Source organism: Lutra lutra, chromosome 8 (genome assembly GCF_902655055.1).
Source record: "Lutra lutra chromosome 8, mLutLut1.2, whole genome shotgun sequence".
Taxonomy (NCBI): domain Eukaryota; kingdom Metazoa; phylum Chordata; class Mammalia; order Carnivora; family Mustelidae; genus Lutra; species Lutra lutra.
Window position 1 is genome coordinate 2,817,867 of NC_062285.1, and position 141,455 is coordinate 2,959,321.

Sequence of the window (141,455 nt, forward strand, 5' to 3'; positions counted from 1 at the left end):
TAAAAGTAAGAGCCGTCAAGACGGGCCGTGAGAAAAAGACGGAAACCGAATATTCTCTGTGCAAGTATGGGTAACTCTGAATTTATGGTTCATCTGTAGAGCTTTCTGGTGAACTTCTCCAGAATGGCCTCGCATCACAGGCACGAGGTGAAGCAGCTTGGGGGTGGGGGGCAGATCGGGCTCCTGGGGGTGATGGCCCGGCTCTGTGCCATGGCTGTGCAGGTTCTAAGCCCCGAACCTTCACTAATGCTGTGAGACCGCCGGAAAGTTTCCAACCTCTCTGAGACTCGGAGCCCCCGCGGTAAAGTGCGGGTCCTGGAGGTCCTGCTTCGTAAGACCGTCTGAGGGCGAAGATCATACACACAGAATTGTTCAAAGCCGCGTATCACACCCAGCAGGCGAGGGGTGACCTCCAGCTATATTTATGTCGCCATAACGTGACCCTCACATCCCTGGGAAATTACCCGTGACTATAATCTGGCAGATCTGTCCTGTGATAAGCAGATGAACTAATGCGGAAGGGGCCATGGTAAAGGTCAACGGACTACCCCAAGGTCAAGGCTCTCGCAGCTCTAAGATAGGACAGAGCAGCGAGCGCTCGCGTGCCTCGTGCCAGACGTCTCCCACGATGAATTAGTTACCAACGAGGAATGTCTAAACACCTCCAAGAACCGAAACAAGAAACCAAGAAATACAGGGGCAGGTGGCACCAGGGGGCCATCTGTGTATCTGGGTGTCTGTGTGAAGATGTGTTTCCCAGTTTTCTAGAGAAGAGAAAGCAGCTCCTTCCAGCCGAAGGAGATTCTGCTCCTTCATGAGACGGAGAGAATTTTCCGCCTCTCTGGGGACGATGCCACCGTAATGAATTGGAACTTTTCATTATCATTTTCTGCTCTTGACCCTTTCTCATTAACGCTAGATGCCACATTTTTAACATTCTAATAACAGTCTCCAACCCAGGGTGCATATTACACTCAGAGGCTTTTTCTTTGTGTCTTTCTGGTCGGTACGGAAAACAGTGGTGGGTCTTAGAGCAGACGGAGTTCGAGATTCAGGGAAATTGTTTCCCTGGTGTAACCCACACATGGACAAAGCCAATTTGGAAAAACAAGCAGAGTGCACCAGAACTTCAGGCCAATATCCCTGGGAAACTTGTATCACGGAAGGCTCAAAACACAAGCCAGTTAAAAGGAAAACAAAGCAAGGTTTACAGGACCTTATCTGGGGCTTTCTGAAGTCCTGGGATGAGGAGGAGGAGATGGTGTGGGAGGGGAAGGGCTGGTGGATCGTGGTGCGGACTGAGGGACACACTCACACTGGGGGCTCTTTAATCTCCAACTACAGCGAAGACATGATTCGGGGAGAAAGGGTTAGTCTTTCAACGAGTAGCTGTGGAGCCGGGCGACCTGTTCATTGCAAATGAGAAAAAAGTGAGAATGACAAAATTTAAGCTCTACCTCACACGATATATGAAAAAATAACTGAAAGTAAACTGGTTTTTTTATTTTTTACTTATTTTTTATTTTTTTAAAATCATTTATTTGACAGACAGAGATCACAAGTAGGCAGAGAGGCAGGCAGAGAGAGGAGGGAGCAGGCTCCCCGCCAAGCAGAGAGCCCGATCAAGACCCCTAGATCATGACCTGAGCCGAAGGCAGAGGCTCAACCCACTGAGCCACCCAGGAGCCCCAGCTGGTTTTTTAAAAAATATTTATTTATCTATTTATTTGAGAGCGAGCACACAAGCAGGGGGAGCAGCAGGCACAGGGAGCAGCCGACTCCCCACTGAGCAAGGAGCCGGACATGGGACTTGATCCGAAGATCCTGATCAGGTCTCAGATCGTGACCTGCGCTGAAGGCAGATGCTTAGCCAACTCTGGCCCCCAGGCTTCCCCTCCTCTCTCTCTCTCTCTCTTTTTTTTTTTTTTTTTTTTTTTTGTCATGAAGGTGTGGTTGACAGAGAGGTTGGTCAGAAGGAACCATTTCAGCTCTGAATGAGTAAGTTCTGCGTGTCTGAAGCAGAGCCCAGAGACTGTGGCTAATAACACTGTGTCCCGTCCTAGTGTGTGGCTAACACTGGTCAGGAGAGGACACCCAGGGCCCTAACTTTCCCATCAGGGGATCACAGATGCAGTCTGACCCCAGAGGGCCTCCGAGGCAGGCTCCAGGGCTCCACTGGCAGGTTCTGGGGCCCTTGTGCCGTGGGCGTGCAGGAAGAGCGGGCACAGCTGGAGGGATATGGGGCAGCCCTAAGGGGCTGTCAGTGGCTTCAGGTACCAAACACCAGGGCTCTTCTTCACAAGCTGAGGCCATTTCTGGGACTGAAGTGCTTCTTGGATTTTAATACGCATACAGTCAGCTGGAGGGTTATGCTGAAGTGACACCCTGGGTTCTGCATCCCTCGGAGAGACGTTGGTTCCCAGGAGCATGGACTGCACTTACAGAAACGGGGCAGAAGGCAGTGAGGACAGATGGAAACACATTCCAAAGCATCATTTCTTCTAACTAATCTCTACACCCAGCGCAGAGCCCAAGGTGTAACTTGAGCTCTCGACCCTGAGATCCAGACCTGAGCTGAGATCAAGAGTCAGATTCTTAGCCTAACCAACTGAGCCACCCAGGTGTCCCACAAAGGGTTGTTTTTAATATTTTGAGATAAATCTGAAAGAATAATATAATATGATATTGTATCATACACCCACATACATGCACATATACACACACTGCACACTTTCCTGATTGCAATGAAAAACTGAGGCTTTGTCTAGCTTGGGGCATCGCATGGTGCTCAGAACAGAGGCTCCCAATGTTTTTGGCCAAATTTAGCTGCTGGGAGACAGAACCTTGCCAGCTCTCCAGAAATCTATGAACTTCCAAGTCTGCTTGATCAGGATTTTGCTTTCTCAAGATTTCAGTCCCAGTAACACTTATATAAAGCTTATTGATTTGAAATTGCTCTTTACATATGTAGGTATTTTCTAAATTCCAACTTTAGCTAGCTGGGGAAAAGAACAAAGACAACGTACCTGGATTCCTATTGGTTCCCTTGTGATAAAAATGGAAATGCACACACATCTCTGTCTCCATGTGTGAGAGTGTCTCCATGTGGGACAGCGAGGGGGCCACTGGGTCCTACGGACAGCCCCTTCCTTTAGCCTATCTCCACGCTGCTTCATAGATGAGCTGGCATCCTCCTCTGTGAACACTGAGACCGTGTCTGTCCTGATCTATGTCCTGTATGGTGGGCCTTTGGGGGCCTGGGCCCAGCCTTCCAGTCCTAACCAGAAGGCACAACAAAGCTGGAAAAGAGGAGAGAGGGAGGGAGAGAGGGAGCAGGGGAGCCATTTCCCAAATCAGTACGGGACTCTCAGGAGACTTTTTAATGGCTTTACTGAATAGAAGTCACTCACACTATTATTTGAAAGCCGGGAAACCACCAACAAAGGCTCTTTCTTGACCTGCGTGCAGCTGGAGCAGCGGTCAGAGAGCAGGCAGGCTCACGAACGGGGATGGTCCATACTTCATACTCTCTTCCTCTCATCAGACAGAACCTGCCAGTCACCACCTACCAGGCTGATGTGGGCAGCAGGACCCAGGGGTTCTTACAAGCAGCAAGGATCCCCCCAGCCCTCCCTGCTGCCTGGAAGTAGGGCCCCAGGGTAGCCGCAGCCTGTGCCCTGCTCTATGCGCTCCTTCCCTTCCTGGCCTTTGGAACTTGCCCAGGGAGCCCACCCCGCCCCTGCAGCCCAGCCCTGGCTGCCCACTGCCCACTGCCTGCTTGGCCTTACAAGGAAGTCCCTGCCCAGGATGACGTCAGCCCTGGGCCCCTGCCCAGAGCCCTGCTGACCTGCTGGCCTCACAGTCACACGTTTCCTTTGACTTGTCCTTGGTGGAAAGCCACAGGTCCCCACCTAGTGACCATGTCCTTTCCCTGGAAGAGGAACCGGCTAAGGTCCGGAAGGGAGGGGGGTCATCAGTGCCCTGCCCTGGGGCTGAGAGTTCGAGTCCATCTGTCCCCGCCCAAGGCACCAAACAGGGCAAGGGGGCAGCTCCTGCCTCCGGGGAGAAGCCCTGACTCCACGGGCAGAGAGCACAGAGCACACCTCACGACTCTGTCTTCACTTCTCACTTAGCCAGTCCCCCAGCTGTGGAACTCAGCACCAGTGCAGACTGGGAACACCGAGGACCCACCTCACCCCCACCCTGCATGGTCAGCCCTGACTCCCTCTGCTCTCCCGGCTCTGCCCAAACTGCTCCCCTGCCCTGCCCCTGCACTCCGTTCTCCCCCTACTGTGTCACTACTCAACCTGCTCTCTCTGTTCTCCCCTTGGTCTCAGGGCACTTACTCTCCCTGCCCCTACCCTGCTCTCCCTCTTTCTCCTCCTGTCTCCCCCTGCACTCTCTCTGCTACTAGTGCTCTCCCTGTACTCTCCCTCCATCTCTGCTCGCTCCCTGCATGCCTCCAGCTCTCCCTTCTCCCCCCTACTCTCTCACTATTCACCCTTCTCCCCCCTACTCTCTCACTATTCACCCTGCTCTCCCTGCTGTCTGCTCTCCTTGCTTTTGCCCTGATCTCCCTACAGTCCCCTGCCCTCCCTCACTCTCCTTGCTCTCCCCCTGCACTCCCTCTGCTCTCCCCTGCTCTACCTGCTCCTCCCCCCTCTCCCTGGGCTCTCTCTCCACGTGGCTGCAGCCTCTCCTCACCCCTGCAGACCACTCTTGCTGGCCCCACCTGCGGAGTGGGCCCACACAGCTTGCTTTCTCCTACCCACATCCTTCTGCCCGGAATCTTCCCTAACCTCAACTGTCCTCCTAGTCACAGGTCACATTTCTGGAAGCCAGTTAAGCTCCTGGGACTGGGTTTGACTTTGAGACATCCCACCACGGGTCTGGGCCATGCTTCCTGAGCCCAGGAAGGGTCAGACCCCACCAGGGGAGGGTCAGTGCACTAGAGAGATACCCGGGCAAGATCTGGTGTGGGCCAAGTCCCAGGAAAGGACTATAAGGCCTGCGTCCTTGAAAAATGTCCCTGATCCTGGAAAGCAGGCTGTTCTGTGGCCGGAAGCCTGGCGTTCACGGACACGGGACACACGTTGAGTCCTGCTGCTCCTGCTCGTGAAGGCCAGGGACATAGGCACAGCATGCCAATCTGCCCTCGTGTGAGTGGGTGTGCAGACGTGTGCCTGCACGCGTGCCCCCCCGCCAACACACAGGGCAACTTCCCGGCAACCAGTCCGGGAAGACAGGGAGCTTGAACGAGATCTCGGAGCTCATCAACCCCTTCTGGAGTTAGCTATCTCCAGGGAAGACCTCCCGAAGCACGTCTCACAGAACGCCACCCATTTGCTCCTATAATCGCAGTCATTTCTGGAATGTCACCAAGCCGTAGCTAACAAGGTGTGAAAATAAGCTCTCAGCAAAACAGCCTCATTTCTAAAATGGAAAGTCAAGAGCAGAATCAGAGCAGCCTGAGAATGGTCATGATCTAGAACAAGGGGAGCAGCCTGAATGGCGCCAGCCCCTCTTCAAAATGCTGCAAGGGAAGGCTCAGGAGAGGCCGTCCCCGATCTTCCAGCAAAAGGGATCAACTGTTCTTCTTTTCCTTCTGTCTCTCTATTTCTCTCTCCGTGTCTCTGTCTCCCCGTCTGTTTAGCTCTGTCTCTCCGGTTAACACTTGGGTGGGAAATTCCATCAAAATAACCCAGCACCCTTTTTGCTCATCCCCACGTACCCAACTGCCCTCTGATTTGCACATTGGTTTCCAATGATTCTGTCCACCTGCAAACGCCCACCTACTTGTGAGAGCTCCTGCTGCATTAGTTCTGTGATTCCAAATCACTAGACATAAGGGGGAAAGAAAATCTGCAAAACCCATCATCCAAACAGGGAGACTTGACGGTGAAACAGAATGTGAGCGTCCCACCCTGCCCAGAGCCCTGCTGACCACTAGTGGGCGTGCAATTTCCACGTCAATACCTACACTTTTCCACTCCCAGTTGGTTCTTCTTACTTTAATTGTGTGCTTTATTTTTTGGTGGTCTGCCTTTAAAAAAAAAAAAGAGAGAGAGAGAGAGAATAAGTTTTTAAAAGAAAGTTTCTGAACCCTCTCCTGAGGTCAGAATCTTGGAGCTAAGTGGGAGACCAGGAGCCAGGCAGCCCCAGATCCAGGCCTCCTGCGCCAGAACCAGGCGGCCAGTGCGGGGACAAAGGTTCCTGTGTGCAGCTCCACCGGCCAGCGCGCCCGGAAGGCACTGTGTGCCAGCCAGAGAGGCAGAGCTCAAGTGAGGCAATGACACAGAGTGGCCTTGGAGTGGAGTTGAGGCTCATGGGTCACGGCAATGAGGTTGGAATCACGAGATTCTGCTCCGGGAGAGCAGAGACTCTGGTGTCGAGCAGCAAGCAGACCTCCCTCAGTGTCCCCAGGGGTCAGGGACACCGTGAGTGCTGGCATCCCGGATCAGACTGAGCATTCAAATTACCTGGGACCCCCGTGGTCTGCGCTAGAGGAGACCCGATGAATCAGCATCCTGTTCCCAGTGACTAATTACACCTGTCTGCAGAATAATGTTATCTTCCTTGCTCACAGCAATGCTTATCTGCTTCCTGCCCTTCTGGGTGGGTCTGCGCCCAGCTATCCTCACGCTGGACGTCAAAGTAGGGCAGACAGGTGTAGGATGTGGCTGAGCACAGCTACAGAGCCCAGGAAGTCTGGAGCACGATAAGGGGATAACAGAAAGGAGGAGGCACAGCAGAGAGAAGTTCTAGTCCCAGTGCTGGCTGGACTGGCCAAAGTCCGAGGCCTTTCCCCAGACCCACCAGCTAAGCTCTTGCTTTTGGGGAGATGTTACTAAAAGCAGGTTTCATGGCTTACTACTGACCGTTTGCCAAATTAAAAATAAATGGGAACAGGCGTGCTTTCAGATGAAGCAGTGAGTGTCCCCTAGTGTTGAGTCCTTCCGGGCACGGGGGTCACAGTCCGGCTTACCGTCCTGCACGCAGAGGCCGGACGTAAGAGCCAGACTGGTCCCAGGTGCACTTGACTGTGGGAAAAACTTTCTCTCTCCCTGCCTGTGGCAACGGCAGGGACATCTCCTTCCCTGTCGGAGACTCTTTAAGCAAAAAGATAATAAAATAAAGAATCAAACTACTAGGTAATTGAACAACTAGAACTAGACTTGTATTTAAAGAAGGGAGTCTGCAATGTCTTTCTGGCATTGACGGCAGACGGCGCTGGGCCCCGGAGCTCAGTTTAAGGGCAAATACTGAGAAAAGAAGTACGGAGGAAATAATTCTACCACATAATAGCAGTGGAGGGAGGGGGCTTCTGTATTATTTTTCCTGTGTAAAACATGGAGCAGGGGGTGGGGGGGATGCTTGGGCGTTTGTTCAGTTACTGAATTCCCCTCTCTCAGCAGCCCGCTGCCCGCGGGTGCTGTGAACGGATCAGAACTTGGCAGGCGTGGCGAGTCCCAGGAGGCAGTAATTCTGAGTCAGGGTGTGATAAACCACACACAGCAGGCCCGGATCCTGATGGGCTCAGAGACGGCAGAGCACCTCTGGTCAGAAGCATCACCCGGGGGCTTGGGCGGGGAAGGGCGGCATTGCGGGGGCAAGGACCCAGGACTGAGGTGCTTCTCGCCATGTTGAGAACTCCTTGCACTGTCGGTGGTAAATTTCTTTCTATTTTTTTTTTTTTTTAAGGTTTACTTATTTACTTGAGATGCAGGGAGAGGCGGACGGAGAAGGAGGGAGAACTCAAGCAGACTTCCCGCTGAGAGAGTGGAGCCTGACTTAGGGCTCGATCTCACGACCCTGAGATCATGACCTGAGCTGAAACCAGGAGTCCGCCCAGGCGCCCCTGTCAGTGGGCGGTTGTAACTTCAGCCTCCCCTAAGCAGTTCCAGAGGATGAGTAAGAGATGAGGCCGCGCAAGCCATGCAGTTCTAGGCCTGAACAACCATCCTCCCGCCCCCGCTCCCACCTCCAGGTCCTCCTTTATCCAGTGAGGAAGATGGGTTATGTGATCCTAAAACCCTTCCTACTCTCTAGGAGTTTCTGGGAGCACACGGTTTCCTTACGGATCAGCCTAAAATGTAAGCAGGAGGTACACGCCAGTGAGCGTCACATTCTGCTCATGGAACACAAAATGCGAGCTCAGAGGAGCTTACACACATAAGGTCTATCCATTCCATCAAAGGACTCCGAAGACAGACTATAGTCCCCCTCTGTGCAGCAGGTGCAGACTTCAGAGGGCCAAGCCTCCCCATAGCTCCCTCTGCTGTCTTTTCTAAGGATCTTCTAGAGTGCCTCACGCTTCCTAGTGGTGACTTGGATCTTGCCATCACATCAGCATTCCAAGCAGCAAGAAGAGAGTAAAGCTGGTAGTCGGACTCGTTTTAGGCAGTCTTTCTGAAAGTCCTCCTCATCAATCCAACTTGCATCTCCAGAATAGGGTCACATGGCCAGGCCAGGCCGATGGACAAAGACACCGGGAGGTGCCCTCCTTTGCTAGGCCAGCCCATGTGGTTAGTTAAAAGACACGGTGGAATCAGTTAGCTGCATTTGCTTTTGAATTGCATCTTGAGGGAGGGGTGGGGAATCACGGATGTCCTGGGAGAGTATTACCAGCTCAGGTCATACAGAAATGTATGGGGTCGATCTGTGGGGTATTGCGTGATCTGCTCTCACCTTGCTGAAAATTCCTGTGCTTGTAAATGTTTCCTTTCTCTCTCTTTTTCCGAATTTGGAAGATTTGTAGGTCAACTATATGTAATCGTAAGACACTTTTTTTTCTTCGGGGCTCATGCCAACACAGCTTCTTGGGGAGTTGGGGAGAGAAGCCTAAAGCCCCGGTGGGGGTGCACGGAGACAGAAGGCTCCAGCAAGCCTGGAAGGAATGGAGGCAGACTATTCCGGGGTCCTGAAGCTGTCGCCTCACAGCTGCGGCGTAAAGGCTGTGAGTTCGGGTGAGCGTCCGCACTCCGAGAGCTCTTCCAGGAACTGTCCTGAGCAGGGCTGGGGGGGTGGGGGGGTGGGGGGTAGGGGGGTGGGGGTGGGGACGGGACACGTGCTGCCGCCTTCCTGACACCAGGAGGGATCTCTTATCTGACAAAGGGCAGGGGAGGAATCAGGGCTTCCTGAGTGCTTTCTCTTCCAGAAATCTCTAGGGCACGGGAAGAAGGTGGCCCTAATCCAGGGTAATGAAAGCAAAACATGGACCCAGCACTTGGATGGAAGGAGAAACCTTGACGTTTATGACCTTTATTTGGCATTTCACGTGCCACCCAGAGAGAGATGAAGTATGGGCTTCTCGCAGAAGCTGGGAGGGAAGGGGACCCCAAGCTGGCTGCCCCCCGGGAGGCGGTGAGTGCTCTGTCTTCACGGGCACACGTGCGGAAGGGCGGCTGACAGCAACAGAACCCCAGCAGAGAGAAGGTTTGGGGGCACGGGGAGGGTTAGGAAGCAGCACCACACTCCTTACAACAGCAGAGAAACAAGACCAAGTGGAGGGACGGCTTTCGGAAGCTTGCTGGTTAGCTGGTGATGTGGGCAGACCCGGACAGTCAGGGAGACGTTTCTAGACAGTCGAGGTCCGGAAGGCGGAGCCAGGGGAGTGAGCTTCTGAGTCCCTCCCTGCCCGCCTGAATGCGTCTCCCTGTCTCTGCCTCTGTCTGTCTGCAGCCCTCCACTCGCCGAGGCTAAGCAAGCTGACCTGGACGGCCCCGGAAATGGCCCTTCACCGGGGCCAGCGCGGGCCTGGAGGGCTGTGCCAGGGCAGTGAGCCCCTGCGTGAGCTGTGGGTGCCGCACCCGGGAAATGGGACTGGGGCCCCTCTGCGTGTGGGCTGTCCGGTCCCATGTGAGGAGGGACCCCACTTGAGGAGAGACCCCACTCGAGGAGGGGCGAGCGGGAAGTGGCCTGTGTAGGAGGCAAGGAGAGCATGCCCCGTGGCAGAGATAGTCAGCGGCCAGCTGCTCCACTGTGAAGTGCTTCTAAAGAGAGGAGGAAAGGCCCAAGCGAGTGCCCTGGGGCCAGAGAGGGCTCATAAGGGATCCATGCCTCAGGAGCATTCCCATGCCCCCCTCTCAGCGGGAGAAACCCAGAGCTCTGAAGTCACTCTCAGGCTGCAGGGGACAGGAGGGGGGTCTGAGCATAAATGGCCAATGTGGTAACAGACTCAGGCCCAGGACCCCCAGCTTCCTCCCCAGGGGGCAGGGCCCTGTCCCTTTTTGGCCTGGGCTCAAACACCACTAGCCAGGCTTGGCCTCCTAAGATAAGAGGGGGTGCCGGTGGGCAGCCAGGGACCGATTAGAAGCCAGAGATGTCTGCTCCTTGGGCCTGCGACCCCGGCTCTGCCCTCCAGCCGTCAGCCCTGGGCCAGCGCTGGCCATTCCCTGACCCGGGAGTCCCCTCAGATGTTTGCAGCATGTGTTGGTCCCACGAGCATGTAAGTACTTCAGGGCAGAGGAGGTCTGTGGCTTATATCAGAATCTTGGAAAGTTTATCCCAACTGTTAAAACCTCCCACGGGATGCTGGCCCGTGCCTCTAACACGCGCATGGCCTGCGTGCCCGTTTGCAAACTGAAAATGGGTTACTGTGGTTCGCTCGGTTTTCAGACATTTCAGACAGTTGGCCCTTGAATGCCCCGGGGCATGCATCCTCTCAATTCTGATAAGGAGCCCTACAAACCAGGCAGTATACACCCAAACTTTTAAGCGCCAACAGAGGACAGAGGTCGGCAGAGGCAGTTTGCAAATCAGTATTCAGACTGAGCATCTCACAGCTCACGGGGAACACATAGTTAGCAGTGAGTCGGAGCCAAGATGCTCTGGAGAAACAGAACCGATGGGGTGTCCTTACACACATCCCGGGTGGTTTCTTGTACGGTATTGGCTCAGGCAGCTATGGACACTGAGATGTCCCATGATGTCCCATGTGTAGACTGGAGGACCAGAAAAGCCACGAGTGTGATTCTAGTCCAAACCCAAAGGCCAGGGACCAGGAGTGCAGGAGAACAGCATGTCCCAGCTCAAGCAGAGAGAGCAAATTCTCCTTCCCTCTGCCTTTCTAGTCTCTTCAGGAGGCGACGGGTGGAGCCCCCCAACATCTGGGCGGGAGATCTGCTTCTCTGATTTCGCTAGAGTCAAATGCTAACCTTAGCCAGAGACATGCCCAGAGTCCTGTGTAACGGATTGTCTGGCTCGTTTCGTGAAGGTGTCCATCACTCTGTCATGTGGCTAGAATCCCAATCGCTTTTCTAACTGGGCGATCCCCCTATAATGTATGCTTCAGGACAACCGTCCTTCTTGCCCTCTGCTTTCTGAGGGACGAAGCGCCAACAAGCACGGGAAGGCTCAGATGATGTTCCTCAGGGACAACAGACCAATCCCTCCACCTACTCACCGAGGATGCCGCATGCATGGCTGTGGCCTCCTGTCACGCTCACCATGCAGGAAGTATGGGGAAGTCCCCGTTAGCCAAACTGCACCAGCGTACTTCGAAGGACATGAAGTTATTCAGTGAGAGGCTCCGGGTTACTGATGGAGATGCCCAGAGGGTCAAAACTCTGAACTACACACACTTGGAGAAATAGTGAAACTGTTTCTCCCCTCCATTCCCCTCCCCCCCATTGCTAGATAGTCCTGGAGAGCATACAACTGTTCTATATATAACTTAAAGCTTAGCTGTCAGACGCAGAGCAGAATTATTTTTAAATTTGGACAAGGACACTGAGTGATACCCGGCCCAGGGAGGCAGGGGTGCTGGCCGCATTCCCTAGTTTAGCGGATGACTGAGCGTTGGTGCGTGGACTTTCCAAGTTCTAGGAAGGAGGAGAGGGACCGTGAGGCCTGTGAAAAAGGCAAGACCATGGCGTGTGGTTGCAGATTAGCTCAAAGTTAGCCGGACGCCTGGAAGGGAAGGAAATTGCCAAGATGAGAGGCAGAGTTAAAGCCTGCAGGCCGGAAGGACCACCGGACCCTTCCTCCAGCCTCCCAGAAGAAAACAAATCCTGCCAGCAGCCTGGTGGGGGGTGGGGTGTGAGGAGCAGAGCCTTTCCATGAGCCTCCAGACCCCCAGCGCACACCGGCTGCCGCCTGTGGCAGGCTCTGGGCAGGGGCCAGCCCAGCCCGCCTGCATTCCTGACCCTGGGACAATTCTCCCTGTGATGGAAGCGTGTGCTGGTAATTTTTAGGCAGCAAAGGAGAAATCGTGCACGTGTTCTGTCCTGCTGGAGGTAAGCAATGCGGTCAGTGGGGCATGCAGTCATCCCCTCTGTATCAGAGATTCTCTTCCAAGGCCAAAGTTACAAAAAGGAAAACAACAACACCCCCCGCCCCCACCAAACCATCCAGTTGCAGGGGTTGAAGAACTATTAAAACATATACTGCAAGAGATGAAGAAAGGAGACGGCTCTGTCTCCCCACATTCGCTGGTGGTCTCTGCACACGGTATTCTGATACCCTGAGCAACGGGTCAGGGCTCTGGGGCGCAGCTTGGGGTGAGAGATGGGTGACCCTCCTGAGCTACAACTCTGCACACACGGACCTTAGCTTTTGCAAAACAGAGCCTTGGGCATCTGACGAATCTCAACCTTACTGTTTTTTAATTAACGATCACATATTTATTCCAAAACAATACTTGTTGGTTGCAGAATAAGAGAATACCCATAATAAGCAAAAGAAAGAGAACGGACATATCTAGATCTATTTACATACATGTGCCCACACGTGTGCACGCACATGCGTGGGCTCACGGCATTTGCCTCTTGCGGAAAGATCCTGGATATAGTTCCATGTCCGTGAATGTTTATGCTCATAATAGTAACAACAACTGAAAATTATTCCAGTATATGTTGTTAGCCATAATCTACTTAACCCACTGTCATGACTGGACTCCGTTTATATCCTTTGTTTTCTATATTACAGACAATTCAATGACAGATGGCCAATCTCTAACTTAACGTCACAAAAACACCAATTGTATAAGAAGTTAAAGGCCTTTTGGCTAAGACAGAATTCAGCGTGCCCGGATGTTTTAAATGCAGGATGCTCTGGGAAGGAGTGGGTGATTCTAGAGCACAGATCCTGGGCTGGGGGTGCAGGTCCTCTGGGTGCAGCCTGGTTCTCCTCCCCTGCCCTGGGAGAGTGAAGGGCACCTGCCCCCCATCCCAAAAAGGCCCAGGGTTCCTTTCCAGCCACCCCTGTGCTGCTCAGGCTCAATCCATTGGAGCAGTCACTCTCGGGCTTTGCAATCATCAGAACACATGCGGAGCTTGTTAAGAAAAATGCATATTACCTGGTTGCATGCCAAAGCTGGGCTTTGGTGGTTCTGGTGGAGCTGGGAAAAACCAGGCCAAGGTCGTTCTGATGGCCATGGGGATGAGGGGTTCACCAATAATACTGGTCACGAGAGGTCAGACCTCCAGCTTTGTGGAAGGCAGGCATTTCTTTCTGTCTTACAATAAATTTTTGATGCTCAGAGAGATGAGCGAGAGGATCAGGTGTAGCTGGGAGGAGGCAGGCGTGGATTCTGGGTACCACCATCTTTTGGCGGGGTGGCCCTGTGCAGATAGCTTGTTGGTTCTGCGATTACAGACGTCTCCGGTTAACTCCGCAAGTCTTGCCTTGAGCTCTTTTTCCCTCTTGTATCCACCAGACAAACATTTATTGAGCCTCTATCTGTAGGCTGAGGCCCGGTGCCATCCCTACCATGAACTGTCAACGGGGCATCTCTGAAACTCTTCTTGGGGTAACCTGCACTCCAAGCACAGTGCTGGGTGCCTGGTGACCCTAGGCCCCTGAAAGGGATGGGCTCCATACTCAAAGCAGGTAACTGGCATTGAGCTGAGCTCTGTGAAAAGTCCGCTGGTCCTTCATCCTTCCCCCATGATACTGGGTACGAATGTTTTCCGTTTGGAGATTCCCGGCTGACAACACAGGTACAAGTCAGTTTCCTTAGGTAAGAACTTTGGTCTAATCTCCCCAGCCAAATCTTCCCTGCGCCCCCCGCCCTCCCCCCACGGGCCCCACTGGCTTCTCTGCATCCAGGTACAGCTGACAGTGTAACTCAGGCCATCTCCAGGGTCACTTCCTGCTCCTCCTCTAGCAGGGGGAGTGAGGGGGGTCAGGCCCAGGGCTCGATGGTCCCCAGTCACCGACCCTCACTTTTGCCACAAGCTGGAGCATCCGCTGCACGTTCCCCCAACCTCAGGGCGCAGGTGAAACCTGGGGAAACTGGAGAAAAAGATGGGGCTCCCGAGCGTCTCAGGGGGAAGGAATCCTGCGGGGAGAGTTCCCCCTGGGGTTCTGTTTCCCTAATAGTTGCTGGCCCAGCGCCCCCCCTCTATGGCGCTCCCTTCCACGCTGCGATCCCGCCCAACCAGGATGCTCCGCCCACCTGCGCTACGGTTCCGCCACCTGCTGCGCTCTCTCCACCCCGCGCCCCTACCCCGGAGCTCTCTCCTACCTGCAAAGCTCCCACCCACCTGTGGTGCTTTTCCCTTTCACGTGAGATGCTCCCTACCCAGCGCCGTTGACGTCTGCCCCCTGCGAGGCTCCTCCCAGCGGGGTACAGCCGCCATCTGCGGCGCTCCCCGCCGCCCGCAATGCTCCCAGTTACTGTGACCCCGCCCACCTAAGACGCTCCGCCCACCTGCCAACCTTTTCTTTCCCCCGGGGGTGCTCCCGAGCGGACTTTGATCCTCCTCCCACCAGCGCTGCGCCCTCCACCTGCAGCACTGCCCCTCTGAGACGATCCACTCCCACCCCCAAACCTGTGGCGCTCCCCCTCTGTGCTACTCCCGCCCACCTTCTGCGCTGGTCCTCCCGTTCCCCTCGTGGCTCCCCCCACCTGCGGCGTCCCCCACCCTGGAAGCCCCCCACGGCCGAGTTCCCCAACTGGCCGGCGGCGCGCCCCAGCCCCGCCCGTCGCGCCGGCCGCCCCGCCCCGGAGCCCGCCCTTGGTCGGCCATTGGCGCGCGCCGAGCGGGCGGGGCGGACGGTTCTGAGTCGCGGCGGCGCGGGCGGGGGCACTGCTTGCTGAGCACCCGCCCCAGCACAGTCTCGGCCTGCTAGCCATGGACGACGACGATGTCGCCAACCGCAAGGTCTCCTTCCGAAAGTGCCTGGAGCACCTCTCCGGGGCCGGCAAGGCCATCGGAGTGCTGACCAGCGGCGGGGATGCCCAAGGTGCGCGACCGCCTGACCGGGCTGGGGCACTGAGTGATGGGAGGAGGGACCGGGAAGAGGCGATGGGGTCCCGGGGCAAGCGGGGACACGCGATGGGAGCCCCAGGAAGAAGCGAGGAGGAGGGGGTACTGCGGGTCCGAGCAGGGTGGGGAGAAACCCGGCGCCCGGGAACCGCAGGGTACCTTCCGGGGCAGGAGTGGGCGGTGCAGCCTCGGGAGGAGTCGCTGCGGTGGGGACGGGGGAGTCAGGAGAAGGGAAGAATGTGGCCTTAGGATCCTTTAACGGAAGATGAATTACCCCCCTCCCACCTCCACGTTTAGTTTTTAAATTGAGACTAGCGCTGGGGTCTCCGGGACGGTCCTCGGAAGTCATTTCTCGTCCGAGTCGTAGCGGGGGCCGACACCCCTGGGAAGCTTGGGAGTCGCGCGGCCACCTGGATGCTCCGGCCCCCACCCGGCCCGCACCCTCCCCCACCGGGTGGAAGCAACGGCTGGGTCCCCGCCGCGAGTCCTGCGGATTCGCGTCCCCCGCGCGGCGCGGGCGGGGTCCCCGCTGTTGCATGGGTGGAGCGCGGTGGGGGCTCGCGGGGGCCCTGCCCGGGATGCCCAGCAGCCTCGTTTCCGCTGGAGGCTTTTTATTTTAAAAGGTTTCCGCCGCTCTCCTGGCAAAACCGAAAACTGAAATGGGTCACTGGGCCCGCCCCGCCGACCTCCTCTGGCTGGGAAGGACCAGGAAGCAGGGACTCCGGGATGTCACTAGCACCCGGGCGCGGAGTCCAGCCTTCCTCCCCCACCATGTGGAGGCAGATTTGGAGGAGAAGGGGACCCAGGCCCAGGGCCCGCGGACACCCAAAGAGAGTATCTAAATTTGAAGGAGGGGGTGACAAGGCCACGCCCGCGCTCCTGGCGCTGCGGCACTTGGGGCCACAGGGATTCCCAGGCGGCGGGGTTTCCTGATCCTGGTAAATTCCTGGAAGGGGCGAGCCGCCCGCTAGAGAGTGGATCTCCGCTTTGCAGGCGGACGCGTCCCTGGAGCCTAAGATCGCCCAGGCTGGAGGCGCCTCCCCGAGCTGCGTTTGGTTTTCCTTTCCTCTTCCTCCTATCCCTGGTGCCTGATTTTTCCAGGTTTCCTGGCCACACCAGGTGGAGGGATGCTCAGGAGCTGCACCCGGCGCCCTGGCCCACCGCCCACCGCCCCCAGCGCGCGTGACCTTGCCTTTGCCCTTGAGCCGGGCGGGGCTGACGCGGGGGCGGCAGGTTGGGGCGCTGTAGCCGCAGCCCCGCCCGCCGCGCGCCTACGTGATGCCCGGCCAGTCGCCTCCTGCGCGCCCTGCGCCCTTGGCCCTTGGCATCTGGCACGCGGCGCCACGCGTGCAGGAGGTGAGGGATGGCGCTCAGACGCCTGCAGCGTCTCAGGAGCCCGAGTCCCCGGCGAGACCCGCCTCGTCCTATTGAGGGCGGGACCGCGGCGCCAGTCCCCGCCCCCACCCCGAGGGCCCCCTTTGCGTGTGCTTCCGCGAGGGAAGCCAGGGAAAGGAGGCTGTTCCGTCTGATCCGGTGTTCTAGTAGTGAGCCCCGATGTAAACATTCCGGAGGAGGAGAATGTTGTGATCGAGCTAAAGCCCAGATTGGGAAAACGCAGTGAAACAGAGGATGTCGCCCACGTGACTCTAACGAACACCCAGAGGTGTGTCACGTGGAGTCCTAGTGGGGTCGTGGTGCAGCCGAGAGTGGCTTCCCTGTCACACAGCGCGCGCAAGGCGCGAAACGCACATGCGTCTGGAGACCTGCCCCAGCATGAGCTAGGAAGCATCTTGCCTGAATCTTAATCTGGGTCTTGGTAGTGCAGCGTTGGCAAAGGAAGAGGAACTAGTCTCTGAACCACCCGGCTTCAAGGCCAGAGTTTCATGGTTACTTGACAAAGTGCTGCTGTGTCTGTTGAAAAAAAAAAAAAAAAAAATTGTGTAAGAGTCCACTCTTTGGGATCCGTTTCGGAGAGTTTGTTCAGCTACCTGGTGATGACGTGTGGGCACCCGAGATGATGACCTGACCTGCAGAATCAGCATTTTCTGCCCCATAGCCCGGTTCAGCCCTTGGGCGTGGTTCCAGCAGAGGCCGGCAGTGCCCCTGTCCTCTGCTCAGTGGAAGACGATCCTCCCAGAATCCCAATCCCATGGGAAGCCCGCTTGGCACGGGAGGTGCCCATCTGGGTGGCCCAGGGAGAGCCCTGTGCCCTGCATTTCGCCGTGGTACAGAGAAGGCCTCTGACTTGGGGTTTTCTTGGCCTTCATGAAAAGCGCGATGCCCTGCTTTCGTCCTGTCTTAGACCGATGGAGCATCTGGGTGTACGTCCCTCTGAGGAAGCTCATCTCTACCTGGGCCCGGGGTCTGGTCTCAGCGGCCGCGCATTCGCAGGTGCCCTCAGTAAGGTCGTTGCTAGAGATGTGCCTGAGACACTCAGCTCTTTTCTTTTGCCATTTTTAGCCCGACTCTGAGTTCCGCCAGGACGTGCTCTTTTTTGCTCCTACCTGAGATCCAGGGGAGCAGCATCTGCAAGTCTTAATGTCGGGGTTTCCAATCAGGAGTGAAATTTTGGTCAGATTCCCCGGGGCGGTGGGACAGGGAGCGTAGTTACTACTTGTTGGGCTTGTTCTGTGTACCAGGAACTTTACTGTTCTCTCCAGGCCCAGTCACCTTGCTCCCAGACACGTCGTCTTCGTTTTGAAGGCTTGGAGGAAGAGCTACAAAGACATAAGTGACTTGGTTTGGGTCACACAGCTCATATGTGGCGTTGGGCAGGATTTAAACCAACTTCTGTCCGATTTCAGTCCCGGGGCCTTCCCAGTAAGCCATGCTCTCCAGGGGCCTTGTAAATGGAAGTCCAAGTGTTCAAGATTTTGTTTATATACATGTGTATTTATCAGAGAGACAGAGAGAGAGAGGAGGAGCTGAGGGGGAAGAGAGGACCCCAGGTGGGCTCCCTGCTGAGGGCAGAGTCTGAGGACCCTGAGATCATGACCTGAGCCAGAATCAAGAGTCAGTCCCGAACCCGCTGAGCCCCTCAGGTGCCGCCGGGTGATTTCCAAGCAGCTTTGATAGTGGAGCAGAAAACACCTTTTTACAGGGAAAGCCTTAGGTCAGCCGAAGCCCTGCGACCCTTGATACCAGAGTGATGAAGCGCTTTGTTTTCCAGTCGAATTTAGTTATTGTACAAAAGAAGAAAATTGTGCATCTCTACTCAGCTGCCGCCGCCCCACCCACTAAGGAAGACTATTTCTCGGGCTGATTATTTTTCTCATTCTTTGGGTGTCTTCTGCTGTCACAAGGTATGTCTGCAAGTTTAAACGGATTTTCCACCTTGCTGGACAGGCAGCCTTTCCATGACTAAGTAGCCACCCTCAAGCGAGATTGTGTCATTCACCAAAAACGATTCACGGGCGTGGACACTGACTGTGGGCTCAGAAGAGAAGGTGGAGAAGTCGGGTGCCCCCAGCGGGCATCACACCAATGAACTGTAAAGTCCTCTTTGCCTGAGGCAAAGCAAACATGAACGTAGTCTCCAGAGAGTTCACATAAATTGAGTCTCTGTTGGTCTTTAAAAGGACAGCAGGAACCACTAACATTTGCTGGCGGCGGGCGCCATGCTCACGTAACTTGTCCCTATTCCCGAGGGAGCAGGCAGGCTTTACGAGGGACTGGCTTCCTTGAGTTCCAGGTGGCAGCCCCGGCCGGGCCAGGGGACCTCGGAGAGCATGGGAGGTTGTCTTCAGTGCCTTTCTGGTGTCCAGTGGGGACTGGGCATGAGGCAGGCTCTCGGATGCTTGTGGGATAGCTCCCCCTGAATCTCTAGGGCCACTCCTTTCATAAAATGCGGGCTGCCATCCTGGCTCCTTCCTTTTCTCATTAAGTCATTTCAGGGACTTGAACCTTCACTGATAAAAAGCAGCCTTCTATCTGCAGAGCAGTATCTGGGAGTGGCTAATGGCTCAAAGCTTGGGACTTTATGGCCGTCATCGGAAGTGCGGGGCACTGGTGGCCAGAGCCCGGGCCCGGGGCAGCTCTGCCGTTGACCCTGTGTTGCTTGGACGCCATCCTGGGGCTCCTTCTGTGCTCGCCCGGAGCTGCACTGGCTGCAGAGCCCAGCTCGGTGCAGAGGAAAACGGGGGGCTGCTGGCTTCTCGACCCCCCGGGCTCGGGGGCCCCTTACTGGACCCATAACATTCTGTAGTGGGAGGACTTTTTCCCCATGTGCAATTTAATAATTTAGCAAGCACGGTTGTGTCTAGAGGGTGGCGTGTTAGAGCTTCAGCGCTCATCCCTTGAGTACCATGGGCAGTCAGCCCCCTGCTCCCTGTTCAGTAACGCACACATTCTGCACAGCCCACCCCGGCAACCCTTAGAAGCTAGGCGCTCTGTCATCTTTAAGAAAAGCTCAGTCCTGCCTCGTGGGGGAACAAATAGCTTCTGTTCAGAGCTGGAACCTTTCATCAGGGAGAATTGGGGCCTGTGGGATACACTCCACCAATCTGAGGGGCTATCGGAAGCAGTCACTTAGAAACCTGGGGATGGGATGGGGGGGGCACCTGGGTGGCTCAGTGGGTTAAGCCTCTGCCTTAGGCTCAGGTCATGATCTCAGGGTCTTGGGTTGAGCCCCAATCGGGTTCTCTGCTCAGCAGGGAGCCTGCTTCCCCTTCTCTCTCTCTCTGCCTGCCTCTCTGCCTACTTGTGATCTCTCTCTCTGTGTCAAATAAATAAATAAAATCTTAGAATAAAAACAAACAAAAAAACAAACAAACAAAAAAATGGGGATGGGCTGGCCCCATGGGAAAGGGAAACATCGGGGCCCCAAACTGTACAGCTAGTGCAGTGGCAACCAGGTCAGGAAGGCGTATTTGGGTAAGAACAGGTGGTCTTGTGCAAGCTTGGCATGGTGCTCCAGTTTTGTTCGATGCAGCGCACCTGCCAGGAAGCCCTGTGTCCTCCCATTGCCCCTGTATCCCACGCATCTTCGCCACCGTATACTTAGCATGCTGGGAATTATGGGAATTGTGCCTGTCGGGACGAGATGCAGCAAAGCATGTGGTAGAGCAGCGCCTCGAGATTCAAGACACTGATTAGTAGTTCCTGGTTCCCGGTTCTGTTCTCTGCCAGCAGTGGGCGGGGCCTCCATCCTTTGTATAGTGAAGGACGCTGGCACAGCTCTCCTCTCCCCTCCTCCCTTCTGCCTCCCCCTTCCTCTTCCTGTCTCCCCTGTGCAGGTCTTCAACGGAGGGCAGGAGCCAGGAGGAGGTGTGCAGAAGAGAAAGTGCAGCATGCTGCTGGGACCACCCCCCACTGCTGGGGACCACGCCCACCCCCCTGCCCCTGGGGGGTCAGGAGCTTTCTCCCTCCTGGTTGCCCAGCCCAGGCCCAGGGCTCTTCTGATTTTGTAGGTGGGGTCTAGTGGGGGCCTGTCTCTCAGGTCAGCTCAGCACCTTGCTTGCATCCTGGGTGCGTGCGGCAGTTTCACAGGCCGCCTTTCCCACCTTGATGAGGAACTTGGCTGGGAAGGCTGGTTAACTTAGGACCCCTTGTGAAAAGGCTGTAAGTTAAGTGATGCTGCTGGACGTTTCTCCGGGTCAGAAAATGTTCGGAAGAGTGGCGGAGGGTGACTGGTTCAGCCCTGGGTTAACATTCCTGTGGTTTGGTTCCCTTTGCATGTCCTCATCCCACCCACGGACGATGACTGCCGATGGGCAGTCCTGCGTCAGGCAAACAGCGGACTCCTGTCTCTCAGGGAGCTCATACTGAGTCTAGAAGCAAGCCGGACCTAGGAAAGAGTCTCTGTTTCTGGAAGGCCAAGGGTACCTGTGGTCGGGGACCCTCCACCCAACTCGCAACCCACCGGGAACTGAGGGCTGAGCTAGTGCAAAGCAGCCTGGCGAGGGGGAAGCATGTGCAGGGCTGGGAGGAGGAGTCAGGGCCAGATGGGTGAGGCTGTGGGGAGGGGCAGGCACTGAGGATTCTGGATCCGGGGTGGAGGGGCGAGCAGGAAAGACACTGCAGGTACTGGCTGCTCCAGATAAGGGTAGTTTTGCGGCGTGGCTAGGAGGGCTGCTGGAGTGGGAAGCCCAAGTTTAGGGTCTCGAGGACTCCAGACTTGGGCCGTAGCTGGAGGACTGCAGGGGTGGGGCTGGGTGCTCCTGCCCCAGGGTGCCCCTTTGGTGTCCAGTGGTGTGGGGCGCATTTTTTAAGTGGAGGGTTTGGCCTCAGATAGGAGCTCATCTGTGCAGCAGGAGGAAAGGCCGAGAACTCTAGTGAGCAGCGGGGAGACCAGCAAAAGGCCATCAGTGTGAGCTTAGCTCCATTAGGAACCCGGGAGGGACTATTCAGTGACCCTTGTCATTCCCGTGGCAAGATAGACACATGGCCACTATAGAGGACATTCAGAACTAGATCCCACGCGAAGCCCGTTACATGTGTGACTTTATCCTGTCACCACTTTAAAACAATTAATTGTAAACGTGTATTTTGTCCAGCCTAGAAGGCTCATCAGTAAGACATCCCACCTTCTTTTTCTCCACGCCGAGCCCTGCAGTCCGCTCGGTGATGCAGGGCCTCTCGCTGTGGCCAGCGGCCTTCCCAGCACAGTGGGGTTCTGGCACGTGGGGCGGCCATCCCAGGCGGCAATGGCGGGCGTGTGTTCACAGGGTCCCTCCTGAGTGTGTGTGTTGAAGCTCGGATGCCAGGCCAGGGCTGCTGGCAACGGTCCCCGTGTCTGCAGTGGACGCTGGGGTGCTGCGCGTGGCCCTGGTGGGCCTTCTTTTCCAGATGTTCCCTTGGCTGGCTTCTTGTGTTCTCTGCCCCTAGGGCTTCTGGAGGAGGCCTGCGCGAGCTCCCTCCCCACATCTCACAGTGTCCCACACCCGGTTCCCCAGCCCTGCCCAGCTGCGTGTACTCCTCCTCAGCACCTGCATGCGCTGGGCACAGCGTGTGTGTTCCTCACGGACGGCTCCGTCATGGATGGAGCGCCCCAGTGCCTGGCCGAGAGAAGGGCCCCCCATCCCTGGGCATCGGATGACGCAGCTCCCCTCACAGACCTGTGAGCAGAAAGTCAAGCTTTCTTCTGACTTTTCACCCTGAGCTCAGTGATTTAGGTGGGGCGGGACGCAGAGACGCTCCCAGCTTCATTACCGATCTGCAGGGGAGCCAGCCACCGGACCCAGGGCTCCTTTGGGACCTCCAGCCCCTGAGTTATTCCCTGGGGAAGCTTTTAAAGATTTTTATTTATTCATTCGACAGAGAGAGACACAACGATGGAGGAAACACAAGCAGGGGGAGTGGGAGAGGGAGAAGCAGGCTTCCCGCAGAGCAGAGAGCCTGATATGGGGCTCAGTCCCAGGACCCTGAGATCATGACCTGAGCCCCGCCAGGCACCCCTAGTCTGGAAGCTTTTATGGAGAGCTTGGGGAGCGAGGCAAGATACGGTGGTGCAGGTTTGTTTTCTGACACAGGCTGACACCACGGCTTTGCTACAAAGCTGAGAACGACGTGATTTCAGGGGGAAGCCAGTAAGACAGCCAAGCAACCTGACTTTACTTTTTTTTTTTAATTAATTTTTTATTTTATTTTTATTTTTATTTTTATTTTTTTAAAGATTTTATTTATTTATTTGACAGAGAGAAATCACAAGTAAGCATAGAGGCAGGCAGAGAGAGAGGAGGAAGCAGGCTCCCTGCTGAGCAGAAAGCCCCATGTGGGGCTCAAACCCAGGACCTGGGATCATGACCTGAGCCGAAGGCAGCGGCTTAACCCACTGAGCCACCCAGGCGCCCCTTAATTTTTTATTTTTTCAGCATAACAGTATTCATTATTTTTCACCACACCCAGTGCTCCATGCAATCCGTGCCCTCTACAATACCCACCACCTGGTGCCCCCAACCTCCCACCCCCCACCCCTTCAAAATTCTCAGATCGTTTTTCAGAGTCCATAGTCTCTCATGGTTCACCTCCCCTTCCAATTTCCCTCAACTCCCTTCTCCTCTCCATCTCTGACTTTACTTTTCAAAATGGAATATTAAGTACTGACGTTAGCGAGGGGGGATGAGCAGGGGAGATAGCTCCGGACAGTCTGGTCTGAAGGGTTTGGTAAGGAGACTGATCGTACTGTTCAGATCATGTAGGAAACAGCAAGAATGAGCCCCAATTATTTTATTAGGATCCGCTTCTTAGAAATGATTCCAACTTTAATTAAATGTCATCAGAGCAGATCCACTGCACTCTGTGACCTCAAGGAAGAAACGATCTTTTTTATTTTTTTTAATTTAAATTATTAACTTTTTTATTACTATGTTTTAAGTTTTCATTTTCATTCCGGTGTAGTTCATACGTGGGGTCATATTAGTGTCAGATACACAAGAGAGTGACTGATTGAACATTCCTTTTTTTTTTTAAAGTTTGTATTCTAATTCAGGAAGGAATGATCATGAAGGCCGTTCTTCCCTGCAGGATATTTTAGGAGGAAGCAGCAGATGTGTAAAATCAAGACAAGGGTTTAAGGACCTGTCCTGTCTGTCCCATCTCAAGGACTGATCACACAGTTCTCACTCAGCTGCTCCCTAATTTTTTCAAGACTTGTTCCTTTTTGGTTCCCATAACCAACCTCTTCATTCTGAGCAGGCCAGAGTCTAAAGATTTGCAAATGAGGAGGAGGCTCCTTTCCCGGTACTAGGATTCCGACCTGCTTGCAGGATCCCATTTTCCCATGGTAGTATTTGGGATAGTTGTTTGAATTCCCAGATCTGGCTCCGGAAACAAAAGCAAAAAGCACGAGGAACGAAGCCCATTGTCCAGACTGTGTGTGACAGAGGCCGTGGGGGGACATGGGGGCGTTCTCTGTTGTGCTTGGTTTTTGTCCTCCAGGGTTCCCTCCTGGGAAGGTGTCCACCTGCAGGGCCCAGCCCCACACCCCCCTGCAGGGAGCCCTGGCAGAGCCCCACGCCCCGGCCCAGCAGGCGTGTTCACCCCCGAGTTCCCTTCTGAGATTCTGAAGCTACGCCGTTGTACCGGAGGGAAGTCGCTCGTCTTTTAGTTGAAATACAGCGGAGAGGAAGGTTTACTCTCCAGCCATGCCCTTTATTAATTGTGTTCCCTTGGCTTTCTCTGTGTCTGCTCAGAGCCTGACTTCCTCATCGCCCCAGGGGGACTCCGGGCCCCACAGGCTCCCCGGAGCCGCCGCTGTGAGCTGGAGCAGCCCCCCTACCCCCCCCAGGACTAGCCCCAGCTGTGGGAGGAGCCGGCTGGCTCGACTCACCACTTTAAATGAAAGCCTCCTGAGCCCAGGAGGTGGTTCTGAGGCCCGGCTGCCGCCCACCCTCCCGGGGATCTCGAGGAAGATGTCTAGCTCAGGCTCCTCTGTCCCTGCTCTGCCAGGGCCCAGGGGACACCCAGTGCGGCAGGTGACCAGCCCCTTCTCAGGTGAGTGCAGGTTCCCCCCAAGAGGCGAGCGTGGGAGCCAGGTGTGGGGCTGGTGGGAAGGTGTGCGGACCTCCCATGACAGTTCTCCTGGGCATCCCCTCCGGATCAGGTGTACTTGCCACAGTTTCCTCCTGCCGTTGGTTACATTGTCTAGAACCCCCCATTTATCGTGCATTTATGAGATACACCCTGGAGCTGTGTCTCCCTAGAGAAGGGCCGCTCAGGAGGGCGAGGGCCTGAAATCCCGTGTTAATCATGCTTGTCACCTGGCGATCGTCTTGGCATGGTTGCAGTGTTGGGGGATTAATTTCCCTGGGACAGGGGCCGCATCGCCAGGCCTAGAATCCTGTTGTCTGTGGGAAGGGACCACAAGCAGCTGTGTCTCTCCATCCGGCTCAGGTCTGCGCAGGGGCAGCACCACGGAGAGACCTGCACTTGGGCGCGCAGATGAGCTCATGCGCCACACCTGCGGCAATGCCCCGCCCCCTGCCCCACCCCAACGCTTGCACAGGTGCAGGGAGCTCTTCAGGGATAAGAGGAGTGGTGGGGGGCTCGCTGGGAGGTCTCTCTGCAGGTTGAGGTTGAGGGATGGTGTCCAGCAGCTGGGACAAATGGCACGTGGTGGTGGTCCTGGGGGAGCTCTGGGTTGTGCTGTGTAACGCGCTATGAGGTTCAGGGGGTGTGGGGCTGGCAGGGAGGAGGAGTCTCCCCAGGGAGAATCTCTCCCTGTGGATGGGGTGATGTGTGCAGGCCCCCTGGGTAGAATCCAGAGCAAGAAGGTGGGCATATTCCTGCTTGTGGAGGCCGATGCGGTAGACCTCTGGAGAGCACAGAAGTGTCACAGTCTGGCTGGCGACAGGGCGAGGCAGCAGTGTGTCCCCACGTTTCCATGGGGGCTCCTGCAGGTGGCTCGGCAAGGGGAAAGGACAGAAAGCTTTTACTTTCTAAGATTTTATCTCTGGGGCGCCTGGTTGGCTCAGTCAAGCATCTGACTCGTGGATTGGGCTCAGGTGATGATCTCAGGACCCTGAGATCTACCTGGGGTAGGACGGGGAGTCCGCTGGGGATTTTCTCTGTCCTGCTGCCCCTTCCCTCCATCACTCTTTGTAACATCTTAAAAAAAAATTGTTTCTAAGTAATCTCTACACCCAGCGTGGGGCTTAAACTCACAACCTGGAGATCTAGGGTCACAGGCTCCTTTGGCTGAGCCAGCCAGATGCCCCTGATTATTTTTAAAGACTTTATTTTTTGAAGCAGTTTTGTTTCATAGCAAGATTGAGTGGAAGGTGCAGAGTGTGCTGCTGCCTACCTCCCCACCTTGCGGCCCTGTGTTACCGGTAGCCCGTGAATTTGCCCTGATTCCCCATCCTCCCCCAAAGCCAGTGGTTTCCACCAGAGCCACTGCTGGTGGTATGTGTCCTGTGGGTTTGCACAGATGTGGGATGACCCACACCACTCGCGTGGCATCTGAGAGAATAGCATCCCTGCCTCCCCTGTCCCCCCAGCCCCTGGAAGCCCTGATCTTTGAGCTGTCTCCGTGGTTTTGCCTTTTCCAAAATCTGTTTTGTTTTTGTTTTTGTTTTAAACAGGAAGAATGTATTTATAAATTGCTTGTATAATTGCTAACCAAAGAGAAAAACCTGTTTCAAGTCCTTCTGGCCATGGTGTGGATCATGTTAGAGGGACGCGGCAGGATTTGGGGCAAATGTCGGGACCGATGTTAGGTTTACAGGCAGCGGCTGTGGAGGAGGGCGTGCGTCCGGGGTGTGAGCAACAGGGAACCGCGCCTGTGGCAGGAGGAGGAGGAGGAGGGGGCATGTGGGGAGGGAACAGAAGTTGATTGCTTCTTGATCTATGGAATTTGTGGGTCTGGAGGGACGAAGACCCGTTGATCACTAGTTCGTTCAAGTTCTTCATGTCCTAAGCCTGGTTTGGATATGAAGTCGTGAGACTCGGGGTACACACATGTGCACGTCCGTCTAGATCTTAAGCCAACAGCTGTATTCTTGCATCACGAAGGTCAGGCTTACCGTCCCGTGCCCACGGGTGGAGTCTCCGTGTCTGTTACGCCCCTGGGAGCCACAGTGCCTTTGTCGGCTGTGACTGGGAGTGGCTTTACTTCATGGGTCTTGCTTTCCAGCGTCTTCAGACCTGATGTTGGTTTCTGAACCGTAAACTCGCAGAGAAGGCTGACTGGGGCCATTGGGCGGGTGTGCGTGGGGAGTCTGGCTGGGAGTCTGGGTGCTGAGTGCTGGAGTCCTGGGACTGTGTCCTCCCTGAGTCCCCGGCCCCACCCCTGTCCTCCCGGGCCCAACTCTTAGCCACGGTGAGGACACAGGGTTCTGCAGGGGTGAAATCCAGACCTGTTCACCTAGGTCTTGACAGTGGTTGCACAGCCCAGATGAGCTGGTCAGAAATGGGGCTCCCAGGGAGAGCGAGCGGGAGAGCAGCAGACACATGAGGCCATGGCGCACAGGTGCTTTTAGGGGCGCCTGAGTGGCTCAGTTGGTGCATCCCTCCTGGGATGGAGCTCTGGGATCGAGCTGAGTGGGGAGCCTACTTCTCCCTCTGCCCTTCACCCCATTCATGCTCTCTCTTGCATTCTCTCTCTCAAATAAATAAATCTCTTTTTAAAAAAGCCACTTTTAATAAGTAACAGCCCCTGGGAAAGTGTGGAAATTGTCCTAGATTTATCTTGAGTAGGTATTATTTATAATATATTGGTTTAATTTTTCTTTTAATAAAATAGCAGGACTTATTTGAATTTAAGGCCGTTGACTAAAAAATTGTTTTACCCGAGGGGCTGCTCCTGAAATCAGATATTTCTCTTAAATCTTCTCAGATCACCGGGATTGTCCCTTTTCCATATAGGTTTGAGTTGGGCTGACTGCATGTAACCCCCCAGCCCATCTGGTGTCTGGGGAACAGGCGGTGCTGCCCACAGCCCCCCGCGAGTGGGCGTCCCATGCCTGCCTGCTGCGACTCTGAGGTGCCCCCGCTCTTTCACGATGACGCATTCTGGGCTGACATTGACCCCCGAGGGATGCGCCAGGCCCGTGGTCCGAGTGAGGAACCTGCTGCAGTTTTCGCGGTTCACGCCTGGTGTCCCAGTGGGTCCAGTGGCCCAGCCAGACTCGTCCCCGCCTGGTCACTGACTCCTGTCCCTGATTCCTTCCACAGGTATGAATGCCGCTGTCCGAGCCGTGGTGCGCATGGGAATTTACGTGGGGGCCAAAGTGTACTTTATCTATGAGGTCAGTGTTGCGTCTCCCTCCTGGTTTCTCTGACTCTGGGACCTGAGCCTTGCGCCTGCTCGGGTGCTGCTGACCTGGACGGGCACGCTCAGGCCGGGCCAGGCCAGGGCCCCAGGGGCTGGGGGTCCTGTGGGGGCACGGGGAGGAGGTGGTGCTCCCTGGTCAAGATCTGGCAGGGAGGGCGTGGGGAGGGGAGAGCCCACGGGGCACACAGTGGTTTCCTGGGATTAATGTGTTTATTTGTAGTCCTCCTTCCCTAAAGAAGTAATAGTTATTTAATGTGGGGGTGAATTTGAGCAAGCGTTGAGGTAAGCAGGAGGGAGCAGCCACTTTGAGCTTCTCATCATTTCTGTAGAACCCAGGCCACCTCCCTAACGGCGATTCACGTGTTCACTTGGAAACCGAGTGCCTGACACGGGACAGCAGGCCCGGCCCGTTCTCTCCTGGGGTCCTGAGCGCGGAGAAGTGGGCGAGATGGGGAAGGAAGGCCTCAGTGTAGTTTGGACCCTGCTAGTTATTCCAGGAACTATCAGAAAAAAAATAATGTATATTTACTTTTTAAATTTATGAGATCTGAGAAAGCTGAAAACACAGAAGAGCACGTGTTTTTTAAATGACTTGATTCCTGTGAAACCACCGTTAGGATTTCGTATTCCGATTCTTCCCAGCATGACGTGTGAAAGTCTGGACAAGGGTCTGGACACCATTAAAACCTTGGCAGATACACCTTGTGTATGTGCTTTGTGCCCCTGCTGTGCCCATTTTCTGTAGTGTCGTGCACGACCACTTCAGTGTCTGTCATAGTCCCCGTGGGGGACACGTGCCATTCCCAAGCGGCTAAACTGCTTTCCAGCTCTGCGGGCGGGAGACCTATGCAGTGTCTGGGATTACTCTGCTCCCCAGACGTCCCTCGTGACAGGTCTTGGTGCATTTGACTGCAGTGGTTTCTGATCCTGGTTCCAGCGCCCCTCTCCCCCTTACCCCTGCACGTCCCGGCCAGCCTCCGAAGCGGTGGCGCTGACCTCCTGTCCTGTGTGCAGCCCTGACCCAACCCCCCAGTCACCAGCCCGGGAGCTGGCCTGGGTTCCAGTGCAGGCTGTCCCCGTCCTTTTCTCCTTCTGGAAAGTGGCTGTTCTAAGCCTGTGCCTACTGGGCCACATGAGGGTGTGTTATTTGCTGGAAAGAGGGTTTTTTGGGGGGTTTTGTTTTTGTTTTTTTTCCCTGCGCTTTGGTGTGCTTTTCTGAGCTGTGGTTCTGTGAGTTTGGGGTTTGTATTTATCGGGTTTCGGTGAGGTTAACACAGTGGGCCCCACCACAGCTCTCCCAGGCTGTTGTTGGGTTTCTCTCTGGGGTCCACCCAGCGGCAGGGCTAGGATCTGCCTCCCAGGGCGGACGGTTCTGACTGTCCCACTATCAGGGTGAGAGCCGTGCTCCTGGTATCTCGCGAGAGGAGACCTGGATGCAGGTGGGAACCCTGTGACGCCCAGCACAGCTCCCACAACAAGGAATTTGTATTCTGGTCCCAGGGCCCGTGGTGCCGAGGCCAGGAGGCCCACGTTGAGCCAAGGGCAGATCGTATCCTCATGGTGAGTGTCGTGGGGAGCAGGGGCCAGGCCCGTGCGGGTGCCCGTGCTGACTCTCTGGGTATGGAAGCTGACCTGGGAACGGTGGATGTTAATCCTTCAGACTTAGGACCTCCCATTCGTTCTGTTGGCTCTGTATCCGGGGGGGGGGGGGGTTTAGATGGGATATTTAGTGGGAGCTCTCCTGCCAGACCGCCTACGCTCCCTGGTGAGGGGCTGGGCTGGAGCACAACGGTACGCCCACATGTAGCAACACTGGGGCTGCCTTAGAAGAAGAGCATCTTGGATTTCCTTTGGAAGAACCTTGACCTAGGGAACCAGATGCGTCCATCCCGTTGTCTGCTGGGAGAGGAGGGCAATGTGGCCTCTTTGCTCCTGACCACTTTTTTTTTTTTTTTAAGATTTTTTTATTTATTTGACAGAGAGAGAGAGGGAAAAAGCAGGGGGAGCACCAGAGATTGAGGGAGAAGCAGACTCCCTGCAGAACAGGGAGCCCAATGCAGGACTCGATCCCAGAACCCCGAGGTCATGACCTGAGCCGAGGGCAGAGGCTTCACCTGCTGAACCCCCCAGCACCCCCTTCCTGCCCACTGCAGGGGCTGTGTCCTTCGCCCCCTCTCTGGAGGGGGGAATGGGCAGGGCTCCCGCCCGCTGGGGTGGGCAGCGAGGAGTCCCGAGTCTGAACGGATCCCATTTCTTCCAGGGAAGTGAGGGGATTTGTGCAGCTTCTCCCATCAGGAAAAGCCAGACAGAATCCGGGCGTACGGTACTGAGTGTCAGGGCGAGGGTATGTTCGTAGTAACTGGTTTCCTGGCAGTTTGGGGCCTTGGATGGAGGATAGAGGGTGTGTGGGGAGAAGAGCAGACGGCAGGGTCTGTGGCTTGGCACCAGGGACCGTCCGCCCGTGAGTCTGGAGAGGGGAGCAGATGGGAGTGGCCTGGAGCTGGACTCACTGGGGCTGAAGTCATCGGTCTGGAGAACAAACCGTGCTTCTCGTGACACCCCTCCCTGCCGCACCTCGCCCCCGCAAAAAGAAATTGTAGGGAACCAGGCCTGTTGTTTACAGCTGCATGGGGGGTGGTCCTCAGCCCCGCCTTGGACCCTCGGGCTTTGCCCTAGGATACAGTTTGGGGTGAACCCCCGTTTGCAGTAACATCAGCTCTTCATGACAGATCTCCATGGCCCTGTCTCTGGAGTCCCAGCCTCTCTAGAATCTGCCAGTTTTTCCTAACGCATCCACGCCCTCCTAGTGTGCCATCCCTAAGACGGGGCCGGGGTTCACCGGCCAGGACCACCCCCTGACAGAAACGTCTCCGGACGTCGGCATTTGTCCCCAGAGGTGGGAGGCAGGGCAGCTAACTCATCCCTGCCAAGGGCGCCTGTCCCAGACCTGTTTGGGCACAAACTGAGATGTCAGTTTCCGTGTGTTGGACCTCGTCAGCACTCGGTCCCACACATGTGCTCACTTGTGGTCCAGTTTCTTAAGTTTGCCTAGAGCTTCAAGGTTGCCGGCTCACCTGAACAGTGAAACAGGTTCGTGTTATGTAAACAAAGGCTTTTGGGTTTTTTCCTTAGCAGACAGTTTGTGGGAGGGGTACTGATGGGAGAACGCTGGTCTTCCTGACAAGGGCCTGGCACCGGCTTTGTGCTGTCTGGCTGCTGCTGGGGAAGGCTGGCAGCCTGGGCCCGGTCTACGTGTGGTGCATGCCGGGCCCCAGGGCGACATCTGGGGAGGCTGGGGAGGCTGGGGCGGGCAGGGATTAACCCGTTCTTGCCGCCACAGAGCCCGTTGCTTTTTTTTCCCACTTAGGCTAGGGCTTTTCCTTAGAGACCTACAGGTGGTTTTAGCTGCTGGGGGATGCTGATGGCAAGGCCATCCCATGGTTTTGCAAGACAGAGCTCAGGAGACCGCCCTGGCTTTTGGTGGAGCAAGGGAGGAGATCTGTTCTCTGTTCCTGTGATCTTGGTCACAGAGCTAGGCTAGTCCTGTTTCATGCAATCTGTGGGCTCAAAATGCTGTTAGCTGAAGGCTTTTGTACAGATTGAGAGAAATTACAGCTCTTTAAATAGGACCCACTTAAAACGTCTTTCCTCTTTGAAACATCACTTCCCCGTTGGGCCTGCTCATGCCGACGTGAAAATGTCCACAGGGCCCGTCTTCCCATCTTCTGAGCCTCAAAGAAAGGCTGGACTGACGCCCATCACGTTGAGCAGCCGATGGTCTTAGAAATGAGCTTCTCCGTGCGTGCTGGCCTAGAACTTTCCTGCTGGGAGAGCCTCAGAGCAGGTCAGAGCTCTGTTCTGGCCGTGCCGGCTTCCTGCTGCAGGTGGACAGTCAGTACCGGCCCAAAGGCCCCAAGAGGCTTTCTCTCTGGACCCCGGCCTCCCATAGAGCTCAGTGGGCTGGGGCCCTGGGCGTCAGGCCTGACTTAATAACCAGATAAAGCAGCTTCCATGTGTCCGCTAATAGATTAATGTCATTTTCCCCTTCCGAACAGAAACCCTCTGCTTGCTGTGGGGCACATGACTTCTCGGATCTGTTGAGTTGCTGCTTCCACAATTTTGAAAGTCGGAAGTGGCATGCTTGGGGCAAAACCACAAAGACAACCCAAACCCCCCCTTTCCCAGCAGACGCCGGGCAGGTCTTCTCGCAGACACAGTGGTTCCCCTCCTGGCTTGACGTCCCGTCAGGGTCAGGCTCTGGGCTTCCCTGTGTGTCCTGTGGGGTGGCCGCTGTCAGAGCCGCTGGGCAGTGACACCCCGCGATGGGAGGAGAGCGGGCCCGGATGCGGGGGTGGCCTTTGGGGGACTGGTTTGCGATGGCTGCTCTGACCTATCCTGCCTCTGCCTCCCCCTTCCCACAAGTGCCGGAAGGCCAGGCACGGTGGCCAGAACCATGCTGTCCTGTCTGCCAGAACTATTTCTGCATCTTCACTTCCTTAAAGTTAGAGCTGCTTCACCACAAAACATCCGTCTGAAAATAGTAATAGGATGTCTGAATGTGCAGTGAAATGGATTGGTCTGCAGGTGACCGAGAGGTGTAGACCACCGAGCTGAAGCGGGCGTGGCCCACTGGTAGCAGGCAGCATGAGATCGGGATGAATCACCAAGGCCCTGTGGCCAGTGCCCAGCTGAACAGTGGAACGCAGCCGAGCTCGCCCTGAGCATCATATCTGAGAGCCAGCTCTGCCTGGTCCTGCTGCCGTCCCCGTTGCTCTTCTCAGTCTCGTCCTAGTTACCCTTCCAGTCTTTTAATCACAAAAGGATGGTCTCCTTTGCTGACTGTGCACCCCTGCGTTATCACCGTGCGGCTGGGTGAGGGGCTGGCTGAGAGGTGGTAGGCTCTCCCTTCTGGAGGATATGCACCTGCTGTGTCCTGCAGCAGCCTCCGGTTTATAACGTACCTGGAACCGGGGATTAGCAGCTTTGGTGTAAAGCAATCTGATAATACCGGAGGGCTAAATCAGTCCCACTGGTCTCCATTGTCAGGTTTCCACAAGCACAAAGTGCAATGGCCTCGTGTGTTCTGACTATTTTAGAAGGTCAGAGTTTGGCCACCTCTCGCCAGGGACCCATGCAAAGGCAAGCCTGCAGGCATCATCCTTGAAGTCATGGGCTCCTTGAGCAGGGGTCCCGAGGCCAGGGCATCCGTGCCCTAGAGAGTCCTGGTGGGGGCTGAGCCACGGCTGGGGGTGGGTGCGAGAAGGACTGCGTGATCTGGGGGTCTGCGGTGAGCTTCCTGGTGCAGAAAAGAGTTGTGATTCCTGAACTTGGAAAACCATTGCCCACCCAGAGGACCTTGCTGCCTCTCTTGTGTCCAGCTTGTCTTGCACGATGGCATTTCCCAGCTCCAACACGTGAGCGGTTCAGAGCTGACCTCTCCATGGGCTTGCTCTCAAGTGCTGTAAGCGAAATGCTTTAATTTATTAAGGAATAAGCCAGAAAGACAAAAATTTGTATTTACTCGAGGCATTGAAGCCTGGAGAGAAGTCTGTGGTGTTGGTCACTGCGGTATCTAGACAATACTTTAGAAGGACGCGATCTTTGTAGATTGTCTCCACTGGGAGAGGAGTGTTTGCTGCCCAAATAGTGAGTTGTTGACTGAGTAATCCAGGAAATCAGATGTAGAAAAGCCATGTTCAGCTTGAGAAGGCCGGTGCACTCATCCAGCATCCGCGTTCAAGGGGAAAAGCCTATTTGGCCAGAGAGCATGGAACTGTGATTTCCCCCTGTGTCTTGCTTGATCCAGAAACCCTACGTAGTGCGAGGTCTCTTACAAGAGAGAGCCACCTGCCGTGGGCTAGCACAGACTCTCCTCTGAGCGGATCAAACAGGTTCTCCAAAACGCAGCGCCGTTGCCAGAGGAGCAAATGGGGGGCCTACGCTGACATCCCCATTGCTTAGAAACATATCAAACAAGAAGTTGAGCTGATTTCGGAATCTGTGGCTCCTTCTCAGACAACACCCAAAGGACAGCGCACTTGACGGTCTCCTGGGCTGACCGTGTGAACGGTGATTAGCAAGGCGGGCCAGGTTACTGTGGGTTAAAAACCAAGTGTGGCTTGGAGGGGTTTGCTGTGGTTTGATTCCTGCATGAGTCATGGAACTGGTTCTGAAGGCAGATTCCAAGGAGAATTTTAAAGAAAAGATTTGGGGTGCTGGCTGTGTTGGCAGCAAGTACTCAAGCCGCCAGAGAGACTTCCACAGAAAAACACGCATCTGAATTTATAAATTACGGTACATTTGTGTAAAATCAGTCGTCTTAATTTAGTAACCACTTCTTGTAAGTGGAGGGCCCTTAAGTTGCCGTTGGGAGGCCTTTTCGAGGCTTGCAGGAGCTCCTGAGTCTGCGAGGGAGGGTGAGTCACTTCCTGCCCTGCCCAGGCGAGTGTCAGGAGCAGGGTGGGTGCACGAATCTCCAAAATCCCTTTATCCTCCCTGTCCCAGGGTCCCTGTGCCACACGACCTCAAGGATTCTCTGAGAAAGTTCTGTGTCTCAGAACACACGTTACGATTTACAGAACGATTTTCCACGTTCCTGCCCCAGCAGCAAAGGGGTCTGTGAATGTTTTCATGAAGTCACTGTACAAATGCAGAGCAATGATCGTAAAGGCAAAGGGGACTTTTGTGCTCCCGGCTTGGCACCTGTGAGGCAGAAGCCGGGCACAGGGCTTGTCCACGGAGCATGAGCTGCTAGAATCCTCCATGGGCTGGTGCTGACAGCCACGTGCAACGGAGATGGCCCCCGATGAGCTGGGGATGGCCCCCGGCCTTCGTGTCCTTGTCAGCCCTGTGGGGTCTGGGGCGGCCCCGTCCCCTGGGTTGCTTTGTTGCCCTCGCGGTGCATTGCAGAAATCGTCCCTCTGGCTGTGGGCGTTGAGCGGGCATGGGGAGGGTGTCCCTATCCTGTTTTTGTCAAAGCCTGTGGGTAGGGCAGTTCTCTGCCCTGCCCTGCTCGGGACAGCCTGCTCTACACCTGCCCTTCCGGCCTCATGAATACTGGTTTCTCTCGTCCTCAGCCCCACGCAGGCTGGGGTGGTAGGACATCATGCCTCCACATAGGGGCCGTGTCCCCGCGGTGGCCGAGGCTCTGGAAGCTGCAGCCAGCCTGCAGGCCCGCTCCCGGGGTGGGGGTGCCCCCGCCCACCAGGCCTCCTGGAAGTGAGCTCACAGTCTGCACCGCCGCTGGCTGTTGAGTGCTGGGCCCGAATCTGAGGCCTGCGGAGCTGGGCGTGCGTGCAGAGTGACGGGGGAGCCCGGGAGTTTGCCGGGCTCAGTGGAAGGCACCCCTGAGTCAGGGCCCTCCCTTGTGTGTCCTCTGTCTTGCTGCCATCCAGCTGTCACCTGGCTCTCTCCCTGTTGTTAACATTCTGCTGAAGATCCCTGGGAGTCCCTCAGAAGCAGGGAGGGCTGGCTTTTGTAACCTCTGCTGGGGGAGATCACACACAGGGCCCGGTGTAGACAGCGCCTCTTAAGAGCTCCCTTTCCAGAGACTGGGCCTGGATCAAAGCCTCTTCTGCTTATCACGCTCACCCTCCACAGTGACAGGTGCCGCGGCTTGCTACCTTATATGGAGTGGTCTGAAAAGGCACGATACACGCCCTTTGAGTTTTAGGGAGCTGTGTTTACAAGATGTGCATCGCTGCCCCGTGATGACAGTGGGCCTGTTCTGGGGACTGTGAGGGGCCAGAGCCCCAGGGTAACATCCTCCATCCGGGGGCAGAGGGAGGCTGCCAGCTCCAACGGGCACTTGCTCTCGGCTTCTCTACCTCGTTCCAGGCCACCTGTTCCTTTGGTGTTTGTCGCACATGACAACTGTGTGACTGTGACACTCACAGGTTTACGTGTACTTATGTATACGTATTCTATGTAGTATAAAATAATACACGACTCTAATGTATTCTGTTATATACAATTTGTTCTCTGTATGATATATAAAATACATATTTGTATCAGTATATTAGAAACTTATAAACATATAATTACATGTTATATACAATGTATATCTATGTAACATATTAAATATATACATATACAGACCCAGGTGTGTGTTGGTAGCCTAGTGTTCTGTGTGTGACAAATAGAGAGGAGAGTGGCATGGAATGAAAGAGAACAAAGCGAAGTTGAGAGCAGGTTCGTTCTGTATAATTTATGACAGTATATGTAAATGTATTCTCTCTGTATAATGTAGAAATCTATACCATGTTTCATGATACAGTCTAGTCATACATTATGTGTATTGTATACAATAGGTTAATATGTGTTACATGTTACTAAGATGTAACATACTAACCCCGTGTCTTGCAGAAGATGGTAGCACATTTGTGGCGGAAAGTGTCCGTTGTAAGCACAGGTGCGTCCTGATGGTCTGTAAAGGCCCCTGTCCTGTTGGTTAACTTGCAGACGTGGTTCTCTACTCAGTGGACCATTCCATTTTGAGCAATCCTTACTTTTTCCGTTCCTCTTGATGTTCACTGGTTTAGGAGCTCTGAATCCCCCGTAAGGATCTGTGGTGATAAACTTTGTAAATGGTCAGTGTCCGTTCCTTTGTAAGGTTAAGTGTCCTGGAGAGAGTCACACAGGTAAGGACACACATGGGTGTTTCCGGATGCCTTGATCTTGTGTGGTCTTGGGGGGAAAGCGAGATGGAGTTGGAAGGTCATGGTCCTTGGGCTTCCGGCCGAAAGTGAGCGCTCCCATCCCATGTACTCACCAGCCCTCGGGGTGGTCAGCTGCTGCTGACCGCAGGGTAGGGCCCATGCATGTCTGCGGTGCTTTTCAGAAACACGGTGTGTCTATGCAGCATAGCACGGGTCACACGGGCAAACTGAGGCCCCGATGGGAGTGCTCCCTTGTACGCCGTGTGATGGACACCACTGTTTGCATGGGAGTTTGCTAGATTACACACGGTTTGGGGGTAAGCATCTCCCCTTCCAAGCTCTCCTGCACTGTTAGGTGATAAACTGTCTTCTTCCCCGTAGCGCTCCTGGTGAGCCCAGCAAGAAGCGCCCATTCACGGAAGCCTTGTAGCGGGCGCTCGCCTCGGGCTGCTCCCAACCCCTCGGCTCTCCGGCGCTCAGGGTCCTCGTCCTTTGCATTTTACAGAATTCACACATCCATCTAAGGTCTCACTAGAGTTTAGCCTAGTCTTAACGAGGATCTCCGTTCCCTTCCCCCAGGGTTACCAAGGCATGGTCGATGGTGGCAGAAACATTGTGGAAGCCAACTGGGAGAGCGTCTCCAGCATTCTGCAAGTGGTACGTGCTGACTTCCAAAACTCTGTTTCTCTAAAGTAAGTCAAGTCCCTCCTTTATTCGGAAATCTTCTGCACATAAGCTCCAGCAATGCTTAACGCGGATTAATGTCCTGGCTGGCGTTATTCTCACCTACTTACATAGTAACAAAACAAAACAAAACCAGCCTTAATTTGTAATGTAATTAACATTTTTAGAAAGCTTTACATCGTGCAAACAGGATTATTCTTGCAGTAAAAAGTTATGTTGTGACCGCTAGTGTTCCCTGCGGTCCTTGTAGTGGATTTCAGGTTTTGTCTTCTTAAGACCAGATTAATATTGAGGCTTCTTGGGTTTGTTGGTGCTGTGCTCAGGGCACAGAGCCCCGCCTGTTGGATTGATGAGAGTCACTTTGTGTCCCTGTAGCAGAGGCTGGGAATGGTCCCTCCAGGATGGCAGGATGTAGTGGGAAGCAGCCTCCCTGTTCTGGCCTGAACCAGTCCCGGCTAATTGCTCTGGTGTGCCCAGGAATGAGGCAAGGACGGCTTCAGGCAAAACAATTGCTTACTTTGAATTTGAAAGAAACCTGCCAGGATGTTTCCTGCCTATAAATTCCCCAAGCCCGGTAGCTAAGGGAGGCCTCCCAGTCCTGGGAAAGGCGGACTAGGTGAGAAGAATGGATGTGCTGAAAAGCTCTGTGTTAATCAGGAACTCACGTGGGGTATTTTTTAACTAGAAACCAGAATCAGTTCGGTCCCACTGAAGGTGCCAGTGCGATGGAAGAATGGGTCCAGTAAACGTGGCTTAGAGATATAAAGAGGCCATGTGCAGCCCGACGAGGAGAAGGGAATCCTGCAGGCTGGGGCAGCGAGGGTGGGCGCAGGGCGAGACAAGGAGGACACAGACAGACAGATACCGGTGGTCTCACTCACACGTGGGATCTGAAAAAGCTGAATTCCCGGAAACAGAAAAACGGTGTTTGCCAGGGGGCTGGGGGAGGGGAAACGGAGACTGCAGTCACAGGGCACAAGCTTCCCTGCTGATGGCGAGTGAGTTCTAGATGCAACCTCTGGCCGGGCGACGGTGGTTAAGGACACCGCGTTGCCCCCTCAAAAGAGAGTAAGTCTTCATTCTTCACACACACACTTGCAGGTGGCTGAGGTGAGGGACGAGTTAAGGAACTTGAGACGGGGATCATTTCCCATAAATCCTCGTGTTAACAGTGTTACCTGTGCTGCCTAATAATTGTAATGTTGAAAGTTGCTAGAACAGTCGGTGTTGAAAATGCTAAGACAAAACAGGCTGATGATGGGAGCAGCCACATATCTCCACGTGCCTTAGCACGGTGATCACGTCATCCCGTGCGTGTGAATCACGGTGCCCCAAGCGCACGTGACCTTCTCGGCCCCTTACATCTCGGTCGCCCCGTGGGGAGACGAGGGCGGGTGGAATGTGGTTGCCCCGGGGAGACGGGGTGTGCAGGTGCCCCTGGATGTGTGGGGGTTAGGGAAGGGTGCCTTCTTTACTTTCCTCAGTTGTAGCCTCGCACTGGGGGCCCCACGCCTGTGATCCCTTCGGTGTGGACCGGCTGCCAATTTCGCTTCCGGTTGCAAGAAGGCACATGACGCCCCGATCCCTCTGGGTGGAAGCAGAGTCTGGGGAACCAGCCGGTTGTGGCCGTGTATCTTGCGCCTTCCGCCCGGGCTCCCCTGTGCTGTGCCGGGCCACAGCACTGTCGCTACCACACTCCCAGTCCTTAGCACAGGCTCCCTTCCCGGGAGGGCCGCTCGCCTTGCAGAGTGAGCATGCCCTTGGAGGACGGCCCACATGGGGGGGTTTCAGAAGCGCACGTGTGGTGCGTGGGAAGGAGCCCTGCTTTTTCCTAAAGACAACTAAGAATCTTTTGTTTCTGAAAAACCGAATGTGAAAGTCACGACTTCTCGCTCTCAGAAGTTTGTCTGATCCAACTTGCGTTCTCTTAAGAAGAGAACCTTTTTAACAAGGAAGCCTTTTTAACAAGGAAGGGGCAGGGAGATGTGCAGAAATCAGCCCCTCTGGCTCGCGGGTTCCTGTCTTGCCTTTTCACACGGTGAGCTCTGACGGAACAGGGGAGTTGTTATGGGGGCTCCTGATCACGCCTTCTCTGACTGCAGCTGCTGGCCAGCGCCGGGTCCATCTGAGGCTCGGTGGAGGTGGGGGCCGGCACCCCGCGCTGTACCACTCCGCCGTAGGCCTCCTGGATGGCTGGGTCATCCTGCAGACTCTTATCCTCTGCGTGTTTACCTGATGGCCGTCCTTGTCTCCAGACCCTCCCCGGCTTACCCTGGGCATGACGCCTGTGCCTTTGTCCATTGTCCCCATGCTTGACCAGCTTACGAGATTAAACGAGGGGAACCTAGATTTGCAAGTCCTTTGTGTGTACAGTGGTATTCACACCTGCTGAGCTCTGCCGCTTCCTCTCCTGTGGGAAGAAGAAAAATACATGTGATTTTCTTTCTTTTCCAGGGAGGGACCATCATCGGCAGTGCTCGTTGCAAAGCCTTCCGCACGCGGGAAGGTCGCCTGAAGGCTGCTCAGAACTTGGTTCAGCGGGGCATTACCAACCTGTGTGTCATTGGCGGGGACGGGAGTCTCACAGGGGCCAATATCTTCCGGAAAGAGTGGAGTGGGCTGCTGGAGGAGTTGGCTCAAAATGGTACATCCCTGCCTCTGTGTGTTGCCCTTGTGGGTTTTCTGTTCCCTCTGTTCCTCTTCTGTTCCCTTCAGAGAGCTCTGAGCCCCCATGCCTGCTGTCTGACTGTGGAGAGGCATCAGTGGTGATAGTGTTGGTCTCCTGGTCCCCCAGGCTGGGCACTCAACCTCATGCCTCCGAAAATGATGAGCTCTGTGTATCTGGTCCTGCCCTGTGCCGGGCACCGCCCACCCCTGGCATAGTTTCGGGTAGCGCCCGTGACGGCCATTGGAGATAGGTTTCCTGTGTGTCCCCACTTGGCAGAGGAGAACTGGGGGTGGAGGGAAGAGTGAGCTGGGCTGCCCTTCACCCACCGCTCTCCTCCTCCTGCTCCGCGGGGGCTCCTGAACGTCCACTTGTGGCAGCTCCCGGTAATGGCTGGTGCTCGTTTCCGCGCAGGTGAGATCGACAAGGAGCAGGTGCAGAAGCACGCGTACCTCAACGTCGTGGGCATGGTGGGCTCCATCGACAATGACTTCTGTGGGACCGATATGACTATCGGCACTGACTCTGCCTTGCACAGGATAATCGAGGTCGTGGACGCCATCATGACCACCGCCCAGAGGTTACAGGGCCATGGGAACCTGGGAGGGGCTGGTGGGTTAGATGTGGGTTAGATGCCCTGGATGTTTCCTTTGTAAGGGTGTTCTGTGCTGGGTGTAGACGTCTGTGCTGGCCCTGAAAGTATCCCCTGACAGGTGTTCTGTGCTATGGTGTAGACCCTGGAGGGTTCCCTCATAAGGGTGTTCTGTGCTGCAGTGTAGACGTCTGTGTAGGCCCTGGAGGGTTCCTTCATAGGGGTGTTCTGTGCTGTGGTGTAGACATCCATCTGCCCTGGCGGGTTCCCTCATGGGGGTGTTCTGTGCTGAGGTGTAGACGTCTGTGCCGGCCCTGTAGGATTCCCTCATGGGGGTGTTCTGTGCTGTGGTGTAGACGTCCGTGCCGGCCCTGGAGGGTTCTCTCATGGGGGTGTTCTGTGCTGCGGTGTAGACGTCCATGCCGGCCCTACAGGGTTCCCTCATGGGGGTGTTCTGTGCTGCGGTGTAGACGTCCGTGCTGGCCCTGGAGGGTTCCCTCATGGGGGAGTTCTGTGCTGCGGTGTAGATGTCCGTCTGCCCTGGAGGGTTCCCCAGACGGGTGTTTGATCCAGTCTTGTTACTGAATGTTAGAACCAGAGCGAGAAAACTGTTTCCCATTGACTGTTTATTTTCAACTGTGGAAGTTTACTCCTACCCCTGATTTTAGAAGAAAAAAGTGTTTCCTGGAGGGAAGACAGACTAATGCTACTGGGAAGTCCCATGTAGGGCCTCCAGCGGGAGCAGCAGGACTAGACATGCCCCATGTCCTCTGGCTCCGTGGGCGGGCGAGGACCCTGTGGGCGACGGGAGAGCCGGAGGTTGTGCTCCCGGATCTGGAGGGTCCCAGCCCCGGGGGTCTCCCAGCCCTGCCTGTGCAGAGCGCTGCAGCCGGTCACTGGCACAGAGGTGTCCGGGAGTGCGTGTGTGTGGGAGAGCAAACACTGGCTGTGAAGTGAGTAACCCCAAGCCCCTTTGCTCACAAGAGCTCGAAATGCTAGCACAGTGGCATCTGCTTTTGTAGGAAATGGGCGCTTCTTGGAAGCATAGGTGCTGCCGTCATGGCAGAGCGGGCTTCTGTCCGACCTGGGAGCACTTTCCTCTTTGTTTTTCTCGCTGCTCCCCTTTGTTTTTCTCGCTGGTGGTCAGTGGATGTTTCCTTTGTCTTTTCCAGCCACCAGAGGACCTTCGTTCTTGAGGTTATGGGGAGACACTGCGGGTACGTATGGGGAGATGCAGCTTGGACGGTGAGCACCCTCCGCTTGGCCCCCACGATGCCCCCCAGTGGCCTGCCGTCCCCCTTGCATGCTCGTGCGCCGGCTGCCTGCCCAGGGCCGCCTCCGAGCTGAGGGTGTCCGGCCGCAGCCTCAAAACCAGCGCTGTCTCTGGGCAGGTACCTCGCCCTGGTGAGCGCCCTGGCCTGTGGAGCGGACTGGGTGTTCCTTCCGGAGTCGCCCCCAGAAGAGGGCTGGCAGGAGGACATGTGCATCAAACTCTCCGAGGTAACCTGTGTTCCGTGTCCCCTGACCGCCAGGGTCTCTGACGGCGATGGGCGGCAGCCTCGGGGCCCCCGTTTGGACGGAGTCACAAACACGTGGAAACTCCGTGGTTCTCAACAGAATTCGAGCTTGTCACACAGGGTCTGCGTACACAGGCTGTTCGCGTGTCTGGCTGCCCCCCGGGGTCGTGAAGGGGTGCCGTAGAGAGCCCCCCAGACTGTTTTTCCTGCAGAGCAGCAGCTGGAGTTTGAGGGAAGGTCTTGAGTAGAGATGAAGCTGTTAGGAGAAACCAGAGTCGGGGGGGAACTCTGCCTCCTCTTCTGTCTCCACGCACCAGTGTGAACAGAGCCGTGTCTCAACCCCGGATGCAGTGGCACAGAGCAGCATGGGGCAGGTCACAGCCCTTCCTGGACGGTGCAGTCCCCGTCCCCCACCCCGCCCCGTGCCGAGTGTGCCTCAGGCGTGGTTGCAGATGGGGTTCCTTACACCAGGCTTTGCCCTGTTTGTGGCCTGGGGCTGCCTGTGTCCCCCACATGTGCGGAGGGTAGTTTCCCTACAGGAGGGCCTCTGAGGAGGACCTACGAGCTTAACCCCTGGGACAGAACTTGGGGCACGGGGCGCATTTCCCGACCACGTCATCCCCGTCCTGCAGGTGGGGAGGTAAGCCTATGGCCCAGGCCGGATGTGGTTGTATTCAGCAAGGACATACTTTCTGCGTGCAGCCAGGGTACATGAGCAATAGGACGTTGCCGCCAGCTTCAAGGTGACAGGTTCCAAGAAAGGGACTTGAGCAATGCACTTGACTCTGCGTACTTGACCCAAATATAAGGAGCTGATGATGACACATGGCTTTGCTGGGAGAATCATGCCCCCAGGAAGGTGGGGCGCGGCTGCAGGGGACCGGCGAAGGCAGGAACACATCCCAGTAGTCTCGTGGATGTAATAAATCCACTTGTAGTTTCTCGGTTCCCATCTGGGGACGTGGGCCAGTGGCATGGGGCGATTCACGGCTGGCTGAGCGACATTGGAGGTGGCCCTGGTCTTAGACTGGTCCTTCTGTGTGGCTCTGAGACATGCGTTTAATCACCTATGCCACAGGGCGTTACTTGTGGTCACATCTTCCAGGGGCCGTGCCCGTCCCCGCCGGCCATCCTTCCTTCCCCCAACACCCCAGGCCTGGTCCAGGGCCATGCAGCCACAGGCAAGTTCTGGTGGCACACCTTGGGGACAGGGAAGCACGTCCCTGCTCCGAGACCATGCACAGTGGTCAGCAGGTCCCGGTGAGGTAGGGCTGAGGCCCTCTGTTAGATTTGGCCATTATTTTCCTAACTGTGTGGACTTATCTGCAGACCCCCTTGGGTTTCAGGCCTCATGAACCATGAGCTTAGGACAAGAACAAGAACGTGTCGGGGTTCCCCTCGGGGAGGGTCTGGGGATGTAAGGTGGATGGTTTGGCTTGGACACCCTCTTGTGGAAACACTCGATCTCACCGTGTCTGTAATTCATGTTTATTGGTCGTGGATGTAGCATGAATATCTTGTCCAGTAAGTTGGCCTAGGAAGCAAGCCTCAGAGTACACCCCAAATCCCAGGTGTTCTGTTCTAGAACAGGAGAAGCCTCTCTGAGGCATCACAGGTCCTGGGGTTGGGCCTCGGCTCTGCCACCCGCACAGTGACCTTGGGCAATGACCCCACATTCTTCAGGTCCCTGATGCTGTTGTGAGGACTCAGGGAAGGGATGCGTCCAGGCAGGGAAGTGAGAGGCGTCCGCACACCTGTCCAGGCAAGGCAGCTTATCTTCCCGCGTGCCTGTGGGGAGGACTCGTGTTCTGTGACCATCAGGAGTATTACGTATTCTAGATGACATGCGGCTCTGTGGCTATATTGCTGCACTCATGGACACGTCCCAGTCGCTCTCGGAGCCACATTTTTACATCTCCTAGAAAACATTCCTGACTAGGGATAGTAAGTTCTTCCAAGTAGAGCATGTTTGTGTCTATTGAAAAGCAATCAGCCCAGACGCCCTGGGGGCTCACTGGGGCTCCACCGGCTGTGAGGGCTTCAGGCACTGTCCGCGCTGGGGCTCACAGCCCCCCCGGGGTGAGGGTCTGTAACTTGGGATGGGATAGAGAACGGACTGGCTGAGAATGAGTTCAGGGTGTCGCTGGGTGACGGCTGCCCTGAGCCTGTGGGGACGGCAGGTGTGGGCACAGTGCCAGCAGGGCCTGTCCCCAGCCCCGCGCTCTCCCCCGCTCCCCTCCAGCCTCCTGCGTGGGCCTGGGGTTTCTGTGCTCGAATGGGCTCACGGTGGGGTGGTGGGAAGCTCTGGTCTCTGAGGAGATGAGAAGCCTGGTGTGCTGCATGGACGCGCCATGGGAGCGCATCGCGGAGCTCACGCCTTCTGGGACCAAACGGCCAAGGAGTGTGGCCCCCGGTCTGGGACTGCCCGGCTGCCGCCTGCGCCTGGGCCAGCCTACAGGCCCCTCCCGCCCCCTGCCGCCTCCAGCTACGTGCTGGGAGGGCCTTTCCTGGCCCTGATGGGTAGAAACCAGGCTTGTGAAACTAGGTGACGGTTTCTACCCCGCAAGAGGCCGTTCACCTGGCGCAAAGGGCCTGGGATATGTTTGTTGTTTAAACAGTTTAGGTGTTTAAGGATGTTCATTTTCTGTTTCCCCTAGAACCGTGCCAGGAAAAAAAGACTGAATATCATCATTGTGGCGGAGGGAGCCATAGACACCCAGAACAAGCCCATTACCTCTGAGCAGATCAAGGAGGTGAGTGTGTCCCAGTTTGCAATTCTCCTCGGGCGCCAGCCCGGAAAGCGGAGATTTTAACGGCGCTGGCAGCGTTCGCGTTTGGAACGTTGTGTTATTATATGAAAACCCTTTTTGTTCTCCTGGATACTGATAGATGGTTTTGTAATGACTCATGACTTTAACGGGGTGAGTCTCCTGCAGCTCCCGCCTGATTGTTGGGAATCTTCCCGGAGGCCCGGGAGCTGCCCTGGCGGTCGGGGAGACGCCGCATGGTGGACAGGGGGTCCCAGCGCTGGGCGCCGGCTGCCCCACCAGGGACAAAGCTCAGGGACAAGGCTCAGGCACTGGGACGTGCAGCCCCAGTGCTCCTGCAGACGAGAGCACTTGTCACATGGGCACCTGTGCCGCACCCGGCCCCGTAGGGGGCCGCCCAGGAGGTCCCATTGCTGTGCGGCTCGCTGGAAGGTGCGGGGCTGGCGGGATGGGCCAGGCTCTCCAGTGGGGCAGGTGACTGCACGTGTTCCAGACAGAATGCTGGGGAGACAGACCGACAAAGACGGGCGGGCAGGCTCTGGGTGAAGCTGTCCATTACCCCAAAGGACTCTGTCAGCCGGGCTTTGCAATGTGGCTTCTCTGTCATGCCCTCTCCTCCTTCCCTGACTAGCTGAGCCCCTGACCTCAAGGCCTGGGGAGCTGTGGGTGAAGGCACTTTGCCAGTAGTGAAAGAAGGAGTAGGGCAAAGGTTTTCTTCCCCATGTAAGCACATTGAGAGTGAACACGGGCCCACAGAGCAAGGGCCACAGGCTTCATGTGCCCCCCGCCCCACCCCAGTGTTTTCATAGAGAAGGAGGTGAGGTCCGGCGAGGACGGGGGCCTGACCCCGCAGTCTGCAGTGCACTCGTGGGGCCAGCCCGTGGGGGTGCCGTGGTTGACCACGGTACCCTTTTCACATACAGCTGTGCCCGCTGACATGACTCAGGGAAACGTCTACATTCCTGTAAAACATCCGGGATGCCATGTCCTTTTTCAAAAATCGTGTTACTTTGGTTCATTGCCAAGGTAGGAGAGACAGATTTTATGTGATAACAAAAGCATTCTTTCACAAAAACAAACTTCAGCTCACTGTTAAATGAAGCATCCTTTTAGGAAGTGAAATTTAGAAACTAGGATTTTTTTCCATGTCGGTGTGAAGCAGGAGTATCCAAGACCCGGGACGCAGTGACCCCCTGGGTTAACCTGCTGTGTCTCCTGCAGCTCGTGGTCAAGCAGCTGGGGTACGACACGCGTGTGACCATCCTGGGACACGTGCAGAGAGGCGGGACTCCTTCGGCCTTTGACAGGATTTTGGTGAGTGAGGAGGGAGATGGTCATGTGCCTTCGCCTGGGGCGAGGAGGAACGGTTTGCCCACACACCATCCCATTCAGAGTGTCTCTGCCTGAGCAGAGTGTGGGTGGCCCGTCCTGGACATGCTAACCAGGCTCGGCCCCCAGTCACACAGATGTGGGAGACCCCAGACCTGGGGGGCTGAGGGTGACAGGGACCCCAGGGAACAGAGCCCATGGGCACGTGTCTGGAGGCAGGCCGTGGAGTGGCCCAGTCCACACTTGTGGGTGTTGGTCTTGGGTGCTCTCTGCCCTCTGACCTTCCCCTCACTGCCCCCGGCCAGCCGCTTGCTATAGGGTCGGAATCTCCTTGCTGGAGGCGGGTGGACGGTCAGTGGCTCTCTGGGACCCAGACCTGGAAGCCAGGAGGCAGGTTGGGTCCCTCTGAACACTGTGGGGCAGGTCTCTGCTCAGGGACGCGTCTGCTGGGGGGACTGTGTTCATGCCACGGTAGAGCCCGGGGCCAGGCGGGGTGGGGGGGGCATGGTGCCTTGGCCTTGGACCTTGTCTCTGACCTCCGTGACTCTCATTTACAGGCCAGTCGCATGGGGGTGGAGGCCGTGGTTGCCCTTCTCCAGGCCACCCCGGAGACCCCAGCCTGCGTGGTGTCGCTGAGCGGGAACCAGGCCGTGCGGCTGCCCCTGGTGGAGTGCGTGCAGATGGTGAGTTCCAGGCATCCACACGCTCCCTGGTTAGTCCAACACGGGCTTCCAGGAGCTTCCCCAGAGCCGAGCTGCTGCCTGCGGGGAAGGCTGGGGGCTCTGAGGTCATCGGTCTGGGGCATGGGACGTAACCTCCGCTACGCTGAGAGAGGGAGTATGTGCAGACGATGGTGACGTGTAGAAACGTGGGTCTGTGGGGACTCCGGGGAGGGTGTCCTGGGGGGAGGGGCATGGGGCTGAAGTGCTCCGATCTCTGCATCCCTGCCCTCCTGTCCCTCAGAATCTTCTGACCGGAGGGCTGGCTGTGGAGCGAGCGGCTAAGGCAGGTGGCATCCTGATGTGCCCCGGACTCCTTCAGGCCCCTGGATGCAGGGACTGATTATGGTTTCCCAGGTCAGCGGGCACAGCGAGTGGCATTAGATACCGTGCCTGTCTTCGTTCTCCAGAGCCTGCCCGTGACCGTCCCTTCCCTGGCCTTTCTGGCAGCTCTGAGTGGATGTATTATGTCACCTAGACAGGGACGTGATTACTTGCAGGGACATGTTGAACGTAGCCACAGAAACACACTTCCCAGAAGCCCTTGGGGTGAGCAGATGTGTGTGCGCAAGTGTGCGAGGCTGCATGTGTGTCACCTGCTCTCTGTCAAGGGCCTGTCCCAGTCCTGTCACCCCCAACGGCAGTGGGGATCAGAGAGGGCTGAGGTTCACAGAGGGACTAACTTACCAAGATGCCCAGGTTGAGAGGGGCGGGCTGCTTCCTCTAGGACCTGTTCCCCACTGTCACCCGCCCCGCGGCGACCCCCTCCCCCGAGAGGCTGGCTCTGTCCTGCTTCTTTGTCGTCAGAATCAGATCAGGAGTTGCTCAGAAGGCTACGTCCATCGGAGAGCCTGGTTTCGCTCTGGCTTTGCTCTCCTGGGGATCTCAGGGTCCCCCTCTCCGGGATCGCCGGCCGACCCCCAGCAGTTGTTACCGAGCTGCCTGAGCTGGGCAGGCCCGGGCGTGTCCCCTGCAGCCGGCTGCTGCCCGCAGTGGCAAGTGACTCGCCGAGCTTGGGCTGCCAGCCTGGAAGGTGGGGACGACCGGGCTGAGTGGCAGGAGCCGCCAGGTGTGGCAGCCGTCATCATTCACAGACGTGGGAGTCTTGACATGTTCTCTTCTCCTTATTTGTTTGAAGACCCAGGACGTGCAGAAGGCCATGGACGAGAGGAGATTTAAGGATGCTGTGCAGCTCCGTGGGAGGTGACTGTCGGGAGCGCTCTGCGTCCCCGGGGCTGGGTGGGACGTGCTCCAGGGCTGTGCTCCTTCTGTCCCAGCGGACGAAATCGGAAGCTGAGACAGGCTGCAGGGTGCCACTGGGCAGCTCCAGGGCCCTGATGGCCAGTTGGGGGACCAGCTGGCATGCGGTCTGCTTTCCGGCAGGCTGGGTGCTGGAGAACTTAGGGAGGGGCAGATGGAAAGTGGGGTGCGGCCGGCAGGACACTGGAGCACGTGAAAGACCAGGTTTCTCAGCAGGCGGGCACCATAGCTGGAGATACCGGGGCCTCGGGGATGCGGGGTGACCACAGGGCTGCCTGCTTGCCCCAAGCTCTCCGAGCAGGGCTGTGCGGACTGTCCGCGTCCGGCACAGGCCTTCTCCCAGGGCCTCCCCTCACGCTCCATGCGCCTTCTGACCTCCGCCCGATGGCCCCCTTTGCTTCCAGGAGCTTCGAGACCAATCTCAACACCTACAAGCGGCTCGCCATCAAGTTGCCTGACGATCAGATTGTGAAGGTCGGTGACGCTGCGCGCCGCCCCGAGAGCCAGCCCCGCGTTCCCCGTGGACCCCGCCCCCGGGCTCCTGGGCTGAGCGCCTGCCCCGCGCTCACAGCGTGCCCCCGCTGTCTCGCAGAGCAACTGTAACGTGGCGGTCATAAATGTGGGGGCGCCCGCTGCCGGGATGAACGCCGCCGTGCGCTCCGCCGTGCGCGTGGGCATCGCGGATGGACACAAGATGCTCGCCATCTACGACGGCTTCGAGGGCTTCGCCAAAGGCCAGGTGAGTCCCTGGGGGACGTCGTTGGGAGACGGAGGACCTCCCAAGGTTGCAAACCTAGCGCTCTGTCACATGGTGAGCGCAGACGCTGCTCTGTAGGACGACTTCTGCTCTAGATCCGCCCTGGGGTAGTGCCCTGGGCGCTTCAGGACGCTCCGTGTGGAGCGCACCTCCGGGGTTCCTCAGGGGCTGCAGGCAGTGGGGCCGGTGGGGCCCGTGGGAGCTGGCCTCAGGAAGGAAGGGGACGGGTTGTGTGCCTCCCAGAGGCTGTTGTGCTGTGGGAGTGGGATGCAGCCAGCAAGCACTTGGAGGAAAGTTTTGCTGAAAGGAGTGAACAGACACTTTGAGTGCTTACTGTGCACACTGAGTACTTCAAGGAGAGCTGTAGACCTGAGATATTAGCCCCATTTTCCTTATTTAGAAACTGAGGCATGGAGACATGGATTAGTCTGACCGAGGTCACAGGCTGCAGGAGTTGAGATAATGGTGGCTGAGGCTGCGGTGTGCCCTGCGGGACAGTATTTATTGGCCTGATCACCCCAAAATGTACTGAGTTCTTACCCCGGGGAAGCCAGCTGGTGCGGAAAGCAGAGCTGCCCTCTGCCAGGTTGTAGCTTGGGGAGGGAGAGGATGGTGAGCGATGGGGGGAAGCACGGGATGGGGCACCTTGGGCCGGGACCAGCGCTGCACAGATGCCCAGAGTAGGGATCTGCCCCGGGACCCTAGAGACCCCAGGGGAGGGAGTCTCAGACGGGGGACGGAGACGCTGAGCCAGTGGCCTCGAGAATGTGCTGGCTGGAAAGGACAGCGCCAAGGCCCAGAGAGGCTCGGGACAGTGGGCTCACGTGGCTGCTGCCTCAGCAGAGCAGGGGAATGGAAGAGGGTGGGGCCAGGTGGCTTGTAGGTGATTGGAAGGAACTTGGGTTTTGCTCAGAGAAGACAGGAGAGGTTTGAAGAAGCAGGACGGGACCTGTGGACAGGTGACCAGATGCCCTGGGGGGAGGTGTCCTGGGAGCTGGCAGGGGTTGTGCTCGGGGTCTCTAAGAAGCACGGGCTGGAGACCGGAGTTGGGTAAGGGATCGGTGTGCGTGGACCAGACCACACTCTTAGGACAGGGGAGGGGAGCCAGCCCAGGAGACAGCCTGTGTGCATACCTCTAGCTGGCCTCACCTGCATTCTTGAGATTTCTTTCAATTTTTAATTAAAGAAGTTTTCTTTTGTATCAACTAAGAAAAACAATATCTGTCTGTCTTTCATTCTCATGGGTAGAGCATGGCCAGCTGAGGTCTGGATCTGATCTGCATAGTGGGGGTAGGCGGCGGGAGGGCGGGGTGAGGTGTCCTGGGTTCCACCTGACCCACCTGACCCGCTCAGCGACACGACGGGGACAGCTTCCGAGTGCCTTGCAGGCCCCTGGGGAGGTGCCCCTGCAGAGCGTGTGGACCTGGGAGCCCTCTGTCCGCACAGCTCATCCCCTTGTTTGTCGCTCCCCCGTTCGACCATGTTTGCACGCCAGATAAAGGAGATCGGCTGGGGGGATGTCGGAGGCTGGACCGGCCAAGGAGGCTCCATTCTTGGGACCAAACGGTAACTTCCCCATCCCCGTTCTGACCAGCTCTTAGGAAGGGGAAGGGCACCCATCCTAGACGAGCAGCTGGGGCTGAAGCTGCTGCTTTTCACTCTGGGGAAGGGACCCCAAAGGCAGCTGGCGCTGGCTCACGTACCAGCACCCTCCCCACCACGAGGGACCCGGGTCATGCTCTAGGGAGCCCCCGAGATTTGCCCTGCAGCAGAGGCGAGGCACGTGACTCGGGGACTGCTGTCGCAGTGTCCTTGATCTCCGCTGATGCACAGAGCCCCATGGTGGCTGCAGGCGGGCCCTGCGGAGCCCACGTCTTCTCTACCATGGCTCGCTGCCCGCCCCCACTGCTGGGGACGCTGGGGCTCCTGGTCCACCTGTGTGCCCCGGGCCCCTTCCGATCGGCTGTGATACCCACGTGCTTGTGCTTTTGAGCCCAGGGTTGCTCCAAGGTGGTGGCTGTGCTCCAGAAGCCAGGGGACCCTCTCATTGCCACTGAGCCCCCTGGTTTGCCCCGACTACCCAGCCCTGGGCAGTTTTGTCCTGAGAGTTCTTTTAAATGTACTGAAAGCACAAACATCTTGTCCGCACGGAGGAAAGAGGAGGGCGGGTGTTGGTGGCTCTGCGGCCGCGGCCGGGCCAGCGGGAGCGCGTGCGGCGTTACTGAGAGCAGGGCTTGGTGAGCTGCGCGAGCGGGGGTTCCGCGGGTCAGGAACACTCACAGGCGTTGACAGAGCATTTCCCTGAGGAGGCGTCAGGGTTCTCTTGGGGTCCAGGCACCACACAGCCGAGCGTCCCTTCCCGTGTGTGGTGTTCGGTTTTGTTGTTTTAAATACACTCCCTGGAGCCTTGCTTCCCCAGCTCTGCCGTCCAGCAGGGTACGGCTCGTGGGGGTCGCGGGGCTCCCCAGAGGCTGGCGGGGGTGTTGCCCGCGGTGCGGGGTCTGCCCGCCTGCATGTGTGTCCTGGCCTGTCTCTAGCACGCTGCCCGGGAAGTCTTTGGAGGACATCGCCGCGCAGATGCGGACGCACAGTATCAACGCCCTGCTCATCATCGGGGGATTCGAGGTGCGTCCCTGGCCCGGGGCGCCTGCCCGCGGTGTGGGGGGTGAGCGTGGGCAGGTTTCAGCGACACAGTGCAGTGGGCGGGGGGCAGTAGCCCCTGGGCCCGGGGGTCGTGGGAGCAGCCGAGTCGGGGGCAGGAGCCGGGCCCCCCACCTGGGACGCATGAGTCTCCATCTACGCAGGTGGTCGTCTCTCTCGAATTCGAGGCCCATGGGCCACCAGCAGGCAGGGTGGTCACGCGACCCCACCGCTTGCGGTTGTACATTGGACCGCAGACCTTAACTGTTTTTATTCAACCATGATCAGTCCCCTCCTAACCTCTCCGCTTGCTTTAGAGAAGATGTGAGGGCCTCAGACAATGAGATGCTTGCCCCCAGGAGACGCGGTGTCTCTCCCGCCTGACCTATCTGGTGACCCTCCCGCCTTCCGTGTTCCTAACGGCCCTCTGCTCCCTCCCCCCACACCTGCACACTGCGTGACAGGCCTACCTGGGACTGCTGGAGCTGTCGGCTGCCCGGGACAGGTACGAGGAGCTCCGTGTCCCTATGGTCATGGTCCCCGCCACCGTCTCCAACAATGTGCCGGGCTCCGATTTCAGCATCGGCGCGGACACCGCGCTCAACACCATCACTGACGTAAGTCCGTGTGGCCGGCAGAGCAGATGCGGTGGACGCTAACGCGGGGGGCGCTGGCCCACTTTTATCTGCCATGCACTAGAGACGGTGGTGAGACCCCAGCTTGTTTTTTTCTTTTTTTCCTTAAGCCTGACTGTCTCTGATCCGATGCCCAGAGTTGTCTCAGCACCGGGGCTCCGCTGCGGCCAGCCCTCGAGTGACCGGGAGCATCTGAGGCTCCCCTAGTTGTGGGCTGGATTTTGTGATTCAGCTAATCATTAAAGTTAGGTGGTTTTTTTGTTGTTGTTGTTTTTGTTTTGTTTTTTTTGGCTGGACCAAATTTACTTCAGCCTCATAACATCCTTTATTAATTTTTTAAATTGGTTTATTATTTGTTTGAGAGAGAGCAACAGTTAGTGAGAGCGAGCCCAAGCACGGGGAGCAGTAGGCAGAGGGAGCAGCAGGCTTCGTGCTGAGCAGGGAGCCCGACGTGGGACTCGATCCCAGGACCCTAGATCATGACCTGAGCCGAATGCAGATGCTTAAGGACTGAGCCCCCCAGGAAGCCTTGGATCATAATTTATTATGATAAATCCTGGGTCTGATGCCCCCGAATGGATGAGGATAGAACCTGAGCTTGAGGGTTCTGTAATTTTGTTCACTGACCTGAATCCACCAGTGGCCTCCGTCCTCCCTGTGGCTCCTGCTGCTGGCACCGTTCTCCCCACTGTAACTCGGGGACACTAACTCACACCTGAAAAATCAGTGATGCCATGCTGGTTGTTTTGCCGAAAAGCAGTAGCAAAGCAGAAACACACCCGTGTTCCCTGGTTTGTGATCACGCTGGGCAAGTGGTGTGGGAGCTCACAGCACAGGAACGAGCAGAATATGCTCCTCCTCCTTTTTAATCTGGCGTCCGCAGCTCTTCAGTAAATCCTCCAGTCTTTATTTTCCCCGTGAGGACACAGATCTCAAGACTGTTTTTCTAGGATTCTTTTTCTTAACCCCTGGGATCACGTTTGTCTCTAGTGCTGGTAAATAAAAGAGAAGCTTTTTAAATAAAATTCAGGCGGTAAGTAATGCTTTAGCACTTTGCTTTTTTGTGTTTTGTTTTGTTTTGCTTTTCTGAGCTGCTTCACCGTTCTGTGGTTTCTTTACTAAAAAGCCCTGCCCTGTGTCTCCCGTGCGTCCACGCCGGAGCGCCCCTGTTGGCACCACTAACCTGTCTCCGGGCCATCGCGCCCGCCGTCCTGGTGACTGTTGCTCCTGCTTTGCCTGCTGGGAACCAGTTCCGCCCCTGCTGAGGCTCCCGCCTTCTGTGGGAGGGTCACTGTCCCTCCCTGTGTGTGACCATCATCCGTGCTTTCCTGCTGTTTCTCTGTCCTTGGCTGGAGTCTGCATCCGCTTGCGCTCGGTGGAAGGAACCCCAAGTTCATGTTTCCTAACTGTCACCGGCTTGGAGCCCTCCGGGGGTTGGGGGAGGGGGTACTCGGGAGTTGGCGGCGGCGGGGCGGGCCTTGGTGGGTGTTGGTTTCCCTGTGACTTCGGGTGTGTGCTCTGTGGCACGAAGCCAGGGGTCTCCCGCTTTAGAGTTCCAGGATCCTGTGCTTGAAAACATGGTTTCCAGGTTATCAAGATTAGATAGAAAAATACATACAGAAACTCTAAATGGTCCACCTTGCTGCCCTGGAGTGGTTTGGAAATTGGGTAAATGATCTTTTAAATCGGGTTTCTCACGTGTCTGAGTTCCTTCAAGCCGGTTGCCCAGTTAGGAGGTGGCCCCTTCGTGTCGGGGCTGGTCCAGGCCCGCACTCGCAGGGAGAAGGTGCGCACGCGTGCTGAGGCCCAGGCCTGTGGGTGGGCTCGCGGGCACCAGGGCCTTGTCCTGGCCCGTGAGCCGCGGTGAGCTGGATGTCCGGGGGGACCTGTGTAGGAGCCTCGACTCCCACTCCTGCCCCTGCTGGTCGTGTCCTGGTTGGGACCCAGGCACGGGCAGGGTGTGTGGATGTGGCTGGGTTTCCTACGGAGTGCTGTTTGTGCAAGTGGGAGTGAAGCCGTGTGGAGTTTGGATCTGGGTTGGAACCTGGCGGGGCTGGCCGCACAGAGGGGAGCGGCCAGCTGGAAAGGTGCCCTTGGGGCTCCGGGGCCGGCTCAGGGCGCCCTGCGCTGCTCCTGACGGGCTCCAGAGGGACCGAGCACCAGAGTGAGTTCCGTGCAGGTGTGCGCCCGTCACCCAGGAGCTCTTGCCCGGGTGGACCAGCTGTGGGCCCGGGGCCTCCTGTCCAGGTGCGCCGGCTGCCCTGAGTGCCTCTTGTGCGGGATTCTGCCCCCGGGGTGCGTCAGCAATGCCTTGGGGTGGTTTCGGTCGCCAGAACGGGCTGTGGGGGTGCCACTGGCGCATGGTGGGTAGAGGCCCAACTGCTGCTGACCCCCACGACCTCAGCATGGCCCGGCTGCAGGGAGCCATCGGCCCCAGTGTCCGTAGGGCCCAGGCCCCCGGACGTGTCGTGATCTTGGGCACTTCGGTCACTGCCCTAACAGTTGATGTCCTCCGTGTCAGCGAGGGTGCTCGGCTTACTGGGGCATCCCTCCGACAGACCTCTGTGCGTCTTGTGCTTCCCGAAGGCTGCGATGACTCCCGGGCCCGTCCAAGCGGGGTCTCAGAAAGCCGTCCCACCACGGCTGCGCGGCTCGTGAGGGGCTGTGTTTGCATCCCCAGAACTGGCGTCCAAGACATCCCCAACCGATCTGAGCCTCGTGGTGCCATGCGGGCCGGGAGGGTGGCCGCCCTGAGTTAGGAGCACGAGATGGGAGCAGGGTTATTTCCTCACAAAGGGTCCCATCTTTCTCGGCGTTAGTACGGGGCTGTTGTGTTGTAAATTCCATGCACTTGGAGCCCAAAGCACAAGTCTGCCTTGCTCCCCAGACCCGGGACCAGATATCCCCTCCGGCCGCCTGCTCCCTCTCCTGGCAGGGCTGTCCCCTGTCCTTGCAGGAGGGTCCTGGTCGTTTTCCTGGAGATGGAGGAGAAAAAGAGGAGCAACAGGAACCAGAAGGCAGACAGTTCTTGTGGTTGTGGGATGCTGGATTTAGGGATGCTAACCGCCCTCCTGGCCTCAAAGCCCACCTTGTGACTCCGGAACAGCCGGCTGCACACCTGCCCACACTAGCACTACACGCGGGGCCCTCACCTGGCCTTGGGGCTGAAAAGCAGGGTCCGTGCAGGGACGGGGGCAGGCTGAGGTGGAGGAGGGTGAAGGTGGAGGGGCCACGAGGCAGGGGAGTGACCCCCTCAGCTGCCTCCTGGCTGCTCCCTGGACTAACCTGCCACAGGTCCACCATCCACAGGTCCTCGGGCCACAGCAGCCCCAGGACCCGATGTGTTTCGGGGAAGCATGAGGCCATGGAGAGCATCTGCCTCTCCGGGAGGCCTGCCCCCACCCCATCCTGGTGTGCTCCTGCCACAGTGCACGGTGGTCACCTTGGGGGAGAAGTACAGCCCGTGTGGGCGTCTGTGTGCCCGTGGGTGGTCTCTCAAACCGCCCGGCCGTCCGGCGAGCCTGGTGGGCTCAGGGCTGGCAGATGGGGGACCTGTGCCACTAACAAACACTGGATTAACAGAGTCAGAGACCTCAGACCTCTGCCCACGAGCCTGCAAACAGTCCCTCTTTGGCCTCGGAGGCAGAATCTTCAGCCTGGGGTCCCTGAGCAGCCATGGGGCTCTGGCTTTTCCGGCTGCTGGGTCAGTTGCTGGGAAGGGCTTGGGGAAGAGCAGAGGCGCGACCGGCTAGGCTCCCCAGCTCAGTGCTTGTCGCCCTGCTGGCTGCCTTTCATGCCGGTGCTGGGGTCCTTGCCGAGGCCAAGCTGCAGGGCCCCTGTGCCCCCGTGGACCGCACAGAGCCGCCAGCCTGGCCTGGCCCCTGATAAAGCCCCCCACACCCCGCCACCATTTGGCCTCCCTCGCTGCCTCCGAGCTGCCAGGGGGCATGGCTGTCCGTCCACTAACACGCCACCTTCCCTGGCTCCTGCTTTGACGCCTGCTGGCTCGCATCCCCTCCTCCTGGACGCCTGTGCCCCACGTCTGCGTCCCCGCTCCCGCAGCTCCCCTTCTGCAGTCCCGGAGCTCCACGCCCCTGGCCCCGTGGAAACAGCTCGCAGGGGGTGCTGGGGGTGCCCCGCTGACCGCTTGCTTTCAGGCTTTCGAGAGTGCTGTTCTGCTCGCCTACTCGCGGGACCACCACCCGGAGTTTCGCATTCCCATTTGCGTCCTGCCGACCACCATTAGCAACAATGTCCCGGGCACAGATGTGAGCCTGGGCTCGGACACGGGCCTCAATGCCGTGGTGGAGGTAAGAGGCCCCGTGGCTCCATCAGGCGGACTTGGGCAGGGGGTTTCTCTTCCGCTCTCGCGGGTGCAGAGGAGGAGCCCACCAGAGCAGAAGCCCACCTTCTGCTGCAGAAGGCGCGAGCCGCAGTGAGGGTTCCTTCTGTGGTCGGTCAGTGGGAGCTCGTGGCGTAGCTGAGACAGGGCTGGTCTTCGAGCTCTCCGGGTGAGGTTCATTCTTGCACACCCCAAAGCAAGACACCCTAGTCTCTCGTGGGCTGTGCCCAGTAGTAGGCTCGTCTCACGCTCAGGGGACAGCCAGCCCGCTGTGGTGTGTGAGGAGGGCTCAGCGCAAGCCCGGAGGGCGTGTGTGCAGGGATTTAGGGCCTGGGAGTGGGAACGCTCCAGGGGAGAGTAGGCATGTGGCTTGGACATGCCCTTGGTTGTGCAGGGGGAGGCTCCGCTTCTAGAAAGGGGCTCCCATCCTTGGGGATCCGGCAGGCCCCGCCCTGGGCACTGTCTGGTCTGTGGGTACCAGACATCGGTACCATGGTGACGGACTGCTGTGGGGCGTGGTCCCCCAACAGGAGGAGGGCAGGTGGCCAGGGGAGGGCCATGTTCTTGACCTAATTCTCAGGAACATCCCCATGGTGAGGGCTAACCTCCCAGCAAGACTGCGTCCTCCAGTCCAGGTCCGGGGCTCTCTTCTTCACCCTGTTCTGAGCGCCTCCTTACGTTTTCACACAATTTGTTTTTAAAAACACGTGTGACGAGACGTTAGCCGCACTGGGACTGTAACGCCAAGTTTCGAGGCGAGTGGGACTGTAGCCCGGGGACTGCTGGAACGGTCTGGCTGCCACGGCAGGGCATCTGGGTTTGGGAGGGGACCCTCCCACCGTGAATGGGGCCGCTGTGGGGACGTCCACACTCCTGATTCCTCCCTGTCTCCCGACCTGTGCCCCCAGCGTGGGGTGGGGCTGCTTTCTGTACTGAAGCTTTGTTGGTGCTGGTTTTAGTGACTGAAGGGGCCCGGCTGCTGGATTAGGAGCTGGTGCGTCTGGCGGCCACCGTCCCCTGGTCCTCTCTCCCGGGAGCAGGACAGAGGCTGCAGCTGGTGCCAGCAGTGGACCTCCAGGGAGAGGCTTGGATGCGTACTTAGATCTTATCCTGGGGCTGGGCTGGCAGACCCAGATCAGAGTGGTTGTCTGGGACGGGGCCAGGTGGGGACGCTGTGGTCCCGGGAGCATGCATGGGGTCTGCGCTGGTGAGGCTTCGGGAAGGCAGCGGACAGGTGTGTGCTGTGTCAGCCCTGAGCTTGTGTCCCAAGGCTGACCCGTGGCAGGCGTTTCCTTAGGAGGCCTGCTGTCTGAGTGTCTGGAAGACTCCTGAGGGCCTCTGTCAGGAGCCCCTGTCCAGATCCAGAGAGCTGCCCTCGCGGGGTGTCGTGTTTGGGGTTAGACTGAGGCGGAGCAGGACCCAGATGTCACAGGGAGCCTTTCCGAAGAAGCCCATCCACCAGACGGGGCCCACAGCCCGCGAGGCTGCACGGGCAGCTCCAGCGAGCTGGCCCAGCCCCCGGTGGGCATGTCAGGATACAGGGATGGTGAGACAGCCGCAAGGGCCGCAGTCTCTGTCCCCGTGTCCCAGCCCTGGCCGCCCCCTCGGTGGAATGACCTGTGTCGTCCTCTGTGGCCAGACATGCGACCGCATCAAACAGTCGGCCAGCGGGACCAAGCGCCGCGTGTTCATCATCGAGACCATGGGGGGCTACTGCGGCTACCTGGCCAACATGGGGGGGCTCGCCGCTGGAGCCGATGCCGCCTACATTTTTGAGGAGCCGTTCGACATCCGAGACCTGCAGGTACGTCCCTGCCACGGGGCCCCTGGGTGACATGGTTGTCGGTGCTGCTGTCCGGTCACACGCTTGGTGGTTGTCTCCAAGGGAAGCGTGACGGGGTTGACAGGACACCAAATTCTATGCACTTTCAGGGACCCTCACTGGATCCAGGGGTGTGAGCGGACGCCCAGCTTCCAGTTGAGACCCATGTCCTTGTGGGTGTCCGTGCGGGAGGGCCACGGGAGCACATGCTCCCCGGAGCGCCGAGGCCTCCCTGCTGCAAAGGCTGGGTGTGACGGGGGAGTGCATGGCGCTTGCCGGGCTGGCGGGACCGGGATGGCGGGTGTAAGGCACTAAGAACAAAATAAAACCTGCTTTCTGATTGCATGCTTCCTTTAGAGATTTTTTTTTTTTAAAACTTAACAGAATGTATCTTTTAGAGCAGTTTCAGGGTGAGGACAGAGGTCCCCTGCATGCCTGCCCCACACCCAGCAACACCCCCGCCAAGGTGGGACAGTTGTCAGAACAGACCCCCCTCCCACAACATTAACGTGTCACCTGCACCTGGGACCACAACTGACATCAGGATTCACCTGGGGATCCTAAGGTTGAGATGCGCTTTCCGAATCAGCCAAGGTTCCCTCGGGTCCCAGCTTTATTGGGGGCGAGTGGCAAGTGCAGGGGAGTCGGGCTGTGCACCCCCCTTGGGGCAGGAGGAGGCGGGCACTGGACAAGGACAGGCCTTAGGAAGACACAACTCGCACGAAAATATAGATAAAACTATTTGTGCTGCAGAAGTGAGCACAGGAACCTTAAAGTCTTTGTTTCTGGATCCCACGAGTCAAGCAGAGACCCGCTTGACGATTTACTCGTTATCAGACTTAACCTGGGAATTTCTTCACACCGTGGATCTGACCATCTGTCCTTCAGAAACCACCAGAAGGCAGGGCTCAGTGTGCACACGTCTCCGCCCCAGCACACGGGCAACCACTGTGAGGACAGATTTGCTCACACGCACACACACCTTCTTCCCGTGCACGTTTTCTGTGCTCAGGATCCAGAATCCCTTTCTATACAAACTTTGTACACAAGTGCAAGGCTAGAAAAGCTTCTCCAGGCCCCCAGATCCTGCTCAGGCAGTCGGGAGATTATGCACAAATTCAGGTGTGCTAGTTTGTCCTCCCAGGGAGAAGACATCGTCAGGCACAGGAGCAAGGGGCGCTGGTACACGCAGGTTTGGTACACAGAGGACGTGAATTCGCGATCGAAGAGGGAGAGCTATTTATTCCGCCCCTGCGCGCTGCACCATCTGTGCCCAGCTGAGCAGCTGCCCTCTGGGCCGAGCGCGCTGCCTGCGAGCAGGTGCTGGTCTCTTCTGCTCCACTGGCGCCCCCGGCTGGTCCTGGCCCTGCAGCTGTGCTCTCCCGCGCCCCCTGCTGCGTGCGACCCTGGGGTCGTGCGGTGGCGGGTGCTGGGCTAACTGAATGCTCTTTCCTAGTCCAACGTGGAGCACCTGACGGAGAAAATGAAGACCACCATTCAGAGGGGACTCGTGCTCAGGTACAGACACTCGTCCTCGGTCACTGAGCCCCAGCTCCCCAGACGACCTGGCCACGGGGTTGAAGTACTCCGGGGCGGTCGTCGCTCACCACTGGAGACGTGCAGGAGGGGCGGTTACATGCTGACTTCAGAACCACACGCATTCGTGTAACTAAAGGGCACATCTGAAAATGCACTTTTGCTTTGTAGTTCTTTTTTTTTCCCTTAAGGTGTCACCAAGTCATTTCTTTAAGACACTGGCATTTCTTTTCTTTTTTAATTAATTTTTAAATTGTTTTATAAACATAAAATGTATTTTTATCCCCAGGGGTACAGGTCTGCGAATCGCCAGGTTTACACCCTTCACAGCACTCACCATAGCACATACCCTCCCCGATATCCATAACCCCACCCCCTCTCCCAACCCCCTCCCCCCATCAACCCTCAGTTTGTTTTGTGAGATTAAGAGTCACTTATGGCTTGTCTCCCTCCCAATCCCATCTTGTTACATTTATTCTTCTCCTATCCCCTTAACCCCCCATGTTGCATCTCCTCTCCCTCATATCAGGGAGATCATATGATAGTTGTCTTTCTCCGATTGACTTATTTCGCTAAGCATCATACCCTCTAGTTCCATCCACGTCGTCGCAAATGGCAAGATTTCATTTCTTTTGATGGCTGCATAGTATTCCGTTGTGTATATATACCACATCTTCTTTATCCATTCGTCTGTTGATGGACATCTAGGTTCTTTCCATAGTTTGGCTATTGTAGACATTGCTGCTATAAACATTCGGGTGGCCACTGGTATTTTTACAAGAAGATGCGTGCAGTGTGGGACAGGCACGGGGCCGGCTGCACGCCCCACCAGGGCCCTGAGCCCACATGTCCTCTTGTTGCAGGAATGAGAGCTGCAGCGAGAACTACACCACAGACTTCATCTACCAGCTGTACTCCGAGGAGGGCAAGGGCGTGTTCGACTGCAGGAAGAACGTGCTGGGCCACATGCAGCAGGTGGGCCCGGGGCCTGCGTGATGCGAAGCAGGCCGCTGTCCAGGAGGCTCGGTGTAGACGGATGCCTTAGTTTAGCTGTGATGGGGGAACAAATGTGTGTTCAGGAGAGATTTCAGGCATCTTGGCATTTACTTCACCACGTTACGGTTCCATTAAGAAGTCCCACCACGTTCTGCCAGCTATAGAAATTCTGTGCAGGGGTAGATGGGAGACCTTTGGTGTTCTTCTGGTGACCAAGTACTTCATTCAGTATTTACACATCAGACACAGGATGCTTGAGGTCTGCACAGAATCAGAGCGGTCTGGAAGGAACCTCGGGGTGTGCTTTGCTGGAGGTGGGCGTGGGGTAAGGGCCGCAGTCGCCAGATGGCATGCCTGTCCTGGTCCCAACACTACTCCCCCTCCCCCCACCGTCTTAGGGTCTTAACTTACCCACACGTCCATTCCAGAGGGCCCGTCGGTCCCCTGCTTATGTGACGAAACGGTGTGCGTGTATTTTTGTGAAAGCCCTCGGGGTTGGTCAGATTCTTAATGGAAACTGTGACCTGCTCCCTACCCCAAAATAAGACATCCCGATAGGAGATTTGAAAGAACGAAGCCAGGAGCTGCGCAGCCCCGTGCGGGGTGGGGGTGAGCACGGGGAAGCTGGCCTCGGGGGCGGAGCTCTGGTCGCAGGTCCCAGCTACGCACAAGCAGGTAAAAACGTGCAAGAACAAAAACACAGACTCCTGAGCCCCCACTTACAGGGTGTGACTCTCGTCAGAGTAGGAGGTGAACTTCGTAAGCCCTCACACCTTTCAGTGCATTTTGAAACGCAGCCAGGCCACCGTCCTGTGTCCGTAACCGCTCCCGTACCTCTGGCTGTTCGCAGGGTGGGGCGCCTTCGCCGTTCGATAGAAACTTTGGGACCAAAATCTCCGCCAGGGCCATGCAGTGGATCAGCACAAAACTGAAGGAGGCTCCGGGCAAAGGTAGGTCCCACGGCTGGGGGTGGCCGGTGCTCCAGGGGCAGGTGCCTGCTGCTCTGCACGTGCTCGGCCTCGAGCCGCATGGGGCCTCGCTCTGCAGGTGCTCTGGGACCTTCAAGGCTGTCGTTGGCTGTGATTCCTCAAAGGCAGGGCTTGGCTCCTGCTCCATGGATGTGGGGGGCACTCGGGTACCTCAGCGCCATGCTCCTTGCGTCAAGGATGCCTCCCATACACAGGGCTCTCCCAGCAGGACCCTAGGTATGACCTGCCCTCGTGTTTGGCCACATAGCACGCTCTCACCTGGCCTTGACTTAGGACACCGAGGACTTAGGTACTCTTAGGACCCTTCTTTTCAGAGAAAACTGGGAACTGGCAGGTGTCTGGATGGTTTGCTCCTCCTGAATCTAGCATGTTCTCTCCGGCACACTGCCCTCCCTCCCCACCAGACCTCAGAACTGTAGAATCATTCTGCTTTCCGAGGTCCTGCCACCTCGGGGACACCTTCGCAGGCTCCTGTGGTTTACGGGGATGGAGGCGGCAGTGTGCATTTCCCTTTGCTGGGGCGTTGGTCTCTGATGCACACCTGGCGGGTGTTCCTGACCCTTGACCTGCATCCCGGTGTCCCCAACCACAGGGTGACCCATGGGGTGTGCGGTCTCCTTCCTCCTGCCCAGGTGACACGTGACCCATCCCTGGAGGGCTGTCACTGTGATGTGGGCAGTTTCCTGTGGCTTTGAGGTGAACTCTCCAAAGTGAGGAGGGAGGTCAGCTTCCCTCATGCTTCCTCAGGCTCCCGCTGGTTCTGTGTGCTTTTCCGGTATTTTGCCTACTTTCCTATTGCTTAGTAATATTTCCCTTATTGACACATAGTTTTTGCTTTTGTATCATTGTATAGATTTAATAAAAATGTTTCAATGACTTTACAGAAACTTGTTCTACTCTGTGTTCTAGAAAATTCCATTTCATATTCTGCCCAGGCCATGTTGCAGACAGGGTTGTCCTGTGGGGCTTGTTGTTTTGTGCAAGCATCGCTCCTCAGTCTTTAGGTAGACCGTTTGCCTTCTCCTTGACGGTTTGAGCTCTTCGCTGAAACGTTTTTACATTTCCTTCTTTGATCTACTTTTTTTTTTTTTTATTTTTTTTTAAAGATTTTATTTATTTATTTGACAGAGAGAGATCACAAGTAGGCAGAGAGGCAGGCAGAGAGAGGGAGGGAAGCAGGCTCCCTGCCAAGCAGAGAGCCCGATGCGGGACTCGATCCCAGGACCCTGAGATCATGACCTGAGCTGAAGGCAGCGGCTTAACCCACTGAGCCACCCAGGCGCCCCCCTTCTTTGATCTACTTGATGTGAAGTCTGAGGTCTGACTTCATGTGGGCACTCACTCACATGCCATTCATTGCATCGTCTCTAATCTCTGTCAGAGACCAGGTAGCTGGGACACTGGTGGGACTGTCTCTGGGTTAGCGAGTGTGCGGTCTGGCATTCAGTTGCTTTCTAGATGATTTCCTTTTTCTTCTTCAAGATTTTATTTATTTGACAGAGAGAGATCACACGTAGGCAGAGAGAGAGGGGGAAGCAGGCTCCCCGCCGAGCAGAGAGCCTGATGCAGGGCTCAATCCCAGGATGCTTGGATCATGACCTGAGCTGAAGGCAGATGCTTAACCATGAGCCCCCCAGGCGCACCATAGATGATTTCTGATAGCAGGAAAAGTGAGGCCCCACTACCCCGGACATCTTTTGGTTTCCACTATCCTTGGCTCTTTGTGCTGTCACGGAAATGGAATCAGACTGTTACAGTCCACCAAAAACTGTTAGATGTTTTGAGGGAATTATATTTAATCAGTAAATTATATGGTGGAGGATCTGAGATTTTAAAAATATTTTATAGTTCACGAACACTATCTCCATATACTTAGGCCTTTCTTTATCTCTTGTGAAGGTATAAAGATCTTGCGGTATCTTTTGTAAATTTATTCCTGACTCGACATTTTAAAAAATGTTACTGTAAATGGTATTTTTTTAAACTCACTGTTGGCATACAGAAATACAACTTTTGTAAAGTTTGCGATTCACAACTTTCTACACACTCTGAATTCCAGTAGTTATTTGCCAATCTGTTCGTTTTTCGCATCCATGGAGACAGGACCATCTGGACGTATTTTAACGTTTTCATTGCGGCTTGTGGGTGTGTGTGTGTGTTGCTCTAGGGCAGTCCTGAAGAGCGGGAGTGAGGAGAGCTCCTGTGCAGCCTGTGCGGCGGCCCTGATGGGAATGGGGAATGCGTTCGGCGCCCTTGAGCACGATCGGTAACTGTCTGACTGAGGGCTTTCTGCAGCTCGCGAGTGCTGTGGGTCTGCGGTCATGATGCTGTGTCGCGCTGCAGTCCTCTGACCGTGAGCGCGTGTTCTGGGTTTCCTCTGCCATCTTAGAAAACCGTTTCGTAACTCATAGTGGCATAAAGAAGCAGTTTATACAGAAGTTCCTGAACATTCCCAGGCCTCCCCAGGTCACTCAGGACACAGGCGTTGCTAACAGACGCACAAAATCACTCAGGGTACAGCCAGGACGCACACAGGCACAGCCCAGGCAGCTGGATGTGCAGACGCCGCGGGCAGTTCCCGGGGAAGGCGCTGGGTGGCGCCACTTCTGAGGTTTGTGCTTTTCGCTTTTTATAAAAGCTAAAATCCTCTTTGGGTGTCCTGTCCGTGCAGAGAGGTCCCGGTGCAGGTCTTGGGACAAAGCGGAGTACCTGTATGCACCTTCGCACAGATGGAGGCGCGTGTGGCCTGCTGTGCGTGAGGCACGTGTGAGGCCGGCCTTGCTTCCTGTGGTGCGCTCTTTGCCCCAGGCACGGGCTCCTGGACGGTCTCCCGGGATGGCCTTCCCGACGCGTCCTGTCCCTGTTGGGTGCGGGGCGCGAGCTCGCTCTGGCTTTGCACGAAGTCTAGGTGTGGGGGCGTGGGGTTCCCCGTGGATACCATCAAGCCTCCTGCTCGCCTTGTGGGCAGAGTTGACTGGAGTTCCCTAAGTTAACAGAAAGAGCAGAGCTGCTCTGTGACCGGGTTTGTAGGTTATGTTTCTAGAACTTTCTGTGCACGTGGCACTTCTACCCACTACTGCAGACACCGGGCCTCAGCCCCGTTTTCCGGAGCAGCCTGACCAGATCCGCGTCTGTCAGTTTGATTTCCAGACTTTGACTTAAAAAACAGCGAGGCCAATAGAGCCAACATAATTTTAGTCTTCAGAGAACAGACTCTGGCTCTGATTTCATTTCTACTTTGGGATATTTTCCCACGTCACTGAGGATGCGCCTCTCCAGACCTTGCGGCCTCCCCGTCTGTGCACTCCCGAGCCTGGGCTCCTGCCGCTGGCTCCGCGAAGCTGGCTCTTCCGCGGGGGAGGCCAGTGCGGCCGCCCATGTTCATCAAGCCCCTGCCTCGCCACGAGAAGCGCGTGCGTCCTCCCTTAGCTCAGGGGGGCGAAGCGCTCAATGTGTGTCCCTGGCCCCTCTCGGGGTGTGTGTGGCATGATGGGCTGCGTGGTGACCCAGGCGCCTCCGTCTCTCCTTCCCCGCTCCAGCCCTGCGGGGCTCGGCGGACCAGAGCCAGCAGCCCCCGAGAAAGCAGGATCACGTAGCTCTCAGTCACCTGGGCTCGTTCCCTACCTCACCCGCAGACCCCAGAGCGCCCAGGGCTCCTTGCCTCCTGCCAGGCCATCCGAATTCATCTCTGCCTCCCAGGTTTGCTGTCGGCAAAACTCCTTTTCGCCCTCACCTCTCCTCCTGTCCTTAACAAGACTGAGAATTGGTTCTGACATCGCTTTTTCCCTTTCACAGGAAGAAGGTTTACGAGTGAGGATTCCATTTGCGTGCTAGGAATAAGCAAAAGAAACCTTCTTTTCCAGCCTGTGACGCAGCTGAGGAAGGACACCGACTTCGAGTGAGTAAATCAGCCCTTGCAGGTCCACATGTCCCGGCCAGGAAGGTGTGCAGGACAGGGCGAAGGGATGCTGCTGCTGCTAGACTTAGGGGCACTAACCTGTCATCACAACTCAGAAAACACAAGCCTTTGAGAAACAGGGCAGATTTCTCTAAGTCTACAGAACGGGCTCATGCCACTTAGGAAAACGAGCAGATCCCGCGGAGCTGCTCCAGCCCTGACCCCATGACGCCCATCCCCCAGGGCCAGGCTGCCCTGACAACCCCTTCCTGCCATCTGTAGGCACAGGATCCCCAAGGAGCAGTGGTGGCTGAAGCTGCGGCCGCTCATGAAGATCCTGGCCAAGTACAAGGCCAGCTACGAGGTCTCCGACTCCAACCAGCTGGAGCCCGTGCACCCCCGAGGCCACGAGGAGCCCGCTGCCATCTAGAGGCCGCTGGACCCGGACCCGGACCCGCCCCGCCCGGCTAGCAAGCACTGCTTTGGACTTCGTTTCCCACCCGTTTTTGTAACACTTAAGTTATTTGTCGGCCCTTCGATGCGAGTATTGTTGACGCGAATACCTGCTCACAGAGCCCCCGTCCTGTGTCCTGCCTCCCCACGGGACACTAAGACTCCAGCACAAGCTGTCTGCTGCGTCTCGTACTCCGTGTCCTGCTTCCGAGCGTGTGTAGCCAGTAGAATTAAACATCAGCTCAAACTCCAACCGTGGTGCTCTGTCTCTGTGGGTAGGGGTTCAAATCCTTAGGCTCTGCGGGCCGCCGTGAAGTGTTCTTTCTGCGTCCGTGAACCAGGCCCGGTGCAAGGACAGAGGCTCCGCTCTGATCCACAGAGCGTGACTTGGCAAGTGTGCGGAGTCGGCCCTGGACCGGGACCCCAGGACCCCAGGTGAGGTGACCCAACTCCTCCTAACGCGATGCCAGGTGTAGAATTACAAACAGAAACCGGCAGTGCGCGATGAGAACAGGGTGGGTGTGCACACCCGTGGTTTCCCGCATGGTGTCCGCTGGGAGGGGCCCAGCCAGGGGCCGGGGGACAGCCCGGCTCTGCCGAGGAAGGGAGCTGGCTCACCTGCGCCGGTGCTCAGCGAGCAGCGTTTCTGCCTCTTCTGTTGTCTGAGGGGTCTGAGAGCTGGAGGGCCCCCACCAAGTCTGTTCAGGAGCCGGGGCGGCGTGGCCAAGGAAGAACCAGCACGGACTGTGCTTTCTGTGGGAGATACGTATGGCGACAGAAGCTCCGTCCCGTAAAGCCCGTGGGAGAAGCTTAATGCGCTTTTAATCCGCCAGGCCACACATCCGCTCCAGACTGCGACCACACTGGTTTCACAAATCAAGGGACCTCGAGGGCCTTTGTTCACTTATTTTTTAATAAAGGCCTTGAGAACTATTCTAGCAAAACGTCACTTAAAATAATGACTAAAGCCCAAGTAGGTCAGGTCAGAGTGGTCTTTTATTTCTAAGTTTTTGAAATAAATGCTCCAGAATTAATAAGATAAATGACATTTATGTCAACGTTATAGTCTGTGCGACTCTGGCATTTAATACATGATTATTGCAAGTTCTTCGTGGTCGTCTCCTCCGAGACAGAGCAGCTGGGGCTGACCGGCCACATAAGAACCAGGTATGAGCAAAATGTGGGGCAAACAGTAACGTTTCTCTCCTTTCAAACGAAATTAGCTCAGGCTTCGTGCTGAGGAGCCCCACAGAGCTGCAGGTTCATCTGAGCGGTCAGACTCCCGGGCGGTCAGAACTACTCGCCGGTCACCCACGACGGGTCCTTAGCGATTTCTGTGTTCTCTGGTCCCAGCAGAGCCAACCCGTGTGTGCTCTTCCCAGTGTCAAGGTACCTGGAAAGCAGGCGGGGATCCGTCAGGGCTGCTTCCCGCAGGAAGAGCCTGGGGCGGCTGTGGGAGGGCTCTCGATACCGGGCAACGTACTTGTTGCTCACATTGATGAGATCCTCATGGCGGACGGCGAAGAGCTGCTCCCGGTGCACCTGCTTCATCTCATCTGAGAGGCCGCACAGGAAGTGGTCCAGCCCTGACCGTGAGCACAGTAACTCAGGGCAGCGGCCCGGGGCACAGACCCTGTTCTAAGGGCACCCGTGGGACATACTTCCATTGGAGGTCACACTGTTGACCTCCACATGCCCACCAAGCCTCTCCCCTCGGGGTAGAGGCCAAGCCCCAGCTCAAGCTCTGGGATGACAGGATGCCACCCTCTGTGAGTGGCCAATACCAAGAAGCTGCAGCTCTAGGGGGACGTCTGCGCACCACAGGGGCGGGCGGGCGAGGGGAACCATGGTGACACCTCATATCGGGAGCTCCGTGTGGTTTACTGCACATACCTCTGTCCGAAGGAGCCACGGGGGCGTCCACGGCAGAGAAAACGGAAAGCTTTGCTTCGTCAATGTCCTGCTCTGTGAACCTCCCAGCCTTAGCCCAGTCCATAGCCTTCGAGAAAGACTGCAGCGTCTCTGCGGAACGTGGATCCCTAGGAGACCGAAGAGACACATGCTGGCCTGCTCCACCACCAGATCATCAAACACCCCTCTCTGATGTCGTGGAGAGCGATCAGGTGCACAGGGAAGACGACTCACGTACACACTTCCTTAAGACACACCCGGGACAAACGCCCCACACTCCCCCCAAAGGGGCCAGAGAGATCAGACGCCCTTGCTCCCGGCTCTGTGCGCAGCAGCCCACATCCGGGCAGCAGACACCGAGGGGGTCACGGCGGCACTGCCGTCCTCCGCAAGCACAGCTCCCACGGGCGTGCACGTGTCCTCCAAGTGTCTCGGCACACGGCGAGGAGGGGGCAGGGAGAGACTGCATCGGGGGCAGCAAACTCGTCCTGCCCACAGGGTATTCTGAATTCCTGAATTCCCTACGTCCTCGGAAACTTTCTAACCAAGAGGGGAGAGAAGAGTCAGGGGCCGTGACCACGAAGCACCCAGCACCCACGCCGGGCCTTGTGCTGGACGCGAGCCCAGAAAGCTCTCGACTTGTCGCCTCTAACTCAGTCTGGGTGTTGGGTAACAGGCGTATTTAATTAAGCCAAAGTTTCCCGTTCGGCACCGCCGCTCCTGGCCATGGACAACCGAGGACGCTGCTGGGTGTGCTGATGCGCCGAAGAAGCGAGAAACAAGGGCAAACTCTTCTTCAGAGGCTGGTCCCCATGCGTCAGACAGTGGCCTGCGGTGCTTAGCGGAGCTGGGAGACGCGCGCTCACACTCACCGGTACGAGTACAGTGTGAACACCCCGTCGCGGCTGAGTCTAGCGCCGCCACCATAAGCACCGCCCTTCTCTCGGATTTCTGTGTGCAGGAATTTGGCAGTCATCACCCGTGCAAGGATCTTAAGGCTGAAATGAATGATTAAAAAACACAAGTTAAAAACCGTAGGCCCGGCAGGGAAGTGCCCCATGTGATGTACTCGTATTCGCTGTCCTGGATTAGGTGAAAACAAGATATAGCACGGAACACTACAGTCTCCCCTTTCCTGATGGAGGAGGACAACTACAAGGAGGAAAACGTGAGATGAATTTTCAAACCAGGGCTGCGGGAGAGGTGGTGAGGGACAGAAGGTCCCTCAGACACGTCCAGCTCCCCCCGGCCACAGCACACAGGGACACTGACAATCTGACCGAGGGAACACGTTACAAATTTACCGCGCAGGCAAATGTGCAAACCATCCCTTCTCCAAGTCCCCCGCTGGTGTGCGCACGTCTCTCAAACCCAAACTCTCAGATTTCCGTAGGTACCCTCCCTGAGAACACAGTGCGACAGACTGAGCTGAGTCCTACGCTCACAACAGAAGTGCAGTTCCAGCAGATGCCCCGGAAGAGAAACGGAATGTTCTACCAAATACATTCACAGGACAGGAAGCGGGGTCCTACTGGCCCCCCACTGACTGGTCTAAGTCCAGACGCTAACTAGAGAAGCAAACAGGTGTCCCTGGAAGATGGGGGGGCACTCAGAGCATGGGTTCGCACTGCCAGACCTGTGCGGACAGGTTCCCCCTCGCCAGCAGGGCCTGGGAGGCTTACCCGCCCTGGTTGTGAACATTCTATACTACACAAGGAACATAAGGTCATTGCTGGAAAATTATAAAATACAAAGAAAGGGGGGAAAGAAATCGATACTACCCAGGGTACTTCTCATAACCTGTTTGTGCTTTAAGTCTGTTTAATACAGTACATATCTCTGGTCTGTGGGGCTCAGTGTAGAGAACACATTTGTTTCCCAGAAACATGGAAAGAAACTGGCCACACAGCTGGACGCCATCCCATGATTCTACTTCCCTCATGGAAACACACTTCCCTTTGAACTCAGCACCAGCCTTGCGTGCCGGGGCCCTGTGTACGTACCAGCCACCTCTGCCCTCCCCTGGCCCTGTACCTGGCATGGTCTGGGTCTGCGTAGGGGGCAGTCCTGATGCATTTGCCCACGTAGTTCACTGGGAACGGGAGCAGGAAGTGCGTCTTCATCTGGCACGGCTTGAAGGTGGGATCCTGAGGACGACAGGCAGGCCGTGTTGGCTCCCCCCGCCATCCCTGCCATGTGCTCACGGCTAAGGGCAAGGCACTGGCAATCATGTCGGTCAGGTCGGTCCACACAAGCGGTTGCTTTACCAAAAAACACTCCAAAACCCTAACTCAGGGCTTCGAAAGTAGTTCCTCAATTAGAAAGATTTCCTCCTACATGGTTTCCATCCATAAGTGACTGACCTCACCTTTGCGTTTTTCCCCAGAAATATGTTAAATCAACACTGTCTGATGAACCAAACCAAAAACCGTCACCATTAAAGCCAAGCAGGGAGAAGGGCACAGGATGCCCTGATGACGGTGACCAAGCCAACGCGGCAGCCTCCCATGCCTGAGTAAAGGCGGACAGGGCGAGGATGCCACAGGCAACACAAGGGCCCCAGAGAGGCCCAGGGCCTGCTGCACCCCTGCAGGGGAGAAGCCCCCGTGGCACCGGCCACCCCATCCCAGACAGGGCAAAGATGGGAAGCAGCTCTTCCTAAGGGGACAGGGGCTGTGTCCACTCACTGTGATCAGCTTCCGTATGACCTGGGGGCCGCTAACGTGGGCGCTCCCACTGGATCCACTGGGTGCAGGTTTCTGAAAATAAAACGTTCCCAAGAGAGATGAGAAAAATCCCAAATACACCTTACACAGCTAAGGAATGATCTAGAAAACTCACGGCCAAAGACAAGTGCTGGGGCATACGCGCTTGCGTGTTTCCAGCAATCCTGTTTGAAACAAGTGGGATTTCTGTGTGGATTGGCAGACGGGCAGGGAGAAGCAGCAGCAGGCCACCTCGCCGGAGTGCTGCTCACCGGGAAGATGGGCCTGGTCTGCCCGACGGAAGCACAGGCACGTGAACATCGTGAAGAGAGCAGGAATGGTCTCTGCCCCATCTATGGACTGCCCACCTTCTCCACGAGAATGTTCTGGCCTGTTCCGGTGAGGTCCATGAAACCCGCTCTGTAGGGTCACGGAACCAGGCAGCGTGTACTAGGTGCGACCTACAGAACGGCCGTGTGCTGGGGCGTTCCGGTCCCGGCTTTCCTGGGTCAGTTTTGGCCTGTTCTCATGCTAGCACAGCAGATCTCAAACCAGCCTTTCCTCCCCGGCAAGAGAGTGTCCAGTGCCAAGGTTGCAGTGACGACAAGGGAAATGGGATGGAAGGGTGTGGATTCATTTCTCACCTGGCTGAACTAACACTGGGCAAAAGCTACCACCCCCTGCCCGGCTCTGGTTCCTCATGTGCCATGGGGGCATCAGGGGCATGGGACCCACGGGGACCCACGCCCGCGGCACTCACCTCAACCACGTATGGGCACACCGGCTCCCGTTCCGGTTTACTCCGACCGAGGTTTCTAATGAACTTTTCTACTGCTTTTTCTGCCAGAGACATCTGCTGAGGTGTAGCGTTCACAGAGCACCTGTGCAAAACACCACAAATGTGGAGGAAACCCTTAGAAAAATGAAAGTTTTACTAATTGGGTATTCTGCATGAATAATATAAAGAAGGGACTACTACACCCATTTTGAATCAAATCATGTTCAAAAGAATTAAAAACAAACAGTAGTAAACAATACAGCCGTCTCCACAGCGCTTCCAAGTTACCAAAAAGGCTTTGCCTGTGGGTCTGGGCCAGAGCCGGGGCCCGACCGTCGGGACGCCAGGAGCGCACTTCTGTGGAGACACAGAACACAATCTGCCAACCGTGCCTGCGACTTATGTTATCTGAAGGCAGAAAACCTACGTTATTGTCTAGAAGAGAAATCAGCAATTTGAAGATGTGAACTGGTCGTTCAAGTGGAGTTTAAGTTGCCAAAGAATTCCTGTGCTCTCCCGAACACGCCCGTACATAAGTCCTCCGCTGGCCACAGTCACAAACGCCGCCGTCACGTGCAAGCTACTTGACGGTACAGACTGCTGACGGTGTGGTGTCTCTTCCTGACACTGCCCTCACTCCTGAATTTCGTCTAATTAATAGCAAGTACCATCGTATCAATGCGAACTACATTCCAGCACTACACCAACAGCTTTAGAAGCTCGTTTATTCCTCACATAAGTCTACGCAACAGTGTTTTATGGAGAAGGAAACAGAGGGTCCGAGTGGTCTCATTGCCCAGGACACCATGGGTAAGGGCGGGTGGCGGCCCAGGCAGTGAAAGCCAGTGCTGCCATCCCAGAGGGTCGCGGATTCCTGAAAACCAGCCGGGAAGATGGTGGGGGTCTCGACAAGGTACTACAAGTAATCTAAACCTGTGTCCTTTTAGTGAGACCCGAGAGCGCGCCGTCTGTCACTGAAGGTTCTGTTCACACTGATGGTGTCGGATGTTCTCCTCTTATCATCATGGAACTGTTCTCACGAGAAACTGCACTTTTACTCTGTTCTTAAGCAAGCTAGCCTTACCTGTCTTGCAGTTTACTTCTGGAACCAACATAATTGGACATGTGTAAGAAATCAACTTAGCAGGTCTAGGATTAAATTAGCTTGCTTTCCCACCTTCCATGTTTATTAAACCTTTTTTCCCATAAAAAATGGCTTCTGGGGAAAAAAAAAAGGACTTCTTGATGACAAGAACATCTGAGGACTAGAATGAATTCTATGACCTGCCCCAAATGCTCTCTCTGAACTAAAGTGTGTGCAACTACAGCTTCAAGTGAGAAGACCGTAAAAACTACACCCAGGGACACGGGAAGAATGAGATGATGTCTGCAGAAACAGCCCGGGGCACGGGGGAGGTACCTCATGTTGTCACGGTGTAGCACGTGTTCCTGGATCTGTGGGAGCTTTCTCAGCACCGGTCTGACGTCTGTCATTTCTGCGATCCTCTTCATCAGCCTCACCTGAGCCAGAGAAACCGAGATCTAGAGACGGATCTGCAGGCAGGGGGTGACTGCAGGTGTGCTTTCCCGGTCTGGAAACCAGACAGCCTGGACTCGGGAAATCTGGCCAGGCTGGGTGTGGGATGCAGCTGCCTGGGGGGGGGCTACGGGTGGGCTGGGAGAGGAGAATGAATGAACAGAGTCTTTCCCCATCAGTGGGGTCAGTTAGAGTTAGCTTTTCTGAGATAGAAACAGTCTGTCACCAACTCTGGAAGATGCAGCTCGTCACCTGATCCATCCCACTGAAGGTCTCCTGCAGGTCCCCCACGGGCGTCAGGGTCCTGCTAGCCCTGAGGGACGCGTAGAGATGGCCCGAGTCGGGGACCCCGTTGGCGAGCTCCTGAGCGGACATCTTCACCAGCACCCTGAAGTGCTCCTCTTCCTCAAAGCACGGGCTGTGGGAAAAGAAAACCGTGCTCAGTTCTGAAGACCCACCCACGCCCTTTTCAATACTCGGGAGAATTAATTAGACGTAAGTCGTCAGATGACGTAGAGACGCTCAGGGGTTACAACCAAAACCAAGCTCAGAAACCAACCACCCTCAGGCGCGGCCCTCTGACCCGGCCCCGGGACGAGGGCTCTGCGAGCGGTTACCTGCTGAATATCTCGCTCCACAGATGCATCATGTCGGGCAGGTTCCTCTCGAGGCAAAAAGATGAAAAAAGCACACCCTGAATCATGAAAGAAACAAAAGAAATAATTATTTCAGAGGGAAAGAGGTGGAGACGTGCTCTGGAGCGCTGGGATGCGGAAGCACCGCACTACCTGCTCGTACGTGTCCAGATGCGCCTCGTCAGGCAGCACGTGGGGCGACGCGGCCATCCCCCCCGTTTTCAGCTCCATCAGCTGTGCCTGCTCCCTGTAGTCCAGGAGGCCGCAGCCCAGCCTGTCAACAGCAAAGGAGGGTTCCCCAACTGTCGGCGTGGTCTCGGCGCATCCCCGGTCACCGCGAGCTGCCGCAGCCTCCACCCCCGCACGACACTAAGGAGCACGGCCGTGCAACGCTCCAGGCAGACACCGACACGTTCGGGAGGTCACCGAGCGGCGCCCGGGCCGTGTGCGCAGAGGCGGCCGCTGCCCGGCGCAAACGACAGAACACGGCGCTCTGCTCCTGCGGGCCCAAGCCTGCTGGGCCTCCTAGTGCCCCCTGGGCTTGCCTCTGCTCTAAAAGGTCTTGGCACAGAGAGCATCTGCCCAAATGTTCACGCTCACAAAGGAGATCTTTTAGAGCTTTTATGAAAAGCAGGAGTCATCTCAGGTGGGTGATGCTTTTCCAAGACACATCCTGTTCCCAGTGTAACTCAGGCCACTGCGACGCTCATGAGGTCGCCCCGAAATGGCTGTGTCGCAGAAGGGCCAGCAAGGGAAGCCCTGGAGGGCAAAGAACATGGAAAAGGTCCAAGCGGTCTTCCCCTGAGGCCTGCCAGGGTACACAGGACCCATGTCCTCTGGCTCCTCACTGGGAAGGCTATGCGCGTGGCCTAGGGGGCAGCCGGCCTACTCCCTAAAAGGCTCCTTCCCCTCACTGTCCCCTCGCCATCCCCTTCACCGTCCCAGCACACGGAACGGGAAACCCCAGCGCTCTGCCTGCCTGCCACTCAGACCGGCACCCTCGGCCACCGACACTCAGCAGAGGAACAGCGAGCTGCAGCCGCATGTACCCGCCCATGTTCTCACATCGATCTGGACACCAGCTTTGCGGGAGTAAAGTGGGGTTTCAGTTAGCTCAGAGTAGGGCACACGACATGGCCTCTCAATTGACTACGTGTCAGTCAATTACTTACATTTTCTGATGAAAAACCAGCATTGTCACAATTTTATAAGAAACTAAGATGCTGAGATAGATCTATCTGTATCACCTTATATGCTAGGCTTATAAATAAAGCCCTACATTTTAAAACGAAAATATGGTTTTTATAGGAAAAATTCTCAACAAATATCTTACAAATTTTACTCATACACTTTAATAACACGATGGGTTTTTAAAATTAAAATGATATGCTAAAAAATGATTGTTGATGCACTAAAACAACTATATATAGAGAGAAACGCAGGGCCAAAATATGCAAAGACGCCCCGACCCCAAATATGTCTTTTTTTTTTTTTTTTAAAGATTTTATTTATTTGACAGAGATCACAAGTAGGCAGAGAGAGAGGAGGAAGCAGGCTCCCCTCTGAGCAGAGAGCCCGATGCGGGGTTCGATCCCAGGACTCTGAGATCATGACCTGAGCCGAAGGCAGAGGCTTAACCCACTGAGCCCCCCAGACGCCCTGTGTCTTACTTACTTGGTGAGCACACTGCAGAAGAGCGGGACGTAGGGCCTGAGCGCCTTGGGGAGGGTGTGGAGGCTGACGAACGCCCGGAAGTACACCAGGCCGTTGGTGGGCTGTGCGCAGAACTGCACAGGGGTCTGGCCGGCTGCAGAAGCACAAGGCAGCTGATTTCTGAATCATGAAATCATCGTTTAGGTTTTTTAAAATGCTCCTGCTTTTAAAGAGTGTTTAAACATTACATCAGCAAAGACTAACTACCCATCAATGGCAAACACTGAAACAACCTTCGGAACTAAAATAACCCACGCCTTTGGCGGGGCGGGAACAGGAGCAGCATTCTCTGGGCTCTGAGGCCGCCCTGGCGCTTGAGCTGGCAGGTCCCGCCTCTCCCCATCTCTACACCCCCTCCATGCAGCCCTCCATGCTGTCACAGAACTGAGAGCTCCCACCTGCAACACCCCACGCTCCTCTCTCACCCATCTCAAATCCTGCCCTCGCCCCCACCTCAGATCTGATGATCGTCCGGGATCCCGAGTCCCTCCGGGGCACATGCTGCGTGCTCCGGTCCTTCCAGCACCAGCGCGGCGCCGTAAACCGGGCAGAGGGAGCGGGCACGGACACACAACCCGTCACTCACCCTCACTCGCTCTCTTCGTCAACACTCAATGAACTTCACTGTTAAACCAAGACTGGGGGAGACTAAAACACAAACGGGACGCTAAGTCCATTTTCCAGAGGCCTCGTCTAGAGACGAAGACCTCATCCATGCATGTGGCCCCATGCACCAGCCCTGGTGAATGAAGGAGCCTGGGAAAGGGGAAGCGAGATGGCCCTGGAGTGTGGCGGGAGGTCTGGACTCCCCAGGCACAGCTTGCCCTGCGGCTGCACTCAGGTGAGCCCCCACTGGAGCCGGATCCTCCCGTGACCTTGGAAGCAGGGCACCACAGTGTCCTGGGAGCGCCCCCGCCAAGGAAGTGCTGAGGTCTCTGGGCAGGGAAGTCCTTGGTCCCAGCACGGGAAACCCACTCAGACGCCATGGGGGTAGTGAGCCCACGAAGAGGGTGGTGAGACGCTTCCCAGAAAACACTCCCACGCGGTGCCCTCTCCTACAGACACGGCGCCCCCAGACTGACCTGCGAGGGCCACCTCCAGCTCGGTGAGCGGCATGGTGGGCTCGATGTCCGACACCTTCAGGGCTGGCAGACAAGAGGCGTCCTGCGGCTGGCTCTGCTGGGTCTGTAACTCTAAGCCTGGAGACAAGTCGGGTGGTGAGCGTGCAGGACACCCCAGCCGCGGAGAGGTGCGCCTCCGCCACTGAACCTGCTCGCAAAGCACCAGGGGACCAGCGTGGGCGGCCACCCCAGGCGCGCCCACTGTGGTTTCGCGGCCCCGCTGTCCCCAGCAAGCCCTTCTGGAGCCCCGAAGCCTGCTCTCTCCTCTTCACGCCATGAAAGAACGACTTTGCTCGGTTGGAGGGGGTAGTTTGCTCAAGAAGCTTCCCCTCCACCCTGCATTTTACACTGAGTCCACTGTTTTCAGGGTTTTCAACACATTTCTTGCTGGACTGAAGGTGAGTGACTTTCACACTTCTCTATTCTTACTTCATCCGCGCTAATCTCAGCTCCATGCTCGTGTCATCACATAAATTTCCCAAATCCTAGAAGTGCTCAAGCACAGCTTTTCTGGGCTGGGGCCCTCACCCATCTGGTAAGACGGGAGAGACCCCTCCTTCCTGGAGTCACAGAACCACCCAGCCCATCAGGGAGGGAACCCCAAATGTTCAGCCCTTGCGCCCGACAACATCACTGAACGGTGCCCGAGGGAGGATGCCAGTTGAGAGTTCCGTCAAACAAACGGATGGCAGCTTTATTCCCCATGGCAGTCTGAGGAGCTGGGCTGAACTTGCCTCCATGTCTGCCTCCCTGAGGTCCCCAGCACCTGTCCTCTTGGGGGACCTTCAGGGCAGCCCTGCACGGGCACAGGGACTGCGGCAGACCACCTTCCCTCCATTCCCCCACTCCTGGGGGGCGGTGCTGGCCCACAGCACTAGGTCTGGGAGGCACAAGGAGTGGGCTCTCTGAGAATTTCCAGAGGCTTCCCAGGCCCGCCCTCAACTATTGGCTGCCCTCTGCCCTGGACACCTCCTGGGTCTGTGTGGGATCTGAGAAGCCCACCTCCTGCCTCTCCCCACATCCAGTTCCAAGAGCAGCTCCAGGGTCAGCCCCTCCTCCTGTGCAGTCCCCTGACCTTGACCCCTGCCACTCCTCTCCCTACACCCCCGGGTCAGCAGGGCAATGTCCAGCAGCTTCTCCTCCGCCAGGTAACGAGCTCCCAGCGGCGGGGCTGTGACCCTTAGCAACAGCCCAAACTGGAGGCTAGTTTAAAGTTCTCCGTAATTGACTTCCAAGTGCCACTGCTGTCACTGGTGGCTAGCTACAGATTCACAGACTGCTCCCAGAAGTCCACAACGGAGACTGACCTGAAATACCCCTGAAATGCACCAGCACGGTCTCCTACCTAGCGGAACTCTGTGGTCATCTGTAAAATAAACACACGTTTGTGTAACACGGGCCTCCATCCGCTCACATGTGAGTGTGGACCAGAGCACATGGGTTTTCTTAGAACCACACACACCTTCATGGCCAGGCCAAGAACCTGACGACTCAGGGAATGTACAATCTGTTGCTTAGGCCTGGAATTATATTCTGTGCTATAAAGGGTTTTATCAAAAATGGAAAACACATGGGACTACATCAAACGAAAAGCTTCTGCACAGCAAAGGGAACCATCAACAAAATGAAAGGCCATCTACAGAATGGGAGAAGATCCTGGCAGGCCACATCTGATAAGCGGCTGATATCTGAAGATACAAACGGACCTATATAATAACTAAACACCAAGAAAAAGCCCAAATACTCGGATTAAAAATGGGCAAAGGACTTGAATAGTCATATTCCTAGAGAAGACACGCAGAGGGCCAACAAGAATATGAAAAAGTGCCCCACATCACTCATCAAGAGGGAAATGCAAATCAAAACCATGATGGGATACCACGTCACACCCGTCGGAACGGCTTAAGTCGAAAAGACAAGAAATAGTGTTGAAGGATGCAGAGAAAGGGGAACCTCGTGCACTCTGGTGGGAATGCAAACTGGTGCAGAGGCTCTGGGAAACAGTAAAGAGGATCCTCCAATAAAAATCATACACAGAACTACTACATGACCTAGCAATTCTGCCCCTGGGTATTTATTCAGAGAAAACAAAAACTCTAACTTGCAAAGGTATCTGTGCCTCCATGTTGATTACGGAGCTGCTCACAGAAGCCAAGATGTAGGAACACCCTAAGTGTCCACTGACGGTCAAAGACGTGGTGCACACACAACGGATTATTATTCAGCCGCAGAAAAGGAATGAAATCTTGCCATTTATGGCAATACAGAGGGCATTAAGCTAAGTGCAATGAGTCAGATGGAGAAAGACAAACACTGTACGATCTCACGCATTTGTGGCACCCGAAAAACCAAACACCAGGCTCTTAGACATGAACAACAGATTGGTGTGTACCAGAGGCTGGTGGCTGGGGTGGGAGGAATGGGTGAAGGGGGTCAAAAGGTACAAACTTATGTAAGTCATGGGATGCAACGCACAGCGTTGGTGACTCCGGGTAATAGTGCCGTGCTGCATATTTGAAAGTTGCTGAGAGAGTAGATCTCATGAGTTCCAGCACAAGAAAAATAAACTGTGGCTGGTGACAGAGGTCAGCATGGTCCGTTGTGATCACTGCACTCTGCGCAAACTGTCCACTCGTGCTGCTACACACTTGAAGCTCACATAATGCACCACTGATAACCTGTACTTGCTGACTTCAGTCCACTTCGGAGACCTTGCTCCAAGAGAGAGTGCACCAGATGTTAAACACATCAAAACAGACACTACAGTTGATCTTATTAGCCTTTTGGCAAGCAATCAGTATCTCAATTTAAAAAGGGAAGATGGATGGGGCACCTGGGTGGCTCAGTGGGTTAAAGCCTCTGCCTTCGGCTCAGGTCATGATCCCAGGGTCCTGGGATCGAGCCCCGCATCGGGCTCTCTGCTCAGCGGGGAGCCTGCTTCCTCCTCTCTCTCTCTGCCTGCCTCTCTGCCTACTTGTGATCTCTCTCTGTCAAATAAATAAATAAAATCTTTAAAACAAAAAAACAAACAAATAAATAAGGAAGATGGGACTTGCCAACTGGCACTCCCATAACAGAAGTGATCATTCCGTGATCACGTTACTCATGATGAACTACTGAATGTAGGAAGAGCTTACAACAGCTGTATGCAGACAGGAACTTGGGAGACAGAGAGTAAGAGGTTACACGCTGGAATTAACTCTGCCTCGACTGGATGAAATCAGCTGGAACTTAGCATTACTTACTTCCTATCTAAAGCCAACTCTAGGGCGCCTGCGGGGCTCAGTTGGTTAAGCAACCGCCCTTGGCTCAGGTCATACTCCCGGAGTCCTCGATCGAGTCCCGCATCGGGCTCCCAGCTGCATGGGGAGTCTGCTTCTCCCTCTGACCTTCTTCTCTCTCATGCTCTCTCTCAAATAAATAAATAAAATCTTTAAAAAGAAAAAGAAAAAGAAAGCCAACTTTACCTCCTGACAAACCTGACAAATCCTTCATGTAGCTCCGGCCAACGACCACTCTGGTGGGGCAGGTGCCGTGGGTCTTGTATACCTCTTTTGGTACATTTTGTTAATACAGAATTTACATATGACAAAACCCATAGTTCTAAGGATATAACTCAATGAGTTCTGACAAATGCAAAAAGTAATGTAATCATCACAGAGTGACACAGAACATTTCCATCCTCCAGAAGGTTCCCTCCTGGCTCCCTGCAGTCAATCCCCTGCCCTCACTTGCCTTCTGTTAGTATAGTTTTACCATTGCTACAGTTTCATATAAATGGACTCACAGAGCAGGTATCTTTGTGCTCATTTCACTTATCACAGTGCTTCTGAGATTCATCAATGTGAGTGCATCGGTATTTTGCTCCTCTCTGTGGCTGAGTGGTGGTTCACAGTATGGATATACCATGTTGATGGAAATGTGGGTTCTTGCAAGTGTGTGTGGACATGCACTTTCGTTTCTCCTGGGCACATCCTCTGGGACAGACCACTGCGCCTAACAGTGTGTGTTTAGACAGTGAGGAATTACATAACGGACTCGGACTTCACCCGCGCCTGCACCCCCAGGACCCAAGCAGGGCCTCATGACCAGCACAAGGCCTTCATCCTTCACCAAGATCTGCCCCTTCTGAATGCAAAATCACACTGTATGCTGTGCTCACTTGGCAATTAATGACAGATCGAACATAACATATGTTTTAGTGGCGTATTACAGCCCCGGCAAACAGCAAGTACTTATACAATTCTTAAAATGAATAAACTTACGAAGCTACAGTAGTCCCCCCTTATCTGTGGGGAGCAAGTTCCCAACACCCCAGAGAATGCCTGAAACCATGGATAGTACCTAACCCTATACGTACTTACTTATAATCAAGCTCAACTTATAAATTCTGCACAGCAAGAGAACAACTAATGATAACACAGAACATTGACAACAATAAACTGTCATAAAGTTACACTGAACGTGGTCTGTCTCGCTCTCAGAATCTCTTGTTGTAGGACGCCTGGGGTGTTCAGTCCAGTACTCATCTGCCTTTGGCTCAGGCCATGATCCGAGGGTCCAGGGACTGAGCCCCGAGTCAGGCTCCCTGCTCAGAGGGAGCCTGCTTTTCCCTCTGCCTCTCTCCCAGCTCGTGTTCTCTCAATCTCTCAGATAAATAAAATCTTAAAAAAAAAATCTCTCGTTGTGGTGATGGGAGGTGAGAGAATGCCTCCGTGGGGAGACGCAGTGAGGTGGGCGTGCAGGCCCTGCGGCGCAGCAGGAGGCTACCGCTGGCCTGACGACAGATCAGAAGCAGCGCCATCTTCCAGAGACCATGCCTGACCAGGTGACTAGAACCAGGGACCCGGACGGGGCCGAAGGGGGGATCATTGTGCTTCTTTCCTACGACTCCTGCCTTTCCTACTGAACTACAGGATCAGTCTCCTGAGAGTAAGGGCAGTCCTACTGGGGATGAAGCCATCACATCCAACACTGACCTTTGTTGGTGCCTAATAAATATTTGTTAGTTGAAAGGATACTTGCTTCCAGCTATCCATTCATTTTACAAAGTTCACTGGGCTCGGGAGGAGGCAAGGGAGTTAGAACAAAATCACACATCTGACCTTTTTCATAGATCTGCTGCTTGTCTTTCGGAGAAAGAGAGTCGACCTTTTCCTTGAGTTTTTCTGTCTCCATCTGTGCTTGTTTCTCAGGGTACTTGTCATCAGGCGTCATCGACAAAGTCAGCTTATGCGGGTTGTTCTGCAACAGGCACAGAAACAAAGGTCAAGTTGAAATATGGTGTCACTGGAGCCCGGCGTGCTGACCAGCCTGCAGCGCGGTGCTCTGCGGCAAGAGGTTCCCGCCTGTTCTGGGCGGTGATAACAAAGCGGCCTCAAAGGCGGTCCTGGAGAAAGTGCAGGAGGCACGGGGCACCCTGGCCACTGCAAAGTAACTGTCACTCACGCATGCTGGGTCTCACTGTTGGGGCGCTTCCTGTTATGGGTACCACGTCTAAACTCGAAACATACCAACATTCGACATTTTCTTTGTACATGTTTTAACATTATAAATCTCTGACTTTATTCTAAGGCCAAAATAACAATAAAACAATGTAATCTTTAATTTTCTTCAGAGTATTAACTTCTTAAAGATTTTGAACTAAATTCTGCATTCATCATTTTTTAAAAATGAGGACGAGTTAGATGTCCACCTACTACAAAAATGTTAGAGGATTTAATGTGCTTCTCTCATTCATTTCAACACACACACACTACTCATCTGTTTTTAATACTACAGGAAGGAAGGAACACCGGAGTACAGTATAAACTTTATACCAAGTGACTTGGGAGTAACAGAGCAATGGCAGGTCAAGCGCCAAACCTATGCCCCATGTCCCTAATGGCACACAGCACGACAGAGAGGCTCTTCATAGATACGACAGTCCAACCCCCATGGTAAAGCTTGCTAGGTTCTACCACATTCCTGACAGTCTACCAGGGCATACGCAGACTACAAATGCCCTGAAGCAAATGCAAACAAATGAGAAACAAAGGAGCAAGCATCATAAGAATCCATCATAAAACAAAATATCCATTTAGGTGACTGTTTTTGTATTCTCAATAAACGAAAGTCAAGGTACCAGATGGCTTCTCAGGGGAATTCTACCAAACATTTAAAGAGTTTAACACCTAAGTTCCTCAAAGTACTCCAAACACATCCTACAAGGTCAGCATTACCCTGATACCAAAACCAAAGATGCTACAGAAAAAGAAAATGACAGGCCTATAGCCCTGATAAACAAAGATGCAAAAATCATCAACAAATTATCATCAGCAAACCATACTCAGCAGTAACATTAAAATGATCATTTGCCAAAAAATGCAGAAAAAACATTTGCAAAACTCAGCATCTGTTCATGATAAAAACTCTCAACAAAGTGGGATTAGAGGGAACATACCTGGACATAACAAAGGCCACATAAGGCAAAGCAAAAGCTGACGCCATACTCAATGGTGAAAACCTGAGAGCTTTTGGTCTAAGATCAAGAATGAGACTGGGATGTCCACTCTCACCACTTCTGTTCAGCACAGTACTGACAGTTCTAGCTGTAGCCGTCAGACAAGAAATAAAAAGGCATCTAAATTGGTGAGGAAGAAGTAAGGCTTCCTATTTGTAGATGACCTGATACTAAACACAGAAAACCCCAGACTCCACCAAAACAACTACTAGAATAAATGAATTCAGTAAAATTTATAGAAATCGGCTGTTTCTATACAGCAATAAAAAAGTTGCAGAAAGAGAAATTAAGAAAACAGTTTCATATACAATTGCATCAAAAAGAATAAAATACCCAGGAATATATAACTGAAAAGGCAAAAGACTTGTGCTCTGGAAACTATGAAATGCTGATGGAGGAAACGGAAGATGACATAAATGGAAGGATCTACCATGTTCATGGACTGGAAGAATTCATATTGTTACAAGTCTATACTACAAAGCAATCCACAGAGTCAATGCAATCCCTATCAAAATACCAAAAGCATTTTTCTCAGAGCAAGAACAAATCATCCTAAAATTCATAAGGAATCATAAAACACCCATAATACCCAAAGCAATCTTGAAAAGGAAGAACAAAGCTGGACGTATCCAATTCCAGATCTCAAGTTGAACTACCAAGCTGCAGTCATCAGAACAGTATGGAACCGGCACAAGGACAGACACTCAGGCTGGCTGGAAAGATGGCATCCCACTGGCTCACCTCATCCTACAGATACAACTAGAAACAGTCCCATCAATGTCAATAACCCAGTGAATGACCTCAAGACTGGCAGAACAGATTCCTCGCTAGGTAGAGAAGAGGTCACATCAGAGAAGGTAAGAAGAGCCAAGAAGCAGTTTGGGAGAGAAACAAACCAGTGCTGTCCAGGGTAGGGAGGAAGCCAGTGATGCAGAGAAGGGTGAAAAACAGTCACTCTGGGGAGCCCACCACTGGGGAGCAAGAATTCCCCCCTCTGGAAATGAGAGGGGCTGAATGTCGTGAGTTCTTACACCAAGTAGGAAACAGAGCCTGGAATCTAAAACATCAGTACCAGAGGGTGTTTGGAAGGGGAATCCCACCCTTAAAGAGACAGCACATCAAACAGCTGTGCAGATCTAGCATGGAACCAGCAGTCTGAGAACCGCCAGGGGCAGACAGGAGGGACGGTGATTTGCTCATCTCAGAGTGTGACAGAGAGACAGACACGGATCAAGGAGAGTTTCCTGCAGGAACAAGGGAGCTAGTAGGCACCACTTTCCTCTCCCACCCCCCACATAAACAGTGGCCATCTGTGGGAACCAGGACCACATGGACACTCCTCAGTCAACTGGCACCGAGCCTCACCTTCACCATACTTCAGTGGATCTGTCTTTCCCAGTAGCACTCGCCTTAGTCCTGGAGCTGTAGGCTCCCTCCCCGCAAAGGCTGGCACAAATCCTGCCAATACCACATCTCCGACCCATGTGTTTTGAGGAGGACTCAGTTCTGGTGGCAGTGGGGGCAAGGTTCATTTCACAAGCAGAGCACTGGACACCTTGTTAAAACGTGCCCCACCCCAGATGGGAAGCGACACTGCCCACAAGAGGCAAAGAGAGCCTCATGAGAAAACTGGACTAAAGGAAAAAAGAGGCCAGGACTCAACAACAAGGCACACGCAACACACATAGTAGGACATTCCCTGAAGCTCCAGGCCCTGGGGAACAGGGGACACTGCACTGCAGGGCACATCAGGACCTCTTCTTCGTAATGCCACTACTGTTAAGAGCAAGAGAAATAGCTGACTTTCTTAACACAAAGAAACACACAGAGAGCTGACATAATGGAGAGATGGAGGAGTGTGTCCCAAATGGAAGGACCAAACCATGGCAAGAGACTTAAAGTGAAATGATTTAAGTAGTATGCCTGATTGATAATTTAAAATAATAATCATAAAAATACTCACTGGACTAGAGAAGAGTGGAGGACCTCAGTGAGACCCTTCACAGAGAGATAAAAAAAGAACCAGAGATGAAGAACACAATAAATAAAATAAAAAATACCACTGATGGAATAAATAGGCTAGATGTCTCTGGAAGACAGAGCCATGGAAAGTAACCAAGCTGAGCACATGAGAGGAAAAAACTGCAAACTGAGAAGTCTTAGTAAACTCAGTGACTCTAATCAAGCAGAATAACATGCACATTATAGGGATCCCAAAGGGAGAGAGAGAAAAGGGGACAGAATATTTATCTGAAGAACTAATAGCTGAAAACTTCCCTAATCTGGAAGAAAAAAATCAAACAGATGACAGATCCAGGAGGCACAGAGATCACCCCACAAGTTCAACCTGAGGAGGTCCGTACCAATACAAACAGTAATTAAAATGGCACTACTGATAAAGAAAAAAATCTCAAAAGCAGCAAGAGAAAAGGAGACATTACATATAAGGGAACGCCCGTTAAGGCTATGAGCAAATTTTTTTTAGCAGGAAGAGGCCTAAAGGAAGTGGCATGACATATTCAAAGTGCTGAAAGGGAAAAACATGCAGCCAAGAATACACTACCTAGCAAAGCTCTCATTCAGAACAGATGGAGACCTAAAGAGTTTCTCGAACATAAGAGTTCATGACCACTAAATCTGCCCTACAAGAAATACTAAAGGGAACCTGAATGGAAAGGAAACACTGTAAATAAGATTATGAAAAGTAAAAGACACAGAAGCAGTAAGAATAAGTATTTCTGCAAAAATCAGTCAAGGGATTCATAAAATAAAAGGATGTAAAATAGGACAACACATACTTAAAATGTGAGGGAGACAGAGGTAAAGAATGTGTTAAAATTCAAGCAGCCAGCAACTGAACAGAGACTGCTATGTACAGATGTCATACATAAGCCCAATGGTAACCACAAACCAAAACCAGGAATAGATATGCAAAAAATGAAGAGAAAGAAATCCAACTGTATCACTAAAGAAAGCCAACAAACTATGAGAGCAAGAAGAAAGGAGAAGAGAAAATCTAAACCACCACTAAACAAGAAACAAAATGGCAGTACATACATACCTATCAATAATTATTTTAAATATAAATGGATTAAATGCTCCAATCAAAACACACAGAGTGACAAAATGGATAAAGAAACCAGACCCATCCATAGTCCTCTTCAGACTTAAAGATCCCTGTAAATTCAAAGTGAAGGATGGAGAAACAATGATGCAAACTGAGTGAAAACAAAGCCAAGGTAAGCAATACTTACATTAGATAAAACATTTTAAAACAAAGATTGTGGGGCACCTGGATGGCTCAGTGGGTTAAACCTCTGCCTTTGGCTCAGGTCATGATCTCAGGGTCCTGGGATCGAGCCCCGCATCCGGCTCTCTGCTCAGTGGAGAGCCTGCTTCCTCCTCTCTCTCTCTCTCTCTCTGCCTGCCCCTCCACCTACTTGAGGTTGAAATAAATAATATCTTTTAAAAAAAGATTGTAACAAGAGGCAAAGAAGGGCAAAAATCATAATAAAGGGGACAATCCAACAAGAAGTCATAGCGTTGTAAGTATTTACACACCCAATGTGGGAGCACCCAAATCCATAACACAGTTAATAATACAAAGGAACTGACAGCAAACAGTAGGCGGTGTTAATACCCTGCATTCATCTATGAACAGATCATTAAAACAGGAAATCAACAAGGAAATAGTGGCTTTGAATGACTCACTGGATTAGACAGATTTAACATATTCAGACAGTCCATCCTAAAACAGCAGCACACATACTCTTTTCAAGGGCACAAGAAAGATTCTCCAGAATAGATCACATATTAGGGCATAAAAGAAGCCTCAACAAGCTAAAAAACCAAACCAAAACAAAACAAAAACAGAACAAAACAAAAAAACATACACCACAATCAAGTGGGATTTACTTCAGGAATGCAAGGGTGGCTCAGTATTTGCAAAGCAATCAAAGTGATACATCACATCAATAACAGAAAGAATAAAAATCATATGATTAATTCGAGAAATGCAGAAAAAGCATGTGACATGCATCTTTTCTGATCATAATACTAAGAAACCAGAAATCAATCACAAGAAAAAAATCCAGAAGGAGCACAAACACATGGGGGTTCAGTAACCTGCAACTCCATAATAGACAGGTCAACCAGGAAAGGAAAGAATAAAAAGATGCATGGAAACAAATGAAAATGAAAACACAAGGGTCCAAAATCCTTGGGAGACATCTAAAGCAATTCTAAAAGGGAAGTTTCTAGCAATACCAGCCTACCTCAAGTAAGAAAAGTCACAAATAAACAACCCAACATTACACCTAAAGGAGCTAGGAAAAGAACAAAACCCAAAATCAGCAGAAGAAAGGAGATAATAAAGATTAGGCCAGAAACAAATGCTACAGAAACTAAAAAAGATCAGTGAAACCAGAAGCTAGTTCTTTGAAAAGATCAGCAAAATTGATAAACCTCTAGCCAGGCTCATTGGGGGAAAAAAAATAAAATAAAGAAAGAGGACCCAAATAAACAAAATCACTCATGAGAGAGGAGAAATAACAAACATCACCACAAAAATACCAACAAATGCCACAGAATATTATGAATACCTACATGCCAACAACTTAGAAGACATGGATGCATTCCCAGAAGCACATAACCTCCCAGAACTAAAGCAGGAAGAAAATAGAAAATTGTAACAGGCCAATAACCAGCAATGCAATGGAATCAGTAATCAAAAATGTCCCAAAAAGCAAAAGTCCAAGACCAGATTGCCTCATGGGCCAATTCTACCAAACATTAAAGGAACGGTAAATACCTATTCTTTTCAAACTTTTCAAACTTCCAAATTCATTCCATAAAGCCAATAGCACCCTGATACCAAAATCAGATAAAGACACCACAACAAAAGAGAACTGTAGACCAATATCTCTGATGAATTTAGATGCACAAAATCTCAAATTATTAGCAAACCAAATCCAACAACTCATTAAAAACATCACACAGTACAGTCAAGTGGAATTTATTCCCAAGATTATTCCTAAGCAAGGGTGGTTCATATTTGCAAAACTATCAACATGATATGTCACATCAGTTAAAAAATAATAATTATAATAAATAAATCTTTAAAAAAAGGGATAAAACCCACACGATCATTACAATAGACATAAAAAAAGCACTCGACAAAGCACAACATCCATTCATGATAATACCCTCTGCAAAGCAGAGCAGGAGGGAACATACCTCAAATTAACACAGGCTTACACGAAAAACCTACAGCCAACATCATCATACTCAATGGTGAAAAACGAGAGCTTTTCCCCTAAGGTCAGAAGTAAGACAGAGATGTTGGCTCTCACTCTAAGGGCCTACTTAGCCAGAGCGAGCCATTTTGTCGTTTATGCAGTAAACTTAGATTGAACCTGCCCCTTCCCCCAAGAGGAAAGCACTTAGAAACAGAATTGGTGAAATACGGCCAAATAGCCCCTGATAACGGAGTCCAGATTCAAGGACGTGTTCAGACAGGTGGAGACGTCCAATCAAGTAAAAGCGCACATATTGCCCACCAGGGAGTGTGAGTCCCTGCCTCTTGGGCACCAGACAAAGGCGCCAATTCTAGCCAAGGTCATAGGCTGAATTAGATGACTATCATGGGGTAGAATGTAATTCAATTGGCCACCTGTGTGTGGCCAGGCTCAACCACATGGCCTTTACTCTATAAAAGTTAGTCTGTGAGACTGGGAGGGGTCGCCTCTTTGCAAGAGACGGCCCTGGCCGGTCAGTTTGATTCTCGATGCTTGGCGTGAAATAAAGCTTTGCTTGACCTTCGCTTTGTATCAGTCTCGTCCTTTTGTCTACAGACCCTTTCAGTGGGGGCTCGTCCGGGATAAAACGGTGAGGACTGAGCCAGCACCAGAAAGCCTCTGGAGGTAAGATCTCAAGACCCCTTGAGATCCTATCTGTCTGTCTGCGGAGCTCCAGGGTAATAAAGCCCACTGGGGAGAAGCTGGACGCAGCATAGCTCCCAGGGCTGGAGTGGATGCGGGGACGCCTCATCCCTCAGGGGGGTATTGCTAGAGGGTACAGGTCCTCCCAGGCAATCAGGGGACCGAGAAAATCCCCAACATTGGGTGCATCTAGGGGACCAAGAAAATCCCCACCAGCGAGTGCATCCAGGGGACCAGGAAAATCCCCAAAAACGAGCGTGTCGAGGGAACCTCAACCGTTGGGTTTATGGATGCACGTAGGGAACTGAGAAAATTCCCTGCTGGGTCAACGGATGCTCATAGGGAACTGAGAAAATTCCCTACAGCGGCAGGTTAAAGGCCACTGGGTCTGGTTGTAGGGGGCCGGGTAACCCCTGTAGGGGCCGGAAAAACCCCCACCCAGGGCAGGCTCTGGATGAGGGCTGCTGGGTTTGCGGTTGTCTTTGTCTTGTCCTTTTGTTGTCTGTTGTTTGTTGTGTTTGAAGGAATGGGGCAAGCAGAGAGTGAGGGGACTCTGATTTTCATCTCTCCGTTCCTCCTCATAGATGTGGGGCTTCTTCCTCACTCATTTCCCGTGTTAATGGCTATACCTGGAGCCAACTGGGGTTGGTCTAACTTGAGACGGAGACTTTAAGGAATATTCCCAAGCAGCTGCCAAAACTCCCTTTGTTTCGGGGAAGTTCCTTGCCCTCTCTGGCCCGATGTGGACTACCTAGCCCCTCCCCTTTGCTGGCGGAAAAGCATGATGTCTGCTCCTCTCTTGGAGTTGATAAGCTCTAAAACCAGGAATCCTTTCTCTGCCTTCTGGAGGCACTTTGTTTCCTCTGTCTCCCACTTATCCTGTTTCTGCACAAACGTGCATGCAGCCTGCATGACCAGCCTCTAGATCACGCACCACGGCTCCTTCTCTCTTCACTGTCAAGGAGCAGGAAGAGCAGCCCCTGGGCCCAACACCCCCCACTCCAGATCCTCCCACCTGTGTCTCCGGTAAACATTCAAAGTGGAGTGGGCCCAGGTGGAACGTAGATCAGCATCGGAACTAAGTTAAGTTTGTTGGTTTAAGATAGACGTGTCTTTTAAGTTATCAGCAGTAAATATGAAACTTCAGAGTTTACTTAAGATCAGATAAGCTCTCGTTATTTCTGTTAAAATCTGTTAAAATATATTAGCAAAAAAATGACTAAACTGATGGTTAATTGTCTGTCTCAATGTTTTAATGGGTAATTGCTAAGACAGCTTTCAAAGTCTTCGGTAACCTGAAAGTTTAAAGTTTTGCTTGGATGACAAATGGAATTAAATTATGGACATCTAGGTCTAAACCAAATGGGATAAAATGCTAGAGCGCTGGTTGCTGGAACTAGGTTTGTGCTTTTGAAATCTGTTGGTAAACATGTTTTGTGCTTAACTGATTCATAAATTTGCCATCTGAAGAATTCTGTTCTAACAGTTCACAACTGGTCAATAACTGACTAGAGGTTAAGGTGTTTCTAAGAGTACAAAATTCTGCTAAGTGTAACTAAGACTGATAGAAAAAAGGGAAACAACTCTGTATGTAAAAAAGTAGAAGATATGTAATAAAGATTTAAGGAAAGGGAATACATTTTGTTGAGGGTAAGAGAAGGTAATTTTGTCCTAAATGAGATGATGGTTTGAAAGGAAATGGCTTGGGACAAAACCTGAATACAAAGGAAAGTTGTAAAAGGTTTGTGAAGGGAAATCTTCAGAAAAGGAATTTTAGATATGGTCAGGACAGACTAAGGAAAAAAAGGGGGAGAAAAAGACCAGATGCCTGATCCTGTCTAAATAAAAAAGAAAGAAAAACAGCCCCAAGGTGATTTAGCACTCTCCTGACCTGCCTCCACATAGATTATACTTCCAAGTGAAAGGGCCATTTGGCCTTGAGAGATTAAGAAAGCAGCCCGACCTTGAGGGACTGCAGAAACACCCTGTTACCATCCTCCATTGCCTGTAACCATAGAAACTCACTCTTATTTGTAAAGAGTGAAAGGGGAGACTGATCACCTCCCATTAGCCAGGGATACCCAAAAAGGGGAGGGTGTCCAACCTGTTTGAATCTGAAGAGTCCTGACTGTGTGATTGTGTCCGTATGGCTCCACCGCTTAAGCTACGGAGTCCGAGTGGGCTGCACCCTGAGTCTTGCGGGGTGTCACATGGCATAACGGTCATCTACTCCACGGAGTAGCCTGGTCCGGGGTTTATACGGACAGACCTTAGCTAAGACGCTCCTAAGTTCCTGCGAGGGACGTGAACAGGACAGCATCTGAAAGATCCCCCTCCCTTTGTCTGCGACATCATTCACAATGGGAGGGAAACCCAGAAAACTCATATCTTAAGACTGCACGCTTAAAATAAAAAAGGGAAAGACACTGGTATAGAAAAGCTGGTTTCCTCTCTGTTTAAAAGGGCAAAGTTTTCTTAGGTTAATTGATCTGTTAAAAAATGTAAATGGTTTTCTCTTTGCCTGCCCAGAAAATTCAGTTCCTATGTTTTGTTTTAGCAGGTTTTTAACATCCCTAGTTATATTTAGGCATGTGCTTTAAAAACTTTCTAAGGTTTTAGCAATTGTTGACAAGATTTAAACCAATGATAAATCTTGGGTTACATTAGGGTAAATGCTCTATTCTAGAGATTCTATGCATTTCCTAAAGTTCAAATGTTTTGATAAGGTCATCACCTGGTAATTTAACCATATCTATTCTGAGTTTTTGTCACTTGTAATTGTTTTAACTCCCTTGTAAGATAAATTCTGCCTTAAAGGAACTTCATATGGGAGACTTTCAGGACAAATACAGGTCTTTGATATATTAAAATCCTGGAATGGAAACGGGTAAGAATTTCCAGAAATAAAAGCTGCACTCGAACTAAACCAGAATTAGCAACATGGAAAGTAATATGGGACTAAATGAACTAAAAGATTTTAGTGTTGTGTCTCTTAATGTTTTGTCTTATTTTAAACATTGCTGGTTCTCTAATGTTTGCTCTTCCAGACTAGGGATACTTTTTCTTAAGTTATCTGTAATTTACAGAGAGGTAAAAGTATTGATTTGTAGACAAATCAAGGCATTCAACTTTTATCTCTATCTGAACCCTCTGAAAATCAGAAGGTCTCAGTAAGTATTCTTTATTCCATGGCAATCAGTCATTTGCATAAGTTCAATAAGAATCTGTTTTCCTTGTAACAGGACGCCATTGGAAACTGGTTATTTTACCAAGGCTTTGACTGGGATGTCCTATTTGAAAAGACTCAGATAAGACCAAACAGTTTAAAGGAACTAAGGTTGACTTTATGAAACCTGGAGCCGTAAAGCCCTTTGGAACTGTTGGCCTGATACCTTGCTTACAGAGTTCCCAGCAGCCTCACCAGGTGAGTAAAGAATGTCACTCCTTGGTAGGCGCAGAGCCTCAGAAAGAAGAATTTGCCAAGTCGACACGTATTACAGGCATGTCTGATGGTAAGTATGTGGCTTGGCTTCTGGCCTGGAGAGGCTACTAAAAGTTCAACCTAGAGATTCCTTATAAGAAGTTCCAGCAAAGCAGATTCTAAAAGGTCTATATGATCACACTCACTGTTCTTGCTGAGCTTATGTAAATAATTAGACCAAGTTTGTTAAAACTGGACTTGTTTTTCAAGTAAATTAGTCCTAATTTGGCTATCTCTGGAAATGAGGGTTATTTTAGAGAGAAAAATTATGTTTTAGTAAGACGCCTTTATGGATGTTAAATTCTAGATTTGGTTTTCTTTAAACGTTTGTTTACCTAAGCTAGACAACTTGAGGCAAACTTCAGAGGAAGATTTAAAATATTTATAAAAATGGGTTAAACTAGACTATGAAGGGGACTGGGCTAAAACTAGGAAGAAATTAGTAAGCCAAATACATCAGGACACTCATTTGGGGACATGCAAGCTTAAGGAGCTTATGGGCAAGCAGTTTCAGGTTTCTAAATTATGGTGTATGATTCAGGATATGGTTGATAAATGTGCTCAATGTCAGGCGGTAAATGCGAAAAGAACTAAAATGGAAAGAGGGAAAAGAGATAGATGTTTGGGTTACCTCTTGCGATCAGGTCAGACAATGACCCTGCATTTGTGAGTTCAGTCTCACTTGTATTGGCCAAAGCTATAGGCACTAATTGGAAACTACGTTGTGCCTACTGGCCCCAGAGTTCTGGGCAAGTAGAGAGAATAAACTGGACTCTTAAAGAGACCTTGACAAAATTAATTCTGGAGGCTGATGGTGGATGGGTGGCTCTCCTTCCTTTAGCCCTCCTCATGGCGTGATGTACACCCTATTTAGACAAGATGACCCCATTTAAATTAATGTTTGGGAAACACCCCCACCCGCTCTGCCCTCGGCTACAAGAGGTTGCTCTAGCAAAAATGATTGGTCAGTCTGTACTTCAGTCACTGTAGCGTTACAGTCTGTCTAGCCCACGCAGGGATCCAAACTGCCCACACTGAGATAGAGACAGAACTGGAACCACATCCTTACCAACCCGGGGACTTGGTTTAGATATGTCACCACCAACTGGGAAACCTGGAGCCTCGCTGGAAGGGACCTTTACTGTCATCCTGACCACCCCCACAGCAATGAAAGTAGAAGGCATCCGGGCCTGGATTCATGCGGGTCACGTTAAAGGAGCCAAGGACGAGGACGCCCCCCAGAGATGGAAGCTGCAGCCAATGGACCCTGCAGATCGTGGACTAAAGCTAAGACTCAAAAGACTTATGAGTTCATTGTTGCTCCTATTGTTACCTGTTTTTGTAAGAGCTTCTAAGTCGCCTCATAAGACAGAAAAGTATAGGTGGGAAATTAAACAAATGGAATTAGGAGAAATGGAAAAGGTTATACAAAGCGGTGAATGGCTAACTCATCAGCCGACTGTGCAATCTAATGTAACCTTGTGCCAATTGGCACCCATTAACCCCTGTTTAGATGCCTTATAACCCCTTACAACAGAAAAACAGAACCGGCTAGAAAGTCAAGGATTTGACTAATCTCCAAAGAAAAGGGGGAATGTAAGGGCCTACTTAGCCAGAGCGAGCCATTTTGTCGTTTATGCAGTAAACTTAGATTGAACCTGCCCCTTCCCCCAAGAAGAAAGTGCTTAGAAACAGAATTGGTGAAATACGGCCAAATAGCCCCCGATAACGGAGTCCAGATTCAAGGACGTGTTCAGACAGGTGGAGACGTCCAATCAAGTAAAAGCGCACGTATTGCCCGCCAGGGAGCATGAGCCCCCACCAGACACCAGACAAAGGCGCCAATTCTAGCCGAGGTCATGGGCTGAATGAGATGACTATCATGGGGTAGAATGTAATTCAATTGGCCACCTGTGTGTGTCCAGGCTCAACCACATGGCCTTTACTCTATAAAAGTTAGTCTGTGAGACTGGGAGGGGTCGCCTCTTTGCAAGAGACGGCCCTGGCCGGTCAGTTTGATTCTCGATGCTTGGCGTGAAATAAAGCTTTGCTTGACTTTCGCTTTGTATCAGTCTCGTCCTTTTGTCTACGGACCCTTTCACTCACTGCTTTTATTCAACCCAGTATGGGAAGTCCTAGCCATTAGACAACAGAAAGAAATAAAAGGCATCCAAAGTGGTAAGGAAGAAGTAAAATTCTATCTGCAGATGACACGGTACCATGTACAGACAACCCTGAAGACCACCAAGAAACAACCAGAGCTGACAAATGAATCCAGCGAAGTCGCAGGATACAAAATCAATGACAAGAAATCTGCGTATTCCTACATGTTTATAGTGAAGCCACAGAAACTGAAATGAATAAAATGATCCCACTTACCAATGTAGCAAAAATAGTAAACTATCTAGGAATAAACTTAAGAGATGAAAGACCTATACTCTGAAAACTATAAACACCAATTAAAAATTTCAAGATGATGCAAAAAATGGAAACACATTCCTTGGTCATGGATTGGAAGAATAAATACTGTTAACATGTCTATACTACTTAAAGCAATCCGCTTAAATACAATCCCTGTCAAAATACCAAAGGCATTTTTCAGAGCAGCAGAACAAACAACACTACAATGTGTCTGGAACCACAGAAGACCCTATTACCAAAGCGGTCTTGAGAAACAGAACAGGAGGCGTCACGACTCCAAGCCGTGGTAACTAAAACAGTACGGTACTGGCATAACGACCACGAACAGACATTTCTCCAAAGACGTCTCATGGCCAATACACAGGAGATGCCCAGCATCACTCAGCATCAGGGAGATGCAGATCACAGCCACCGTGAGATGCCACCCTCACCTGCTGGGACAGCTAACACCAACAACACAAGAAAGAACACGTGTGGCGAGGATGTGGAGAAAGGGAAACCCTCTGACGCTGCTGGTGGGAGTGAAAACTGGTACAGCCACTCTGGAAAAGTGTGGAGGTTCCTCAAAACTTAAAAACAGGGGTGCTTGGGTGGCTCAGTCAGTTAAGCATCTACCCTCAGCTTAGGTCATGGTCTCAGGGTCCTGGGATCAAACCCTGTATTGGGCTCCCTGCTCAGCCGGGAGCCTGCTTCTCCCTCTCCCTCTGCCCTTCCCCCTGCTTGTGCTCTCTCTTTCAAATAAAACAAACAAACAAACAAATAGCACAATCTTACTGAAGATCTAGTAATCGGGTTGTGGGATCAAGCCCCATGTTGGGGCTCTGTGCTCAGCACAGTCTGCTTGGGATCCTCTCTCTCATTCTCCTCGGCCCCTCCCTCCTGCTCTCTCACATACTCTCGCTCTCTCTCTAAAATAAATAAAAATCTTTAGAATATCACACGAACTCGGTTGATAAAGCAGGGACAGGGTCTGAGAGGACGGACTCCAGTTCTGAGAGAAAAGTCCCACTGTGGGTGAAGTGCTATCAAACAGCACCTGCTACCGAGAACTCCTTTGCGAAAGGCAGAGTCAGTCGCTGTGCAAAATTCACCCGTGTCTTATTTTAAGGAACTGCGCAGCCGCCCCAGTTTCAGCAGCCACCACCCTCATCAGGCAGTGGCCACCAACATCGAGGCAAGACGCAGAAAACTCCGAAGAGATCAGGGACTCAGGGAGACGCTGAACCAGCCCCGGAAAAGGAAAGTGAAACACTCCCAGTGAGAAATCCCAGGAATGTATTTCTTCATGGGTGAGTTCCACCAATCATTTAACGACAAGTGAACAATTCTTATCGAAAATTTCCGAAAAACTGAGGGGTGGACAGTATAATCTTTCTTTCAACAAAACAGAACAAAAATGCCTACAGATGTCTCGGTAATTAATACACACACACGATACCTTCAAATATAAAAGACAACTCACATATTCACATAAAAAGCCAAACTGCATCAGAATGAGCTAAATTTGTTAGTACATCAATCAATCATTAAGAAACACGTCACTTATTCATATAAATTCTCCCATCTCCTTACCTTAAAGTACTGTTTTACTTTTTCTTGCAGGAAGTGTGGGTTCTCCTTGAGGCACTGCCGGAGCCGAGCCACCTGACCGCCCAGCTGCAGGAGCTCCACCGGGTCCCCGTCATGGTTCCAGCAGGAGGCGATGTACTGCAAGCGAGAACGCGGCGCCGCACACATTACACCAGCACCTCGACCTCAAACCTAACATTGTATTAAGATCTCCGTTTCTGTATTTAAAAATACCATGACGACTGTAACAAAAATTAAATCATATTTTGGTTAGGAAATTTTAAGTCTGTTTTTTCTCTGACAAAGTGAAGCACAGGTTTTCAAATCATTTTGAGGAGGGACGCCTCACTGGCTCAGTCCATGAAGCGTCTGCCTGCGGCTCAGGTCGTGATCTCAGGGTCCTGGGACTGAGTCCTGTATCCATCAGGCTCCCTGCTCGGCGGGGAGCCTGCTTCTCCCTCTCTTCCCTGCTTGTGCTCTCTCTTGCTATCTCTGTCTCTCTCGCTCTCAAATCAATACATAAAATCTTTAAAAAGAAAAATTATTAAAAAAAATTTTTTTTAGGAAATATAATTACCAACATATCTACAGTTACAAATCTCTACTCTGCAGGAATGTGTCCCATATAAAAACACAAGATATCGGGGGGCCTAGGGTCTCAGTTGGTTGAGTGTCCGACTCCTGGCTTTGACTTGGGTCATGATCTCAGGCTCATGAGATGGAGTCCCGTGTCAGACTCCTCACCTGCAGAGCCTGTTTCGGATTCTCTCTCCAACTATCCATCCTCCCTGCATATACTCTCTCTAAAATAAATTAATCTTTAAAAAAAAAAAAAAAAAAAAAAAAAAAAAAAGGATATCAGAAAGCCAACTGCGCTGGTAAAAAGGCACAATGTATTATAAACTAAATTAAAAGTAAATTTGTATCAGACCCAAAACGGCACAAATTTCAAGGTTCAAACGAAAGGCGCTATGAATGCCCACCTGTGTTTACAGTGCTGTCAAGTACCCAACGATCACAGCAGTAAAAGCAAAAGACAAACGGAAGAAGGCAGAAGAGAAATTACATACAGACGTCAGGCTGAGTCCGAAGCTAACAGACTGATGCTTCATCTGTATTTCAATTTTATGAAGGAGAGCCTCAATGCGGTCCTCTTCAAACCCTTTCCTAAAGAACAGAGTACACAGATGTTAAAAAGGAAACCAGTCCCCATGCAACAAGGCAGCAGAGATAATCTTTAAATAGCTCTAAGCAAACCAACTGTGTTTTATGAGGTAAAGAGACAGCCAGACATGGCAAGGTGGGTGCCCTCACTGGACAGTGTCAGGACAGTGCAAGGACAATGCGAGGACAATGTCAGGACAGTGTCAGGATTGCAGAGCGCAAGCCACACGCACTCGATGACTTCCTCGATTGTCCTGTCGATGATGTCCCGGACGGCCTGGGTGTCCTGCTCTGCGATCCCCTGCAGGCCCACGCTGAAGTAGGCCTCCCGCGTGTAGCCGTTGTATCTACAATACACAAATGGGTCACACGGCAGAATTCCAGCAACTCCCATCATCACCACATGCTTCACTCAGAGACCCAACACTGTAGAGAACAGAGCTACGGACACTCCAACCTCCCAAGTCTTCCAAGAGAAAACCACAGAAGCCGAGTTCTCAAACATAACTGGGCACAATTATGTTCTGTCCTTCTCACGTTTCTAAAAATCAGTGCAGTTTAAACTTTAGAGTGACGGCAAAATTAAATCTAGAAACAAAACTGCTGAGCGTTACAAAATCTTAAGATTTGAAAGAATATGTAACAACCTGGCTTTTAAAGCAGACAGCTGTATGCCGTTCTCAGATCCTGGACAAGCTACCTTTCTTTTTTTCTTTTCCCAAATGTGCTCTCCAAGGGATGAGAAACAGCTTTACTGGACGAGCATTCTCATGCACAGTTCTGTGCCGGGGTAGCAGGGGACCTATCCTGCGACTGTGGGATCTCCAGCATTCTCCATCCCTAACCCCACCTAGCAGAGGCCAATAACCCTCCCCAGGTGTATCCACATACTGTCAATGTCCAAACTGGCCCCAAGTGCAAACACCACTGATCTGTTCGGCTAATGAAACTTACCCAACATCAGGAGAAAAGTCTGTGCCAAGTCCAGATTCAATTAATGCTTTGTAGAAGGGGGAGTTGGGTCCACTGATCAAGAGTGAGGACAGAAGGTTTAACGTGAAGGCTTCAAACGTATCAGTGATGCTTCATTTAAAACCAAGATTGGGGGAGGGGGAGGAGAAAAAGGGAAACTATTGGCCCTTGTGTTTTCAAAATCATTAAAATCACTACCAAATCGACACATTTATTTCCAAAGAAACAGATGTCTACAAATGCTTGTATTTCAACCTTTGTTTTAAGGTATGTGGAAAAAAGAGAGTAAACTGGTTTTTTTTTGTTTGTTTTGATTTTGGTTTGCAAAGCTCTCGTATGCTAGACTGCTCTGGGGACCCGAAGTGTCAAGCTGACTTGGCAGCTTGCCGAGTGTCATCCCGTCACAGCGTGCCAAGCACTCTGACCTGGGTCATGCCCATCACAGGGCACTGTGCACACACAGACAAGAGCAGTGAGCAGATGGGGAAGTCGGTCGAGCCGCAGGGCCACTGAGGCAGCCAAGTCTACCGCCCACTGGCCAAGGACGCCCGCCCGCCCACCCACCCACGCGCCCGCAGGCATGCACAGCTCCCTGACGACAGAGCTCCGAGGTCGTGCGCGGTTTTGAAGCCTGTGTTCACTGTGCTCTTCTCGCGCTTAGGGGCATCCCACGCCCATAAGTATCACCAGCTGTCCCATTTTCTCCACAGAAATAAGTTTTAAAACATGGTAAGAAGTTACTTTTTTTTGGGTAGCTACTAAAGGCAATTACCCCCAAACCATCCCAGATGTTAACATCTTCCCTGCCATCCAGCAGCTGCTCAACTCCTAAACCCTAACCATTGAGCCGTTCAGTGTGGAGAATTCGCCTCCAACCCAGCAAAGACACTTCCCCCCCCTTCACAACGGACACTTACTCTGGTAAGAGGAAGCTGACCCCGACGGTTGTGTGTCCAGAGGAACCTGCAGCCAGGGAGTCCGGGCCACATGTGATATGGAATTCCCTCTGTACAACGACATGATACTTTATTAAGTCAGTGCACAGTACGAACGACTGGGTTTACACCAGAGTGAGTTACCCACATAGGTACAAAGTGGTCCAAGAGATGCTTTCCACTAAATTTTCTTTTCAAGTAAGTAACCATTCCTTGGGGTAAGAAGCTTTTACATTCAAGTCAGAGGCCACACCTGAAAATCTTATCACTAATACACAGTTCAACTCTTTACCTCAGTGGATTTACTAAGTAAAAATACGGCTTGTTCTCCAGATGGGGAACTCACTGGCTTATCCCAAGGCTTCTGAGCTGGCACCGCAGTATTTGGCTCAATTTTCTCAAATTTGCTCAGTGCTTCTTCGTGAATTTGTTTCAGATGCTGCTCTAGTGGAAAATTGCCATAAGTGAAGAACCTAAAACATTCAGAGAAGGTGTTAGTCGATCTTGGTTTAAAAGATGAGAAATTAGCGCGGACGGCTTTCTGTACGAAATAGAAGATGTGCAGAGCAGGAAACTAAACGCACCGCCTCCCACACATACAACCAGGTAACAGCTCCATCAGGGTAAATAACCCAAACAACCCAAACTCCGGCAGAACAAACTCCACAACTAAATGTACAGAAGAGATCGCCCTGGAGAGGGTGGGAAGGTCAGAGTGGCTGAGGGGGCTAACTGCACCACGGGACTGTCTGCTGGAGGAAGGGACCCGTGGGTAGGGGGAGAGAAGCAGCGGGTCACACCAGGGAGCCCACACAGGAACAAAAATCCCTGTAACATTGGCTTTGAAAACCAGAGGGGCCAAATTTCATGAGTTCTTACAACCAGTGGGATTTAAACCTCGAACTTTAGAAATCAGTAGGCGCGGGCACCTGGGTGGCTCATTCGGTTAAGCCTTTGCCTTCAGCTCAGATCATGATCCCAGGGTCCTGGGATCGAGTCCTGCATCAGGCTTCTCCCTCTGCCACTCCCTCCCTCTGTCTCTGTCTCTCCTGAATGAATAAAAATCTTTAAAAAATAAAATAAAGATCAGCAGGCTCTGTTCTGGAAGAACCTGGAGGGTGACAGGAAATGGAGTTTCTTCCCTGAAAGAGACAGCACAGCAACCACCCCAGGGACATGCGCCGCAGAAGCAGCAGTCTGAAAAAGGCAGGGGCACACAGGAGGGAGAGTGGGTTCCTATCTCAGAGTTTCCCACAGGGACAGAGATGATGGGAGACTCCTCCAGGAACAAAGGAGCCGAATGACACTGTTTCCCAACCCTGCTCCTCAGCATAGACAGCCACCTGCGGGAACCAGCCGGGCACCGGCACTCACCACCTAACTTGCTTACGTGTCCCACCCCCTGCACCTGCTAAGGCCTGCCTTAGCCCAGTGCAGCGGGTCCCCTCCCAAAGAGGACCAGGGCACTCCTGGCCAACACTGTGTCTCCCAAACACACATCCTGTAGGGCCTCGGTCCCGCTGGTGGTGGCAGCTGGTCACCTCCAGTGGGGGACGTGCACACACCTTGTTAAAACCCTGTGCACGTGCACTTTGCAGGCCGCCCCACCCAACTCTGTCTCCCCAGTGGCCTTGCTTCTCCTCTCACACCAGCGCCACCTTGTAAACACTGACCCCTACAGTCAAGAGCAGGGGACACGGCAGACTTTCCTGATGCACAGAAACAGACGCTGAGAGCGAGCCACAATGAGGGGACAGAGAAATAAGGTCCAAATGAAAGAACGGGACAAAACCGCAAGAGACCTAAGCACAACAGAGGTAAGTCACATGCCTGACAGAGAATTTAAAGTGATGGCCATAAAGATACTCGCTGGACTCGGGAAAAGAGCAGAAGACCTATGCAAAATGCCAACACTTGCGCAGGAACACTTGCATTATAGGGACTCCAGAAGGAAAGAGAGAAAAGAAAGCAGAAAATTTATGTGAAGAAATGAGAGTTGAAAACTTCGCTAATGCGAGCAAGCTGACGGACATCCAGGTTCAGGAGGCAGAGAGTCTGACCCCCCACAAGCAGCCAAGCCAGTGAGGTCCACATCGAGACAGAGTAACTAACATGGCAAAAAACAGTGATAAAGAGAATTATAAAAGCAGCAAAAGAAAGTTAGGTAAAAGGGAAACCCACTGAGGCTATTCGTGGGTTTTTCAAGAGAAACACTGTAGGCCCCGAAGGGGGTGACATGACATAGCAAAGAGCCGAATGGAAAAACTTGACAGCCAAGAACACTGTGCCCAGCAAGGCCGTCGCTCAGAATAGGAGAGATGAAGAGCTTCTCGGACAAACAGAAGTTCGAGAAGCTCATGCTCGCTCAATAAGCCCTGCAGGAAGTGTTCATGGGGCTCTGAATGGAAAGAGAAGACCGTTAGTAAGAGGGAAAGGTAGGAAACCCAAAGCAGTAAGTGTGTCTGTAAAAGTTAACCAAGGGTCTCTCAACATAAAAGAATGTAAAGTATGACACCATAACCTAGAAGACAGGTGGCGGGGAGTCCCGAATGGGGCAAACAAGCAACCGTGAACTAAGAGAGACTGCCGCGCACAGAAGACGTTCTATGCAAACCCAACGGGAACCACACATCAAAACCCAGCAACAGATATGGAAAAAAAGACAGAAAAGAATTTAAGCATGGCACTAAAAAAACAACTTACGGTGAGAGAAGAGAGTAGGGAAAAGAGATTAAAACCAGAAAAATAACTATAAAGCAAGTAACAAAATAGCACTAAGTACATACCTATCAATAACTACTTTGAATATAAATGGACTAAATGCTCCAATCAAAAGACACAGGGTGACTGACTAAAAACACAAGACCTATCCATCCTCAGACCTAAAAAGGGCTGCAGACTGAAAGGGAAGGGATGGAAAACAATTCTCATGCAAACAGAAGTGAAAAGAAAGCTGAGGTAGCAATATTTACACTGGATGAAATAAACTTTAAAACAAAGACTGCAACAGGAAACAAAGGACACTACATAATCACAAAGGCAACGAGCCAACAGGAAGATGTAATTACGAATACTTATGCACTCAACACAGGAGCGCCCAAATATACAAAACAGTTCATAATATAAGGGAACTAACCAAAAATACAACAATAATAGGGGATTTTAACACCCCATTTACATCATTGGACAGATCACCTAAACAGGAAATCCATAACGAAACAATGGTGTTGAATGACACACTGGATCAAATGGACTTAACACATAGATCCAGAACATTCCACCCTAAAACAGAATACACATTCTTATTAAGTGCCAATAGAATATTCTCCAGAAGAGATTACATATTAGGCCACAAAATGAGTCTCCACAAATTCAAAAAGATCAGTCATACCAGGCATCTTTTCTGACCACAACACTATGAAATCAGAAATCAACTATAAGAAAAAAAATCTGGAAAGACCACAAATAAATGGAGGTTAAGTAACATGCTACTACACAATGAATGGGTCAACCAAGAAATCAAAGAAGAAATTTAAAAATACATGGAAACAAATAGAAATGAAAACACAACAGTCCAAAATCTCTGGGATTCAGCAAAAGTGTTTTTGTTTTGGTTTTTAAAAAGATCTTATTTATTTATTTAAAAGAGAGACAGCATGAGAGGGGAGAAGGTCAGAGGGAGAAGCAGACTCCCCTTAGAGCGGAGAACCTGATGCAGGACTCGATCCCGGGAGTCTGGGATGGTGACCTGAGCTGAAGGCAGTCACTCAACCAACTGAGCCACCAAGGCGCCCTCAGCAAAATTGTTTTTAAGAGGGAATTTTACTGCAATACAGGCCTACTTCAAGAAGCAAGAAAAATCTCAAATAACCTAATCTTACACCTAAAAGGAGCTAGAAAAATAACGAGGAAAACCCCAAACCAGCAGAAGGATGGAAATAATAAAGATGAGAGAACAAATAAATACTAGAGAAACTAGAAAAAAAAAAAAAAAAAAAAAAAAAAAACCAACAGATGAAACCAGGAGCTGGTTCTTTCAAAACATCAACAAAATTGATAAAACTTCTAGCCAGGCTCATGGAAGAAAAAAAAAAAAAGGGTTGGGGTCGGGGGGGAAGAGGATCCAAATAAACAAAACCACTACTGAAACAGGAGAAGTGACAACCAACACCACAGAAATACAAACATCTATAAAAGGATATCATGAAAAACTATATGCCAACAAACTGGACAACCCAGAAGAGATGAATAGATTCCAAAAAAATATTAACCAACAAAACAATCAGCAAGAAATAGAAAATTTGAACTGACCTGTAAGTAGAAACAAAATTGAATCAGTCATCAACCCCCATAAATAAAAGTCCAGGACCAATCAACCTCACAGGTGAATTCTATGAAACATTTACAGCAGAGTTAATTCTTATTCTTCTCAAACTTTTCCAAAAAACAAAAGAGGAAGGAATACTTCCAAATTCATTCTATGAGGTCAGCATTACCCTGATACCAAAACCAGATAAAGACACCACACACACACACACACACAGAACCACAGCCATCATCTCTGATGAACATACATATAAAAATCCTCAATAAAACATTAACAATCTGAATCTAACAATATATTTAAAATAATCATTCGCCGCCATCAAGTGGGATTTATTCTCAGGATGCAAATGGTTCAATATTCACAAGTCAATCAACATGCCACACTGCATCGTTAAGAGGAAGGATAAAAACCTTATGATGATCATTTCAAAAGATGCAGAAAAAACATCTGACAAAGTACAACATCCATTCATGATAAAAACCCTCAATGATGCAGATTTAAAGGAAACACCTCAAGGTAGTAAGAGCCATCTATGAAAAACCCACAGCTAACATCATACTCAACTGGGAAAAACTGAGAGCTTTTCCTACGGTTCAGGAACATGACCGGGATGCCCACTCTCGTCACTGTTATTCACTGGAGCACGGCGAGTCCCAGCCACAGCAAGCAGACATGCAAAAGGAGTAAAAGGCATCCAAACTGGTAAGGAAGAACTAAAACTTTCACTATTTGTAGGCGACATATTATGTACAGAAAACCCTAAAGACTCCACCAAAAAAACTACTAGAACTGAATTAATTCGTAAGACTGCAGGATACAAATCGACACAGAGATATCCGTTGCATTTCTATGCGTTAATAATGAAGCAGCAGAAAGAGAAATGAAGGAAACAATGCTGGGACCCCTGGGGGGCTCAGTTGTTAAGCATCTTCCTTCAGCTCAGGTCATGATCCTGGAGTCCTGGGATTGAGCCCCACATCGGGCTCCCTGCTCTATGGGAAGCCTGCTTCTCCCTCCCCTGCTTTTCCCCTGCTTGTGCTCCTTCTCTCACTGTCTCTGTCTCTCTGTTAAATAAAGAAATAAAATCTTAAAAAAAAAAAAAAAGAGAAAACAATTCCATTCATAACTGCACCAAAACAAACAAACACACAAACACACACACCAACCTAGGAACAAACACAACCAAAGAGATGAAAGACCTGTACTCTGAAAACTACAAAACTCTTGACGAAAGAAACTGAAGAGGACACAAAGAAATGAAAGATGCTCCATGCTCATAGGTTGGAAGAACCAATATTATTATTATTATTTTTTAAAGATTTTATTTATTTATTTGTCAGAGACAGAGGGAGAGAGAGTGAGCGAGCACAGGCAGACAGAGGCAGGCAGAGGCAGAGGGAGAAGCAGGCTCCCTGCTGAGCAAGGAGCCCAGTGTGGGACTCGATCCCAGGACGCTGGGATCATGACCTGAGCCGAAGGCAGCTGCTTAACCGACTGAGCCACCCAGGTGTCCCGGAAGAACCAATATTATTAAAACTACCCAAAGCAATCTGCAGATTTAATGCAATCCCTATTAAAATACCAACAGCATTTTCCACAAAACTACAGCAAACAATTCGAAATTTTGTATTGAGCCACAAAAGAACCCCAACAGTCAAAGCAATGTGGAAGATGAACAAAGCTAAAAATATCACAATACCAAAATTTCAAGATACACTTCAAAGCTGTAGTAAACAAAACAGTATGGTACTGGTAAAAAAAAGACACACAGATCAATGGAACAAAATAGAAAACCCCAAAATGAACCCATGATCCTATGGTCAATTAATCTTCAACACAGCAGGACACTATGCAATGGGAAAAAGATAGTCTCTTCACTAAATGGTGCTGGGAAAACTGCACAGCAACATGCAGAAGAACGATAGTGGACACTTTCCCAAACTGTACACAAAAATAAGTTGGATTTAGGATGAAATGTCAGGCCTGAAACATAAAAATCTCAGAAGAGAGCAAGGCCAGAAATCCGTACTTCTTTCTACATAGGTCACCTGACGCAAGGGGAAAAAAGGAAAATTAAACTCCTGGGACTACACCAAAATAAAAAACTTCTGCACAGTAAAGGAACAGTCAACAAAATAAAAGCCGTATATGAAAACCCACAGCTAACGTCATACTCAATGGGAAAAAGAATGGGGGAAGATATTTGCAAATGACATCTCAGATAAAGGGTTAATGTCCAAATTACATAAAGAATTTTTACAACTTGGGATGCATGGGTGGCTCAGTCGGTTAAGCTGCTGCCTTTGGCTCAGGTCATGATCCCAGGGTCCTGGGATCGAGTCCCACACCGGGCTCCTTGCTTGGCAGGGAGCCTGCTTCTCTGCCTCTGCCTGCCACTCCGCCTGCCTGTGTACTCGCTCTCTCTCTCTGACAAATAAATACACAAATAAATAAATAAAATCTTAAAAAAAAAAGGGATATAGGACATCCTTGTCTTCAAAAAAAAAAAAATTTTTTTTTTACAACTCAACACCAAAAAACCCAAATAATCCAATTAAAACATGGGCAGAAGTCATGAACAGACAGTTCTCCGAAGAAGACAACCAGATGGCCAACAGACACATGAAAAGATGCTCAACGTCACTGATCACCAGGGAAATGCAAATCAAAACCATGATGACATCCCACCTCACACCTGTCAGAATGGCTAAACTCAACAACACAGAAACAAGAGACGTTGGTGAGGGTGGAGAAAAGGTAAGCTCCTTATACGGTTGGTGGGAATGCAAACTGGTATACCTGCTGTGTACACGTGCTTGCGTACACGCAGGGATCACACAGGTACGCATATGTGTACATGCCCGTGTTTATAGCAGCATTACTCACAATAACCAAGATGTGGAAGCCATCCACGTGTCCGTCTACAGATGACTGGATAAAGGAAATGTGGTGTGTATACTGTGGAATATTACTCAGCCATAAAAAAGAACGAAATCTTGCCATTGGCTCTGAGGTAGATGGAGCTAGTGTTACGCTAAGTGAAATAAGTCAGCCAGAGAAAGATGAGCATCACATGATTTCACTCATGTGGAATTTAGGAAAACAGATGAACAAAGGGAAAGAAAAAGAGAAAACTGGAAAAAACAGTCTTAACTCTAGAGAACACACTGATGGTTACGAGGGAAGGTGATGGGGGCAATGGGAAAAAGATGACAGGGAAGCTTGATGAGCACTGGGCAATATATGGAAGCGTCGAATCATGGTCTTTTACACCTGAAACTAATATAACACTGTATGTTAACTACAGTAGAATTACAATAAAAAAAAAAGGAAGGTACATCGGGGCACCTAGGTGGCTCAGTGGGTTGCGTCTGACTTTGGCTCAGGTCATCATCGTGGGGCCTGGGATCAAGCTCCCTATCAGGAGCTCTCCAGGTCCCGGGGCAGCCTCAGGAGGGGACAGCAGCCGCGCTCCCGTGTTAGACACGAGAAAGCGGAGGCGCAGGGAGGGAGCACGGCGGCACCGGGCTCCTCCTTCGGGAGGCGGCGTCCCCATCAGGCTGGGCACAGAAGTCCCCGCTGCAGACGCTCAGAAAGAGCACCCACAGGAGAGAGGCAATCCGCCAGGCCGAGAATGCTCTAAATTTACACAGTTCTTCGCAAACAATTCTTCGCCGCACATGAGAGAAGCCGTGCCCTTCAGTGTGTGCAAACGAGCCTACTCTTATCAACCCACCGAGTTAATCTACAGAAAGGAAGTGTTACCTGGCGTTACTGGGGTGGTAATGGGTAGCATGGAACTGCTTGAGCTGCTCCCACGTGAGGTCTGGGATGCACAGCGGGTGACCCCCGGAGACCACGGAGTACGTGTGGTCGGGCAGGAGGCGGTTCTGAAGGTGCTGCGAGAATATCCTCTCGTTGTCCGTCTTCAAATATGAACAAATATACACACGTGTGAAAAATAACGCCCACTGCTACGTTACAATGCAGCAGACTAATCACATTCTGGGCACACACAGCCATGACACCCTGCAGGGGTGGTCCTTGCAGACCCTGCCTAACAGAGCGCGCCGCTCCTTCACTACCTCTGCACAGGACCCAGAGACCCAGGGGCTCCCAAGAGACCCAGGGCTCCCAAGAGAAGGAAACACTCTCTGTGGTGTGGGTGGGCCACCAGCAACGGCACAGCTGAGGGCAGAGGAGGGAACGTGCAGACCAAGGAAACAGGCACAAGGGTCCCTGTCCTTGAGCTGCAGGGAGGGGTCCCATGGTCTTCTGGAGCAAGAATGGTCACTATAGCTTGAGTTTCCAGAAGGTGTTGGAAGAAATGAGGCCCCAGTCGAGTAGCCCCATATGTCAGGGCAGGACTCCAAAGTCAGAGGAGCTGGGAGGACAGGCCCAGCGGAGAGGTTCTCAAACTGCCTGGTCTCAAGATCCTTCACACTCCTAAGAATCAGCGAGGCCCCCAAAGAGCTTTTGATGATGTGGGTTTCCTGATTACACAGGTGTGTGTGTGTACACATAATTTTTCCACATTAGAAGTTAAAGCTGAGACCTTATAAAACATTACTTATCCACTCATTATCTTAACCCATCCATATGTTAACAAATATTTTTTTGGAAACTTTCTCAGAAAAAAGCGGAAATATTACTGAGAAGAATTGCACTGTTTTGCACATTTTGCAAATCTCCTTAATGTCTGGCTTAAGGAGAAACAGCGGTACTCTATCTGCTACTGTATCCTATAAACTATTACAAAACATGTAACACAGGCTTGGGGAAAGTCCCGAATGAGAAAAAAAGACAAGGTCTTATCACTGTCATGTTAACAGTTTCATCTCACAGACCTCCACAGACCACATGCCCGGGGTCCCACTCCACAGCTCCAGAGCTGCCACCTGCCATGAGTGTGTGGCCCTCTACTGTCCTACAGCTGGTGCTCACTGCACTGTCTCCGACTAGTTCAACAATTCCGACATGAGAAGCATATCAAATGACATAAAAGAATGTCCGCTGTCTCCCAGGCCCATTTACATCCTGATATTTTACAGAAGATCATTGTAACAGTTTTAAAAAGGAAAAAACAAACTCACAAACACTCCCTTCATTTCATTAAAGACGACTCCTTTAAAGGTCAAGGGTGTCTGGGGGTCTTTCGGATTCTCATGTTCTAGTCGCCAACCTTCCTGCCTAAATAATGATAAGTAATTACAGAATGATAATAACCCTAATACTAATGTCCAAATCAATTAATCATTACGCACCAGAAATCCAGTTCCCGTAAGCATGGGAAAAAGGTTGCATCCAAATACACAGACAGGAGATTCTGGAAGTCCTTGGGATTTTGTGTGGAAAATGGGTACAGAGTATAATCGCTAGCTGGGTATAAATGAAAAGATTTTAAAAATTCAACAGATTCCCAAAGGAATGAGCCACGTCCAGCCCCAAAGCCAGGCCCCCACCCTGAACCCTTACTGTCCTGGGCAGGCCTGGCTGGGGGTAGGTGGAAGGGCCACAGCCAGCCATGACCTCACACACCTACACAGCGGACCTGACCCGCGGGTGTGGCCGGAGTGCACCAGTTACCTGGAGGCCTGGGCACTTTTCTGCGCCCAGCAGCAGCCCCCACGCTGCCCGAGCTCCTGGAAATCAACTCAAACACCACGGCCACCATGTTCACATATGGCGCCCAGCTCAAATTTCATAGCAAGGTTTCCAAAGGATTATTAATTTGATCTTGCCCAGAAAAAGATCAGAGGCCTTTTCCCTAAAACTGGTTCTTATAACGCGAGCAGGATTCCACTTCCAGCAGCCCTGCAGCAGACCAGAGGACAGGGTGCCCGCTCCAGCCTCCAGGAGGCCAGGCCGCCGCGCACGCTGCTCACCTGTGAAGGCGTTCATGAAGGTGGACAGCGACCGATTGAGCATCTTGAAGAAGGGGTCTCTGCACGGGTACTTCTGAGAGCCGCACAGGACAGTGTGCTCCAGCACGTGCGGGACGCCGGTGCTGTCCGTGGGCGTGGTGCGGAACTGCACGCTGTGGCCAGACGGGAGAAGCAGGTGAAGGCTCAGGTGGACGCCCCATTCCGGCCCCGCCCGCCCTGCCGCTCACCGCCACAGCCTCCCCCCCCCCCCCCCCCCCCCCCCCCCCGCAATGCAGAAAATCACTAATTCAGACTCGGCTCTTACTCTAGGCAGCTGAGGACATAAACTCATTTCACCTTTTCCTTTGTTTTCCAGGATGCGGTCAGTAAAACTAAAATGCGAGCAAACGGGGATCTTAAACTGCCTAACGTCTGCCAGACGTTCTCGGTGGAACCAGTCCGGGACACGTCTCGCGGTGCCCACGCACCTGAACAAGTTGTTGGTGTCCTCTCTGGCCAAGTGCAAGTACTTTGCTCCTGTGCCGTCATGGCGGAGCTTCACTGCGGTCAGGGACAGCTCAGGGATGGCCGTTACCTGCATGAACACGAAACACGTGAGCAGCTGAACTCAGACAGGAAGGCCTTCGGCACAGGTACGGTCACACCGCAGGCCCTGGCCTGTGTCTCCGGTGACAGCAGGGAGTCGACACGTCAGCAGAAACTACCTTGTTTAAACCCTGAATCTCACAAACAAGCCAAGTAAGACCCATGTACGTGACCATCCTGGGCGCCTTAGCCTTCTGCACACCTGTTATCGGCCAGACAGTCTGCGAACGGTTCCCGGGGAACCCTGGGAGGGGGAGCCTCACTCCCATCTGCAGATGGAAAGGCTGAGGCTCTGAGGAACGGTCAGACAGGGACGCAGACCCCAGCTCGCACATCAGGCTGCACCAGAGAAGCCCTGCTCGCACCTGCCAGGCCTGCAGCCGGCCTCCTTTTCCACATGTCACGGCAGGAAAGCTCAGAATGAGGCAGGCGCTGGAGCGGGCCACAGCCTGGGACTGAACTGTGCCTCGCCTGGCTACTACAGTTCTGCGGAATTCCCAGGGGTGCGCTGGGGTATCGCCAGTTACCTGCTCCTACTGGGAGGGTCCAAATCACCTCCAGTAAGAATAAAGCATCCTGACCCCTAGGACAGTGGTCTTCTAGCTATGCAAGCCTCCCGAGACCTTCTGGGGTTGTTGGCCCTTAGAAAGTGCCATATCGGCCCACCACGCCAGGGTCCTCTCCCCTTCAATCACAATAGTGCGTCACTGCAACAGCCACCCTGTTTATCAAGCCCCACTCTTCAGAGGCTGCGAAGGGGTCTCATCGGTGCTTACACAGCAAGCTACCAGCAGGGCAGAAGTTAGAACTCGGTGTCCGACCGTTGTGTGGAGGCCTTCTACACAAGCGACATTGCTTAAAGAGGCCTGCAATGCCTGCTTAGTTTACAAGTGTTAAATTACCCATAGTTGAGAGTTGACTTTGTAAGAGATGATCAACGTATTTAAAATCAGTTCACACAGTGAACGTCTATCTCCTAACCTCTTTCACGGGAACTACTCGTCAACAAGGCCCATGCTTTATCGGAAGTTTCTGTAATGCTGCGAAAACACAGAAACACAGCTCTGAGGTCCTCCCTGACAGTCACTGTTCTACAGCCAAGCTCCCCTGCTTGGCCTTTAGGGACTTCACACGTGCTCACGTGCATGCTCTCACCCAGTGTCCTGAGTCCCCCCGTCTCAAGCTAACCGGCCCTCCCAGGAGCCCAGCACGGACTGCTGCTACGGGCACGTCCAGCCCTCCGTCTCCCACTTATGCACTCCTCTGTTCTCTGTGAACCTGTCCCTACGCCTCCCCACCCAGCAGAGCACCCTCTCCTCCTGTCTTTCTCTTGGTCTCTGCATGTCCCCAGAGACAGAGACGTTCCTCACGTTCCCCCTCGTACTGCAGCTGCACTCGTATCTTCTGGACTGTGAGCTGCCTGTCTTCTGAATCTGCTAAGACTGTTATCTACAGGGGCACCTGGCTGGCTCAGTGGGTTAAAGCCTCTGCCTTCAGTTCAGGTCATGATCCCAGGGTCCTGAGATCGAGCCCTGCATCGGGCTCTCTGCTCTGGGGGGAGCCTGCTTGCCCCTCTCTCTGCCTGCTGCTCTGCCTACTTGTGATCTCTGTCAAATAAGTAAAATATTTTAAAAAAAGAGTGTTATCTACAGTATGAAGCCAAAAGCCAGTCAGTGATGTGAAATACATATGTTTCAATCACTGCATTAAAAGAAAAAGAAACAACATTGTGAATGTACAGGCTCACAAGCTCCTTCCTCAGCTCAAAAACCAAGTTTTTGTGTGTGGCGCAAACTCATGTGCTAGGCAAAATGTGACCCGCACGGATGGGGGCCTGGGGGCTTCTTAGCACAATGAACAGCCACGTGTGTGGACGCACAAACCTCAATGTGTGTGACTTACTTTCTAAAATGTAGCGACATTAGGCTTCATGGGGTTCAGTTCAGGGAATCCCTTATTAAAGAATCAGGAAATCCTTTCACTTGCAAACTCCACTCAGTAGAGCCCACACTGTGAAATATGGATGAATCAAGCCCTGGGACAGAGATGCCAACTCCCCTGGGCTCTGGGCTGGGCAACAAGGTGGGCCGCGCTCACCTGGCTCACGGTGAACCCATGGATCCGCTCTCCCACCTCATACTGCTGCGCCCTCTCACAGGCGGTGGCGTCCCTCCTCTTCCGCGCTTGGGGGCTGGCACTGCTCCATGGGAGGAAAGGAACCAAGGTTAGATGCTCCTGCAGGACAACCGTATGGCTAACGTAATTCAGCAACATCACAAAAACATTTTCACGTGATCAAGACATTTCCAATAAAAATTAAACCTTACCTCTTACAGATTCCAGAAAACTGATTTCTGGAATCTTTAGTTCTTTCAATTTTATGATCTTTATGTCTACTCAGCTAATGCTTCATATCAACTAATAATTGTATATTCCAAGCCTTTTATGTGTAAATGCTCATAAATAATTATTAGTATGATACCGATTTTCCTTACCCATATGAAAAACTCTCATGTTAAAATGATTTTTTCTGTCTCAGTACACAGTCTCACAGTAAACTCCCATTACACATCTACCGAACTGGTAAAAAGTAAGAAATCCATCATTGCCAGGAATGCCTAAACTGCACTTCGTGCAAACAGTAATTCTGGAATAACATGTGGCATCATTTAAATCAGCAACTATTCACCTGCACATGTGTGTGTCCTGGAGAACGTGTACTCATCCTTTGCCAGCACACACCCTTTATGCGGGCGACACTGCTGAGAGTCCCATCCCCCAGCACCCAGGGCGACCGTCATCAGAACGGATAAACTGGGGACCATTCAACAGATGAATAAGCTTAGCCAGAAATATGGACCGACTGCAACGGCACGGGACAAGAAGCGGGTCACATAATGCCGCAGCCAAAAACGAAACAAAACGGAAACGACAGACACAGTATTATCCTAAACAGGAAACGCGGCTGTAGGACCACATACAGATGGTAAAAATATAAAGAAAAGCAACAACACGGATGGAGCGAGACCGTGTCATGCAAGACAGAGACCATGTGACGTCACTCACGTGGACTAAGAAACAAACGAGCAAAGGAGAAAAAAGGGATGAATCAGGGAACAGACTCAACTGCAGAGAAGGGGCTGAGGTTAGCAATGGGGGGGGGGGGGCGGGGGAAGGACCCGCGGACCCCCGCAACGCCCGTAGATCTCTAGAGAAAGCAGGAAACAAAGCAGGAGAGAAGCGCGCCGGAGAGGAGGGACAGGGAGGGCCGGCACGACCACTGAGGGTGACCGTCGTCTGGGAACTGGGACACGGTGTTTACGCATTTTCCCTCCCAACTGTATCGTACGCTTCCAAGAGTTTCTACGTGGTTGTCGCTCACAAAAACGGTTTCTTCCGAGGAAGACGCAGCGGAGAACGCGCGGACCCGGCCACCATCAGGCAACGTCACGCCGGTGCGCGTCCGCAGCCAGCGCTTCCCCCACTGGCCCGGCGACCCGACGGCGGCAGGGCAGCGGGCTCTGAGCGGTCATTCACGCCGCGAACACACCGCAGACAGCGCTCGTGCCCACCACGCAGGAAGACTGAGGTCCCCCACAGCGCGTCCGGGCACCGACCGCAGCCCCGGAGGCCCCTGCCGTCGAGCCCGCCCCGCCAGGGCACCCGAGCGAGCACCGCGGCCTCCCCGTGGGCTGCGGCCACACGCCCGTCGACAGGCGCGGCTGTGCGTCGGCCTGGAACGAAACTCTCCCACCAACTGTGAGCGCCACCCTTCAGGGCTGGGTCGGTCTGTTCTCCGTGAACCTCGTCATTCAACCAAACGTCCGCTTCTGGCCGCCCGGATGCCGTCCGGGACACCGCGGTTCACCTCTGCGACGCTTCCCAGGGCCCATCACCCACACCGCGGGCTGAAAGCGCTGCGGGCGGAAGCCTCGGGGTCCCGAGGGCTCCGGCCACAGCACAGAGAGCAGGCGAACGAGAACCGCAGCGACTACTTTCACGACGCGGACCGACACCCACGTCGATGGCCATTTCCACTTCTGACGACCCGCACACAAGGCCACCCACTCCGGGATCGCCTGAGGTCGCGGGGCCGTGGGGGCTCCCTGGGCCGGGACCCGCCTTCCCACGGGCTTTCCGGGCTGCAGTCCCCAACCCTGACCCCTGGACAGGAGCTCCTTTCCTGTGGCGGGGATGCGATGGCAGGGGACCCACTGCACCCTCACCCAGGCTCCACAAGGCTCCCGGGGCTGGGCTGTGGGAGAGGCGGCCGGGAGCCCGGGCTCCCCGGGCGGGGGCGTCCAGAGCAGCGGGCCGCGGTGCGGCACGGCCGGGCCGGGACAAGACCCCGAATCCTCCCGGGCTCTCCGCGCCGCCGAGACCGCCCGTGACGCCTTTCGCCCGCGCTCCCTCCTCTGCGCCCTCTCTCGCTCCCGCGCGTCTCACCCGCCGCTCAGCCGCCTCACGAAGCAGGGAAGCCTGCCGCCGCAGCGCCACATGGCGTGTGACCACTACAGGCCCGAGGTCGCGGCTTTACGTACCCAGACACACGCGCGGGGGTGGGGGGGGGCGTGACGCACTGGCCGCGACCCTCATTGGTCAGCGAGTACGGCGACGCTCTCTCTAATAGGCTGGCGGGGAAAAGGGTGGGCTCCTGAGGCGGCGGGCGGATCTCGAAGGCCGCGGGGCACGGGGTGGGCGGGGCCATGGGGGCGGAGCGTCGCGGGCCTCGGAGCGTAGGAGCAGGGCGGGGGCGGGGCTTGCGTGCAGAGCCCCCGCCGGAGCGGAGAGGGGCGGAGCCCGGGGCGGGGCGCCGCTGAGGGCGGAGTCCGGGGCGTGCATGGGGAGGGGCGTGCGCAGTAGGGGGCGGGCCTGCTCAGGGAAGGGGCGGGGACTGTGAAGCCGAGGGGCGGGACTGCTCAGGGGAGGGCTGAAGGGACTGTGAAGGCGAGGGGAGGGCCTGAGCCGGGGAGGGGCGGGGCCGAGAAGCAAGGACTGTGAAGGCGGGGGGGCGGGACTGCGAGGGCGAGGGGCGGGACTGCGCGGGGGGGGGGGGGGGGAGGGAGGGACTGCGAAGGCAAGGGGCGGGGGCTGTGAGGGCGGGGACGGGGATTGCGAAGGCAAGGGGCGGAGACTGTGCAGGCTAGGGGCGGGCCTGCGCGGGCGAGGGGCGGGGACTGCGCAAGCGAGGGGCAGGCCAACTCATGTGAAGTGGGTTTCCCTGGGGGTGGGGCGGACTCGGGCTGGCCAGGTGAGCTGCCTGTTGCTCTCCTGGAGGAGGTCGTGAGCCTGCACCTGTGCGTGCTCGCAGCTCTGCCTGCAGGTCTCGGATACTAGGGTGACGGTAAAGAACGTCGGTCTGGGGTGCGGGCACGCAAGGTTCCTCAGCCCCTGGCTCTGGGGCTTGGTGGAAATGGTCTAAGGACTGCACCAGATGGTTTCCAGAGTCAGGATACCCTGATATCACCCTCCTTACGAATGGTCCCGCTCAGAATGTCCCCAGGGAAACGCAGGACATCTCCAAGCACCTGCAGGGGTGTTTTGACTCACCGCTTTCCCCGCCTGCTTCTCGTGTCTGGGAAGACTGCACACTTCTAAGCTGTCCACAGTACCCACGTGCCCTTCTTGAACCGCAAAGACAGGCTCCAGGAGGGCTGGTCATGCGGGTGGGCCCTCATTGAGACTGTGGGGTAGAAGGGCATCTGGGATTAACCATCCCTGGGCACTGCAGTAGTGGGGAGAAAACCGATCCCACATCTGTCTGCAGAGTCTCGGGGCCACGGCCCTCCTCTCTTCTCTTTCTCCCTCTTTCATCCCCCAGACCCTCTAGTGCAGACAGACTCAAAACCCTGCCTGCCCCAACTTCTGGGCTCTAAAGAAAGGCTTCTAAGTAGACAGGTGCCTTCTGTCTGAATATATAAGTGCTGTGGCAGCGATGCAGAGGGTGATGTCACATTGAAAAGCCTCCAAAAGTCTCCAAAAAACTCTCCAGGGCGCCATGGATTCCACAGGTAACTGAGTACCTCTTTATCCAGAGGAGAAACCTTCTGAACCCGCACAAAGAGAGGTGATGATAAGAAGCCACTAATACAAACACACTCCCTGCATGAACCTTCCTTCCCCGGGGGAATCTGGGTGGTCACCATCGCATGCCTGTGATCCTGCAGACACAGCTGGGTGTGATTAACCCGACTGAGTGTTTAGGGAAATAATCACTGGAAGTTAGAGTATTTTGATCTCTCTGAAGGACAGATGCTGTGTAAATCTGGTAATTGCCACTTACTGCTATGTTCCCACAGTGCACAACCTCATGGATGGCCACCTACACACACACATACTAAGAGTTTATAAATAATTATTTGAACAGCACCCAGTATAATTTTAACACTTGTGTGTAATCTTGACATATATTAAAAATCATTTCGGTGGTGAAGTTAAAAATAAAAAATTCTCTATGTAAAATCCTATGTTCAAAAACACATCCAGTGTCCTGATGAAACACTGTTTTCGTAAGATGAGCACCGATCAGCATAGCTGCTGTCTGGGATGTAGAAAAGCAATTGAGTGAATATTTGAGGGTTACGGATTAGATTATGTCTCCCCAGAAAGCTGTGACCGCATTAGAAAGTAGGGTCTATATAGAGGTGATGAAATGAGCATGAAGTCATTAGAATGCGAGCAGTGTCCTTATCGAAAGGGGATATTTGGACCCTCTAGCACGTACAGGAGGCCATGTGACGATGAAGGCAAAGATCAGAATGATACTCTTACACATCAAAGAGCATCGAGGATTGTTTGTACACCAGAAGCATGGAGAAGATTCCCCGAACCGATCTGCCCACAGCTCGATCTCAGACTTCTGGCTTCCAGACAGAAGAGACAAGGAATTTGTCTACTAATGAACAATGAACTTGGTGTTCTAAACCATGCGGTTTGTGGTACTTCGTGATGGCCGCCCCAGCCAACTAATGCAGAGAAGCCAAGGTTCTTCCACCTCCCGAAGAAAAATCCAAAGTGTGCTGTTCAGGATTGCATGTCATTGACACAGTTCATACTTTTTGGAAATCCTTTCTCCTGAATCTATCATAATCCACAAGTGATGACTGTTGGAAATACAAGATAAGGGATTACCTCAGCGCCTCCAACTTTAAAATTATAAAATTTAGAAATGTATAAAATGTCAACAAAAACCGCTAATGACATGGAGTAAGGAGAAGTCCCCATACTAAAACCTAGCCCTGGCACCAGTGCCCCTTCACTGTTTTTCAGTCAACAGGAATAAATTGTGTGTCACCTACTTAACAACCTGAACTCTGCCACCTTGAGTTAAATACAAGCCTTTCATCTTTTTGCTGAACTCTAAAAACAAGCCTATGATTTTCTGCACATTGACTTTCTTTTTTTTTTTTTGTTAAAGATTTTATTTATTTATTTGACAGAGAGAGATCACAAGGAGGCAGAGAGGCAGGCAGAGAGAGAGGAGGAAGCAGGCTCCCTGCTGAGCAGAGAGCCCAATGCGGGGCTCGATCCCAGGATCCTGAGATCATGACCTGAGCTGAAGGCAGAGGCTTAACCCACTGAGCCACCCAGGTGCCCCGATGCACATTGACTTTCAACACTAAGATCCCATAGTTGTGTTATCTCGGGTCTTAATTGTGATGTTGGTACAGCATCAACTCCAGGCTTCAGCTTTATTTTTTCTGTCTGCTTACAATGACCCATTAAGAAATTCACATTAATTTGACAGATTTTGGTTCCATTTCTGCTTCTGGGTATGCTATCTGACAGCCACCTTTGACAGAGAGAAGCTCTCTGCTTGAATGTACTTTGACTTCAGATGTTTTGAACAGTTGGTTCAGAAAATCCAAGATGTTGTGATCTCACTTGCCTACTGCTTCTAATATTAATAATAATTTTTCAAAGACCTTACAAACTTATGTATTCATATGTGAAAGAAATCCAGGATTAATCATAATTGAAGAAAAAGAACATCAAAATAACAATGGAATATTATTTTATCTATCAGATGTAAAGGTTGGATAAAATCTAAGACCAGTGAGGCTAGTGAAGTTACGGAGATCAGGTACTTTTATGCTGTAGGACTATGTGCTACTCTGCCTCTCTATTTACCTTTTGGAAAGCACTTTGGTACAATTTATGCAAAATTTAAGTGAGTGTACTCTTTCAGCAGAAATCACACTTCGTGAGAATTACCCTACAGCTCTATTCTCATGAGGGCACAATGATCTATAAGTAATAATGTTCTCTGCAGGATTTGCAACTATGGCAAATATTGAATAACATTACAGTCTACCAAGAAGAGTTTTCTTAAATAAAATATAACACATAATATAACTAAGTACCACAGTATATATACAGTATATATATATATATATATATATATATATATATACAGTATATAACTGAATACTACACAGATAGTAAAAATAGGGATATGCATTATTTTTCATCCATGTATAGCACAGATTAGTCAGGGAAAGAAAGCTAGATGTAGACTGAAACTCTCATAGAGTGGGAAACATATACTCCCATTTGAGTGGAACAAGTTGAAAGGAGATTTTAATTATGGATCTAACATAACATTTTAATGAAAGGAAATTTTTGAAGACTAAATAGATGGCAAGACAGTCTATATTCATAGATAGGAAACACAGTGTGATAAAGATGTCATTTCTTTGTTAAAAAAATGCAATGCAATTTCAATATAAATCCCAATAGATTAGGAGCACAAAATGATCCTAAAATACAGATGAAGAAGAAAAGATTCAAGAACAGGCAAAGAAGTTTTGAAGGACAATGTGGGAAACTTATTTTAGTAAATATTAAGACAAGTCCTATTATTAAAGACTTTTATAAGTCTATAAAAAACTATAATAAATAAGACAGTGTGTTAATATTAGCACTGAGAGAGTCAAAGAGTCTAAAGGAATTTAAAGAAAGCCAGGAATAGGCACCTAGAAGTAGGTCACGGAGAACAGACTCAATGAATCTTATAGTTTATATGGGAAAAAGTCAATTGCTGGTTCAAATCAGTCTGCACCTACCCCAAGGCCATAGTGATATCATGTTTCTTCAAAGGAGTTAGAAGTTTTACTTTTCTCACTTATGCTTTTAATACACATGATTTTGAATTTTGTTTCTGCTTCCATAACAGAGAAATCCTCGAGATTAAAATGATTGCAGAATAAATCTGGACCCCCATCCCCCAAGATGCAAATTAGGGTTGGAACCCAGGCAGAGAAAGGCTCTCCACCTGCATCGTGCCCTTAGCACGTCTTTACTGTTGCCTGAAATACTTTAGAAGGAGACGGACTTGTGTTCCAAATTGAGCAAAATGCTTAAAATGCAAATGCTCATTCACCAAAACTCACACCGAGACCGAATGGCTTTTATTGAGTAGTTGGGGGAATGCTATGCGGACAGGGTGTCATCACCAGGTAGAAAGGATAAAATGAAGAGGGAAAACAAAACTCTGGGGACTTCCAAAGCCCAAGTTTATTTTCCTCAAATGTTTCTTTTCCAAGGCTAGTCATTGTTCATGTTCTAATTGTTTTGTCTGTTTCTGATGTCTTATCTGCAACCCAAATGCTACTCTCTCCTTGTGAATGACTTGGTAGTTATTGTGACTCACCCACAGCTCAGTTGGCTGGTTACAATATTCAGGTCCAGGCTCTCTGTGTGACCTGTTATCTGCTCTGTGGTCATGGGTTACGTCTTTCATAGGACAAGTCATTTTACAAAACTGAAAACACTTTATGATATGTTTCTAAATGGTTTCAAGGGAGGAATGCAATGGGTCCATAATCACTCTGGTTGGATAAATATTTACTGGACTCCTAGGATAAGCGACTTAGCTGCGGCCAAAAACTTGGGTAAAAGTTTAGAAACGAGTTCTTCAGGCAGAGACTAAAGACATAGTCCCCACTTTATGGAACTTTTGGTCTTGCACAGGTTGCAAACAAGTAAGTGGGAAATGACTGAGAGGGCAAAGGCAAAGATTCTACTGGCAAATGTTGGCTCAGAGAAGCCTTTCTGGGGAAGGGGACACATCAGACTTCCCCCAAACAGGGAATTAATAAACAATGTGATGTGTTTGTACTTATTTCCCATTGATGCTACAAATTACCACACATTTTCTGACTTAAAACAGCATAAGTTAATTATCTCACAGTTCCGGAGGTCAGAAGTGCGGGTCTCCCTGGGCTAAAAGAAGCGTGAAGGGGCTGCCCTTCTCCCGCAGACTCCAGGAAGAATGTTAGTTGCCTTTTTCAGCTTGGGGAGGCCACCCACATTCCTTGACTCATGATCTCTTCTTCTATCTTCAAAGCCAGCAATGGCTGGTCCAGTCTTTCTCCCAATGCTATTTCTCTGTCTCTGATGCTTCTGTCTTTGGCTGCCCTAGTTAAGGACCCTTGTAATTATGTTGGTCCCACCCAGATCATCCAAGATAATCTCTTTAAGATCATCTGATTGATTGGGGGTGGTGGTGCCTGGGTGGCTCAGTGGGTTAAGCCTCTGCCTTCGGCTCAGGTCATGATCTCAGGGTCCTGGGATCGAGCCCCGCATGGGGCTCTCTGCTCAGCAGGGAGCCTGCTTCCCCCCTCTCTCTCTGCCTGCCTCTCTGCCTACTTGTGATCTCTCTCTCTCTCTCTCTCTGTCAAATAAATAAATATTAAAAAAAAAAGAATGCTAAAAAGGGGAAGTCTATGGATAGCTATTCCCTTCCCCCACACACCCCTTGGGCTTTCCCTCTAAGCTTCTTCCTTGAGTTCCGCTGACTGATCAAAATCACTATTTCACAGAACAAATGTGAAGTTTTATGGCAAATTGTTGGTCTTTTCAGCAGAACATACTGCCGTATTTTAGCTTATTGTTTGAAGGAGGAATTTTGACAAGCCAGAAATAGAAGGAAATGAATATTATAATTGAATTTCCAAACATCACTTTTTGGAGCTTTGAAACAAATAACTGTCAGTTAGAGAAAGAACAAATGGGTACATATCAGAGGAGGGAGGCAGGGAAAGAAAGCCCAGGATAGCATTTATTTAGCATTTTTATGCATTATTATCAGTGGCAGTGAAATAAATATTCATTAGTGAAATGTCTTTTTAGTGGAAACAAGCCAGAGGCGACAGCATATTTATACAGCCTAAAGCTCAATGGGAGAAAAGCTGTTTTTGCTACTTCTGAATTCGTTCTTTTCTAAATTCAGAGAATATATCTTTAAAGTAGGTTCCTTTCAACACATTTTTCAACATATCAATCATGAAAGTTACTCCTTTATTGATAATACTGATAATAAAGGAGTCATCTCCTTGTTGAAATACACTTCTTGGGGAAACAAAGAGGATCTGTTGGGTCAGGAGCCAGATAAAACTGAAAAATAAAACTGGGTAAGAAGTGGCTCTTCTACCCCCACGGCTAGTGTGTGGTGGGGAGCGCAGGACTGGTCCTGTTCCAGGGCAGGGCTGGTCCTGTTTCTAATGAAAGTGTTTTTAGGGGAACTGAGTTTGAAAACACAAAGTTGGGAGGGTCTCAACTCGAATATTTTTTTTTTTTTAAAGATTTATTTATTTATTTATTTGACAGAGAGATCACAAGCAGGCAGAGAGGCAGGCAGAGAGAGAGGAGGAAGCAGGCTCCCTGCCGAGCAGAGAGCCCGATGCGGGACTCGATCCCAGGACCCTGAGATCATGACCTGAGCCGAAGGCAGCAGCTTAACCCACTGAGCCACCCAGGCGCCCCTCAACTCGAATATTAAGTCTGAATCCAAGGGGAGACAGAAATAAGAATCAGGAATTGGATGAGAGAAAGGCACAGGTTCCTAAGGGACCTTGCACATCCCATGTTAGTACTCGGTTAGGACTCATTTCTATCCTGCTCCCCCCACCCCCCCACCCTGACACATGTGCAGAAGGTACTTAGAGACCTGGGCTTAATGGACAAGCCAAAAGCAGATGTCTGGGTTCTGCACCTTCTGCCTCACAGACTCCTTTCTAAATTTGTGGACCTGTCTGATATATTTCCAGAGAAATTAAGCGTTGGGATGTCCATTCATGATCATTAGCAAAGCTTTGGAGGCAGACGGTGGATAATCTGAGTCATTATGGTTTAAACAGAGAGGATTTATTTTCTTCCTGATTTTATCTTTCCCCTGAAACCATCTTTTGTCTCTGGTTATAAGATGGTGTTATGAGCTGAATCGTTTCTCAACCAAACTCCTATGCTGAAGTCCTAACCCTCAGTAGCCCTCAGTTCTTCAGAATGGGACTACTTTCGGAGATGGGTTTTTATGGAGGTGATTAAGGTAAAATGAGGTCACTAGGACAGGTCTGAATCCAATCTGACTGGTATGCTTTTAAGGAGGGAAATGAGAACACAGACTCACACAGAAGGGAGAGCATGTGAGGACATGGGGCATGGGGGAATAAGACGGCGTCTGGACGCCCAGGACAGAGGCTTCAGGAGACACTAGCCCTGCCCACGCCTGGATCTTAGACTCCCGGCATCCAGGACTGGGCAACAACAAAGTTCTGTTGTTTGAGCCCTGGTCTGTGGTGCTTGGTATGGTGGCCCCAGGAAACCAGCAGGGATGGCTATGAGGAGGGAGCAGACGGACTGGTCACAAGGACCCCAGACACTGTCCAAAATAGACAACAGAACATATGGAATTTTCATCCATGATAAAGGAAGCATTTTAAATCACAGGGTAAATGGCCATTATTTAAGAAATGATGTTGCAATAAATAAGTTCAGTACAGACCTATTCTTTATACCAAAAAAGATTCCAGATAGATCAATGAGTTTAATATAAAATGAGTGCATAAAAACATAAAAGAAAGGTGGATAAATTTAAAACACAATTTAGGAATTACTTATATGTATGACATAAAAATCTAGAATCCATTAAAAAAAAAACAAAAACAAAAACACACCGGTTTGGGGCACCTGGGTGGCTCAGTTGTTTGGGCATCCAACTCTTGATTTCACCTCAGGTGATGATTTCAGGGTCATGGGATGGAGACCCTATTGTACTGGGCTTTTGCTCAGGGTAGAGTTGGGTTGTCCCTCTCCTTCTGCTGCCCCCTACCCCCTGCACTCTCTCTCTCCCACATAAATAAATAAATAAATAAATATATATATATTTTTTAAAAAACCTGGTTTATTTGTTATTATAAAATTTGAAAATATGGGCACAGCAAAAGTATCATTAAAAAGTCAAAAGACCAACAAACCAAAAAAAAAAAAAAAAATCCCAAAAAACCAAAAAAACTCCAAAAAACCTGCAAATCACATGGCAGGAAAAGGCCTTAGCACACAATTTTTACAAACAAAGTTGTTTCCAAACTAGAATGACAGATGACCAATTAAAAAAGAAAGAAAGAAAAAGGAAGAAAGGCTGTCCAAATCACAAGTAAGGAAATAAGAATTAAAACATGAAACCATTTTTAACCAGTCCCACTGGCTAAGGTTTGGGTGTTTGATAACAGTCGGTGTCAGGAGCAGTCCTCATGCACTCACAGTTGGAGCACTGGTCACCGCAGGCACCTTAAAGTGCACCCGTAGTGTGGGTAAAAGGTCAGATAGTTCTGTTCCTGGAGAGCACTGTCACCTCGCACAGCTCGGTAGGGGCACAGACACACCAAAGACGGCGGAACTGTGTGTAGCGGGTCGTGGTAAGTGCAGACGTGCCCACGTGCCATCTAACAGACTGTTACACGTTCTTCTCGTGGAATGTGCTGGAAGCACAAGCCATCCTTAGGGCCATGCCCTGTTGATAATGCAGCTGGAGCCCAGGAAAGAGGTGTTATTTCTCTGTCTCCCTCCCTGCTCGCTGACCCCATCTCACAGAGGCGCCATCCTCCCAGTCTCCTGCAGCCACTACAAAGGTACATTCAGACCACATTGCTCCCGGTTATGACTCAAATCCCTGGCCATCCCCCTGCCCATGTCCGGGTCTGCTGGGCTGCCTTCACCCAGCTCCCAGGGTCCGGAGCTGGCGGCTGCCAACCATCCCTACCCACATAGGGCTCCTCAACCCCCTGTCATGGGCACACTCCCTGGCCTGCTGGGCCCTGGTCCTGCCCCTACTTTTTAGCAGATTCTTGAAAAAAAGGACAACCCATTCAATATTCTATAATAACAAAGAGCCGGGCTTTGTGTGCCCATAGGACAAGATGGCCCATCAAGACCATTGCCTAAAAAAGAACAAATTGTGAAAAGTATAATCCTCCTTTTAAAAAAAAAAAAATCTCTTAATTTTAGTAAAATGCAAGTAACAGAAAATTGACCATTTTACCCATTTTCACATCACCAGCTCTGTGGCCAGGAAGCACGTTCATTGCTGTGTAACTGTCCATCCACAGAACACTCATCTTCCCAAACTGAAACCGTGCACACACTGTGCACACACTCAGGAGTAATTGTCTCCCCTTCCCCGGCTCCTGGCAGCCTCCCTCCTCTCTGTCTCCATGGATTCGACTACTCTCAGCTCCTCATGTGAATGCAGTCACACAACGGTTGTGTCTTCTTTCGTACCCAGCCAATTGCGCTCGGCATACTGTCCTCACGGTTCATCCGTGTGCTAGCCCATGTCAGGACGTCCTTCCTTTCAAAGGCTGGAAAGCATCTCATTGTTTGTATTTACCACATTTCGTTGTCCATTTATCTGTCAATGGACACTCGGGTTGCTTCTACTTTTGGGCTGTCGTGAATAATGCTGCTGTGAACATGGGTGTGCAAATATCTCATTGAGATCCTGCTTTCAATCCCTTCAGGTGTAGACCCAGATGTACAATTGCTGGGTCATGTCGTCATTCTGTTTTTAATTTTTTGAGAGACCACTAGTATGATCCTTTTTAAAAATAAAACTTTTTAAAATAGAAATGTAGGCACAGATATACATGTTACGGCAGTTGAAAATAACTGGAAGCATCTGTTAAGAATGGCTGTAGAGGGTAGAAACAGATGTGAGCCATAGAGGATATGTATCTTTCCCTTTACACCCTTCTGAAACTTTATTTTTTCCTGTGTATCTATGACTTCAATAGTTACCTCCAGTAGGAATGTGTACCATGTCTATGGATATCTCTCCAACAGATACATAGAAACCATTACTTAGAAAAGCCTTGGGCTTCTATGCTGCTCCTTTCCTGTGTGAATGTAAAGTGTGCTGCTCACAACTTTTCCTTTTCTGCATGAGTTTTCCTGGGAAGACAGTATATTCCTCCGTTCTTCTGGGTCCCCCTTGAAGGCAGGGACTGGGTATAATTTTTATAATTTTATTTAGAAAATGTTTATACAATTTATTTATATAATCTATAAAATGATTTATAAAATAATTTCTTTATGAAACATTTAATAAAATATTAATATTTTAAGTATTTATATAAATATAAACTATTTGTTTTATATGAAATATAAAACTATTTTATAATAGTTTTATATTACAAAAATATAATTTTTATCCTGTAGCATATAGAGAGTACTCAGGGGTTTCTGTTGTTGTTGACTAGTTTTGCTCATCCCTGAAAATACAAAAGTAAACTGAGAGCAATTTCTCATTTCCATGCCCTTTGCTCTTCAGAAGAGATGATGACTTTTCAGTCTCTCTCTTTTCTCTTCTTCCTCCCCATACAGCCTCTCTTGTTTCCTTTGGGAAAGAGAAGAGGCTTTGAGATACTAGGTGTTTTCATGCGCAATTTCATCACTGCCTTCATTCCTGTAACATTTCTTCATTCGACTCTGCTGTTTTTGATGAGAATGCATAAAATTTAATTCCACCCAATGTTTTAGGATTACCCTTGACATTGAGAGGACACTGCTGTATGGGATACAGTTTTCCAGTTGGAAAAGTTCCCCCAGTGATGAACAACTTGAGCTTCAGTACATCACCTAAGTTCTTAAAATTTCAGTTTCCCATGCAAAAGAGAAAATGGTACCTATCTCATAGAAAATATAAAGTATTTGGCATTGTCTCTTTTACGTAGAAGGATAGATGGTACTTTAAAAGCTTTAGAGTGGGATGCCTTGGTTGCTCAGTCGGTTAAGGTCATGATCCCACATCCTGGGATAGAGTCCTGCATCGGGCTTGTTGCTCAGTGGGGAGCCTGCTTCTCCCTCTGCCTGCTGTTCCCCATGCTTGTGTGCTCGCTCCCTCTCTCTCTCTCTCTCTGACAGATAAATAAAATCTTTAAAAAAAATAAAAGCTTTAGAGCTGCTATCACCAATTACTACTGCTATAATGATAACTGGCATTCTAGTAGCCTAAATTATCCCAAACATGATTTTTACAGGGTCTACTCCTAGTTAAGAAACATCACTTTAAAGTACATATACACAGAACACAACTGCTTATAATTTTTTGCTCCTTCACAATCTTGGTAATCTCTTGAAAATATTTAAATTTGAAATTGTTATTTTAGAGATAGGTGCAATTAACCCAAAGGAACAGATCACGGTAAACTTTTCCAGACATGTGATTCGTTGTGTAAAACTACCCTCCTCTGAAAACAAAACAAAACAAAGCCCACCAAAGAAAACAACAAAAAACCTCTACCTTCCTCTGTAAGATTAAAGGGTCTAGTTGTAATAGAACTCACAGGATTTTGCTGAAAGTTAAGGAAATAACAGACCCGAAGTGCCAGTCACATTGTCCCACAAATCGCTCTTGTAGTCAGAGTATATTTGCTTCCTATATCCCATAGTATATTTGCTTCCTAACAAGAGGAACGTGTCTGAGAACAGTCTGCTGTTCTCACCCATCTTCCAGAGCTTCAGCGGCTCCAGAGGGCGGCCACTTTGCAAGTGTATTTCAAGGCTTCTGAGTTAAATCATCCCTATTTAATGAATTTTTCCCCAGTAGGAATGAAGATGGAGCCCATTGCCACACCTTCTACTGATTCCCATTAAATGGGTCCTCATGCTTTCACTTGAGCATTTGTATCAGGTAATCTAACCACCAAATTAACATGTCTCATGTAGGGCTTTCTCTTCTCAACACAAGTTAGGCATGAACAATTTCAACAAAGGTTCTGGCTTTTAGGAGACCTTCTGAATATTCATATTCTTGCGATCCTGTAAGAGGAACATAAAGCGACAATTCAGAGAAAATACATATGTGTTCGGTGGGTCTGCTGAGCTGTCTTGGTTGTCATTATAAATGATTTGGACCAACTAATTGGTGATCTGATCAATTGCCTTATGATTACCTCAATGAATTCCAATAGAATTAATTCATTGCTTCCTAAAGACTGAGCGTCCAGATCAGTACTGACTGGGTTTATAGACAAATTTACTTAATTGGAACAACTTGGTTAAGATTCAATTGCTTGTCCATGATCAATTATTATGTGAAATGAAACTGAGTTTCAAACTCGTGATTTATTTTCACTCACTAGGCCTGGTCTCTAACAGTGGGAAATGCAAATGACGTATGACCTTCACGAAGGGGCATGGCAACTTGAACGGACAAATGCTTGCCTGCTGGGGCAGCGATCGGATCGCTGTGGAGAGGGTATTCTCTGCGGCTCGGCACGGTCCATGCACAGATACTCTGTCTCTGGCCTACAGCAAGTTAAGTCCCAAACCAGATCATTTAGAGGGAAGAGTATGAAATTAGGAGGTTAGAAACTGAAAAACTTAAGTGTAGAAATTGAGTTTAGAAAGTTTAGAAACTTTTCTAACATTCATTCCAACAGAAATGTTACTTCTTTAAATCTCCTATTAAAAATGTAGGGTTCCTGGGGCGCCTGGGTGGCTCAGCGGGTTAAAGCCTCTGCCTTCGGGGCGCCTGGGTGGCTCAGTGGGTTAAGCCGCTGCCTTCAGCTCAGGTCATGATCCCAGGGTCCTGGGATCAAGCCCCGCATCGGGCTCTCTGCTCAGCAGGGAACCTGCTTCCCTTCCTCTCTCTCTCTGTCTGTCTCTCTGCCTACTTGTGATCTCTGTCTGTCAAAAAAAAAAAAAAATCTTTAAAAAAATTAAAAAAAAAAATGTAGGGTTCCTATTTTTTTTTTAATCTTTCTAAGCACTTTTTTTTTTTTTTAAGAGAAGAATCAATCCATCAGAATTGGAAATTAAAGAAACACAAAACCGGTCCTGTGCCAAGGGTGGCTTGGGAAGTTCTCACAAGGAGGAACACTTTCTCTGCAATGACAGACACTTAGCCTGGGGTCTCTCCACAACCTGGAAGGACCTACAGACCCCCTTCCCAACAGTGTGCTCTATGAGATGCAGCTTGGAACAGAAACATACAAACAGCCAGGTCGGGGTGTGCTGAGCTGAGGTTGGAATTCTAGTCTAGACGGGGTTCCTGTCTTGTGGTTTAGAGTGGGTGGTGAAATGCAGCACATCAACGTGGAAATGGGTTGTTAAAGACTCTTGTTTTGCAGGCAGATCAGCGTTGAACGATGCCCTTGGCGGGGAGGGGAGGGAAGCCAGAATCTATAGCCTCTGCAGATACCCTGGTTGGAAATACACCCGTCGCGGGCGACTCCAAGTGACCAGCGTGGGGGTCTGCGGGCAGAGATGCTAATGACGGCCCAAGCCAGCTCCAGCACAGCCCTGGGAGCCCCGCTACATACCCTGACAACGGCAGGGCAGCTGCATGTAAGGAAGTAACACTGTCCACACAGAACAACACGGATTGGAGAAGAGGACTCGCGATCACCTGGGACTAGGACCCTGAGAAAAACTGACAAGGCCAAGGATGTTTCTCTTAGCCCTTGGCCGACATCTGATGAAGTCACTTCCCCCAGCAAGGCTGAATGTTAACTCCCGAGATGCACTAATTGCGGCTTATTTGGCCCGTGTGTGTATGTCTGTCCTTCTAAATCACACTTGCATATTTCTTGACGATTTTTTAGTTACCTGTTTAAATAATTGAAGTTCAACAAAGGATAATCATGCTTTGCAGAGTTCGGAAGTTCCCAAGAGACTCTCGGATTTGATAATGCACTAGAAGGACTCACAGGATCACGGAAAGCTATTCTACTCACAGTTGTTGTTTGTTACAGCAGAGGGATAGGGACAAAAGTCAGCCAAGGGAAGAGGAGCCTGTGGGGAAGCAGTGACCAGGACACACTCAGGCACAGAGCCTTCAGTTGTCCTGTGCTGGGCAACGGGGGGCAGCAATGGCTTCTCCTGGCAATGACGTGTGGCAATATGCATGGAGTTTCATCAACCAGGGAAGCTTCCAGAGCCTTGGTGTTTGGAGTTTTTATTAGGATTCTGTCATAATTGACTATCCGCCTGTCTGACCTTTAGCCTCCAGACCCTCTTGACCTAGAGCTGATAGCATGTGTCCCACAGACCCTTCCAGAAATTCCACTATAGACAATCAGTCTACAGGTAAACAGACACTCTCATCAGGCAGGATGTTCCAGAGGCTTAGAGATGACCGTCCAAGGGGGCAGGGGCAAAGGCCGGTGCTCTCCAGGTTTGGATAGCTGTTGACTACACACACTTGAACATATTACTATAAAAATACTTTTGAACTTAAGAGACACAGGTCCCCGGCTGTTGCTCCGCGGACAGACCAGGGAAGCCACACCCTTTACACAATGCTGTTCAGCGACTCTTATCCTTGTATTTGCAGAAAGAATGTGCAATGTATTTCCTTAAATTAGCTCACATAGGAGACAAATCAGTCACAGTGCCTGACGTAGCCACAGCTCCTCAAGAAAACGGCCACCATCCTGGGGTGATCAGTGTTTGTCAGAGACAGTATGAGTCCTAGGACCAGATCCTTTGGCCCAGCCTGATTTAGAAATGGGCCCCGCAGGCAATGACGGTCCGTTCACCAGCTGGTCTCTTGGCTGCGGCATGATTCAATGCCAAAGTCTCCGTTCAGATGTGATTTACTGATGATTATCAGCAGAGCCTATCGAAAGCCCTCGCCTAAAGTTATACTGGACATCAAAGAACAGTTAGGCCAGTAGGAAATGAGGGGAGTGTGTAGAACACAGAGTAGTTGAATCACATTGATGGGGAGTGAGGTCCCTGGGTCCCCCCTTGTGGGATCCTGGATGATAATGCAGTTGATTCACTCTTAAGATTTTTAACGGTTCCTCTGAGAGGGGCGCCTGGGTGACTCGGTCGGTTGAGTTAAGCGTCTGCCTTCAGCTCAGGTCATAATCCAGAGTCCTGGGATCGAGCCCCGAGGTGGGCTCCCTGCTCAGCGGGGAGCCTGCTTCTCCCCCTGCTTGTGCGCTCATTCTCTCTCTGTCGGATAAATAAATAACATCTTTAAATTAAAAAAAATTCCTCTGAGTTTCAATCTCTTTGTTGCCTCTCACACATACTCATAATCAAGGCTGAGTGCATCTAGTCCTTAAGAGCGACAGAGGCACGTTGAAGTAATTATCAAAGGTCAATGCTGAGTCAGTCAAGGACACAAGGAGCTTAGATCATCCTCACTTTGAATGAAAGTTGAAGGTTTTTCAAAATACAGGCGATGCGAATCACTAATTCTTTCTCCTTGAGGAAACCTTTGCATGCCTTTAGTAAGAAAATGTTTAGCCCGATGTTTTTAAAAATGTAAAGGGTGGGTCTAGATGGACCACATATTAGCTGGTTCTTCACATTCAGTATCATTTTTTTTTATTTTCCATGAATACTGAGTAGGATAGACTGTATTTCCTGTTTCCTGAAGTGGTATTTTCATCACGGTTCAATAATGAATATTGAAGTACTTCTTGCGATTGTGATAGACGACAGTTTACATAAAACTCTAATAGAAGCGATCGGACTTCATTGGATCTGTGGGTGGAAATAACTTAATGAAACATTTCATAAGGAAAAGAAGTCTTTTCCGTGCACCATCAACGCCGTTTGGTTCCTGGACAAAATGAAGCTGTTCCATGAATAGCGTCTGTCCCGTCTCTGATTTCAAGGGTAAACTGTCCTTTCCCAGGCTTTTGGAAAGGCATTTTGCAAGCGTCGACGGAAGGCCGATAAGGTCACGCAGAACAAGGTCATGGGCACGATACCCATCTTTATTCGTATTTGGAAGGTGGTGGCTAAGTGTACTTCAGCAGGCACTGGGCCGGGTTGAAGGCTGTTTTCCACTTAGCTCTGTGGCTTTGGGAAATGCCCATAACCTCTTTGGGCTTCAGATTCATTTTCTACCAAATAAAGAGGTTCCAGCAGACCTCCAAGGTCTCTTTCTCTTCTAACCTTTTGTTATCTGAGGAATTCGTTGGCCAGCAATGATATTAGGGGAGAACTCCAACTTTTAAACAAGTACCACTCTTTTCTTCAGACGTGTGAATATCAGAGAAAACAGACCTCTGTCCCCTTGTCTCCTGAAGCGGCTCAGACCTGGTGTCACATCAGACAGAACGAAAATTCTGCTGAGGAATAGACTAGATGAGCAGACCTCTCTTGTACAAACACCCACCCATCATAATGTATACTCGTGTGTTTTGTAATATTTTAAAATGTGACAAGAGCAAGTCTGTACCTAGACAGTATTCCCTCCCCTCCAATCCAAGAAAACATTCCCTTACTTTACTTCTCACCCTTTTTATTACATCTGTATGTCGTTCTGAAATATACGTCTTTCTTAGGGTAGTGGATTTTTAAAAAATATTTTATTTATTTGATATAGAGTTAGAGAGGTACAAGAAGGGGAGGGGCAGAGGGAGAGGGAGAAGGAGACTCCCACGGAGCAGAGAGCCTGACATGGGGCTTGATCCCAGGACCCTGAGATCATGACCTGAGCTGAAGGCAGAGGATTCACCGACTGAGCCACCCAGGCGCCCCTTGGTAGTGGATTTTAACCTTCATGATATGATATGTCATAGCATATCATAAAACAATAAATTTGGGGGACTTGCCCTTTCTACCTACTCTTAGGTTACCAGGACTTTCATGGTTGGCTGTGGGAGTCCAACCAGTGGTGGCGCTGAGGGGTCCGGTGACTCTGAACGGAGACGCACCTGTCAGAAACCCTGAACTACAGCCGTGCCCGCGTCAGCAGGCGGGAGCGGGAGGTTCCAGCGTCCACAGCCGGCCGGGAGCAGGGCTCCAGGCCTCACAGGCACAATGGCAGGAAGGAAAGTCGTTTCTGGACAGCTGACCCGTCGATGAATTCCCCCATTGTTTGCCATTAGGTCTCAGCTTACATTCAAAGGTACAGAACGACACCCACTCCCCCTTCCTCTGGCTGACAAAGCAGTGATCCCGCAGAGGGCTGCATCCCTGGTCCCCGGGTCAGACCTGGGGCGACCACGTGCGCCTGCAGCCACTAGATGGGGCTCTTGCTTCAACGTCCGCCCTCCCTCCCCGGGCTGGAGTCCGTCTCTGACAACCGGCCTCCTTCCCGGTTTATTTATTTTTACAGAAATTGCTTTCATGACCGTTATTCCAACGCACAACCGCTTCGAGCTGCCTGGGTGGCCACTTCCAAAGGGTATGTGAGACAAAGCAATTGTTGCTCTGAGACAATGAGCCACAAGCAGGAGTTTCCCGAAAACTAGGAGCTTTGGTTCTGGACAGTCTATACACACACGCCCAGAGCCCGTCTCCTGACGGAGAAGCCCTGCACCCCTGCACCGGGGTCCGAAGGGCGCGCGGCTGTCCTGCTCCTCGAGGGGCCTCCCTTCCCCGCTCCCGCGTGCTCTGGGTGTGAGCCCCGCCGCCTGGGCCACCCCCCGACCTCCACTCCAGGCCCCGCTGCCAGTGTCCTTGGACTTCGTGGTCATCTGCTCCGGGCCTGCACCCCAGTGTTCTGTCCCTGCAGCTGCATCAATGGGGGTAAACAATACACGACCACACGAGCCAAGTCCCTGAAAACGCCTTTTTCTAGAACTTTTAGGGGGACTCTAAGGAAATCTCCTCCATTCTCGGCTTCGGCCCCCAGGTGATGCCGGTCGAGAGCAGAGCAGGACTCCTGTACCCCACGCTCAGTGTGTCGGAGGCCCCCTCTGCTCTCGGGTCTTCGCACCCGTAAGGTTGACAACCCAGACTTCTGGGGATACAAGGTCTAAATCCATGTGTCAGTTTTCTAACCTGGCGGCTTTCTCACCGTAGTCTTGGACCACCGGCCTTGTTCCTGGATATGTGGCCCTCCTCTGCTGGGCTCGCCTCGCCTCTTTGAGGTCCCCCGTGTGTCGTGGGCAACCCGTCGGGTAACCACCGGTGGCCTGAGAATTCCGCCGTGGACTTCGGGTGTGGCTCCGAGCACGCCCATCTTCCTGGCCGGAGGTGAGGTGTGTCTGGGGCTTATCCATGCACCTGCCCCCACATCAGTCTAACAGCCTGACACCCTGGACGTGGAGGGAAATGCGGGACACAGGAGGAGAAGCTGATGGTGCACCTTCTCCCTGTGGGGAGCTCATTTTCTGGGGCACCATCTCTTTTTTGAATGAGCTCGTGGTTTTTGTCTGCCGTTTGACAAACTGAAAGGCACCGTCTGTGTTCTGACGTCTTATTACAGCGGGGTCTTCCAGAGAACTGCACAGGCAGGTTAGTACCCAATGCCAGGTGCACAGGGCGCTCAGAGCCCGATGCTCGCTGTTCTCCTCGCCCAGGATGACCTTGTCCCAGACGACCATGCTTCCTGCCCCACTTCTTACAGGACTCGACTCACCTGCGATGCCACCCCGATCAACTCCCTCAGCCTCGAACCCCCTTCTCCTCCCCTACCAATATTTGGTGATTTTACTTCTATTTTTCCCCCTGTGTACTTGTTTATAAAGATATGGTCATACTTAGTGCTGTGATCCGAGACAGACTCCTTCCTGCTGACATTTCTCTGCCCCCAAACACTCTTCTGCGTTGTGATTCTCAGTGGCTGGGCACCCCTCCCCTCGCTCCGCTCACTCCGCTCTGCTCCTTCCACAAGGAGCGTCTCTTCCTGTCCTGCTCTCCCTTCTGCTGTTCCGTTGTCAGAAAGGCTGAGTATCAGTTTATCTCTCCGAACATCTTCATGGGAGATTCACAATATGACCCCAAATACTAAAAAATAGCCCTAAATTCCTGTACAAAGATCCTGGCTTTTCTAACATAACATGACATATTTCCTTTTAGTCATTTCTGGAAGAAAATATTCCGCCAGGAGCTCACACAAGGATGGAACGTCGGCTAGGAGTTGAGCCGTGGCTGCGGGCCCAAGTGAGGCCCGCGGGCCTTCTCTGGGTGGCGGCTGCTCCCCCGGGGCCGGCAGGAGTGGCCCCTGGGCCCGTGTTCCCCGCTCAGGGGAAGGGATTCGTTTCTCTGCTCGTTTTGCCCTTTGCTGCCGGTCGCTCTTTTCAGGCACTTGTGTTAATACGGTTGGATTTTGTGCTGAATATATTTTGGTGAATTGCGAACTGTTCTGCAAAATCAAACTTGCAGAAGCCTCTCCTGGGAGACTGCTTTGGAGGGTTGGAACAAGAGTTGACTATTAGGTGATTACGATTCAATAGAGTTAGCATTTTGCTGCTCAAGGACTCCCTATTAGTGAAAATTCTGACAATCTCCATCTCCAAGTTTTATCTCTATTACAATAGAAAACGGAGTCTCTAACAGCATTTCTAATTTTTGTTAACCCGTCATGACTACTGACTCATCTTCCCTCAGCTGCATTCCTCCAAATTCAAAAATGAAAGTTAAAACCCTTAGGACAAGATCACCTCTCCCGCCGCAATCCGTGGGACTAGGAGTTTGTCCACACCCCTGTTTCTCAACTGCACGCGGAATAGAATGTAGTTGAGAAACAGGCAGAGTTTCTTCCTTCCTTCCTTTTTTCTTTCTTTCTTTTTTTTTTGTTTAAATCTTTATTTGTTTATTTATTTATTTGAAAGAGGGAGACAGAGCACAAGCAGGGGGAGGGGCAGAGGTAGAAGCAGACTCCCCGCTGAGTAGAGACCCCCCCCCCCCCCCCGGGACCATGACCTGAGCCAGAGGCAGACGCTTAACCCACTGAGCCACCCAGGAGCCCCAAGATTTTACTTCTTTCAAAGCAGGAATCAACTATGCTTCAAAAAGCTTATTTGCTTTTGTTTAAAGTACCCAGTGTTTCCTGACCAAAGTGAAGGGGCATCTATCGGACCCACGGACGTATTCATTTGACCGTATTAATTTGAGCTTCTTCTCTGTGCAAGGTCCTGTCAGACGTGCTATGCAGTGTAAGCATGTTCTTGGTTCTCCATGCGTATTTGCTGATTACTCTGTGTTTGTCTATCAGAATAATATCTGGGAGGGGCGCCTGGGGACTCAGGTGGTGAAGCATCTGCCTCTGGCTCAGGCCATGAACCCAGGGTCCTGGAATTGAGCCCCCATCGGGCTACCTGCTCAGCGGGGAGCCTGCTTCTCCCTCTCCCTCTGCTGCTCCCCCTGCTTGTGCTTCTCTCTCTCTCTGTCAAGTAAATTAAAAAAAAAAAAACTTTAAAAAAAAAACATAATATCTGGGAAGATCAAAATTCCATCCTTCCTCTGTATTTCATGCCTTCCTGGAGGGAATGTTGTCTGATCAGGAGAAGAACCATCTCAAGGGAACAGGTGGCAAGAGGCAGGATGTTTATGTGAACTCATCTGAAAAGAGATTTTATTTGGAAATTTGGAGAAATGTTTGCTAAAAACAGTCCAGGACCAAGGCTGGGACGCCAAAGTGGATCACATTATTCTAGAGTACCAAGGCTGCCTGGTGTTGAAATTTCATCTTTTGGGGCACGTTTTTAGGGCATGCAAAGGACGCTGGGTGCTGGGCCTGGGCTCTGGGGTCCTGCCCACTCGGTCAGAGGAAGGGGCACCCCCAGCAGGTGCCCCGAGGACTCCCCCCAGTGGAGGAAGACGGTAGTTCTGTCTCATGGGTCCAATGCTGCCTGAGCCCAGTCCCGTCTCTGGTATTGGATGGAGAGAGTCCTTGGCTCTGAAATGGTCCTGGTCTGCCAACCCCAGGCCTTCTGTCCCGTGGGAGATGGGCCAGAACCAACAGGACCTGGGTACTCTGGAACCAAAGGCGTCCCAGGTGGGTCCACTCCGGGCAGACCCCTCCAACTACCGGAGGGGCCCCTCAGCAGCACTGACCACTGTTGGCGAATCTGCATTTCCTTGTGTGTCTCTCCTGCCCTGCCAGACAGTTCCCTAAAGTTAGGGCTGGGTCCGTCTTGTTCATGTCTATGGCGCCTAGCATGTCACGGATGACCTCCACACATCCGGTCAAGGAGCTGCTTTCGGGAAATTCTGGCCTGGAATCCCGAAGGAGGAGTACCTGGTTGGGGCCTGGGGCTGTGGGATGGGGGATGGGACTGGGCACCCAGACATTGGGGAAGCCCAGTGGCAGCGCCTCACAACCCAGGACGGAGGCTGACATGGGGGTGGGTGGTGGCCGTCCTGCTGCCCAGGCCTGCCGGGCACATGCGGGTCCACCCCGAGGGACATGGGTCCAGTCAAGGAGCTGCACCTACAGGGTCTCTGTGGTAACGGCTCCCCCTCCAGCGGCTCCCTGACGGGCTGTGGCTGTGGACTCCAGACAGAGAGAGCAGGGCAGCAACGGGGAAGGCGGGATGCCCATTCCCATGCCATCCCACATGGCAGCGGTGGGCAGGAGATGAGAACGCGGGGCCTGGCGACCGCAGAGAGCAACTGAATCCCTGTGCTGTGAAAATCAGGTCAGCAGCTACAAGTTCGGCATGAAATTTCTAGATTTTGGCAACATGGTTTCGGGTCAGAGTTGATGTCAGTGGCCTTGGGACTGGGCTGGGGGTGAAGACAGGGCAAGCAGGAAAGAGGGAGGTGACGAGGGAGGTTCAGCACCCTGACCTGTTCAGATCCACAGACAGAGCGGGAGGCTGAGCCCACGCTGGCAGTGGGAGCGTGTGGGAGTGGAGGTGAGAGGATGTGGGACTCCAGCTCCCGGGTTGCCCAATGCGTCGGAAAGCCTGACAAACTCAACCGTCTTACGAGGGGTTTCCATCTCTAAATATCGCACAGTCGATGTATTTCTGAGACACAGTAAATCATTCATTCATTCATTCATGGACTTAGTAAACACTCGTGCAGGGCCTGGAGGGCTGTCAGGTCATGCACTGAGCCCTGAAAAGATGGACCTAAGTGTCGGTTCCCACGAGGACCAGATATTTGGGGTGCAGGAGAAGCAGGAACTCCAGGCTGGGTGATGGTGACTGAGGGACCCGCTGCCTCAGAGAGAATCCGACGGAGGGCGTCGGTGATGGTGAGTGCCCTGCTGGTGGTGATGGCTTCCCTTCCAACGGCGGTGATGACAGCCAGCTTCTCCTCCACACCCAGCCGGTCCTGCCCTGCTTACACCATCACGGGCCACCTTCTATCTGGAGACCTTCAGAGCGGGCATCGCACGCCGCATTACTTTTGCCTGTGGCTGCTGAGGGCCGGGGAGAGCGTCCTTACCCTGCTCCTCAGTCAGCTGTGACATGCGACACTTCCAGGCCAGGATGCATTAAATCCCTCACAGCAAGCAGGGGTGAACCCACACATTAGTTTTGAAGATATTTGCCATGGAATCTGAAGTGCAACGTTTCTTTGTTCTTCCAAGGGTTCCGGGCAGACCGCCCGAGGGACGATCTTGAGACTTGCAGATAACTGCCCATCGCGGGGTTGGGGGGGGCGGGCGGGAGCCTGGATGGTGGGCATCCGAGGTTGCTTCAGCCAAGTGCTCTGTTCCCAGAGACACTCTCTATGCGCTTCTCAGAAGTTTGTTTGTTTTTCCCTTCGAATTCCTGGGGCCTGGGAAGCCTCCATTTCCTGGAATGACTACAAAAAAGTTTGTGGAACTAAAAGTTGAAAGAGCTGAATGTCTCCTAGTTTTCTCCCTTTTTGAGAAATTTTCATTGTTCCGAGTCTTGAGTTAAGTTTGATAAGGAGACTGTTTCAAGCGATAACGATGGAATAGCTGGAAACCTTTGACCTCAGTTAAAAACAGAGAGGATCCAACCCCAGGAGTGGCACGGAGCTCGGGCTTTATTAACATAGCAGGAATTCAAGGAGATAAGCACAAACTGAAGAACGCCATCGTGAGGGTCAGCCCAGTCTGCGGCGGGTTATCTAATTTTCCCTCCACTAATGAATGACTTTTCCCCATCCTTTTAGTCTCTGAAAAGACATTAAGAAACCAAATGTAGCAAAATATAAAATAATATCCTGAGGAGATGTGAGACAGATATATTTTGTTGGGTTTTATTAAAAACAAATACATTATCAACCATAGCTGTAGTCTTAAACACCCTTAAACACCCTTCTTAAAAACGTACATAGTCCTCATCTCTACCAGGACCCAGGGAAGCAAGACTTGTTATGAATATTTATGGCTTCATCCTCAGGGCAGAACTCTTTGAAACCCCGGTAAGTTATTGCAATTCTCTTCAGTGATTTTTTTTTTTTTTTGTCTCCCGACCTGAGAGTATCTTAAAGACATAAACAGAAGACATAACACTCTGTGTTCATGAAGGAGATCTGGCTGCAGAAAGCATAGAAAACTCTTCCAGAACCCCTGTACAACCTGACAGGTGCTGGGTGGCAGCTGGGAATGTGGTGGGCACTTTCCCTGGGATGCTATCCTGCTCCAACGTGTGACAAATGCCCCGCAGAAGGCAGAAAAGAGCTGTTCCGAGGATCCAGAGCCCTCTATGACTGGAGACGATGAGCATTTTCTCCAAGGGGAACGCTCCCCTGGAAATCCCAGCATGAGGGGTCCCCACTCAGACAGATGTCAAGGGGCTCTTTCCCACTTTCAAGTCTGGGATCCACTCTGTGGTAAGTATCATGAACAGAAGAGGAAATGCAAGAACCCCTTTGAGGAAAAGGAACGGGAATGTGCAAGACGAAGATCAACGAGGATACTGAGAGGCTTGCCGAGGGAAAAACATCTATGAGGAGAGATATTTAACACATCTTTTTTTTTTTTTTTTAAAGATTTTATTTATTTATTTGACAGAGAGAGATCACAAGTAGGCAGAGAGGCAGGCAGAGAGAGAGGGAGAAGCAGGCTCCCTGTTGAGCAGAGAGCCCGACGCGGGGCTCGATCCCAGGACTCCGAGATCATGACCTGAGCCGAAGGCAGCGGCCTAACCCACTGAGCCACCCAGGCGCCCCGATATTTAACACATCTTAAATTACTATTGAATCCGCATGGATGAGATGGCCTTATGAATCAGATAGGACTTAGAAGCTGCCTCTCTATAGCCCACACTGTGTGGGGTATCATGTAATTCAGGTGCTACGTTTCCCTTCTGACACTCAGGCCACATGCCATGGTGATCACAGACACACGGCTCCAGCTACACCGGTGTGTGCTCTGTGGTTTGGTCTGGGGAGCCTACGGAACAACACAGGAACTGATCAACGCATAGCCTAGCTGGGTTCTTCACGCTTCCTTTCTCCTTCCATGCCCGGCTCCCAAGCTTCATCACACCAGTCCATCATGGAGAATTCATGGTCTTACACGAACATGCTTGCGGAACACTCGTCTTCGCAGCTCTATTATGCCTGGGATAATAACTTCCACTCTTTTCCTGTGTCATGGAAAGGTGTTCCTCTAACCACCTTCCAAATAGAAATTGCCTCCTTCACAATTCTGCACTCTGATCAAACCAAAGCTTTCATCCAAATGCTTCCCATCTGCTTTCTTTCCGGACTGAGACGTCTAACGACGGTCTTTGGTCGTGAGAGTTCCTCTTGCGTCTGCACCGCTTGGCTCTTGTGTGTCTGCGCTGCGTGTCCTGGGATGGGACAAGCAGGGAGGCCTGGAATCCTCCAGAAAGGACACAGTCTGATCTCATATGAGAGCAGGAAAGTGCTTTGCTTTGTCATCACTTCTGTCTCCTGATGCTCTATGTCCATCCCATGGTTTACTGTGGCTATAATATCCAACTTAAGGGTTTGCCATAAAATGCAGCTCTTAAGTTAACCTGCAACAGGAAATACTGCCAAGGTCTACGGTCAAGGACAGCAATATCTTCGGAAGCCAAGCTTCCCCTTCTAGTATAATTTTACCCACACCTTGCTCTTTTTGTGAGTTCTTTAAATTTGCACTGAGAAGCACTGGTACCGTGATGTCTCTGGGGACACCTGGCGGTACACAAGTTGACCCCGAGCGGTGTCCCAGAAGTGACTTGGGTGTATCCAATATCTTCAGCGCAAAGCAGATCCTGCAAAATCAGTTTTCATTTCTGCGGTTTGCATGTTGTCCCAGCTAACAGGACCTAATGCTCAAGTGGAGGTTGGGTCTCCGTGCTCAAACGGAAGCTTTCATGCTGTCTCACGAGGCTGTCTCAGGTAGGTCAGTGAGACACACCATAAAACCATGAATGAGGCCACTGCAGCACGTCCACCTGGTTGTTGACTTTGAGGGCAAACCTAAAAGACTTGAGGTCTTGGATTTGTCGTTTGGAATTAACTGGGTTGCTTTCCGTTGGTGTGCCCTCTGTCCTCTGAGACGTGACGAGGAAAGCGGTCACAAGGGTCAAAGGCTTGGAGAGCTGTCCTGACGCATATGGATCCTGTCCCATCCAGGGAAGGGCTTCCTCTCAAAGCGAACTGCTCCAGCGCAGTGCCCAGCCCTCCTCCAGGGTCCTCGCGCTTGGTATTCTGGGACTCCATGACTTTCCCAGTTACACTCGCCTTTAGATTCTTTCCTTTCTTTTTTAAATGAAAAACAAGTATCCCTGCCCTCCATGGTTCCATAAGGTTGGGGAACACTTTGCACATTTGGCCCTTAGGACCCTACATCATGACTCCAAGCCCAGGTGTTGTCAGAGCAAAACTTTAGAAATGGGGACAGATCCTGGTTTACCTTTCCAAAGTCTTTTCTCCAAACCTGCTGGATCTGGTTGGCAAAGAGGCGACGGTCTCAGATGTAGACGCAGAGGGGGTTCTGGTCTGCATTTTCTCTGCACACCTCCGTATTCCTGTCTCCCACAGGGAGAAACGGGGGTTTCCTCCTGCAGGAGGAATTGTCAGTGGTAAACGTAACGTTGCATGTAGGGCTTTCCCGTGAGATTCCAAGTTCTTTTAGGGGGTAAGAGGTCTCAGGGCTACTGAAAGATTGGGGATGAGGAAAGGCCAAAGAACACCAGACTCTGTGTGTGGATGGAAAAGTCCCCTTGCTCCCAG

General features: G+C 52.0%; 2 protein-coding genes and 1 long non-coding RNA gene across 9 annotated transcripts; 2 read left to right on the plus strand and 1 right to left on the minus strand.

Moving 5' to 3' along the window:
- The first annotated feature begins 14,998 nt into the window (after positions 1-14,998).
- Positions 14,999-66,436, plus strand: PFKP (phosphofructokinase, platelet). Of its 3 annotated transcripts, XM_047743450.1 has the most exons (23): positions 15,000-15,189; positions 27,825-27,898; positions 37,161-37,238; positions 39,720-39,909; positions 40,345-40,510; positions 41,695-41,739; positions 41,914-42,022; positions 44,697-44,792; positions 46,029-46,121; positions 46,694-46,819; positions 47,994-48,058; positions 48,520-48,589; positions 48,708-48,854; positions 50,368-50,438; positions 51,410-51,497; positions 51,977-52,129; positions 56,305-56,457; positions 58,129-58,293; positions 59,768-59,829; positions 60,711-60,822; positions 61,694-61,793; positions 65,628-65,730; positions 66,013-66,436. In XM_047743450.1, the coding sequence occupies exons 1-23, from the start codon at positions 15,078-15,080 to the stop codon at positions 66,158-66,160; spliced, it is 2,526 nt and encodes an 841-aa protein (XP_047599406.1). In that variant the 5' UTR covers positions 15,000-15,077; the 3' UTR covers positions 66,161-66,436. The 3 variants fall into 3 exon arrangements, with proteins under 3 accessions (XP_047599408.1, XP_047599406.1, XP_047599407.1); XM_047743452.1 differs by lacking the exon at positions 51,977-52,129 and having other exon boundaries at positions 14,999-15,189; XM_047743451.1 differs by lacking the exon at positions 56,305-56,457 and having other exon boundaries at positions 15,002-15,189.
- Positions 66,437-67,161: 725 nt separating this feature from the next.
- PITRM1 (pitrilysin metallopeptidase 1) lies at positions 67,162-114,923 on the minus strand. Of its 5 annotated transcripts, none has more exons than XM_047743447.1 (27): positions 114,810-114,923; positions 112,461-112,563; positions 110,246-110,352; positions 109,779-109,930; positions 109,158-109,272; positions 108,987-109,083; positions 107,659-107,819; positions 99,913-100,039; positions 99,549-99,637; positions 98,614-98,742; positions 97,893-98,006; positions 97,566-97,662; positions 96,499-96,633; positions 81,689-81,827; positions 76,545-76,661; positions 75,424-75,556; positions 73,903-74,023; positions 73,732-73,808; positions 73,367-73,532; positions 72,998-73,098; positions 71,560-71,680; positions 70,782-70,853; positions 70,129-70,241; positions 68,967-69,092; positions 68,077-68,222; positions 67,667-67,769; positions 67,162-67,576 (listed from the first exon to the last, which is right to left on the minus strand). In XM_047743447.1, the coding sequence occupies exons 1-27, from the start codon at positions 114,860-114,862 to the stop codon at positions 67,480-67,482; spliced, it is 3,111 nt and encodes a 1,036-aa protein (XP_047599403.1). In that variant the 5' UTR covers positions 114,863-114,923; the 3' UTR covers positions 67,162-67,479. The 5 variants fall into 5 exon arrangements, with proteins under 5 accessions (XP_047599403.1, XP_047599404.1, XP_047599401.1 ...); XM_047743448.1 differs by having other exon boundaries at positions 112,461-112,560; positions 114,810-114,919; XM_047743445.1 differs by having other exon boundaries at positions 112,461-112,617; positions 114,810-114,893.
- On the plus strand, positions 91,489-109,109 carry LOC125107933 (uncharacterized). The gene is made up of 3 exons (XR_007129708.1): positions 91,489-91,761; positions 91,999-92,004; positions 109,099-109,109. It is a non-coding gene; the product is annotated as an uncharacterized LOC125107933 (long non-coding RNA).
- Positions 114,924-141,455: the final 26,532 nt, after the last annotated feature.

Coding starts and splice junctions, on each gene's coding strand:
- PFKP (XM_047743450.1), top strand. CDS start 15,078: ATGGACGACGACGATGTCGCCAACCGCAAGGTCTCCTTCCGAAAGTGC. Junction 46,122..46,693: donor CGGCCTTTGACAGGATTTTG/GTGAGTGAGGAG, acceptor TCTCATTTACAG/GCCAGTCGCATGGGGGTGGA. Junction 48,855..50,367: donor AGGGCTTCGCCAAAGGCCAG/GTGAGTCCCTGG, acceptor TTTGCACGCCAG/ATAAAGGAGATCGGCTGGGG.
- PITRM1 (XM_047743445.1), bottom strand. CDS start 114,862: ATGTGGCGCTGCGGCGGCAGGCTTCCCTGCTTCGTGAGGCGGCTGAGC. Junction 110,353..112,460: donor ATGGGTTCACCGTGAGCCAG/GTGAGCGCGGCC, acceptor GTGTTCATGCAG/GTAACGGCCATCCCTGAGCT. Junction 109,273..109,778: donor CTTCATGAACGCCTTCACAG/GTGAGCAGCGTG, acceptor ATTTATACCCAG/CTAGCGATTATACTCTGTAC.